Genomic DNA, 137810 nt, shown 5'->3' on the forward strand with positions numbered 1-137810 from the left:
AGAAGAATGATCTGTAATACTTTGACGCATCTCCAATGCATTGCTTTCTTTTCTTATTCTTTGTGTTGCTATGTAGGCAACTACATCAACCCTGGTCCTGGAGGGCCGCAGACACTTCATACATTCTGATTTAACTGACCTGGAAGACCAGGTGTGTTGAATTCAGGCAGTCACTGAACTGATCAATTAGCTCAGTTGGTCAGGTGTGGTGCCTAGTTGGGATAAAATCCTGCAGTACCTGCGGCACTCCAGGAACAGAGTTGCCTACCCCTGAATTACATCATTCAGGTAGCCTAGTGGTTATAGCATTGGATTACTAACCGCAAGGTTGCAAGATCGAATCCCCAAGCTGACAAGGTAAAAATCTGTCATTCTGCCCCTGAACAAGGCAGTTAACCCACTGTTCCTAGGCCGTCATTGAAAATAAGAATTTGTTCTTAACTGACTTGCCTTGTTAAATAAAGGTTAAATAAATACATAATAATAGTCAGACAAACCATATCTCCCTGGTCTCTAATGGCCAGACAAACTATATCTCACTGGTCTTTAATGGCCAGACAAACCATGTCTCTAATGGCCAGACAAACTATATCGCACTGGTCTTTAATGGCCAGACAAGCCATATCTCCCTGGTCTCTAATGGCCAGACAAACGACATCTCCCTGGTCTCTAATGGCGAGACAAACCATATCTCCCTGGTCTCTAATGGCCAGGCAAACCATATCTCACTGGCCTTTAATGGCCAGACAAACTATATCTCACTGGTCTCTAATGGCCAGACAAACCATATCTCCCTCGTCTCTAATGGTGAGACAAACCATATCTCCCTGGTCTCTAATGGTGAGACAAACCATATCTCCCTGGTCTCTAATGGCCAGACAAACCATATCTCACTGGTCTCTGATAGTCAGATGAACTATATCTCACTGGACAATGATAGTCGGATGAACTATATCTCCCTGGTCTCTAATAGTCAGATGAACTAGTCTTGTCTTATCTTGATTATTGTCGTGTGGTAGAGTGCTGCGGGGAACAGAGCGGCACGTCTTGCTCTTCGTTGTAATCAGAGGGCTGATATAAATCCTATGCTGCCAGTCACTCTTGGCTAAGAGGTGAGGAGAGACTGACTGCATCACTTCTTCTTTTTATAAGAAACATTAATGTGTTGTAAATTGCAAATGGTTTGCATTGTTAACTTACACACAGCTCTGACCAACAAACTTACCCCACCAGACATGCCCCCACAGGTCTTTTCACAGTCCCCAAATCCAGAACAAAGTCAAGAAAGAGTACAGTATTATATAGAGCCATTATTGCATGGAACTCCCTTCCATTTCATATCGCTCAAATGAACAGTAAACCTGAGAAGCTGGTGAGAAAGCACCCTAGAAGTATGGAATAGCGGCGGGAAGAAGGGGTGCTGAAGGTGATGCAGCACCCCCTGAAAAATCAAAATTACTGCACCCCGTAGCGCCAGAAGACGTGGGTAAATAGAGCCTCCGCAGTCTGTAGGGCCGTAGGGAGACCAGGCAATGGGAGGAGACGGCAGGACTTAGAGAACCGATCCACAATGACCAGAATGGTAGTGTTCCCCTGAGACGGGGAAAGATCAGTAATAAAGTCCACCAACAGATGAGACCAGGGCCGTTGTGGAACTGGGAGGGGCTGTAGTTTCCCTCTAGGCAGGTGCCTAGGAGCCTTACTCTGGGCACACACTGAACAGGAGGAGACATAGAGCCTCACGTCCTTGGCTATGGTGGGCCACCAGTATTTCCCCCTAAGACCCCGCACTGTCCTCGCAAGCCCCGGATGACCTGAAGAGGGTAGTGTGTGAGCCCACCGAATCAATTGATCACGGACACCAAGCGGGACGTACCTGAGACCGGTAGGATACTGTGAAGGCGCAGGTTCCAACCGCAACGCCCGCTCGATGTCCGCGTCCACCTCCCATACCACCGGTGCCACCAGAAGCTGGAAGGATGGGAGTAGGATCGATGGACCGGTCCTCAGTGTCATAGAGACGGGGCAGTGCTTCGCCTTAGTGTTGAGGGAACCTGGTCTATAAGAGATCGTGAATCTGAATCTGGTAAAGAACATGGCTCACCTAGCTTGACGAGGATTCAGTCTCCCCACCCCAATACTCCAGATTGGGGTGGTCACTCCAGATGAGGAAAGGGTGCTTAGCCCCCTCAAGCCAGTGTCTCCGCACCTTCAGGGCTTTTACCATAGCTAACAACTCACGGTCCCCCACATCATAGTTCCGCTTGGCAGCATGGCATGGCATGGCTCCAACCCCAGCCTCGGACGCATCCACCTCCACTATGAACGCTAACGAGGGGTCCGGATGCGCCAACACGGGCGCGTCAGTAAACAGCGCCTTCAACCGGTTGAAAGCTCCGCTCGCCTCGGCCGAACACCGTAAACGCACCGGCTCCCCCTTCAGCAATTAGGTAATAGGAGCTGCCACTTGGCCAAAACCCAGGATAAACCTCCGGTAGTAATTGGCAAACCCTAAAAACCGCTGCACCTCCTTTACCGTGGTCGGAGTCGGCCAATTACGCACCGCGTTAACGCGGTCACACTCCATCACCACCCCCGAGGTGGAAATGCGATAACCCAGGAAGGAAACGGCTCGTTTGGAGAACACACATTTCTCAGCCTTGACGTATAGGTCATGCTCCAGCAGTCGTCCAAGTACCTTGCGCACCAGGGAGACATGCGCAGCGCGTGTGGCGGAATAGATCAGGATGTCATCAATGTACACCACCACACCCTGCCCGTGCAGGTCCCTGAGAATCTAATCTACAAAGGATTGAAAGACGGCTGGAGCATTCTTTAACCATACAGCATGACGAGGTACTCATAGTGGCCCGATATGGTACTAAACGTGGTTTTCCACTCGTCTCCATTCCGAATACGCACCAGATTATACGCGCTCCTGAGGTCCAGTTTTGTGAAAAAAACGCGTTCCGTGGAACGATTCCACCGCTGTAGGGATGAGAGGTAGCGGATAACTAAACCCCACTGTGATCGAATTGAGACCTCGATAATCAATGCATGGAAGCAGTCCTCCCTCCTTTTTTTCACAAAAAATAAACTCGAGGAGACGGGTGACATGGAGGGCCGAATGTACTCCTGCCTCAGAGATTCCGTGACATATGTCTCCATAGCCAACGTCTCCTCCTGTGACAATGGGTACACGTGACTCCTGGGAAGTGCAGCGTTCTCCTGGAGGTTTATCACGCAATCCCACCGTCGATGGGGTGGTAATTTGGTCGCCTTTTTTTTACATAAAGCGATAGCCAAATTGGCATATTCTGAGGGAATGCGCACAGTGGAAACATGGTCTGGACTCTCCACCGACGTGGCACCGATGGAAACTCCTATACACCTACCTAAACACTCATCTGACCACCCCTGAAGAGCCCCGTGTCTCCAGGAAATGAGGGGATTGTGAATAGCCAGCCAGGGAATCCCCAAGAAAACTGGAAACGCAGGTGAATCGATAAGGAAGAAACTGATCCGCTCCCTATGATCCCCCTGCGTTACCATGTCCAGCGGAACCATGGCCTACCTGACCAGCCCTGACCCTAACGTTTTTTTTCAGGAAATGTAAAAAATTGTTTGACACACCCTGTTTCTCAACCAATTATATTTTCCAGTGATGAAGACATGGCTGTTTCATGTTATGCAAAATATAACTTTTAGCACTGTTAGCGCTTGAATGTTTTGGCACTCAGGTCCAAAGTCACTTTCTGAGCACTTCTACAATGGACAAATATGTATGGAAGGGTTCGTTCGATTCATAAAGGGTGCTGTCAAAGTGATTGAATTCAAATGGATTTACCTTATTACACATTTCAGAGCAATTCAAATCAGGATGGCAAAACATATCACTGGATGTATTGTTTTGTTATTTTTCCTACTAACAGGACTCAGACTTTGACTCAACGGGAGGTTTGCTGGGGGCCACCATAGGGAGAGTGAAGCAGCTTTCCAGGGGAAGCCAGACCAAGCTCCTGTGCTACATGCTGTTCTTCTGCTTCTTGATCTTCACCATCCTTTACTGGTTTATCAAACTGAGGTGATGTGTTACAGGAGGCCCCGGCTTTTCCCTCCCTGCCTCGTGTTTCCTTTCCCAGTCTGTGCCATGCGTGCCCCTCTGCATCAGAAGACCAGGATGATGACAATGAGACTGTAAGAATGTGCTTAATGTTTGAGAAGCCTCCCCCCAAATCATCAATGACAATGTGCAATAGGGAATAATAAAAAATGTCTGTTAATTTTAGACAACCCTGATGGAATGAGTAGACACTGCCATACGTTTGTAATGTAACACTTTCATACAGAGTCCCTTAACGATGATGCATATAAGATGATGTACAGGATGAGTGATCTATTGCATCAACAAATCTGGCAAGGCTAAGCAGTAACATGTGTTACACAGGCAGCCCAATTCTGATCTTTTTCCCCCCAATCACATTTTTCAGAGCTGAATAGTGAAAAACCATTGTAATTGGGTTCGCTGTCAGAGGTTGCTTGATCCAATGTGAGACTGATTTAACATTTGATCAATAGTGTCCTACAATTGAGTTCCACTATAAACAAACATCTTGTTTTTGTTTTGAGGAATAAATGAGGGTGTGCGCTCACTTCAAACATTTCCTGTCCCATCTACAGAGACTGTTCATCTCCACTGCACACTGTTCTCCCATTAACTGATGTCAAATGTTTTATATGTAAATAAACATACGGAGCTGTGAGGGGAACGGCACCTCGGTACCTCCAGGCTCTGATCAGGCCCTACACCCAAACAAGGGCACTGCGTTCATCCACCTCTGGCCTGCTCGCCTCCCTACCACTGAGGAAGTACAGTTCCCGCGCAGTCCAGTCAAAACTGTTCGCTGCTCTGGCCCCCCAATGGTGGAACAAACTCCCTCACGACGCCAGGACAGCGGAGTCAATCACCACCTTCCGGAGACACCTGAAACCCCACCTCTTTCAGGAATACCTAGGATAGGATAAAGTAATCCTTCTCACCCCCCCCCCCTCCCCTTAAAAGATTTAGATGCACTATTGTAAAGTGGCTGTTCCACTGGATGTCTTAAGGTGAACGCACCAATTTGTAAGTCGCTCTGGATAAGAGCGTCTGCTAAATGACTTAAATGTAAAATGTAAATGTAAACATGGATGTTTTGGATTTGACGCTCCAGAGAGTTTGATTCTTTTCTCAACAATTGTTTTTCAAGAAGTCACAAAAGATTGAGGTATATAGCGCTTCATTTATTTTACACCACGGTACATACTATTCATTGTATTTCTAAGACTATCTACAAAAACTTGATCTTAGACATTGATTACAAATCCTCTCCACAATACACAAACAAATTCACAACTACTCTAGGACCGCAGTTTTCAATTGTCATAAAGAAATTAATGGAACGAAATCTTAGGCATGTTTCCCCAGAATGGAAACATGGAGGCACTATTTGAAAAACATTCCTGACTGGCCCTGTAGTACAGTACATGCATTTTCACAAGGTAAGTGCAACACAGCGGTTAAATTGATTAACAAATTCAAATCTTAAACTGCAATTCTGATGTGTTCATTAAATTCCAGAAAATGGTTCTGTTCCTTCTGGAACTCCCCTTCATGGACTGGATAGGTGTAAGCAATATGGCATAAACTAAGAGGTATCACTTCCACCTATCCAGTCATTATAGAGAAGCATAGGAATGGGAACAATGTTCTGGATTGAGGTGCAGCACAAGGGAAAGCTACTGGCACTGTGACATCACTTCTTGGGTAGGGTGTCCATGTACTTGCAGATGATCGACAGCATGACCTCATCAGCGCCTCCTCCAAAGGACAGTAACCTGGCGTCTCGTAAGTATTTAAACAAGACAAAAAAGAAAAGCGCAAAATCGACAAATGAACACTGAGCTCATTCAATGACAGCTATTACCTCGGCCGCATTCTTAAAAACCATGAAAGCCACATGAATTTTGTGCGACAATAGGGACTCGTTTCTGATTAGATGCTTGAATTAGGTTTAATTTCTTGAGCAAAATTATCAATCTGAATATCCAGAATGTTTGTGGAATTAACTAGTATTGAAAGTCAACTCTTTGCAGTGAAAAAACAGCACTGTTGCATAACTGTATTGACTCAAATGGAAGCTCAACTGGCTATGAACTTACCGTACATGAATATCCTCCACTATCCATCTGCATATACATAGTATTTGTATATAGCAAGGTTCTGTGGATGTGATGAAACAGAGACCTTTTAACTGACCCATAGTGGCATTAAGACCTGCCCTTTGACCCCCAGATGCCAGATCATAATATGTCTCAAATAGCACCCTATTCCCTATATAGTTCACTACTTTTAAACCAGGGCCCATCAGGCTCTGGCCAAAGTAGTGGACTAATAGGGAGCCATTTGGGATGCAGTCCATCTAATGTCTTCATTTGCCAGGCCACTGGGTGTCACTGTAATTAGACTACAGTAGTATCAACCGTGGTTGATTTGTGTACTACTACTGTAAGAATGGCATCATCTGATCAGTGAAAGGACAACATATATACCAGTGGGTTAAATAAACTCCTTTTGAGTTTGCTAATACTTTATTTGCACATCTCCTTATAATACACTAAACAAAACTATAAACGCAACATGTAAAGTGTTGGTCCGGTGTTTCATGAGCTGAAATAAAAGATCCCAGAAATGTTCCAAACGCACAAAAAGGGTATTTATCTCAAATGTTGTGCACAAGTTTGTTTACATCCCTCTTAGTGAGTATTTCTCCTTTGCCAAGATAATCCATCCACCTGCCCGGTGTGGCATATCAAGAAGCTGATTAAACAGCATGATCATTACACAGGTGTACCTTGTGCTGGGTACAATAAAAGGCCACTAAAATGTGCAGTTTTGTCACAACACGATGCCACAGATGTCTCACGTTTTGAGGGAACACGCAATTGGCAGGACTGCAGGAATGTCCACCAGAGTTGTTGCCAGAGAATTGAATGTTAATTTCTCTACCATAAGCTGCCACCAACATCGTTTTAGAGAATTTGGCAGTACGCCTAACCGGCCTCACAAGCGCAGACCACGTGTAGCCATGCAAGCCCAGGACCTCCCAATCAGGCTTCACAACCACAGACCACGTGTAGCCATGCAAGCCCAGGACCTCCCCATCAGGCTTCACAACCACAGACCACGTGTAGCCATGCAAGCCCAGGACCTCCACATCGGATTCTTCACCTGCAGGATCATCTGAGACCAGCCACTCGGACAGCTGATGAAACTGAGAAGTATTTCTGTCTGTCTGTAATAAAGCCCTTTTGTGGGGAAAAACGCATTCTGATTGGCTGGGCCTGGCTCTCCAGTGGGTGGGCCTATGCCCTCCCAGACACACCCATGGCTGTGCACTTGCTCAGTCATGTGAAATCCATAGATTAGGGCCTAATGAATGTATTTCAATTGACTGATTTCCTCATATGAACTGTAACTCAGTCAAATGGTTGAAATTGTTGTATGTTGCATTTATATGTTTGTTCAATGTAGATTCAACCGCGGGAAGATTTCTTCTTGAGCGGATGGTCAGCGTGCCAGAATATAATTACAAATATTTTGTAGATTGCAAATTGACAGCAAGAAGCCCAAACATATTTAATATTTGACTAAAACATTTCAAACCCTGCTTACATTTGTATATGATCACATATACACTATATATGCACAAAAGTATCAAATTAGTGGATTCGGCTACTTCAGCCACACCTGTTGCTGACAGGTGTATAAAGTCAAGCACACCGCCATGCAATCTCCATAGACAAACACTGGCAGGAGAATGGCCTTACTGAAGAGCTCAGTGATTTGTAACGTGGCATCGTCATAGGATGCCACCTTTCCAACAAGTCAGTTTGTCAAATTTCTGCCCTGCTAGAGCTTCCCCTGACCACTTTAACTGCTGTTGCAATACTTACTACTGAGTTCCAAACTGCCTCTGGAGGCAATGTCAGCATGAGAACTGTTCGTCAGGAGCATCATTAAATGGGTTTCCATGGTCGAGCAGCCGCACACAAGCCTAAGATCACCATGCGCAATGCCAAGCGTCGGCTGGAGCGGTGTAAAGCTCGCCGCCATTGGACTCTGGAGCAGTGGAAACGTGTTCTCTGGAGGGATGAATCACGCTTCCCCTATTTGGCAGTCCGACAGACAAATCTGGGTTTGACAGATTGCCAGGCTACCTGCCCCAATGCATAGTGCCAACTGTAAAGTTTGGTGGAGGAGGAATAATGATCTGAGGGTGTTTTTCATGGTTCAGGCTAGGCCCCTTAATTCCAGTGAAGGGAAATGTTAACTCTATACCATACAATGACATTCTAGATGTGCTTCCAACTTTGTGGCAACAGTTTGGGGAAGGCTCTTTCCTGTTTCAGCATGACAATGCCCCCAGGCACAAAGCGAGGTCCATACAGAAATGGTTTGTTGAGATCGTAGTTGAAGAACTTGACGGGCCTGAACAGAGCCCTGACCTCAACACCCATGGGATGAATTGGAACGCCGACCGCGAGTCAGGCCTAATCGCCCAACATCAGTGCCCGACCTCACTAATGCTCTTGCAGCTGAATGGAAGCAAGTCCCCGCAGCAATGTTCCAACATCTAGTGGAAAGCCTTCCCAGAAGAGTGGAGGCTGTTACAGCAGCAAAGGGGGGACCAACTCCATATTAATGCCCATGATTTTGGAATGAGATGTTTGACGAGCAGGTGTCCACATACACTACGATACTAAAAGTCTCTCTCTATTTTGCGTGGGAATACTTTGGAACAGATTTCCAAAATTAATTGCACTTGGAACCAAATTGCTGGTCTTTCTTCTTTGTCCAACAATAAAAAAACATTTTTTTTTTTTCATGCTCAATAAACTTGGGGGGACAAATGAAATCACACGCGTGCCCGCCAGTTGGGGAACCCTAGTATAGATTAACAATTGATTGGTGCCCGATTAGAGCCTGTGGTGATATTACTCTAAACAGAACAGAAATCATTCTTTATTCTCCAAATCAGTGTAGGTGCACAGATAAGCATGCATTTTCTTCCTGCTTTGAACAAGATGAAACAAGAGAGAAAATATATGTATATATATTTGTTATTTTCATGCTATCATTTGCCATTAAGAGTGTTTTAATCATGCTGGTGCTCTGATGTCCCCCACATTAGAAATATATTGAGCCTCCTTTTCCGTCCCAGATTGGTTGAGTGTTTACTGAGAATCTGCTTTAGGGATGAGAAGAAGTTAGGCTATAATAAAATACTGGTGGAATACTAAATGAAGGCAACGTACTAGCAACATCTGAGCCGGCTCCGACTTCACTCACTCCCAGACAGGCCACTTTGTCTCCCATTATGGAGGGCAGCAGAAACTCCTTCTTCAGCTCTGTAGAGCCAAACCTACAGTATATGCCATTTAGCACAGTGTCACAACACACAGAGACAATGTGGTTAAAGAGCTGATCAAGTAACTGCTCTGTTAGACTTCCAGTCATTGAGCTAACGCTAGTTAGCTTCTTTCAAACTGCACATAGAAACATAACAATGGAATTCATCTGACCCTGGGCAAGTAGAAAAAGGGCTTAGTTGCCAAAACCTTGCACTTATTTTGCTATGTATAATGAATAGCATACATACAGCTGCTTGACTCATCATCAACACAATATATTCTGAAGTATTTAAACATCTGTCAAGGATTACTTGTAGAAGCCACTAAGTCCTAGTTTTGGTTTGTTGGTGTGCATATTGAAGCGGAGATGTCAGAAGAGTGGGTTGTCTCAAAGTCTTCAAAAAAGCTTGACTTTACAAAGGTTTCTTGTGTGTGTGTGTGTGTGTGTGTGTGTGTCAGTGGGAATCAGAGACTAATTTATGCAGTTTAGAAATAAAATTACATTGGGAAGGGTGGGGTGGGAGACAAAGGGGGGGGGTGTCCAAAGGGAAAAAGCTATGTGATTGTGCAATTGATTGTATGTCTTTACATTCCTCTATTAAAATATTATACAAAATAAAAATGAAATGACTTGCTTGATTGGCTCATAATGAAAATAACATGTCTATGGGCCAGATGGGTGCATATACATTACCTGGCCAGGGCAGGTGTGGCCATATCAGTCTGGACTCCAATGGCCATGGGGATGCCTCCACAGCGGATGTTACCCAGCTCCTCTGACACGGCTATACTGTAGCTGAAGTCCAGACCCAGGCCTCCATACTCTGCACAGAACACATAAACACAATGACTACCAACCTGAAGAACTCACTTCTGTAATCATGAAGTGCTTTGAGAGGCTGGTTATGGCATACATTAACTCCACCATCCCATCCCCTCTAGACCCACTCCAATGTGTATAACACCCCAACAGATCCATAGATGATGCAATCTCAATTGCTCTCAACCTGCTCCACTGCAGCCCCGTCGATGAGAATGGGGGCGTGCTCGGTCCTCTTTCCTGTAGTCCACAATCATCTCCTCTGTCTTGATCATGTTGAGTGAGAGGTTGTTGTCCTGGCACCACATGGTCAGGTCTCTGACCTCCTCCCTACAGGCTGTCTTGTCTGTGATCAGGCCTACCACTGTTGTGTCATCGCCAAACTTAATGATGGTGTTGTAGTCGTGCCTGGCCGTGCAATCATGAGTGAACAGGGAGTACAGGAGAGGACTGAGCACGTACCCCTGAGGGGCCCCTGTGTTGAGGATCAGCGTGGCGGATGTGTTGTTACCAACCCTTACCCCCTGGGGGGGTGGCGTTAGGAAGTTCAGGATCCAGTTGCAGAGGGAGGTGTTTAGTCCCAGGGTCCTTAGCTTATTGATGAGCTTTGAGGGCACTATGGTGTTGAATGCTGAGCTGTAGTCAATGAATAGCATTCTCATTCTCTATTTTGTACAGGTGGGAAAGGGCAGTGTGGAGTGCAATAGAGATAGAGATCGCATCATCTGTGTATCTGGCGGTATGCAAATTGGAATGGGTCTAGGGTTTCTGGAATAATAGTGTTGTGAGCCATGACCAGCCTTTCGAAAGCAGTTCATGGCTACAGACGTGAGTGCTACAGGTCGGTAGTCATTTAGGCAGGTTACCTTAGTGTTCTTGGGCACAGGCACTATGGTGATCTGCTTAAAACATGTTGGTATTACAGACTCGGACAGGGAGAGGTTGAAAATGTCAGTGAAGACACTTGCCAGTTGGTCAGCGCATGCTCACAGTACACGTCCTGCTAATCCGTCTGGCCCTGCGACCTTGTGACTGTTGACCTGTTTAAAGTTCTTACTCACATCGGCTGCGGAGAGCGTGATCACACAGTCTTCCAGAACAGCTGGTGCTCTCATGCATGTTTCAGTGTTATTTGCCTCGAAGCGAGCATAGAAGTAGTTTAGCTCGTCTGGTAGGCTCGTGTCACTGGGCAGCTCTCGGCTGTGCTTCCCTTTGCAGTCTGTAATAGTTTGCAAGCCCTGCCACATCTGACGACCATCGGAGCCGGTGTAGTACGATTTGATCTTAGTCCTGTATTGAAGCTTTGCCTGTTTGATGGTTCATCGGAGGGCATAGAGGGATTTCTTATAAGCTTCCAGGTTAGAGTCCCGCTCCTTGAAAGCGGCAGCTCTAGCCTTTAGCTCAGTGTGGATGTTGCCTGTAATCCATGGCTTCTGGTTGGACAACGTCATCGATGCACATACTGATTAAACCAATGACTAATGTGGTGTACTCCTCAATGCCATCTGAGGAATCCCGGAACATATTCAGTCTGTGCTAGCAAAACAGTTCTGTAGCTTAGCATCTGCTTCATTTTTATTGATCTAGTCACTGGTGCTTCCTGCTTTAATTTTTGCTTGTGATCAGGAATTAGGAGGATAGAATTATTGTCAGTTTTGCCAAATGGAGGGCGAGGGAGAGCTTTGTACACGTCTCTGTGTGTGGAGTAAAGGTGGTCCAGAGTTTTTATTCCTCTGGTAGCACATTTAACATGCTGCTAGAAATTTGGTAAAACTGATTTAAGTTTCCCTACTAGGAGCGCTGCCTCTGGGTGAGCGTTTTCTTGTTTGCTTATGTCGGAATACATCTCATTCAATGCTGTCTCAGTGCTTGCTTCTGACTGAGGTGGTATGTAAACAGATAAGAAAAATACACATGAAAACTCTCTAGGTAGGTAGTGTGGTCTACAGTTTATCATGAGATGCTCTACCTCATGAGAGCAATAACGCGAGACTTCCTTAGATATCATGTACCAGCTGTTATTTACAAAAATACATTTTTATTTATTTATTTCACCTTTATTTAACCAGGTAGGCAAGTTGAGAACAAGTTCTCATTTACAATTGCGACCTGGCCAAGATAAAGCAAAGCAGTTCGACAGATACAACGACACAGAGTTACACATGGAGTAAAACAAACATACAGTCAATAATACAGTATAAACAAGTCTATATACAATGTGAGCAAATGAGGTGAGAAGGGAGGTAAAGGCAAAATGGCCATGGTGGCAAAGTAAATACAATATAGCAAGTAAAACACTGGAATTGTAGCTTTGCAATGGAAGAATGTGCAAAGTAGAAATAAAAATAATGGGGTGCAAAGGAGCAAAATTAATTAATTAATTAAATACAGTTGGGAAAGAGGTAGTTGTTTGGGCTAAATTATAGGTGGGCTATGTACAGGTGCAGTAATCTGTAAGATGCTCTGACAGTTGGTGCTTAAAGCTAGTGAGGAAGATAAGTGTTTCCAGTTTCAGAGATTTTTGTAGTTCGTTCCAGTCATTGGCAGCAGAGAACTGGAAGGAGAGGCGGCCAAAGAAAGAATTGGTTTTGGGGGTGACTAGAGAGATATACCTGCTGGAGCGTGTGCTACAGGTGGGAGATGCTATGGTGACCAGCGAGCTGAGATAAGGGGGGACTTTACCTAGCAGGGTCTTGTAGATGACATGGAGCCAGTGGGTTTGGCGACGAGTATGAAGCGAGGGCCAGCCAACGAGAGCGTACAGGTCGCAATGGTGGGTAGTATATGGGGCTTTGGTGACAAAACGGATTGCACTGTGATAGACTGCATCCAATTTGTTGAGTAGGGTATTGGAGGCTATTTTGTAAATGACATCGCCAAAGTCGAGGATTGGTAGGATGGTCAGTTTTACAAGGGTATGTTTGGCAGCATGAGTGAAGGATGCTTTGTTGCGAAATAGGAAGCCAATTCTAGATTTACCTTTGGATTGGAGATGTTTGTTAAGGGTCTGGAAGGAGAGTTTACAGTCTAACCAGACACCTAAGTATTTGTAGTTGTCCACGTATTCTAAGTCAGAGCCGTCCAGAGTAGTGATGTTGGACAGGCGGGTAGGTGCAGGTAGCGATCGGTTGAAGAGCATGCATTTAGTTTTACTTGTATTTAAGAGCAATTGGAGGCCACGGAAGGAGAGTTGTATGGCATTGAAGCTTGCCTGGAGGGTTGTTAACACAGTGTCCAAAGAAGGGCCAGAAGTATACAGAATGGTGTCGTCTGCGTAGAGGTGGATCAGAGACTCACCAGCAGCAAGAGCGACCTCATTGATGTATACAGAGAAGAGAGTCGGTCCAAGAATTGAACCCTGTGGCACCCCCATAGAGACTGCCAGAGGTCCGGACAGCAGACCCTCCGATTTGACACACTGAACTCTATCAGAGAAGTAGTTGGTGAACCAGGCGAGGCAATCATTTGAGAAACCAAGGCTGTTGAGTCTGCTGATGAGGATGTGGTGATTGACAGAGTCGAAAGCCTTGGCCAGATCAATGAATACGGCTGCACAGTAATGTTTCTTATCGATGGCGGTTAAGATATCGTTTAGGACCTTGAGCGTGGCTGAGGTGCACCCATGACCAGCTCTGAAACCAGATTGCATAGCAGAGAAGGTATGGTGAGATTCGAAATGGTCTGTAATCTGTGTGTTGACTTGGCTTTCGAAGACCTTAGAAAGGCATGGTAGGATAGATATAGGTCTGTAGCAGTTTGGGTCAAGAGTGTACCCCCCTTTGAAGAGGGGGATGACCGCAGCTGCTTTCCAATCTTTGGGAATCTCAGACGACACGAAAGAGAGGTTGAACAGGCTAGTAATAGGGGTGGCAACAATTTCGGCAGATAATTTGAGAAATAAAGGGTCCAGATTGTCTAGCCCGGCTGATTTGTAGGGGTCCAGATTTTTCAGCTCTTTCAGAACATCAGCTGAATGGATTTGGGAGAAGGAGAAATGGGGAAGGCTTGGGCGAGTTGCTGTTTGGGGGTGCAGTGCTGTTGACCGGGGTAGGAGTAGCCAGGTGGAAAGCATGGCCAGCCTTAGAAAAATGCTTATTGAAATTCTCAATTATGGTGGATTTATCAGTGATGACAGTGTTTCCTATCTTCAGTGCAGTGGGCAGCTGGGAGGAGGTGTTCTTATTCTCCATGGACTTTACAGTATCCCAGAACTTTTTTGAGTTAGTGTTGCAGGAAGCAAATTTCTGCTTGAAAAAGCTAGTCTTGGCTTTTCTAACTGCCTGTGTATAACGGTTTCTAGCTTCCCTGAACAGCTGCATATCACGGGGGCTGTTCGATGCTAATGCAGAACGCCATAGGATGTTTTTGTGTTGGTTAAGGGCAGTCAGGTCTGGGGAGAACCAAGGGCTATATCTGTTCCTGGTTCTAAATTTCTTGAATGGGGCATGTTTATTTAAGATTGTTAGGAAGGCATTTAAAAAAAATATCCAGGCATCCTCTACTGACGGGATGAGATCAATATTGTCAGGATTTGGCCAGGGTTGTTCCAGTTTTTGGTCACTAGATGCCCCCATTGTGCCTTTTGACCTTTTGTTTTCCCTTGATCCCCATTATTATTTGCACCTGTGCCTCGTTTCCCCTGATTGTATTTAAACCCTTTGTTTTCCTCAGTCCTTTGCTCTGTGTTTGTATGTTAGCACCCAGCCCTAGTACTCTGTGAACTCTTGTTGATCCCGGTGGACTCTCTTGTGGAATTCTGTTTTTTGTTTTTGTTTGTTTGTTTTTGAGTATTTTTTGAGGCTTTTTGTGCTATACCTTCCACCTTGTGCATTTACCTTTTTGTCTTGGAGGATTACCTTTGTTCTTGTGGAATTCCTTTTGAAGTTGTGGAGTTACATGTTTTCCTGAAGAACTTCATTTTTTACTTCATTAAATACATCGTCTCAAGTACTGCTGTGTCTGCCTCATCTTCTGGTTTCTGCCAACTATTCGTGGCTCAGTTGGTTAAGTGACTGTTTCTCACTCCGGAGACCCGGGTTCGTAACCGGGTCCTGACAAATATCCTTCCAGGATACCCCGGCCAGGTCGATTAGAAAGGCCTGCTCGCTGAAGTGTTTCAGGGAGCGTTTTACAGTGATGAGTGGAGGTCGTTTGACCGCTGACCCATTACGGATGCAGGCAATGAGGCTGAGATCTTGGTTGAAGACAGCAGAGGTGTATTTAGAGGGGAAGTTGGTTAGGATGATATCTATGAGGGTGCCCGTGTTTAAGGCTTTGGGGGGGTACCTGGTAGGTTCATTGATAATTTGTGTGAGATTGAGGGCATCAAGTTTAGATTGTAGGATGGCTGGGGTGTTAAGCATGTTCCAGTTTAGGTCGCCTAGCAGCACGAGCTCTGAAGATAGATGGGGGGCAATCAGTTCACATATGGTGTCCAGAGCACAGCTGGGGGCAGAGGGTGGTCTATAGCAGGCGGCAACGGTGAGAGACTTGTTTTTAGAGAGGTGGATTTTTAAAAGTAGAAGTTCAAATTGTTTGGGTACAGACCTGGATAGTAGGACAGAACTCTGCAGGCTATCTTTGCAGTAGATTGCAACACCGACCCCTTTGGCAGTTCTATCTTGTCTGAAAATGTTGTAGTTTGGAATTAAAATTTCTGAATTTTTGGTGGTCTTCCTAAGCCAGGATTCAGACACAGCTAGAACATCCGGGTTGGCAGAGTGTGCTAAAGCAGTGAATAGAACAAACTTAGGGAGGAGGCTTCTAATGTTAACATGCATGATACCAAGGCTATTACGGTTACAGAAGTCATCAAAAGAGAGCGCCTGGGGAATAGGAGTGGAGCTAGGCACTGCAGGGCCTGGATTCACCTCTACATCGCCAGAGGAACATAGGAGGAGAAGAATAAGGGTGCGGCTAAAAGCAATAAGAATTGGTCGTCTAGAACGTCTGGAACAGAGAGTAAAATAAGGTTTCTGGGGGCGATAAAATAGCATCAAGGTATAATGTACAGACAACGGTATGGTAGGATATGAATACAGTGGAGGTAAACCTAGGTATTGAGTGATGAAGAGAGAGATATTGTCTCTAGAAACATCATTGAAACCAGGAGATGTCATTGCATGTGTGGGTGGTGGAACTAATAAATTGGGTAAGGTATAGTGAGCAGGACTAGAGGCTCTACAGTGAAATAAGCCAATAAACATTAACCAGAACAGCAATGGACAAGACATATTGACATTAAGGAGAGGCATCCTTAGTCGAGTGATCAAAAGGGTCCAGTGAGTGGGGAGGTTGGTTGGGGGTCACGGCGATTTAGACAGCTAGCCAAGCCATCGGTAGCAAACTAGCATAGGATGGAGGTCGGTTGTTAGCCACCTCTTGCGTTCCGTCAGTAGATTAGTGGGGTTCCGTGTGGTAGAGGGGATTAATCCAAATCACACAAAAAAACAAAAAAACAATAGATATAATTATAGAGGCCCATAAACATAATAATAATAAAAATAAATAAATAGTCAGATTGTCTATTCTGAGAGCAGCCGGTAAGACAGCTAACGGTTAGCAGGCCGCAGATGGGCGTTCAGGTAACGTCGCGACGGAGGAGCCAGCCGGATCTCCTTCGGGTAGATAACGTCGGCAGTCCAGTTGTGAAGGCCCGGTGGGGCTCCGCGTAGGCAGTAAAACGGGTCCGGATAGGTGATTGCAGCCCAGGAGTGATTGGCGGAGCTCAGGAGTGATTGACGGAGCTGGCTAGCTCCGGAGTAATTGATGTTTGCTCCGGAATCGACGAAAGCAGATAGTCACACGGATAGCAGCTAGCTAGCTGTGAGATCCGGGTATGAATGTCCAGAGAGCAGTTGAAATCCAGGGACATGGAGAGAAAAATTGGTCCGGTATGTTCCGTTCCGAGCCGCGCTGCGCCGTACGAAACTGGCGATAGATTTTCGAGCTAAAGGATAGCTGATGACCACAAACCGTGGTTAGCTGAATACTAACGATTTGCCAGTAAAGAAACTAACTAGCTTCTGAACTAGCTTCTGATTAGCTTCTGGATTAGCTTCTGGGCTAGCTTCTGGCTAGTTTCTGGCCAACTTCTTGGAGTTTTCTGGCAAGCTTCTGGCTAGCTTCTTGGAGGATTGCAGATTTGAGGTAAATATTACTTATTTATAAATATAAATTGGTGAGGCGAGTTGCAGGAGAGTGTTTTGAAGATGAGTTGGTGGAAAATAAAAATAAAATGTATGTGAATAAAAGTTGTAAATATATATATATACAGGACACGACAAGACGAGGACAAAAGACGTCTGAACTGCTATGCCATCTCGGATATGACTTGGACTTGACATGGTCCGAAGCCCCTTGTCTTACCAGATGCCGATGTTCTATCCTGCCAGTACAACGTATAACCAGCCAGCTGTATGTTGATGGTGTCGTCGTTCAGCCACGTCTCCGTGAAGCATAAGATATTACCGTTTTGAATGTTCTGTTGGTAGTTTAATCTTCCGCGTAGGTCGTCTATTTTATTGTCCAAAGATTGCACGTTTGCTAGCAGAATGGAAGGAAGTGGGGGTTTATTCGATCGCCTACGAATTCTCAGATGGCAGCCCGCCCTCCGGCCCTTTTTTCTCCTCCTCCTCTTCACGCAAATCACGGGGATCTGGGCCTATTCCCGAGAAAGCAGTATATTGTTCACGTCGGCCTCGTCCGACTCATTAAAGGAATGAAAGGATTCTGTCAGTCCTTGGTGAGTAATCACAGTCCTGATGAAGTTATTTCCGGTCATAAGAGATGGTAGCGGCAATATTATCTGCAAAATAAGTAAAACAACAAGTTACAAACAATGTAAATAAACAAATAAAAATCACAAACGGTTGGGGGCACGTAAAACATCTGCCTTCTCCGGCGCCACTCTTGAGCGCTACTCTCATATTGTTAGGGCTCATTTAGCTATAGATGGGCTTATAATGGAGTTATATAGAGCTTATGAAGTGCTTACAACTATTCCATTGAGATATACACAGTTGAAGTCAGAAGTTTACATACACCTTAGCCAAATACATTTAATCTCAGTTTTTCACAATTCTTGACATTTAATCCTAGTAAAAATTCCCTGTTTTAGGTCTGTTAGGATCACCACTTTATTTTAAGAATGTGAAATGTCAGAATAATAGTAGAGAGAAATGTTTATTTCAGCTTTTATTTATTTAGTCAAATTCCCAGTGGGTCAGAAGAATACATACACTCAATTAGTATTTGGTAGCATTGCCTTTAAATTTTTTAACTCGGGTCAAATGGTTCAGGTAGCCTTCCACAAGCTTCCCACAACAAGTTGGGTGAATTTTGGCCCATTCCTCCTGACAGAGCTGGTGTAACTGAGTCAGGTTTGTAGGCCTCCTTGCTTGCACACGCTTTTTCAGTTCTGCCCACACATTTTCTATAGGATTTAGGTCAGGGCTTTGTGATGGCCACTCCAATACCTTGACTTTGTTGTCCTTAAGCCATTTTGCCACAACTTTGGAAGTATGCTTGGGGTCATTGTCCATTTGGAAGACCCATTTGCGACCAAGCTTTAACTTCCTGACTGATGTCTTGAGATGTTGCTTCAATATATCCACATGTGCTTCACGGTTGGGATGGTGTTCTTCGGTAAGCAAGCACCCCCCTTTTTTCTCCAAACATAACGATGGTCATTATGGCCAAACAGTTCTATTTTTGTTTCATCAGACCAGAGGACATTTCTCCAAAAAGTACGATCTTTGTCCCCATGTACAGTTGCAAACCGTAGTCTTGCTTTTTTATGGTGGTTTTGGAGCAGTGGCCTTTCAGGTTATGTCGATATAGGACTTGTTTTACTGTGGATATATATACTTTTGTACCTGTTTCCTCCAGCATCTTCACAAGGTCCTTTGCTGTTGTTCTGGGATTGTTTGCACTTTTTGCAGCAAAGTACGTTCATCTCTAGGACACAGAACGCGTCTCGTTCCTGAGCGGTATGACGGCTGCCTGGTCTCATGGTGTTTATACTTGCGTACTATTGTTTGTACAGATGTGTGGTACCTTCAGGTGTTAGGTAATTGCTACCAAGTATGAACCAGTCTTGAGGACGTCTATCATTTTTGGGCTGATTTATTTGGATTTTCCCATGATGTCAAGCAAAGAGGCACTGAGTTTGAAGGTAGGCTTAGAAATACATCCACAGGTACACCTCCAATTGACTCAAATGATGTCAATTAGCCTATCAGAAGCTTCTAAAGCCGTGACATAATTTCCTGCATTTTTCCAAGCTGTTTAAAGGCACAGTCAACTTAGTGTATGTAAACGTCTGACCCACTGGAATTGTCACACAGTGAATCATAAGTGAAATAATCTGTCTGTAAATGTAAGGGTTTTCCTGTGGTGAAGTAGAGGAGGACCAAAACGCAGCGTGGTTATATTGATTCATGTTTAATAAAAACAGATAAACATGAACACTACAAAACAATAAACGTGGAAAACCAAAAACAGCCCTATCTGGTGCAAAACACAGAGACAGGAACAAAGACACTAAGGACAATCACCCACCAACACACAGTGAAACCCAGGCTACCTAAGTATGATTCTCAATCAGAGACAACTAATGACACCTACCTCTGATTGAGAACCATACTAGGCCGAAACATAGAAATACCCCAAAACATAGAAAAACAAACATAGACTGCCCACCCAACTCACGCCCTGACCATACTAAATAATGACAAAACAACGGAAATAAAGGTCAGAATGTGACAGTAAACAATCTTTGGAAAATTGTTTGTCATGCACAAAGTAGATATCTTAACCAACTTGCAAAAACTATTGTTGGTTAACAAGAAATTTGTGGAGTGGTTGAAAAACGAGTTTTAATGACTCCAACCTAAGTGGATGTAAACTTCCGACTTCAACTGTATATATGTGTATTATTTATATATACACTGCTCAAAAAAATAAAGGGAACACTAAAATAACACATCCTAGATCTGAATGAATTAAATATTCTTATTAAATACTTTTTTCTTTACATAGTTGAAAGTGCTGACAACAAAATCACACAAAAATGATCAATGGAAATCAAATTGATCAACCCATGGAGGTCTGGATTTGGAGTCACACTCAAAATTAAAGTGGAAACACCACACTACAGGCTGATCCAACTTTGATGTAATGTCCTTAAAACAAGTCAAAATGAGGCTCAGTAGTGTGTGTGGCCTCCACGTGCCTATATGACCTCCCTACAACGCCTGGGCATGCTCCTGATGAGGTGGTGGATGGTCTCCTGAGGGATCTCCTCCCAGACCTGGACTAAAGCATCCACCAACTCCTGGACAGTCTGTGGTGCAACGTGGCGTTGGTGGATGGAGCGAGACATGATGTCCCAGATGTGCTCAATTGGATTCAGGTCTGGGGAACGGGCGGGCCAGTCCATAGCATCAATGCCTTCCTCTTGCAGGAACTGCTGACACACACCAGCCACATGAGGTCTAGCATTGTCTTACATTAGGAGGAACCCAGGGCCAACCGCACCAGCATATGGTCTCACAAGGGGTCTGAGGATCTCATCTCGGTACCTAATGGCAGTCAGGCTACCTCTGGCGAGCACATGGAGGGCTGTGCGGCCCCCCAAAAAATGCCACCCCACACCATGACTGACCCACCGCAAAACCGGTCATGCTGGAGGATGTTGCAGGCAGCAGAACGTTCTCCACGGCGTCTCCAGACTCTGTCACGTCTGTCACATGTGCTCAGTGTGAACCTGCTTTCATCTGTGAAGAGCACAGGGCGCCAGTGGCAAATTTGCCAATCTTGGTGTTCTCTGGCAAATGCCAAACGTCCTGCACGGTGTTTGGCTGTAAGCACAACCCCCACCTGTGGACGTCAGGCCCTCATACCACCCTCTCACCCTCATGGAGTCTGTTTCTGACCGTTTGAGCAGACACATGCACATTTGTGGCCTGCTGGAGGTCATTTTGCAGGGCTCTGGCAGTGCTCCTCCCGCTCCTCCTTGCACAAAGGCGGAGGTAGCGGCCCTCCTTCTGGGTTGTTGCCCTCCTACGGCCTCCTCCACGTCTCCTGATGTACTGGCCTGTCTCCTGGTAGCGCCTCCATGCTCTGGACGCTACGCTGACAGACACAGCAAACCTTCTTGCCACAGCTCGCATTGATGTGCCATTCTGGATGAGCTGCACTACCCGAGCCACTTGTGTAGGTTGTAGACTCCGTCTCATGCTACCACTAGAGTGAAAGCACCGCCAGCATTCAAAAGTGACCAAAACATCAGCCAGGAAGCATAGGAACTGAGAAGTGGTCTGTGGTCACCACCTGCAGAACCACTCCTTTATTGGGGGTGTCTTGCTAATTGCCTATAATTTCCACCTGTTGTCTATTCCATTTGCACAACAGCATATTACATTTATTGTCAATCAGTGTTGCTTCCTAAGTGGACAGTTTGATTTCACAGAAGTGTGATTGACTTTGAGTTACATTGTGTTGTTTAAGTGTTCCCTTTATTTTTTTGAGCAGTATATATATAATGTTAAGCCATGCCTCCTTGCCTGTGCAACATTTCCTCATCTCCCACTCCTTCTTATGCAAATATACCCAATGCTTCTCCCTCTTTTTCTCCTGCCCTGCTACAGAGTCCAAGGTGCTAAAGGAGCTCCTTAAACTTGCCCCCAAAAAAACATCTGGGTCAGATGGTTTATACCCTTTCTTCTTTAAGGTTGCTGCCCCTATCATCGCCAAGCCTATCTCCAACCTTTTTACCCTGTCTCTCCTTTCTGGGAGGTTTCCATTGCTTGGAAGGCAGCCACTGTTCGTCCTTTATTTAAAGGGGAGATCAAGCTGATCCTAACTGTTATAGGCCTATTTCTATTTTGCCCTGTTACTCAAAAGTGTTGGTAACAATCAACTGACTGGCTTTCTTGATGTGTATAGTATTCTTTCGGGTATGCAATCTGGTTTCCGCTCAGTTTATTGATGTGTCAGTGCAACCTTAAAGGTCCTCGATGATGTCACCATTGCCCTTGATTCTAAGCAATGTTGTGCTGCTATTTTTATTGACTTTGCCAAAGCTTTCGATACGGTAGACTGTTCCATTCTTGTGGGCTGGTTAAGGAGTATTGGTGTCTCTGATGGGTCTTTGGCCTGATTTGCTAATTACCTCTCTCAAAGAGTGCAGTGTATGAAGTCAAGATATGCTGTCTCAGCCACTGCCTGTCACCAAGGGAGTACCCGAAGGCTCGATCCTAAGCCCCATGCTCTTCTCAATTTACATCAACAACATAGCTCAGGCAGCTCTCTCATCCATTTATATGCAGATGATAGTCTTATACTCAGCTTGCCCCTCTTCGGGTTTTGTGTTAAATGCTCTACAAAAAAGCTTTCTTAGTGTCCAGCAAGCTTTCTCTGTCCTTAACCTTGTTCTGAACACCTCCAAAACAAATGTCATGTGGTGTGGTAAGAAGAATGCCCTTCTCCCCACAGGTGTGATTACTACCGCTGAGGGTTTAGAGCTTGAGGTAAGTCACCTCATACAAGTCCTTGGGAGTATGGCTAGACAGTACACTGTCCTTCTCTCAGCACATATCAAAGCTGCAGACTAAAGTTAAATCTAGACTTGGTTTCCACTATCGTAATCGGTCCCTTTTCACCCCAGCTGCCAAACTAACCGTGATTCAGATGACCATCCTACCCAAGTGTAACAGGGTTATATTGGTGATTCCCCTTGCCACTTTATTGTTAAGCCAATGGGTTTTTGGTTTGAGTTTGTCTTGCCTTCACCTACTCAACATGGCATCTTATTGGCTGGTTTGCATGGCTTGCTTACGAGAGGGGATGTTCCAGTTAGAATCGTCCCAGTGAACAAGCACCAAACCAGCGGTAAGTTGTTAGTTGCAAAGCACTGTACATCAAAAGTGATTTTTATACTCTCAAGTGATGATTTAAATGTACAATTTATATCAAATTGTTTGTAAATGTTATTCAAACATCACACATAAGTTGCAGCGGTTTTTTGCAAATATTTGTTGTGCATTTTGTTGTAAAGAATTCCCGCCAGTACTAGCTAGCAATTTACTGTGTCTGGTGGGGGGGGTTCATATATTTTGTACAGTGCGTGAGTGCAGAGTTGGATGGTGAGATGTGCATTACATGACGTGCAATTTTGTGCCGTTCCTATCAGGTACATTGTTAAAGATATTATATTGTATATTGTGATTGTATTATTTTGGTAACTAGCCCAGTGAACAAGCACCAAACCAGCGTGCGTGAGTGCAGAATTGGATGGTGAGATGTGCATTGCATGACGTGCAATTTTGTGCCGTTCCTATCAGAATAAATCTACATGACTGGTGCTACATGTTGGAGTTCCTTGTCGATGACTGATTGTACACAACGCAAGAAGAGTACTGTTACACATGCTGATTACGGAGACGTAATTTATAGATCGGCAGGTAAGGGTGCTCTTGAGCGGCTAGGTGTTCTTTACCAATCGGCCATCAGATTTGCCAACAATGCTCCTTTATAGGACACATCACTGCACTCTATACTCTGTAAACTGGTGATCTTTGTATACCCGTCGCAAGACCCACTGGTTGATGCTTATTTGTAAAAAACCCTCTCAGGCCTCACTCCCCCATATCTGAGATATCTACTGCAGCCCTCATCCTCCACATACAACACCCGTCATTGTAAATAACAATTTGTTCTTAACTGACCTGCCTAGTTAAATAAATGCCAGTCACATTCTGTTCAAGGTCCCCAAAGCACAAACATTCCTGGGTCACTCCTCTTTTCAGTTCGCTGCAGCTAGCGACTGGCACGAGCTGCAACAAACACTCAAACTGGACAGTTTTATCTCAGTCTCTTCATTCAAAGCCTCAATCATGGACACTCTTACTGACAGTTGTGGCTGCTTTGTGTGATGTATTGTTGTCTCTACCTTCTTGCCCTTTGTGCTGTTGTCTGTGCCCAATAATGTTTGTAGCATGTTTTGTGCTGCTACCATGTTGCCATGTTGTGTTCCTACAATGCTCTGTTGTCATGTGTCGCTGCCTTGCTAATTTGTTGTCTTAGGGGTCTCTTTATGTAGTGTTGTTGTCTCTCTTATCGTGATGTGTGTGTTGTCCTATATTTATTGTGGCAGACCAGGAGGTTGGGTGAAAACGTTTACACAGATCAGACACGGACAAAGTATGATTTGCTCAGTTTCAAAGGTGTTTATTAACCTAATAGTTCAAATAAAAGAATAGGTCTCCCCCAAGAGACCCTCTCCGGGATACCCTCTTCTGGGCTTTGCGTCTTGCTGTATCCTGTGGAGAGCAAAAACTGAACTCCTGTTGCGGCTGGAACCGTCCCCAGGAGTCCTTTCTTCCCCCAGTCTCTCTCCTGTGTGCTACCCTTCTGTCAGCTTTATGGGACTCGTACAGCTAGTGAGCAATCAGCCCTTGATTACTCACCAGCCCCAATTAGTCCTGGCTGGAGAGCTGACCTGCTGAACACCACATTATATTATATTTATTTTAAATATTTAATCCCGTCCCCACAGAAGGCCTATTGGTAGGCCGTCATTGTAAATAACAATTTGTTCTTAACTGACCTGCCTAGTTAAATAAAGGTTAAATAAATAAATAATATAACTAAGGACCCCGCTATCGTCCAGAAGGCGAGGTCAGTACAGGTGCATCAAAGCTGGGACCGAGAGACTGAAAAACAGCTTCTATCTCAAGGCCATCAGACTGTTAAACAGCCACCACTAACATTGAGTGGCTGCTGCCAACACACTGACACTGACTCAACTCCAGCCACTTTAATAATGGGAATTGATGTAAAATATATCACTAGCCACTTTAAACAATGCTACTTAATATAATGTTTACATACCCTACATTATTTATCTCATATGAATACGTATATACTGTACTCTATATCATCTACTGCATCTTTATGTAATACATGTATCACTAGCCACTTTAAACTATGCCACTTTGTTTACATACTCATCTCATATGTATATACTGTACTCGATACCATCTACTGCATCTTGCCTATGCCGCTCTGTACCATCACTCATTCATGTATCTTTATGTACATATTCTTTATCCCTTTACACTTATGTGTATAAGGTAGTAGTTTTGGAATTGTTAGCGAGATTACTCGTTGGTTATTACTGCATTGTCGGAACTAGAAGCACAAGCATTTCGCTACACTCGCATTAAAATCTGCTAACCATGTGTATGTTACAAATAAAATTTGATTTGATTTGACTTTACACCTCCCTCTGCAACTGGATCCTGGACTTCCTGACGGGGCGCCCCCAGGTGGTAAGGGTAGGCAACAACACATCTGCCTCATTGATCCTCAACACGGGGGAACCTCAGGGGTGCTTGCTTTGTCCCCTCCTGTACTCCCTGTTCACCCACGACTGCGTGGCCAGGCACGACTCCAACACCATCATTAAGTTTGCTGACGACTCAACTGGTAGGCCTGATCACAGACAACGATGAGACAGCCTATGGGGAGGAGGTCAGAGACCTGTCAGTGTGGTGCCAGGACAACAACCTCTCCCTCAATGTGAGCAAGACAAAGGAGCTGATTGTGGACTATAGGAAAAGGAGGGCTGAACCGGCCCCCATTAACATCGACGGGGCTGTAGTGGAGCGGGTCGAGAGTTTCAAGTTCCTTGGTGTCCACATCAACAATGAACTATCATGGTCCAAACACACCGAGACAGTTGTTGTGAAGAGGGCACGGGAAAAACATATTCCCCCTCAGGAGACTGAAAAGATTTGGCATGGGTCCTCAGATCCTCAAAAGGTTCTACAGCTGCACCATCGAGAGCATCCTGACTGGTTGCATCACTGCCTGGTATGGCAACTGCTCGGCCTCTGACATCAAGGCACTAATGAGGCTAGTGCGAACACTGGGCCAAGTTTCTTGCCATTCAGGACCTCTATACCAGGAGGTGTCAGAGGAAGGCCCTAAAAATTTTCAAAGACTCCAGCCACCCTACTCATGGACTGTTCTCTCTGCTACCGCACGGCAAGCGGTACCGGAGCGCCAAGTCTAGGTCCAAGAGGGTTCTAAACAGCTTCTACCCCCAAGCCATAAGACTCCTGAACACCTAATCAAATGGCTACCCAGACTATTTGCATCCCCCCCCCCCTCTTTGACACCACTGCTACTCTCTGTTGTTATCATCTATGCACAGTAACTTTTATAACTCTACCTACATATTACCTCAACTAACCAGTGCCCCCGCACATGGACTCTGTACTGGTACCCCCCTGTATATAGTCTCGCAATTGTTATTTTACTGCTGCTCTTTAATTACTTGTTACTTTTATTTCTTATTCTTATCCATATATTTTTTAAACTGCATTGTTGATTAGGGGCTCGTAAGTAACATTTCACTGAAAGGTCTACATCTGTTGTATTTGGCACTTGACAAAAAAATGTTTTATTTGATATCGATGGGTTTCTAAGACAGACAGTCAACCTCATAGATTGCTGTATTGAACATGCATGTAGATTAGACACACTGTAAATCAGTGGAATAGTTGTCTGAGAACGAACCATTTAATTGGCCGTGTCTCCAGAGGGATGCGAACCTAGGAAGTCTCTAGGCCAATGAATCACTCATGGGTGTATCAATGACAACTGCCACTACGATAGACACGTTTGGCTCACTGAACTACAATGTATTTCAATGACACGTCATCATGAGAATCCCACAGTAAGTAAAATGGAATGAAAAAAAAGTAACTGACTCACAATCCCTTATCTTAGTTTAAGAATAATGAGTCACTGGTACAGTATGTGTAATATAATTATATTATTACTACAAGAGTCTCTCTGGATAAGAGCGTCTGCTAAATCATTCTAATGTAACGTCAATGGAATGACTGAGGACGAAGAGTGGAGGACACTAAGGGAGAAAGTCAATGGCAACATACCATTGGACCATCATAACAGAACTATCAGAAAAATGTTGACCAGTGGAAAACCCGGCTGGGTTGCCAAGTCTCGTAAATCGGGCCGGAGACGGGCCAATGTCAGAGGCTGAACTCTGAATCCCACTGTCCTGTCTGGGCGTAGAATAACATTACTCACTCACACACGCACACACACACACATGGAGGTAGAGATCACCTGTGTTCTGCTCCCTGTTGCCTGGGCAACACTTTCCTGTTCTGGTTCTCTTGCTTACGGAAGAAAAGGGGAGTGTCTGTGTGTGTGAGCAGCAGTTTTTTCCTGTTTCGTGGTGGGTAGTGGAGTGACATAATCAGCTGAAGAGCAATCTGGCACTGAAGCTTTATTAATGTGAAGGCTGGCTCCAGTACAGTGCCTCCAAACTTTAGATATAATTTGTAGAAACTGGAGTAGGTTGGTCGTGACCTATGGATAAATAAATAGTCTAAATATGAATGTTTCATACGTTGATTGTAAAGCTTGTCGTCTGGAGAAAGAGAGGAGGACCAAGGTGCAGCGTGGTAAGTGTTCATTATTTTAATAAAACAACTGAACACTGAACAAAACAACAAAAACAACAAACGAATAGTCCTGTAAGGTGATGAAAAACACTAAACAGAAAATAATCACCCACAACCAAAATGGGGAAAACAGGCTACCTAAGTATGATTCTCAATCAGAGACAACGATCGACAGCTGCCTCTGATTGAGAACCATACCAGGCCAAACACAGAAATACAACAAAGAAAAAAGAACATAGACTTCCCGCCCCAACTCACACCCTGACCAAACTAACACAAAGACATAATAAAGGAACTAAGGTCAGAACGTGACATTGATATCTGCCAAGTTTTGTACTGTACCACAGCGCCAAGAGAGAGATGTTCCAAGAAATGAAAAACTAAGTTTAAGCCTGCATGCTTGGCACTAAAGGACCTGAGTTTTTTGCCTTTAAGCCCTAGACCTCTCATTCCAAAACTCCCCTGCGCTCTACAAGTCCGTCATCGTTCACAGCTAAGTCCTTTTCGTCATCTGAAGATAAGGATGCATCATGATCCACACATACTAACACAGTCTTGAAGAAGGCACAACTTCTTCCCCCTCAGGAGGCTGAAAAGGTTATACAGCTGCACCATTGAGAGCATCTTGACTGGCTGCATCACCGCTTGGTTTGGTAACTGCACAGCTTCTACCCCCAAGCCATAAGTCTGCTTAACAGTTAGTTTAATAGTTAGCCAAATAGCTACCTGGACTATCTGCCTTGACCTTTGCATTAACCTTCTTCACTCATCACATATGCAGCTGTTACTGTTTATTATCTGTCACTTTATTCCTAGTTATATGTACATACAGTATATATCTCAATTACCTCATACCCCTGCACATCGACTGAGTACTGGTACCCTGTGTATATAGCCATGTTGTCGTTACTCATTATGTATTTATTATTTTACTTTTCTATTAATTCTCTATTTTCTTTCTCTCTGCATTGTTGGGAAGGGCCCGTACGCATTTCACTATTAGTCTACACCTGTTTTTTACGAAGCACGAGACGAATAACATTTTATTTCATTTGATTATTTGACATTTAAATCCCTCAATGGCTATTTCTTTTGTGAAAACCATTCCCAGTCCATCTGGTATTTCTCCATCCCAACAGTACAGGCCTAAGCCTCCTGGTCGGTGTAATCCTCTCCCATTCCAATCAATCTAACTAGACTCATACAGCATACTTTGAGAGCTTCACATGTTAGCCAAAGTTTCAGCATAGACAAGCGTTATATTGGGGATAGACCACAAAACGTCTCAGAGTAGAAAAAGTGATAAGAGACATTATACTCCTACTCTTATTGGTAAAAAATAAAAGCTATGCATCCAAGCCTCTTTAGTCATAAGAGTCCCATCTAGTCGACATATTTAGGAGACCTCGTGAGCTGTCCTAACCAGTTAAGAGTTACCAGCAGGTGCCTTGATCATAGAAAAAGGCAGTCAGTCAGCGGTTCCTGTGCCACATACAATTGCTTTAGAGTTAGAGTTGAAGGAATGTTTTGATATTTCTACATGATTAATCCATAAATAATCTAGACCTACATGGAACAGTATCTTTGCTTTTTACAATTATTTCACAAGGCCTATTTCACATGATATGCCTCAATACTTATAACCACTCCGTCCTTCCTTGTTCGTCCATCATAGGTTGATGATGACCCTAACACGATTCATTAGGATTAGTCTGGGGTACGGTGAGTGCGCAGATGGCTGATGAGACCAATCTGAGCCCAGAAACATGCTTTGGCACATTGGACATGATATCTAGGTAAAAGTCTCCTGAGGGACGGCTCCACTAATACTGGTCTTTCGCTGTTCTCTTCACCATTGCATTTTTGGTCCTGCTTGTTTCAGAGGTTGTAGCGCCATCCCGGATTCGATTACGCCAGATGGGACGATCCTGAGCAAGTCTGTCTCATGACTTTAGATCAATGTTAAAGCTCAAGGGATACCTTCAGGGTGTCTATAAATCATTTCCTTGGGCCACCTTGTGCTCACTTCCCATTCTTCAGCTCCATGAAGAAGATCTGCTTATGGAGATGTGTAGCAGGCATCCTGGTCACATGGCCCCACCCATCTGAGCTGAGCTTTCAGAAGCAGTGTGGCAATGCTCATCATGTCGGCCCGGCTGAGGACTTCAGTGTCTGAGATTCTGTCCTTCCGCTTGATCCTCAGGAGCATCCTGAAACCGTTCAGGTGAAAGTTATTTAGTTTCCTGGCATGGCATCGGTCCAGGTTTTGCTGGTAATATGACTGCCTGGTAAACCTTCAGTTTTGTAGCCAGTTTGATGCCTTTTCTATCCCATGTTGTCCATGAGGATCTACAGGTCAGCAAGCAAGCCAGCAGCTAATGCGCAGTCATCTGCAAACGAGGTTGCGGACAGTCACCTCCTCCACCTTTGTTATGTAATGTATCCTCCTCAGGCTGAAAAGCCCCCCATCAAAGCTGTAGATGAAACAGATCCCAGTGTGGTCATTTGGGAAGGCATCTTGCAGCATGGTGGAGAACATCATGCCAAACAAAGTTGGTGCTAGAACACTGCCTTGCTTCAATCTGTTTATGACTGGAAACTGCACAGAGTACTCTTGGTGATCTTGCACACTAGCCATCATGGAACTGATGCACCATTGTGATACATTTTTCTGGGCATTCAAACTTTACCATGACCTTCCAGAGGCCGTCGTGCCTTGTGGTGTCAAAAGCCTTTGTCAGGTTGAAAAAAGTGAGATACAGGTCAAAGTTTGGCATTTTTCTTGGAGTTGGTGAGCTGTAAACATCATGTTAGTTGTTCCACAGTTCTGTCTGAAGCCACACTGGCTCTCGGGCAGCATGTCTTGGTCTAGGTGTTCTTTTAGATGGTGCAGGAGGATTCTAGCTAAGGTTTTTCCAGCAATTGACAGCAAGGACATACCTCTGTGATTGTAACAGGCTTGGTGATTGCCTTTCCTCTTGTAGAGGTGGTTAGTCCTTATCTCCTGAGGGACAGCTTCTTGTCTCCACAATGACTGGAAGAGGTGAGTTAGCTTCTCAACCAAATGAGGCCCTCCCACCTTGTAGGTTTCAGCTGGTATGGTGTCAGCTCCTGTAGTTTTTCCTGATGAGAGGAGACTGATACTTATTTGGTTTCCTCCGGGGTGGGTAGGTCTGCAAGAGACAAGTTCATTTCAACTTGCAGCAGCCTGTTGATTGCTTCTTCATTTATTGAGGGCTGAGTTTAATTGTTCGGCCCATCTGGAAATTATTTTGTCTTTCTCTCTGAGCAATGTAGCTCCATCCGCAATCAGAAAAGTTGAGGTTCTTGAAAAAAAAAAGAACCTCAACTTGAGGACTCCAAACGGTGGTCTAGGGCTTCAACAAATTACTGCCGGATGTTCTCCTCTTTCACTGAGAGATGTTGATTCGCTTTGAGGATTTTTTGCCTTGTTGACGTCTGATCCGGATGTTGAGCTCCGAGATAAGTCGGTGTTCTATCCAGCATTCTGCATTGCACCTTTTTCACCCTTGACATCATGTCTGTCTCTCCTCCTGACAATGTCAATCAAGTGCCAGTGTTTGGACCTTGCATCCATGTTGTTTTTTTGCGGTTGGAAGATTGTTTATCCCCCAGGGCTCTGTTCTAGGCCCTCTCCTATTCTCGCTATACACCAAGTCACTTGGCTCTGTCATAACCTCACATGGTCTCTCCTATCATTGCTATGCAGACGACACACAATTAATCTTCTCCTTTCCCCCTTCTGATGACCAGGTGGCGAATCACATCTCTGCATGTCTGGCAGACATATCAGTGTGGATGACGGATCACCACCTCAAGCTGAACCTCGGCAAGACGGAGCTGCTCTTCCTCCCGGGGAAGGACTGCCCGTTCCATGATCTCGCCATCACGGTTGACAACTCCATTGTGTCCTCCTCCCAGAGCGCTAAGAACCTTGGCATGATCCTGGACAACACCCTGTCGTTCTCAACTAACATCAAGGCGGTGGCCCGTTCTTGTAGGTTCATGCTCTACAACATCCGCAGAGTACGACCCTGCCTCACACAGGAAGCGGCGCAGGTCCTAATCCAGGCACTTGTCATCTCCCGTCTGGATTACTGCAACTCGCTGTTGGCTGGGCTCCCTGCCTGTGCCATTAAACCCCTACAACTCATCCAGAACGCCGCAGCCCGTCTGGTGTTCAACCTTCCCAAGTTCTCTCACGTCACCCCGCTCCTCCGCTCTCTCCACTGGCTTCCAGTTGAAGCTCGCATCCGCTACAAGACCATGGTGCTTGCCTACGGAGCTGTGAGGGGAACGGCACCTCAGTACCTCCAGGCTCTGATCAGGCCCTACACCCAAACAAGGGCACTGCGTTCATCCACCTCTGGCCTGCTCGCCTCCCTACCACTGAGGAAGTACAGTTCCCGCGCAGCCCAGTCAAAACTGTTTGCTGCTCTGGCCCCCCAATGGTGGAACAAACTCCCTCACGACGCCAGGACAGCGGAGTCAATCACCACCTTCCGGAGACACCTGAAACCCCACCTCTTTCAGGAATACCTAGGATAGGATAAAGTAATCCTTCTCACCCACCCCCTTGAAAGATTTAGATGCACTATTGTAAAGTGGCTGTTCCACTGGATGTCTTAAGGTGAACGCACCAATTTGTAAGTCGCTCTGGATAAGAGCGTCTGCTAAATAACTTAAATGTAAATGTTTATGATGGTGACCTGTTTTTAGCCTGTAAATGGTGCTTCAGAAGGTGTAACTGGCTCCAACTTCTGCAACCTGTCCCCGGGTCAGCTAGCCGGGTCTCACTTACGGTGGAAATGTCCATTTTGTATTTGGTACGTTCTCTGCCAACAAGAGCGTACGTCTCTCAGGTCTGTTTGGTCCAGCAGTGTCCATTAGTGAGCGGACATTCCAAGCACCGATATTAAGTAGTGTCACTTTTATTTTCTATGTTCGACTGCTGAGGTGCTGCTAATGCTGGGGAGGTGAGCAGTGTGAACCTGAATAGTACTGCTCAGACTGCTGCCGAGTTCCACTGCTGCCAATATCCTCAGCCGCCTGTGTGCGAGTCCATGGCTGCAGCTTCGTCAATCGCAGAAAGCCACAGGACTTTGGGTGATGGCTTCATGACTTGCGCTTTGAAGTGAAGGAGAGTTATGCAGCTTCAACCTCACGCTCTCTGGTCTGAGGAAACCTTCTGATGGCATTTCCTCCACCAAGGGTTCCACAGACCCAAACTCAGATATTGAGGGGTTCGGTGGGGGGGGGTTCGGAGTTGGGAGCTGCTGGCAGTACTGACTCACCAGGGGGAAAATGGAAAGCAACTGGTTTGCGCCTACGGTAGCAACTACTGTTCCCAGAAAAGACTGGTTGAACACCCAGCTGACCAGACAATAAAGAGCATACGTAACCACTAGGCTAATAAATAAATTGTATAATTTGATTACAGACATCATGTTATTTCGTTTGGAGCACAATATCATATTGTTAAAATGCCATAAATTGGGCATCTAGGGCTTAACTATTTTTTTAAACATTTATTTAACCTTTATTTTTAAGAGCAATTTCTTATTTACAATGATGGCCTACCCTGGCCAAACCCGGACGACGCTGGGCCAATTGTGCGCCACGCTACGGGACTCCCAATCACGGCCAGATGTGATGCAGCCTGGATTCGAATCAGGTACTGCAGTGATGAGAGTCAAATGAACTGTGTCTAGAGTGAAAGTTGTTAGAGGTAGTTTCGCGAGACAATGCTAATGCCAGTGTTAGCATAATGACTGGAAGTGTATAGGTATAGCATGCTTGCAGATACCCATAGACTTTTGCATTAATGCTAGTTTGCATTGGCTCGTGAAACTACCTCTAACTTCCTTTATACTGGACACAGTGACACGAAAATTGCATCCACGAGTTCATCTGAATCTGGGGAAGTAGATAATGGGCATCATTGCCAAAATCCCGAAGTATCCCTTCAAGAAAGGCAAAGTGATCGTGTTAGGCGAGATTTATATCAAAAGTTTTACCATTGCACCATTTGATGTACAGTCACATTGACTGTGGTTGTCTGAAGATTGAGGCATCACAGCTGGTGATGCCCCACTGCGATTGGTTATTCCCCATCATTTGAAACAATGTCAATGAATGTCCCCATCTATCCTTTGAGGTACCTCAGACATACACTTTTATGAGTTAATTTTACTCCAACCTCAGAGTTTGTCTGTGGAGTGTCTTAACATCAATCTAAAACCTACTCCGAGCTGGGATTTTTTTCTTCTTCCTAAAACAGGTTTTAACAGGATTCATAGGACCTTTTCTGAGATGCTTTGTGGATACGGTCCCTGATCTCTATTGTATAGTAATTCAGGAAAACACATAAGATACTACTAACAAAATTGGAAATGATTCAATTATATTGATTAGGCAATGCATATCCAACAAATGTTTGGAGGCACATTTCAGCAGACCATTTCACAATTTGGTATTTAGGGTAGAGGTCGACCGATTAATCGGAATGGCCGATTAATTAGGGCAGATTTCAAGTTTTCATAACAATCGGAAATCGGTATTTTTGGGCGCCGATTTGCTGATTTTTGTATTTTTATACCTTTATTTAACTAGGCAAGTCAGTTAAGAACATACTTATTTTCAATGACGTCCTAGTAATGGTGTGTTAACTGCCTCGTTCAGGGGCAGAACGACAGATTTTCACCTTGTCAGCTCGGGGGATGCAAACTTGCAACCTTACAGTTAACTAGTCCAACGCAATAACGACCTACCTCTGTCTCATTGCACTCCACAAGGAGACTGACTGCCTGTTACGCGAATGCAGTAAGCCAAGGTAAGTGGCTAGCTAGCATTAAACTTATCTTATAAAAAACAATCGATCATAATTACTAGTTAACTACACATGTTTGATGATATTACTAGATATTATCTAGCGTATCCTGACTGAGCATACAAGTATCTAAGTATCTGACTGAGCCGTGGTAGGCAGAAGCAGGCGCGTAAACATTCATTCAAACAGCACTTTCGTGCGTTTTGCCAGCAGCTCTTCGTTGTGCTTGTCAAGCATTGTGCTGTTTATGACTTCAAGCCTATCAACTCCCGAGATGAGGCTGGTGTAACCAAAGTGAAATGGCTAGCTAGTTGGCGCGCGCTAATAGTGTTTCAAACTTCACTCGCTCTGAGCCTTGGGGTGGTTGTTTCCCTTGCTCTGCATGGGTAAGGCTGCTTCGAGGGTGGCTGTTGTCGTTGTGTTGCTGGTTCGAGCCCAGGGAGGAGCGAGGAGAGGGACGGAAGCTATACTGTTACACTGGCAATACTAAAGTGCCAATAAGAACAGCCAATAGTCAAAGATTAATGAAATACAAATGGTATAGAGGGAAATAGTCCTATAATTCCTATAATAACTACAACCTTAAACTTCTTACCTGGGAATATTGAAGACTCATGTTAAAAGGAGCCACCAGCTTTCATATGTTCTCATGTTCTGAGCAAGGAACTGAAACGTTAGCTTTCTTACATAGCACATATTGCACTTTTACTTTCTTCTCCAACACTTTGTTTTTTCATTATTTAAACCAAATTGAACATGTTTCATTATTTACATGAGGCTAAATTGATTTTATTGATGTATTATATTAAGTTAAAATAAGTGTTCATTCAGTGTTGTTGTACAAATAAAAAACATTTTTTAAATCGTCCGATTAATCGGTATCGGCTTTTTTGGCCCTCTAATAATCGGTATCGGTGTTGAAAAATCATAATCGTTCGACCTCGAATTTAGAGGACAAAAACATTGATACAACTGACAAACCACTCAGCTACAGTGTTTTGAAATCCTTTATAAACATTGACAGTGTGAATCCACAATGACATGCCAAACCACAGAAATATATCTTGCCCTCTGTATTGCAAGAAGGGAAATCGATGTTCTGGGACATGCCCACAAGGCTTGTGATTGACAGGTCCTCTTGGATGTGGGTGTAACACATGGGTATATCCTCAGCCTGAAGTGTCGCCAGTTGCGCCACCGAATTACTAGCTTTTGCATGCAGGCGATTGGCAAGACAGGAGGGGGATCATTGCTTCAGGAGGGGGATCATTGTGCAAGCAAGGCAGAGGTGAGATTAAATTAAATTCATTAATTAAATTCATTCAATAGTTTTCCCCCCCTCATCAATCTACACACAATACTCCATAACAACAAAGCAAAAACTGGTTTGTAGAATTTTCTGCACAATCATTTTTTTGGGGGGAAAACTGAAATATTACATTTCCATAAGTATTCAGACCCTTTACTTAGCACTTTGTTGACGCAACAATTACAGCCTTGAGTCTTCTTGGGTATGACAAGTTTCCCCCATTCTTCTCTGAAGATCCTCTCATGCTCTGTTAGGTTGGATGGGGAGCGTTGCTGCACAGATATTTTCAGATCTCCAGAGATCTTAGATCGGATTTAAGCGTTGGCTCTGGCTGGGCCACTCAAGGACATTGTCCCGAAGCCACTCTTGCGTTGTCTTGGCTGTGTGCTTAGGGTTGTTGTCCTGTTGGAAGGTGAACCTTTGCCCCAGTCTAAGGTCCTGAATGCTCTGGAGCAGGTTTTCATCAAAGATCTTCTCTGTACTTTCCTCCGTTCATCTTTCCCTCGATCTTGACTAGTCTCCCAGTTCCTGCCGCTGAAAATCATCCCCACAACATGAGGCTGCCAACAGCATGCTTCACCATAGGGATGGTGCCAGGTTTCCTTCAGATGTCACACTTGGCATTCAGGCCAATGAGTTCAATCTTGGTTTCATCAGACCAAAGAATCTTGTTTCTCATGAAACAAGTTTCTCAAAAGGTGTCTTTTGGCAGCTGTCGTGTGCCTTTTACTGGGGAGTGGCTTCCACCTGATTGGTGGAATTCTGCAGAGATGGTTGTCCTTCTGGAAGGTTCTCCCATATCCACAGAGGAACTCCGGAGCTCTGTCAGTGTGACCATCAGGTTTTGATCACCTCCTGACCAAGGCCCTTCTCCCCGATTGTGCAGTTTGGCCCGGCGGCCAGCTCTAGGAAGAGTCTTGGTGGTTCCAAATGTCTTCCATTTAAGAATGATGGAGGCCACTGTGTTCTTGGGGACCTTCAGTGCTGCAGACATTTTTTGGTACCCTTCCCCACATCTGTGCCTCGACACAATCCTGTCTTGGAGCTCTACGGAGAATTCCTTCGACCTCATGGCTTGGTTTTTGCTTTGACATGCACTGTCAACTGTGGGACCTTATATAGACAGGTGTGTGCCTTTCCAAATCATGTTCAACCAATTGAATTTACCATAGGTGGACTCAAATCAAGTTGTAGAACACATCTCAAGGATGATCAATGGAAACAGGACGCACCTGAGTTCAGTTTTGAGTCTCATAGCAAAGGGTCTGAATAGTTATGTAAATAAGGTATTTCTGTAAAAAAAAAATATATAGATTTGCAAACATTTCTTCACTTTTTTTTCGCTTTGTCATTATGGGGTATTGTGTGTAGATTAATTAGGATTTTTTAAATTTAATCAATTTTAGAATAAGGCTGTAACGTAACAAAATGTGGAAAAAGGGGTCTGAATACTTCCCGAATGCACTGTAGGCTATCAGAAATATAGGCTATTAGCAATATAGGCTATTAGCAATATGTGTCTCGTCTCAGCATTAGTCTCTGACAGTGTAGGATAAACCATAACCTCTTTATCTAATATACCATCTGGTAATCTGATGTGTCTGGGACTTCCTTGTCCACCTTCTCTCTAATCCAGACTGTTAATGCTGAAGGGCTCTGTAGTTAGCACTTTGTAAAGCTGCTCGCCCCACTCTTCTCTGACCTAACTAGATTTATGAGCCAATTTCCCCATAAGGCCCACCACGACCAACAACACCCACTGCATTGTTCTCTGTAGTAGTTCACTTCAAAATAAAAGTTTGTTAGATGTTTTGACATCTAAGAGGACTAATGTCGAGATGAGTTGTATTTTCTAGTCATTGGGTTGATATGCTGTATTTGGATCTAGATTGGTGTGTAGTGTGACATGGACCCATCTCGACCTCTTTTGAGGTCTGAAAACATCTTGACAAAATTAGTCTTAGGAATGAATCACCACTTTAAATTCTGAAACGTGTTATATATGATTAAAATACGACAATCAAAGTTGTTCTAAAAAGTCAATTTTTTCCCTCAGTGATGCTTCAGGTGGTAGAGGACAGCATTTGAAATGGAAATAGGACTGACAGCTTTTGTGGAACGTGACTCCACACATTCAGAGTGGGCAAATATCTACACTCACCACAATATGGCCGCTACTCACATCCACATATTCAGTGGAGTGGGCCAAAGCCAGAATGACACTCTAAGCACTCCTTAGGCCTATATCATCTTGAGTCTGGTATGCAACAACATTTCTCTACTTAATTTTCTCACGCTAGCCCTTGAGAGGCTCTTCTGTTGAGTTTTGATGAAGATCAGTGCCTAGTTGGACACATTGGGCACTTAGGGGTCTATGAGGAACTCATTACCACTTGCTGCTGCTTTATCTTTCGAGACCCTTTTACGAGGCTACACCATTTTCTTATTTTCAAGCTGCTCCTCATCTAACTCTGATTCAGGTGATTGTTCATGAAAACACTAGATTAATTAAACCATCTTTATCATCTGAAATTAGCTGCCCTCTTCAAAGCGAAGTGCTTTCAACTGACACGGTTTTATAGTGGGGAGACAGTGAATTATGTTAAGCATAATTTCCCACAAGTGAATCAGAATCAGGCAAAGAAATATCTCAGAAAAAGTCATTAACCGGGTGATTATTTTTGAGACAATTCAATTTCACAGAGGAAGAGACACAGAAGAAGTTCATACCAACTGGCTTGTTGACACCCAGAAAGCCAGCATTTCCCAAGAGCTTGAAGACTTTGTGGGCAGGAAATATCCCCTCTGCCTCCCATTGGTCCACATAGGGGTTGATATCCTGGTCGATGATCTACAACACATGCAAAGACAGAGGAAAAGATGACAAACACATAGACGTAGGTGTGGTACGAGCTACGTGGCCTGGGCGTAGGTTGTCTGTGTGAGAATGGATATGTATGCCAATGGTGTGGTTGTGTGAGACTAACTTTTACATTACATTTCATTCCAATCTATTGAATGTTAATATTAATAGCTTACTTTCCCCCTGACAATTTACTTGGAAATTGACTCACCATCTTGACAGAACCACATTAAGAACGGTCCATAGTTGTAAATAAACGGGAAGTTGTCAACTGTATTTTCAGCAGTCCTGTTCTGCCTCTACTTCAGTCTATGTAACCTATCACTGGCAGACTGCTAGCCTAAGGTCTACATATCGATGAATACAAAAAGAACACAAAACATACTGAAAGAACATCTCATATGGATGAATACATGCTATGATAAGAGGGGGATACTATTGTGTGTGTGCCACCTATCTATTACACTCACTGTCAACAAGCCTTTATTGCAGTTTCACAAGACAACCGATAGAGATCGGATTAGTGTATTACCATGTAGCCTAGCTCCCCAAACCCAATCCAAATTCTTGTCATTAAGAGGGAAACAATTATAATATAGTTTGAGACTAACAAGCCTGTTTGCATCTAACAATGTTAGCCAAAAATCTAATCTAATTTCCCTATGGAGTCACCATAATACTAACTGTACCAGTTACAGTATACCAGCTCCAGTACATGGACATAGAGATGTGCAGGAATCTAGAAGCATGAAGATGAAGCGATTCGGATGAAGTAAAACATTAGATCCTCCATGTAAAGCTACAGTAATATATTATGGATGATGAAAATCTCTCTTAAATCCACCTGAGGGCATTCCCTTCATAGCGGGGCCACAGCCAAACTCCCCTTGAAAACTGTTAGGGAGTGAAGGGATGAGGAGCGGAACACTCCCGTTCTAGAGATATGGGAGTGTCAAGAGACCATTGGTACGTCCCAAATTCCATATGTAGTGCACTACTTTTGAGCAGTGCCCAATACATTGTTTACACAAAACATTAAGAAAACCTGCTCTTTCCATGACCGACTGACCAGGTGAATCTAGGTGAAAGCTATCATCCCTTATTGATGTCACTTGTTAAATCCACTTCAATCAGTATAGATGAAGGGGAGGAGACCAGTAAAATAAGTATTTGTTTATCCTTGAGACATTTGAGACATGGATTGTGTGTGTGTGTCATTCAGAAGGTGAACGGGCAAGACAAAATATTTAAATGCCTTTGAATGGGGTATGGTATTAGGTGCCAGTTGCACCAGTTTGAGTGTGTCAAGAACTGCAATGCTGCTGGGTTATTCCATGCTCAACAGTTTCCCGTTTGTAATAAGAATGGTCCACCACCCAAAGGACATCCAGCAAACATGACACAACTGTGGGAAGCATAGGAGTCAACATGGGTCAGCATGGATGGTGTTCTTTTTTGAAGGTGCATAGAGTACAGTAGAAGAGCTTAAATGTACAACTACTATCAGCTTTTAAGTGTTTAACATAGCCTATATGCATTTAATCTACGATGCATAATTGGTTTCAACAAGCCACCTGAAATTGTTTCGCTAAGTCTACATCCTCATAAAAATAGACCTGTTTTTGGGCGGAAATGTTCAAAACAGTTAATACTGCCTATGTAAAATAGTTTGATTTTAGGCAACGACATGTGCTTCCTCCCAATTCCATTTGGGTAGTTAATGTAGAGACCCTTGACAAACCTGTCTATAAATCTGCATTCAAGCGTTGCTGTGGAGCACAACAACTCTCCAATGGCAGGTAGAGAGAAAATTAAAAGCAATTAAAAGCACCATAATTATGCAGTTAAGTGAGGAAAATGACTAATTTAGTGTAATGCAGCTTCCTTCAGTGCATAAGCCACAGTCAGGGGCCACGAGTCACTGTTCATTATGGAGTTTGTTCTAAAATCTTAAAATTCAGTCTTATTAAATATGACTGAGTTCATAACCAGAGTAAAGCACAAGTTCTGGCTTTCCATGGGGGTTTGAAGGCATTTCAAGACAAACGAACAATTGCCAAGAGGAAAATGCCTCCCCAAAATGCCTGTTTTCATATTCCAAAAGATTGTGCAAGGAGGGATAGCAACATACACAGAACTGGCTCCTCTACCAGCCAAGAATAACAAACAGACCTATAACCTAAGAGTACAGGACAGGTAGGCCTATAACCTACGAGTACAGGACAGGTAGACCTACTGTATAACCTATGAGTACAGGACAGGTAGACCTACTGTATAACCTATGAGTACAGGACAGGTAGGCCTATAACCTACGAGTACAGGACAGGTAGACCTACGGTATAACCTATGAGTACAGGACAGCTAGACCTACTGTATAACCTATGAGTACAGGACAGCTAGACCTACTGTATAACCTACGAGTACAGGACAGCTAGGCCTACTGTATAACCTACGAGTACAGGACAGGTAGGCCTACCTGCTATAAGCCAACGAGTCCAGGACAGGAGGCCTATAAACGAGTACAGGGACAAAGGCCTAGAGGACAGGTAGGCCTACTGTATAACCTACAGAAAAGTACAGAAAAGCTAGGCCAGGACAGGTAGACCTACTGTATAACCTACGAGTACAGGACAGGTAGGCCTACCTGTATAACCTACAGAACAGCTAGGTATAACCTACGAGTACAGGACAGGTAGGCCTAACTGTATAACCCTGAGTACAGAACAGTACAGGTATAACCTATGAGTACAGGACAGGTAGAGGCCCTATAACCTAGTACAGACAGTATAACAGGTATAACAGGCTAGGCCATTACCAGACTGTATAACCTACAGGACAGGTAGACCTACAGTGTATACAGAGTACAGAACAGACTAGGCCTACTGTATAACCTATGAGTACAGGACAGGTAGGCCTACTGTATAACCTACGAGTACAGGACAGCTAGGACCTACTGTATAACCTACGAGTACAGGACATAACCTATAACCTAACGAGTACAGTACAGGACAGGTAGACCTACTGTATAACCTACGAGTACAGGACAGGTAGACCTACTGTATAACCTATGAGTACAGGACAGGTAGGCCTACTGTATAACCTACAGTACAGGAAAAGCTAGGCCTACTGTATAACCTACGAGTACAGGACAGGTAGACCTACTGTATAACCCTACAGGACTAGGTATAACCAGGACAGTATAACCTACGAGTACAGGACAGGTAGACCTATAACCTACGAGTACAGGACAGGTATAACCCTGTACATAACCTATGGAGTACAGAACAGTACAGGACAGGCCTACTGTATAACCTCACGAGTACAGACAGCTAGGGTATAACCCAGGACAGGTAGACCTATAACCTACGAGTACAGGACAGGTACTGTATAACCTATGAGTACAGGACAGGTAGACCTACTGTACTGAGTACAGGACAGGTAGAACCTACTGTATAACCTACGAGTACAGGGACAGCAGGACAGGCTACTGTATAACCTATGAGTACAGGACAGGTAGGCCCTACCTGTACAGGACATAACCTACTGAGTACAGGACAGTAGACAGGTATAACCAGGTAGCTAGGCCTACTGTATAACCTATAGGAGTATACAGGACACAGCTCGCCTACTGGTATAACCTATGAGTACAGGACAGCTCGGCGTACTGTATAACCTATGAGTACAGGACAGGTAGACCATACTGTATAACCTACGAGTGCAGGACAGGTAGGCCTATAGCATATGAGTTTCTTTCTGGGATTGTACAGAACAATAACACTATACACACACTACACTCACTCCAGGGGAAGGCCTGAGTAACAAACCTGTGAGAAATAAAGCACAGTATAATCAAAATGACCAACAGACAGATATGAGCAGAGTACGGGTCCCGCTCTTCCTCTGCAATAAATGCACAATTTGACAAAATTCAAATCCTGAGGAAGGGAACGGGGAGGATCTGCTATGTCTTAGAAAGGGAAATGTCCATGTCTACTGGGACTATAAATCATACATAAAGGTTATTTTTGACTGGTAAAGTTGCATACCAGAACAATTTCACAACACAGAGCTGTGAATTATAAGTTGGGGTCAAGAGCACTGTCAAGAACACTACTTTCCCCTGACTTGGCTGTGTTTCACACCTAGCTGGGCACAGTGCAATAACATTCCAGTAATATCACTTAAACATGTTTTCAGGGCAGTCATCATTTCATGACTGAGCCAAGGATTTGAAATGTAGTAATCTCAGAAGTTCTACTTTACTCTAAAATGGAACATAGGTTAGAACAGGTTAGACTATTCTGATTGGATTTGCAATGTGATTATGAACTTCTGACCTTGTAGTAATTCAAGGATTTTTTGTGTGCCACTACCAAGTTTACAATGCACGGAACCCTCAACTGTATTCTTTTAATAAACTACAGGTCCTATTTGTTCCACTGGTGAGTTGTATTCATATTGTTTCTCATTTCCTTTTAGATTTATATCCTTCCCATCTTCCGCATGTTTGTTTATTTTCAACCTCCCTGCATCCTTTGAGGTTTAAGTCACAATAGAAAACCATTTTATTTCCATTTACGTCCCTGTCTTGATTTCCTTCTGTTTATGGGCTCTCTGTATTTTTAGTTCTTTGTCCCCGGTGACTGTCTAGCAAAGCGGAAGGCAACCATAGTCTTATAGGGCTGCAGGTACTGTAGAGGTTAGCCTATGCCTAGTCCCAACCACAGCCATATATTTAGACAGTTAGGCCAACTTTTTGAATATTGTTCTAATTCTAGACATTCAGTTACATAGCAGTGTTTAAATATTCCCCATATATTTTAATGAGGAGCTAACTAGGCTGCCATAGAATGTTGTCGTGTTATGTAAATGCATCATAATGCTCATTCTAGACATTCCGTTTTATAGTATTTAAAAAATATATATATTCCATATAATGTTAATAGGGTGCTAACATGGCTGCCATTTAATGTTGTCGCTTCATGTAAATGCATCATAATGCAGAAACCACATTGGCCCAACTCTAAATAAATGGCTCTGGCTCTGGCCCCATTTAGGCAGTCACTCATGATAAACAGTGTTTTAGCAACATTAGATCTTATTCAAATATGTTCATATACACCCACAGGAAGAATAGGACACATTTTTTACATTGTCTAACAAGCGAGCACTAAGATATGGTTAATAAATTCTTAGAATGTTTGGGAATGACGTATCCACCTCATTTTCGAACGTTGCTATGGACACAGCCAAACAACGGAAGTGATGGATTCGACTTCCGCTTTATGTCCCTAGCGCAGCACACTGGTGGCAAACTTACAAGAGTAAATCATTTGAAAGAGTCTATTTATAGAGAATTCAATTCTAATTTGATATTTATTAAATTCAAGTTTGCTAACGTTAGCTATTTACTCGTAGGCTAGTTCTGTTGTAATAATAACGTTGGTTGTGTTTTGTCAGAGTTAAGGCCCGGGCCATCCACCAAGCCAATAACTACAACGATAACTAATGATAAACAATAGGCTACATAACTATAAAATGTGGGTGAGCATCCACACTAGAGGAAAGTTGATCGTTTATTGATCTACAGTCCCTCACCAGTTAATCAACACATCCTACGTGCTGCTATTAATTAGGTGGTAGGTAAGAAGACCATTCATGAGGTCTCTAACACACAGATACTGGTTCAGACCATTCAGTGCTTTCACGGTGTGTTCATTGTCATACTGACAATAGCAAATAATACATCAATGCACATGTAGGCCTAATTAAAAATAATATAGTAACTCATATTTAATTGTAGCAATTCGACAACAAACACTTTTTAGCCTACGCATATTCTTAGGTCTACAGTATGTCATTGTCTTGTTGATCAAGTGGTTTCCATAATTCTTTTGGTTCTTCTTTTTCACTGTGCTCATCTCTGTCTGTCCTGTGCAACTATTTGCAAAGCATCAGTGCAACAATGTTACCATAACCGGCCAAAAGTGATCACACCAATGCACTACCTCTCATTTTTATTTATTATTTCACCTTTATTTAACCAGGTAGGCAAGTTGAGAACAAGTTCTCATTTACAATTGCGACCTGGCCAAGTTAAAGCAAAGCAGTTCGACACATACAACAACACAGAGTTACACATGGAGTAAAAGAAACATACAGTCAATAATACAGTATAAACAAGTCTATATACGATGTGAGCAAATGAGGTGAGATAAGGGAGGTAAAGGCAAAAAAAGGCCATGGTGGCAAAGTAAATACAATATAGCAAGTAAAACACTGGAATGGTAGATTTGCAAAGTAGAAATAAAAATAATGGGGTACAAAGGAGCAAAATAAATTAATTCATTAAATACAGTAGGGAAAGAGGTAGTTGTTTGGGCTAAATTATAGGTGGGCTATGTACAGGTGCAGTAATCTGTGAGCTGCTCTGACAGTTGGTGCTTAAAGCTAGTGAGGGAGATAAGTGTTTCCAGTTTCAGAGATTTTTGTAGTTCGTTCCAGTCATTGGCAGCAGAGAACTGTAAGGAGAGGCGGCCAAAGAAAGAATTTGTTTTGGGGGTGACTAGAGAGATAAACCTGCTGGAGCGTGTGCTACAAGTGGGAGATGCTATGGTGACCGGCGAGTTGAGATAAGGGGGGACTTTACCGAGCAGGGTCTTGTAGATGACATGGAGCCAGTGGGTTTGGCGACGAGTATGAAGCCAGGGCCAGCCAACGAGAGCGTACAGGTCGCAATGGTGGGTAGTATATGGGGCTTTGGTGACAAAACGGATTGCACTGTGATAGACTGCATCCAATTTGTTGAGTAGGGTATTGGAGGCTATTTTGTAAATGACATCGCCAAAGTTGAGGATTGGTAGGATGGTCAGTTTTACAAGGGCATGTTTGGCAGCATGAGAGAAGGATGCTTTGTTGCGAAATAGGAAGCCAATTCTAGATTTAACTTTGGATTGGAGATGTTTGATGTGGGTCTGGAAGGAGAGTTTACAGTCTAACCAGACAACTAAGTATTTGTAGTTGTCCACGTATTCTAAGTCAGAGCCGTCCAGAGTAGTGATGTTGGACAGGCGGGCAGGTGCAGGTAGCGATCGGTTGAAGAGCATGCATTTAGTTTTACTTGTATTTAAGAGCAATTGGAGGCCACGGAATGAGAGTTGTATGGCATTGAAGCTTGCCTGGAGGGTTGTTAACACAGTGTCCAAAGAAGGTCCAGAAGTATACAGAATGGTGTCATCTGCGTAGAGGTGGATCAGAGACTCACCAGCAGCAAGAGCGACCTCATTGATGTATACAGAGAAGAGTCGGTCCAATAATTGAACCCTGTGGCACCCCCATAGAGAGTGCCAGAGGTCCGGACAGCAGACCCTCCGATTTGACACACTGAACTCTATCAGAGAAGTAGTTGGTGAACCAGGTGAGGCAATCATTTGAGAAACCAAGGCTGTCGAGTCTGCCGATGAGGATGTGGTGATTGACAGAGTCGAAAGCATTGGCCAGATCAATGAATACGGCTGCACAGTAATGTTTCTTATCGATGGCGGTTAAGATATCGTTTAGTACCTTGAGCGTGGCTGAGGTACACCCAGCCACGCTGGGCTTTCGAAGACCTTAGAAAGGCATGGTAGGATAGATATAGGTCTGTAGCAGTTTGGGTCAAGAGTGTCCCCCCCTTTGAAGAGGAGGATGACCGCAGCTGCTTTCCAATCTTTGGGAATCTCAGACGACACGAAAGAGAGGTTGAACAGGCTAGTAATAGGGGTGGCAACAATTTCAGCAGATAATTTTAGAAAGAAAGGGTCCAGATTGTCTAGCCAGGCTGATTTGTAGGGGCCAGATTTTGCAGCTCTTTCAGAACATCAGCTGAACGGATTTGGGAGAAGGAGAAATGGGGAAGGCTTGGGCGAGTTGCTGTGGGGGGTGCAGTGCTGTTGACCGGGGTAGGAGTAGCCAGGTGGAAAGCATGGCCAGCCGTATAAAAATGCTTATTGAAATTCTCAATTATGGTGGATTTATCAGTGGTGACAGTGTTTCCCATCTTCAGTGCAGTGGGCAGCTGGGAGGAGGTGTTCTTATTCTCCATGGACTTTACAGTGTCCCAGAACTTTTTTGAGTTAGTGTTGCAGGAAGCAAATTTCTGCTTGAAAAAGCTACACTTTTCCTACACTTTCCCAGCATGCATTTTCTATGCTGTTGGCCTGTTTTACATTCAGCAATTAAAAGAGCAAGCCTGATTCTTTTCCCAAATAAGCTATTAGGCCTAGTATAAAAAAAATATTTAAAATGTCCTGTCGCTTTTGTAATTTATAGCTTTTCCTGGGATTTCAAGAGAAGAGAAACGGTCTATTGCGGAGAGGCTTGCGTAGCCTATTGCCTGTTGCGCACGGGAACAGCTGGAAAAGAGGTGCTAGTGATGTGTAGCTGAAGTAAGAAGCTAAATAAAGGCTAGATATTAGGCGATTCATTAGCTAAATATTAGGGCTAATAGGCTACCTGTCAAAGTGCAAGAAAAACAAGTAACCAGATTATGAAATGGCAGATCTGTAGTGCATTCCTCCAGGCTGCGCTCTGTGTTCCCCGGCCATGCAAATCTCCACTATTGATTAAATCCAATGGCGACCATTCATTCAGGGAAGGTGGGGCAGAGCCTGTTATAACGCCCCACCTATTTTGAGTACCACCTGTTTTGAGCTCCACATTTTTTGCAAAAATAATAATAAATAAATACAATGACAAAATCGGGCTTGCCTGTTTTGCATGTTATTTTGGCATTAATGTGTCACATATCAGTTTGTAAACAATGTAAAAAAAAATATATATATATATATAATTGAGTTAATAAAGCCGTAAACAAACATGGTCTCTTTTTTTGTTTTCTTGAGCAAGGCAGCTCCAAAATGCAGGTGTTTCTGCCTGGCTCAGTGCTTTCTGTGGTGGTGGGGCAAGCAAGCAGAAAATACGGAGTGTTTTGCCGTGATTGGCTCAGTGTTCTGCCACTCATGGGGAAACTACGTCACCGCGAAGTGTAAGGGGAGACCTCTAAAATTCTCGCCCTTTGCCTGCTGACATAGCGTTACATTAGAAGTGGCCATCCAAGAAGAATCAAGGTCATTTGCCACAGATAAAATGACGTCAAATCACGTTATATTTATAGTAGCTTTGATTGGACTGATCATGTCAACATCATACTTTCAAAATCTTAGCTAGCAGTCATCATAATGAATCAGAAATTATAGATAAAACGTATCGGTGCTCATCGGCCATTGGACATAAACATTACACAACAAGTTGGAAATCACAAATTCAACAATGAGTGGTTTGGAAGGACGCGACCACAGCACAAGGTGAGTACAAAAATACATTGTACGCTGCTGCATAAATGATGTGAAATGCCAGGGCAATATGCATATGTAGCTAAGAAAGTAATAACGTTACTACAGTAAGTGTATGTTGTGTAGTAAGCTGTTAGTAGCCCATGTGCCTCACGCTAATAATTTGGTCCCTTTTCACCTCTTAATTAGCCTATAGCCTGTTTTAGAGAAATGTCATCATCGAATATTGTAAGAGCTTTCATTGTCTGTTTATATGCCCCCGTTATTTATCCTACGGTTCTGACTTGGTGTACAGCGCGAATACTGTAGGAATGGCCCATGTTCTGAATTCTGCCACTGGACATTTCGAAAGTGCTGAACAAATAGCTAATCGAAATTACGGATTGCCTCTTGTCCACTCGTTGTTCCCTTATGCCATAGTTTGGTACATCAATTGTCAGTAGAAACCATATTTGAATAACGTCCGATTTATTTTTATTTTATATATATATTTGTAATAATGACAACTACAACAATACTGAATGAACACTTTTATTTTAACTTAATATCATACATAAATAAAATCAATTTAGTCTCCGAAAAATAATGAAACATGTTCAATTTGGTTTAAATAATGCAAAAACACAGTGTTGGAGAAGAAAGTGAAAGTGCAATATGTGCCATGTAAAAAAGCTAACGTTTTAAGTTCCTTGCTCAGAACATGAGAACATATGAAAGCTGGTGGTTCCTTTTAACATGAGTCTTCAATATTCCCAGTTAAGAAGTTTTAGGTTGTAGTCATTATAGGAATTATAGGACTATTTCTCTCTTTACCATTTGTATTTCATTTACCTTTGACTATTGGATGTTCTTATAGGCACTATAGTATTGCCAACCTAATCTCGGGAGTTGATAGGCTTGAAGTCATAAACAGCGCCATGCTTCAAGCATTGCGAAGAGCTGCTGGCAAACGCAGGAAAGTGCTGTTTGAATGAATGCTTACTAGCCTGCTGCTGCCTACCACCGCTTAGTCAGACTGCTCTATCAAATATCAAATCATAGACTTAATTATAATATAATAAACACACAGAAATACAACTCTTGGGTCATTAATATGGTCAAAACCCGGAACCTATAATTTCGAAACAAAACGTTTACTCTTTGAGTGAAATACAGAACCAGTCCGTATTTTATCGAACGGGTGGCATCCCTAAGTCTAAATATTGCTATTACATTGCACAACCTTCAATGTTATGTCATAATTTGCTAGAATTTTACATAATTAATTATGGTCTTTGTTAGGAAGAAATTGTCTTCACACAGTTCGTAACGAGACAGGTGTCCCAAACTGCTGCATATACCCTGACTCTGCTTGCACAAAACGCAAGAGAAGTGACACAATTTCCCTAGTTAATACTGCCTGCTAACATGAATTTCTTTTAACTAAATATGCAGGTTTAAAAAAATATACTTGTGTATTGATTTTAATAAGAAAGGCATTGATGTTTATGGTTAGGTATGTTGGTGCAACGACAGTGCTTTTTTCGCGGATGTGCTTTGTTAAATCATCACCCGTTTGGCAAAGTAGGCTGTGATTCGATGATAAATTAACAGGCACCACAATGATTATATGCAACGAAGGACAAGCTAGTTAAACTAGTAATATCATAAACCATGTGTAGTTAACTAGTGATTATATTAAGATTCATTGTTTTTTATAAGATAAGTTTAATGCTAGCTAGCAACTTACCTTGGTTCCTTGCTGCACTCGTGTAACAAGAGTGGCTTCTGTCTGCCATGCAGTCTCCTTGTGGAGTTTTTATCTATTTTATTTCACCTTTATTTAAACAGGTAGGCTAGTTGAGAACAAGTTTTCATTTACAACTGCAACCTGGCCAAGATAAAGCATAGCAGTGTGAACAGACAGCAACACAGAGTTACACATGGAGTAAACAATAAACAAGTCAATAACACAGTATAAAAATTTTAATAATAATAATTTTTAAAAAGAGTCTATATACATTAGTGCAATGTAATCGGCCATAATCGGTATCCAAAAATGTCGATTACCGATTGTTATGAAACTTGAAATTGAGTTTGAGTTTATTTTTTATTTTTACAGGGACAGTGCACATTAATCAACGTTTCAGTAAAAGTGCCGGTTTTAGCCAGCCGGCTAATTTTCAACCGCAGTCCCTGGGCAGGTTATTAAAAACAATTACAATATAGACAATAGCAACATAGAACAAGCAAGACATAGCAACATAGGACAAGCATGACAGAGCATACAGACAGAGCAACATAGGAGAAGCAAGACGTAGCATACAGACAAAGCAACATAAAACAAAAAGCAGCAAGACAAAATTCATAAAAGCAACAAAGTGTTTCCACACCTCACAAGCTACAGACAACAGACAACATGGAAAGCGGCAACACACAGCTAGGGACCATGTTCACAAATCTGATTGACCTTTAGCCATGTCTTCAAGCATTTTGTGAAAGTGTGATATGTGGTGCAGTTATGTGTGTCTGATGGCAGTGTATTCCAGACATGGGAATCGACCCTAATTTATCGGCCATGCCAAATAATAAGGTCGACCTCTACTCTCTAGAGACATTCGATCGGGTTCAAGTCCGGGCTCTGGCTGGGCCACTCAAGGACATTCAAAGACTTGTCCCGAAGCCACTCCTGCGTTGTCGTTGTGGTGTTAAAAGGTGAACCTTCGCCCCAGTCTGAGGTCCTACGCGCTCTGGAGAAGGTTTTCATCAATGATCTCTGTATTTTGCTACGTTCATCTATCCCTCGATCCTGACTAGTCCCTGCCGCTGAAAAACATCATCACAGCATGATGACGCCACCACCATGCTTCACCATAGGGATGGTGCCATGTCCTCCAGATATGACGCTTGGAATTCAGGCAAGGTGATCAATCTTGGTTTCATCAGACCAGAGAATCTTGTTTCTCATGGTCTGAGAGTCCTTTAGGTGCCTTTTGGCAAACTCCAAGCAGGCTGTCATGTGCCTTTTGCTGTAGAGTGGCTTCTGTCTGGCCACTCTACCATAAAGGCCAGATTGGTGGAATGCTGCAGAGATGGTTGTCCTTCTGAAAGGTTCTCCCATTTCCACAGAGGCACACTGGAGCTCTGTCAATGTGACCACCGGGTTCTTGGTCACCTCCCTGACCAAGGCCATTCTCCCCCGGTTGCTCAGTTTGGCCTGGGCGGCCAGCTCTAGTAAGAGTCTTGGTGGTTCCAAACTTCTTCCATTTAAGAATGATGGAGGCCACTGTGATCTTGTGGACCTTCAATGGTGCCTTGACACAATCCTGTCTCGGAGCTCTACGGACAATTCCTTCGACCTTATGGTTTGGTCTTTGCTCTGACGTGCACTATCAACTGTGGGACCTTATATAGACAGGGGTGGGCCTTTCCAATTCATGTCCAATCAATTTAATTTACCACAGGTGGACTCCAATCAAGTTGTAGAAAAATCTCAAGGATAAGGCATCTGAGCTCAATTTCGAGTCTCATAGCAAAGGGTCTGAATACTTATGTAAATAAGCTCATTTTTCTTCATTTTTAATACATTTGCAAAATTGTTTAAAAATACTGTTTTTGCTTTGTCATTATGGGATATAGTTCTCTACTTATGTAATTGATATGTATTAGGAAATAGGCCTTTCTTCTTTGACCAAGACTCTTATTCAATATTCTATCAAATACAGGTACAGGTACAGATGTAGGATCTTAACTTAAGACAGTTTGCTACAGCAGGAAAAGAATACTGCAGCAACAATGTATTTGAATTATTATGTGGATTACAGTGGAGGCTGCTGAGGGGAGGCCAGCTCATAATAATGGCTGAAATGGAGTCAATGGAATGTTATCAACCACATGGAAACCACATCTTTGACGTGTTTGATACCATTCCATTTACTCCATTCCAGCCATTATTATGAGCCGTCCTCCCCTCAGCAGCCTCCACTGGTGGATTATAATTAATGGACATTTAGTAGGGGTCTATCAAAGGACAAAATCTCAATGAGGGGGAGAGTGTTGTTGTTTTTATGCATCCAGGGAACCAGTTGTCGGTTAGGACAGAAATAGGACACATTATAAAGCAGCTCATATGACATTTTCTCACTCCACTCTCCTTGTTGAAAGCTAAGTAGCCTTGCACAAGCCTTGGCATGTGCAAGCCGGAACGGCTCATAGCGTTGAGGCAGCTTGAGAGGAATTGGGCCATATTTGTACAGTCTTCCGATCTCAGGGTGGACACTAACTACAAGGCCACTGAGTTGGTCCTTTTTGAAACATGTATCTTCATACCTTTTAGAGTTCCCACCGGTTTACATTTCTATTGATGTAAAGAGAAAAGCTAATAAAGTTCACCAAGGCAGATCCTGCATGGATGCCCAGAGTACTCTTTCTGTACAGCACTTTGAGATATCAGCTGATGTACGAAGGGCTATATAAATACATTTGATTTGATTTGAGTTGTGATTGTTTTTTTTTATTGGGAAACATCCAGATGTGATGGGGACTATGACACAATAAAGAATGACATAAGCTCAATGTGTTAATGTTTTATACTGTATCACTTCCTTAGAGACAAGGCAATATTTTGTAGTGAGTATGTGGACTATTTACACACACACCGTACCCTTTTAATCAGGGCAAGGTGACCGGAACCATGACCGAATACAAACAGTGTAGCTATTCCCGCCGCAAGGCAATCAAACAAGCTAAGCGTCAGTATAGAGACAAAGTAGAATCTCAATTCAACAGCTCAGACACAAGAGGTATGTGGCAGGGTCTACAGTCAATCACGGATTACAAAAAGAAAACCAGCCCGTCACGGACCAGCATGTCTTGCTCCCAGGCAGACTAAATAACTTTTTTGCCTGCTTTGAGGACAATACAGTGCCACTGACACGGCCCGCAAACAAAACATGCGGACTCTCCTTCACTGCAGCTGACGTGAGGAAAACATTTAAATGTGTTAACCCTTGCAAGGCTGCAAGCCCAGACGGCATCCCCAGCCGCGCCCTCAGAGCATGCACAGACCAGCTGGCTGGTGTGTTTACGGACATATTCAATCAATCCCTATCCCAGTCTGTTGTTCCCAAATGCTTCAAGAGGGCCACCATTAGTTCCTGTTCCCAAGAAAGCTAAGGTAACTGAGCTAAACGACTACCGCCCCGTAGCACTCACATCCGTCATCATGAAGTGCTTTGAGAGACTAGTCAAGGACCATATCACCTCCACCCTACCTGACACCCTAGACCCACTCCAATTTGCTTACCGCCCAAATAGGTCCACAGACGATGCAATCTCAACCACACTGCACACTGCCCTAACCCATCTGGACTAGAGGAATACATATGTGAGAATGCTGTTCATCGATTACAGCTCGGCATTTAACACCATAGTACCCTCCAAGCTCGTCATCAAGCTCGAGACCCTGGGTCTCGACCCCGCCCTGTGCAACTGGGTTCTGGACTTCCTGACGGGCCGCCCCCAGGTGGTGAGGGTAGGCAACAACATCTCCACCCCGCTGATCCTCAACACTGGGGCCCCACAAGGGTGCGTTCTGAGCCCTCTCCTGTACTCCCTGTTCACCCACGACTGCGTGGCCATGCACGCCTCCAACTCAATCATCAAGTTTGCGGACGACACAACAGTGGTAGGTTTGATTACCAACAACGACGAGACGGCCTACAGGGAGGAGGTGAGGGAGTGTGGTGTCAGGAAAATAACCTCACACTCAACGTCAACAAAACTAAGGAGATGATTGTGGACTTCAGGAAACAGCAGAGGGAACACCCCCCTATCCACATCGATGGAACAGTAGTGGAGATGGTAGTAAGTTTTAAGTTCCTCGGCGTACACATCACAGACAAACTGAATTGGTCCACCCACACAGACAGCATCGTGAAGAAGGCGCAGCAGGGCCTCTTCAACCTCAGGAGGCTGAAGAAATTTGGCTTGTCACCAAAAGCACTCACAAACTTCTACAGATGCACAATCGAGAGCATCCTGGCGGGCTGCATCAACTGCTCCGCCCACAACCGTAAGGCTCTCCAGAGGGTAGTGAGGTCTGCACAACGCATCACCGGGGGCAAACTACCTGCCCTCCAGGACACCTACACCACCCGATGTCACAGGAAGGCCATAAAGATCATCAAGGACAACAACCACCCGAGCCACTGCCTGTTCACCCCGCTATCATCCAGAAGGCGAGGTCAGTACAGGTGCATCAAAGCTGGGACCGAGAGACTGAAAAACAGCTTCTATCTCAAGGCCATCAGACTGTTAAACAGCCACCACTAACATTGAGTGGCTGCTGCCAACACACTGACTCAACTCCAGCCACTTTAATAATGGGAATTGATGGGAAATTATGTAAAATATATCACTAGCCACATTAAACAATGCTACCTAATATAATGTTTACATACCCTACATTATTCATCTCATATGTATACATATATACTGTACTCTATATCATCTACTGCATCTTTATGTAATACATGTATCACTAGCCACTTTAACTATGCCACTTTGTTTACATACTCATCTCATATGTATATACTGTACTCGATACCATCTACTGTATCTTGCCTATGCCGCTCTGTACCATCACTCATTCATATATCTTTATGTACATATTCTTTATCCCCTTACACTTGTGTCTATAAGGTAGTAGTTTTGGAATTGTTAGCTAGATTATTTGTTGGTTATTACTGCATTGTCGGAACTAGAAGCACAAGCATTTCGCTACACTCGCATTAACATCTGCTAACCATGTGTATGTGACAAATAAAATTTGATTTGATTTGAATTTCATTCATCTGAATTAGATTTAGGGCTAAAACATGAACCGAATCGAACTTTAAAAGCCTGCCGCCCACATTAATAAATAAACTCTCAAATTCTAGATCTAATAATTTGTTATAATTAATTACTAGAAACCACTTTGCAAAGTGAGTGGTGCAGCGGTCTAAGGCACTGCATCTCAGTGCAAGAGGCATCACTATAGTCCCTGGTTCGAATCGAGGCTGAATCATATCTGGCTGTGATTGGGCTGTGCCATAGGACAGCGCACAATTGGCCCAGCCCAGCGGTTTGTCCGGGGTAGGCCGTCATTGTAAATGAGAATTAGTTCTTAACTGACTTCACAAGTTAAATAAACTAGAAGAAAAACAATAATTAACATTGTCATATGTTATGACACATATGGTCATAAATCTGTTAACAAATCCTTCTTCTCATGATACTCCCATAATAGTTTCATTCCCAGACTAGCCTACATTTATTGTAGTCTCTTTCCACATCAATGTTTGGACCCTATCTATTGCGCGCGATGAAGGACGTTTGACATATTGCGTTATTAGTTCAACAGTGTATGAACGTGACGTTGTCTATGATGCAGATCAAAACATTAATCAGGTCGTTCCTACTTCGGGTTTGTATGGAAATTAGCCATTATAGCCCGCCCCTCGTGCCGCTTTGGAAAGCGTTTACAAGAGTATAAATGGCTGTACTGATGGTGCGAAAAGTTAGAAGAGTTAGGAGATTTGAACTTTGGAAAAATCTACAACAATGGAGCTCAGTTCATTGATTTTTCTGATCCTTTCATGCTCTTTTTGTTACGTTGTTGCATTTTCACCGACACAAGGTAAAGAAAAATGATTTGATGTATTTGTAATACCATAACTGGTAATAGCCACATTAATATTTTATTCGTTTTTCTCGACAGCCAAAATACTTTGCAATCATAATCAATCGATGGGCGTTGGCTCATGACTTTTCAGTACTGATAAAGTTGTTGTAGACATGAATCTGTACTTCAGAGATACCTTGACCTAATTTTGCAGCCAGCAATAGTGTTGATGTTGTGTGTTTCTGCTAATTTCAGAGGTGTGTCAACTTCAAGTAGATGAGGGACCTTGCAAAGTATATCTCAAACGTTACTACTACAATACTTTCACTCAACAATGCGAAGAGTTTGTCTATGGAGGGTGCCTTGGGAATGCAAACAACTTCATGAGTTTTCTGGCGTGTGAGATAGCATGTTTTAGAATACCAAGTACGTTTTTATTTGTTTATACAAGTCTGTTTTTGTGTGGTATTCTCAGTAGTTTTTCTTTGCATTTAAATATTCATCAAGTTCAGTTTTATTTTTTTATTTAGACTATAGGCCATTTATTTTATGTCATCAAAACAATTCTAAGTCATGAATTGTATGAACATATAGCCGACAGCACTTTTGAAAAGTTTTGGGGTTTTGAAATGTAAATCCAAACCAATTCAGGATAAAAGACGATACAATGTGACCCATTTCATTTTTCAATAGTTCCTATAAGAATGTGTTTCTTTTCACCTTCTCCACCCCACCAGAGGTCCCCCATATCTGCACTTTACAGAAAGATGCGGGTCCCTGTGATGCCTATTGGCCGAGCTACTTCTTCAACATGACCACCATGCAGTGTGAGCAGTTCATCTACGGAGGCTGCCAGGGCAACGCGAACCGCTTTAAGGACCAGTTGTCTTGCATGGAGTACTGTAGACCACGATAGGGAAAACATTTCCACATCCAGTGTTGAGCATGGGCTTATAGGGCGGTGCACAATTGGCCCAGCATCGTCGGGGTTTGGCCATCATTGCAAATAAGAATTGTTTGTAACTGACTTGCCTAGTTAAATAAAGGTGTTCACTCTATTGTGTTATTAACGCTGTATTACTTACTTGGCATGATGTAGAAACAAGATTAGAGGAAGCTTTTTCATGAAATTTGGCAATTTGATTGCAACCAGCCACATCCTCATCAAAAGTCTGGCCATGATGACATGCAATATGAAATGAAAATGAAACTGGATATAAGGACCAGTACAAAAGGACCAACCGTGAAGCTCTAACGGTCACCTCTATCAATACCACAGGAGGTTGGTTGCACCTTAATTGGGGAGGACGGGCTCGTGGTAATGGCTGGAGCGGAATAGGTGGAATGGTACCAAATACATTGAACACGTTCAAAGTTGATACCGATTAATTGGCCGATTTAAAAAATATGTTACGATGAATGAGTGAAGAGGTGTGGAGTCAGGCGCAGAGAGCAAAAGGATGTGGGAAAAACACGCTTTAATGTCCAGGAAAAATAACATGAACAAAAGTAGGAAAACAAATGATCAGAAATAATAACGGACAGCGCGAAACCCGAAAATGCAAACAAAATACACTAACACAAAACAGAGGAACAAGCCCGCACGAAACAGAAGTGGGCTGAACAAACTTATATAACCCCACCCTAACAACCAAACAAGAAACAGGTGATACGAATCAGACAAAACCAAAGGAACACAGAACAACGAATCGGTGATAGCTAGTAGACCGGTGACGACGACCGCCGAGCGCCACCCGAACAAGAAGGGGAGTCACCTTCGGTAATATTCGTGACAGTACCCCCCCCCCCCCTGACGCGCAGCTCCCCGCGACGCCGGCCTCGGGGACGACCCGGGGGTCGAGGCGATGGGCGATCCGGACGGAGGCGATGGAACTCTCTCAACATAGATGGATCTAGAATATCCCCCACCGGAACCCAGCACCTCTCCTCCGGACCGTACCCCTCCCAGTCAACGAGGTACTGCAAGCCCCTCACCCGGCGTCTCGAGTCCAGAATAGCTCGTATCGTGTACGCCGGGGACCCCTCGATGTTCAGAGGGGGCGGAGGAACCTCCGGAACCTCACCTTCCTGCATGGGACCAGCTACCACCGGCCTGAGAAGAGACACATGAAACGAGGGGTTAATACGATAATACGAAGGAAGTAATAATCGATAACAAACCTTGTTTATTCTCCTCAGGACTTTAAATGGCCCTATACACTGCGGACCCAGCTTCCGGCAGGGCAAGCGGAGGGGCAGGTTTCGGGTCGAGAGCCAGACCCTGTCCCCAGGTGCAAACACGGGGGCCTCACTGCGGTGACGGTCAGCGCTCTTCTTCTGCCTTACACTCGCTTGGCGTAATGACTCTTGGACAGCCCTCCAGGTCTCCTTAGAGCGCTGCACCCACTCCTCCACCGCAGGAGCCTCAGTCTGGCTCTGATGCCACGGTGCCAGGACTGGCTGGTACCCCAACACGCACTCAAATGGTGACATGTTGGTAGAGGAGTGGCTTAGTAAGTTCTGGACCATTTCTGCCCAGGGAACATATCTCGCCCACTCCCCTGGCCGGTCCTGGCAATACGACCGCAGAAACCTACCCACCTCCTGGTTCACTCTCTCCACCTGCCCATTACTCTCCGGGTGATCCCCTGAGGTCAGGCTGACCGAAACCCCCAGACGTTCATTTACATTTACATTTACATTTAAGTCATTTAGCAGACGCTCTTATCCAGAGCGACTTACAAATTGGTGCTTTCACCTTATGACATCCAGTGGAGCAGCCACTTTACAATAGTGCATCTAAATCTTTTAAGGGGGGGGGGTGAGAAGGATTACTTTATCCTATCCTAGGTATTCCTTAAAGAGGTGGGGTTTCAGGTGTCTCCGGAAGGTGGTGATTGACTCCGCTGTCCTGGCGTCGTGAGGGAGTTTGTTCCACCATTGGGGGGCCAGAGCAGCGAACAGTTTTGACTGGGCTGAGCGGGAACTGTACTTCCTCAGTGGTAGGGAGGCGAGCAGGCCAGAGGTGGATGAACGCAGTGCCCTTGTTTGGGTGTAGGGCCTGATCAGAGCCTGGAGGTACTGAGGTGCCGTTCCCCTCACAGCTCCGTAGGCAAGCACCATGGTCTTGTAGCGGATGCGAGCTTCAACTGGAAGCCAGTGGAGAGAGCGGAGGAGCGGGGTGACGTGAGAGAACTTGGGAAGGTTGAACACCAGACGGGCTGCGGCGTTCTGGATGAGTTGTAGGGGTTTAATGGCACAGGCAGGGAGCCCAGCCAACAGCGAGTTGCAGTAATCCAGACGGGAGATGACAAGTGCCTGGATTAGGACCTGCGCTGCTTCCTGTGTGAGGCAGGGTCGTTCTCTCTGCGGATGTTGTAGAGCATGAACCTACAAGAACGGGCCACCGCCTTGATGTTAGTTGAGAACGACAGGGTGTTGTCCAGGATCACGCCAAGGTTCTTAGCGCTCTGGGAGGAGGACACAATGGAGTTGTCAACCGTGATGGCGAGATCATGGAACGGGCAGTCCTTCCCCGGGAGGAAGAGCAGCTCCGTCTTGCCGAGGTTCAGCTTGAGGTGGTGATCCGTCATCCACACTGATATGTCTGCCAGACATGCAGAGATGCGATTCGCCACCTGGTCATCAGAAGGGGGAAAGGAGAAGATTAATTGTGTGTCGTCTGCATAGCAATGATAGGAGAGACCATGTGAGGTTATGACAGAGCCAAGTGACTTGGTGTATAGCGAGAATAGGAGAGGGCCTAGAACAGAGCCCTGGGGGACGCCAGTGGTGAGAGCACGTGGTGAGGAGACAGATTCTCGCCACGCCACCTGGTAGGAGCGACCTGTCAGGTAGGACGCAATCCAAGCGTGGGCCGCGCCGGAGATGCCCAACTCGGAGAGGGTGGAGAGGAGGATCTGATGGTTCACAGTATCGAAGGCAGCCGATAGGTCTAGAAGGATGAGAGCAGAGGAGAGAGAGTTAGCTTTAGCAGTGCGGAGCGCCTCCGTGATACAGAGAAGAGCAGTCTCAGTTGAATGACTAGTCTTGAAACCTGACTGATTTGGATCAAGAAGGTCATTCTGAGAGAGATAGCGGGAGAGCTGGCCAAGGACGGCACGTTCAAGAGTTTTGGAGAGAAAAGAAAGAAGGGATACTGGTCTGTAGTTGTTGACATCGGAGGGATCGAGTGTAGGTTTTTCAGAAGGGGTGCAACTCTCGCTCTCTTGAAGACAGAAGGGACGTAGCCAGCGGTCAGGGATGAGTTGATGAGCGAGGTGAGGTAAGGGAGAAGGTCTCCGGAAATGGTCTGGAGAAGAGAGGAGGGAATAGGGTCAAGCGGGCAGGATGTTGGGCGGCCGGCCGTCACAAGACGCGAGATTTCATCTGGAGAGAGAGGGGAGAAAGAGGTCAGAGCACAGGGTAGGGCAGTGTGAGCAGAACCAGCGGTGTCGTTTGACTTAGCAAACGAGGATCGGATGTCGTCGACCTTCTTTTCAAAATGGTTGACGAAGTCATCTGCAGAGAGGGAGGAGGGGGGGATTCAGGAGGGAGGAGAAGGTGGCAAAGAGCTTCCTAGGGTTAGAGGCAGATGCTTGGAATTTAGAGTGGTAGAAAGTGGCTTTAGCAGCAGCGACAGAAGAGGAAAATGTAGAGAGGAGGGAGTGAAAGGATGCCAGGTCCGCAGGGAGGCGAGTTTTCCTCCATTTCCGCTCGGCTGCCCGGAGCCCTGTTCTGTGAGCTCGCAATGAGTCGTCGAGCCACGGAGCGGGAGGGGAGGACCGAGCCGGCCTGGAGGATAGGGGACATAGAGAGTCAAAGGATGCAGAAAGGGAGGAGAGGAGGGTTGAGGAGGCAGAATCAGGAGATAGGTTGGAGAAGGTTTGAGCAGAGGGAAGAGATGATAGGATGGAAGAGGAGAGAGTAGCGGGGAAGAGAGAGCGAAGGTTGGGACGGCGCGATACCATCCGAGTAGGGGCAGTGTGGGAAGTGTTGGATGAGAGCGAGAGGGAAAAGGATACAAGGTAGTGGTCGGAGACTTGGAGGGGAGTTGCAATGAGGTTAGTGGAAGAACAGCATCTAGTAAAGATGAGGTCGAGCGTATTGCCAGCCTTGTGAGTAGGGGGGGAAGGTGAGAGGGAGAGGTCAAAAGAGGAGAGGAGTGGAAAGAAGGAGGCAGAGAGGAAAGAGTCAAAGGTAGACGTGGGGAGGTTAAAGTCGCCCAGAACTGTGAGAGGTGAGCCGTCCTCAGGAAAGGAGCTTATCAAGGCATCAAGCTCATTGATGAACTCTCCGAGGGAACCTGGAGGGCGATAAATGATAAGGATGTTAAGCTTGAAAGGGCTGGTAATTGTGACAGCATGGAATTCAAAGGAGGCGATAGACAGATGGGTAAGGGGAGAAAGAGAGAATGACCACTTGGGAGAGATGAGGATCCCGGTGCCACCACCCCGCTGACCAGAAGCTCTCGGGGTGTGCGAGAACACGTGGGCGGACGAAGAGAGAGCAGTAGGAGTAGCAGTGTTATCTGTGGTGATCCATGTTTCCGTCAGTGCCAAGAAGTCGAGGGACTGGAGGGAGGCATAGGCTGAGATGAACTCTGCCTTGTTGGCCGCAGATCGGCAGTTCCAGAGGCTACCGGAGACCTGGAACTCCACGTGGGTCGTGCGCGCTGGGACCACCAGATTAGGGTGGCCGCGGCCACGCGGTGTGGAGCGTTTGTATGGTCTGTGCAGAGAGGAGAGAACAGGGATAGACAGACACATAGTTGACAGGCTACAGAAGAGGCTACGCTAATGCAAAGGAGATTGGAATGACAAGTGGACTACACGTCTCGAATGTTCAGTAAGTTGAGCTTACGTAGCAAGAATCTTATTGACTAAAATGATTAAAAATGATACAGTACTGCTGAAGTAGGCTGGCTGGCAGTGGCTGCGTTGTTGACTTTGTAGGCTAGCTGGCAGTGGCTGCGTTGTTGATTCGGGGGCTAGCTGGCTAGCTAGCAGTGTTGATTACGTTACGTTGCGTTAAAAGAACGACAATAGCTGGCTAGGTAACCTAGAAAATCGCTCTAGACTACACAATTATCTTTGAAACAGAGACGGCTATGTAGCTAGCTATGTAGCTAGCTACGATCAAACAAATCAAACCGTTGTACTGTAATGAAATGAAATGAAAATGTGATACTACCTGTGGAGCGAGGCGGAATGCGACCGGGTTGTTGAGTTCTAATCGGTAGACGTTGGCTAGCTGTTGGCTAGCTAGCAGTGTCTCCTACGTTAAGGACGACAAATAGCTGGCTGCGTTGTTGATTCAGGGGCTAGCTGGCTAGCTAGCTAGCAGTGTTGATTACGTTACGTTGCGTTAAAAGAACGGCAATAGCTGGCTAGGTAACCTAGAAAATCGCTCTAGACTACACAATTATCTACACAATTATCTTTGATACAGAGACGGCTATGTAGCTAGCTATGTAGACGGTGGGCGTTAGCTAGCTGGCTAGCTGCTGGGCAGATACGTTAGGACGACGAAATACGATAATTACGCAATTATCTTTGATACAAAGACGGCTATGTAGCTAGCTAAGAAGAAATTGCTAAGATTAGACAAATCAAACCGTTGTACTATAATGAAATGTAATGAAATGTAATGAAAAGTTATACTACCTGCAGACCGAAGTGCAGACCGTTCCATAAATGCCCTCCATTCACGGGAGGTAAACTGGGGGCCCCGATCAGAAACTATGTCCTCGGGCACCCCGTAGTGCCGGAAGACATGGGTGAAAAGAGCTTCCGCAGTCTGTAGGGCCGTAGGGAGACCGGGCAATGGGATAAGACGGCAGGACTTAGAGAACCGATCCACAACGACCAGGATCGTTGTGTTACCCTGAGAGGGGGGAAGGTCAGTAAGTAAATCCACCGATAGATGGGTCCACGGCCGTTGTGGAACGGGGAGAGGTTGTAATTTACCTCGTGGCAGGTGTCTAGGAGCCTTACTCTGGGCGCACACCGAACAGGAGGAGACATAGAATCGCACATCCCTCACCAAAGTGGGCCACCAGTACTTCCTCTGAAGTACTGTCCTAAAAATACCTGGGTGACCCGACGAGGGTAGACAATGAGCCCATCGAATCAATTGATCACGAACAGCGAGCGGCACGTACCTACGACCCTTAGCGCTCGCTCGATGTCCGCGTCCACCTCCTATACTACTGGTGCCACCAGCTTAGCTGCCGGAATGATGGGAGTAGGATCGATGGACCTGTCCTCAGTGTCATAGAGTCTTGACAGCGCGTCGGCCTTAGTGTTGAGGGAACCTGGTCTATACGAGATAGTAAAACTAAATCTGGTGAAATACATGGCCCACCTTGCCTGACGAGGATTCAGTCTCCTAGCTGATCGGATATACTCCAGGTTACGTTGGTCAGTCCAGATAAGGAAAGGGTGCTTAGCCCCCTCAAGCCAGTGTCTCCACACCTTCAGGGCCTTAACCATAGCCAACAACTCCCTATCCCCCACATCATAATTCCTGGTCCGAGTTTCTTCGAAAAAAAGGCACAGGGGCGGAGCTTCGGTGGCGCACCCGAACGCTGTGAGAGCACCGCTCCAACCCCAGCCTCGGATGCGTCCACCTCTACTATAAACGCCAAAGAAGGGTCCGGATGCGCCAACACCGGCGCCTCAGTGAACATCGCCTTCAACCTACGAAAAGCTCCGTCCGCCTCTGCTGACCACTGCAAACGCACCGGCCCCCCCTTCAGCAGTGAGGTAATAGGGGCAGCCACCTGACCAAAACCCCGGATAAAGGATAAACCTCCGGTAGTAATTGGCAAACCCTAAGAACATTACGCACGGCCTTTACGCGGTCACCCTCCATTACCAACCCAGAGCTGGAAATGCGATAACCCAGGAAGGAAACTGATCGTTTGGAAAACTCACATTTCTCCGCCTTCATATACAGGTCATGCTCCAGCAGTCTAAGAACCTTGCGCACCAGAGACACATGCGCAGTGCCTGTAGTGGAGTAGATCAAAATATCGTCAATATACACCACTACACCCTGTCCGTGCAGGTCTCTGAGAATCTCATCCATGAAGGATTGAAATATAGCTGGAGCATTTTCTAACCCGTATGGCATGACGAGGTACTCATAATGGCCAGAAGTAGTGCTAAATGCAGTTTTCCACTCATCTCCCTCCCGAATACGCACCAGATTATACGCACTCCTGAGATCCAGTTTCGTGAAGAACTGCTCCGTGAAATGATTCCACTGCCGTAGCAATGAGAGGTAGTGGGTAACTAAAACCCACCGTGATGGAATTTAGACCTCTATAATCAATACACGGACGCAAACCACCTTCCTTTTTCTTCACAAAAAATAAACTCGAGGAGACAGGTGACATGGAGGGCCGAATGTACCCCTGTCCCAGAGCCTCGGTGATATATGTTTCCATGGCCACCGTCTCCTCCTGGGACAAAGGATACACATGACTCCTGGGGAGTGCAGCGTTACTCTGGAGGTTCATCACGCAATCCCCCCATCGATGGGGTGGTAATTTGGTCGCCTTTTTTTTTTTACATAAAGCGATAGCCAAATCGGCATATTCTGAGGGAATGCGCACAGTGGAAACCTGGTCTGGACTCTCCACCGACGTGGCACCGATGGAAACTCCTATACACCTACCTAAACACTCCTCTGACCACCCCTGAAGAGCCCTGTGTCTCCAGGAAATGAGGGGATTGTGAATAGCCAGCCAGGGAATCCCTAACACCACTGGAAACGCAGGTGAATCGATAAGGAAGAAACTGATCCGCTCCCTATGATCCCCCTGCGTTACCATGTCCAGCGGAACCATGGCCTCCCTGACCAGCCCTGACCCTAACGTTTTTTTTTCAGGAAATGTAAAAAATTGTTTGACAACCCTGTTTCTCAACCAATTATATTTTCCAGTGATGAAGACCTGGCTGTTTCATGTTATGCAAAATATAACTTTTAGCACTGTTAGCGCTTGAATGTTTTGGCACTCAGGTCCAAAGTCACTTTCTGAGCACTTCTACAATGGACAAATATGTATGGAAGGGTTTGTTCGATTCATAAAGGGTGCTGTCAAAGTGATTGAATTCAAATGGATTTACCTTATTACACATTTCAGAGCAATTCAAATCAGGATGGCAAAACATATCACTGGATGTAATTGTTTTGTTATTTTTCCTACTAACAGGACTCAGACTTTGACTCAACGGGAGGTTTGCTGGGGGCCACCATAGGGAGAGTGAAGCAGCTTTCCAGGGGAAGCCAGACCAAGCTCCTGTGCTACATGCTGTTCCTCTGCATCTTGGTCTTCAACATCCTTTAATGGTTTAGCAAACTGAGGTGATGTGTTACAGGAGGACCCGGCTTTTCCCTCCCTGCCTCGTGTTTCCTTTCCCAGTCTGTGCCATGCGTGCCCCTCTGCATCAGAAGACCAGGATGATGACAATGAGACTGTAAGAATGTGCTTAATGTTTGAGAAGACTCCCCCCAAATCATCAATGACAATGTGCAATAGGGAATAATAAAAAATGTCTGTTAATTTTAGACAACCCTGATGGAATGAGTAGACACTGCCATACGTTTGTAATGTAACACTTTCATACAGAGTCCCTTAACGATGATGCATCAACAAATCTGGCAAGGCTAAGCAGTAACGTGTTACACAGGCAGCCCAATTCTGATATTTTTCCCCCCAATCACATTTTTCAGAGCTGATTAGTGAAAACAGATTGGAATTGGGTTCGCTGTCAGAGGTTGCTTGATCCAATGTGAGACTGATTTAACATTTGATCAATATGATCAATATCAATATTCCAACCTTGAATATGTGGACATCTATAAGTACCTAGGTGTCTGGCTAGACTGTAAACTCTCCTTCCAGACTCATATCAAACATCTCCAATCGAAAATCAAATCAAGAGTCGGCTTTCTATTCCGCAACTGATAGAGGAAAATATAGTTTAGATAATCAATTATGTATACATTAATGATTAGAACCCTTCTATGCTAATACTTATGTTATGATTTGAAAAGTATGGGTTCTTAATTGTACTGTTACTGAAAATGTAAGCAGAAATGAATTGTGTCTGTGTCTCCTGGGAAAGTTTTTCAAATAGATAAGAATGTTTTGGTTGGATTCCATTAGGGGAGAGAAATATATCCTTTAGACAGGTTGGAATGTAGATTTATGAGGGGAGTGAAACTATCTCCAGGACCGAATACTACGCCATTGTAAGGCTGGGAGAGGGGGTGTAACTGATGACGTCATTTTATGTCTTCTTTAGATTTAAAATGTAATGTTCTTTGTATTTTGGGTCAGTACTCATCAATAATAAATGCTGAACTTGTTTTTAAGACTGGTCTCGTGCTAATTCATGCAAATGATAAACTTACAACTTATCATGAATTAGAAATGAGTGTGAATTTAATTGATTTTGGCAATTAAACATAAAGGAATTTAGAATTCCTCTATCAATTTGGTCCTTCGAGCCGGATCTAAACATCTCTCTCTGTGCCTGGAGGTAGTAAGCTGGAAAATCGTGCACGGACGAGTTTGACTCGTTTTACTAAAGACCTGACCTCTGAATTGAGGTTAAAACTTAAACAGGCCTGCGTATTACCACAGAGGACAGAGAGAGTGACTAGATACAACGAACATTGCTTTCCCAGTCGGCGATAAGGTCAGTATTTTTTATTCTTGATTAAGGGGGAATGATTTAAATTATCATAGGGTGGATTTAAGTTGTTCTCAGTTTAAAAGTCAACTCTACAAATAGGCTATGCTTGGAGCGACATTGTAGTTCAAAGTCCTATAGGGAACAGCGATTTACTGTATATTCCTACAGTGATCACTGTATACGGGTGACAACCAGTGTCAGGTCGAGCGATGAATGGACGGGGGGTCTTTCCCGGTTTTTAGTAGTCGGTGTTCTTGATAGTGAAAAGTGATTGTGTGGTTGAGGTTCCGTGGGAAGAAACGGAACAGGTGATTTTATGCCATCAGCTTTCAAGAATAGACACTGCAGGATTGGTTTTGGGACTGGCCTCGGTCCATTTGTTTTCGGTCAACTTTACAAGTAGGCTATGTTTGGAGCGACATAGTTTAAGTTAAAAGTCCTATAGGAACAAGGATTACTGTATACGGGTGAGTTAAATGTCAGATTGAACAATGTATCCAGCGGAGAGACGGAACAAGTGACCCCATAGATATATAGATCTTGGTAATAGACACTGCAGGTTGGTGGTCCTTATTTAGATTATGGGGAACAATTGAGTTGCTTTTCCGTTGGTCATTTTCAATCAACTCTACAGATTAAGCTATATTTGGGGCGATATTTTAAGTTCAAAGTCCTATAGGAACAGTAATCGCTGTATACGGGTGAAAACTAGTATCAGATTGAACGACGAGTGGACAGAGACTCTTGAGACTCGGTCTATTTGTCTTCGGTCAACCCTACAAGTAGGCTGATTTGGGGCGACAATCTTAGCAAAAGTCCTAAAGGAACAGTAATGTATTGTATACGGGTGAAACTTAATGTCAGACTTTAGTAGATGGGGATCCCAATAAAAGAGATATTAACCATAAGGTGTTAAATATTGGAATTACTAGGCGTAAGTAAATAAGGATTCCAATAAAGAGAAATTAACATAAAGGGCTGAAGATTGGAATTATTAGGAGGGCATGAATTTATTATAATGGGTAGTAACCCTTCTAAACTGCTTTCTGAAGAGACGGAAGATTACCGTTATATGAAACAAAAAGATAGAAGGAATGTAGATTTCTGTCCTAAGTGGGAAAAAAGGAATGGTTTTGACGGACGCCTAGAGGTCGAAAAGTTAGAATCCCTTCTAAAACAGATACGAAGGGAGCGAGATGAATGAGAATCCTAAACTGAGAGAAAACGTTGGGCGTTCAAATTTGGGCTATTTTCTGTTGTCTAGATGTCGGAGTAACAAATACAATTAACTGTGAAAATGGATATATTTGCGGAGAGTCTCAGTTAAACTCCATTGTGCTGGTAGGGGAGTGGTGAGCGCGGCAGTCTCACCAACGGTAATCCACGGTTCGGTTCCCGTTTAACTAAAATTGATTTTAGATCGTAATTTACCTATTTGCATGTTTTGCCTGAAAAATACGGTCGCCAGTGTTTGCAAAAGATATAACTGAACGGATATTATGTGTTCTAGATAGAATTGACAAAAGAAGTCATTAAAAATAATGGCGAGACAATTTCTATGTAAAACGCCATTTCGCCCAAAATGATCTGGTGGAATAATGTATTGAGATGGGAGTCGTAATTAAATAGATGTAACATAGAAGAGAGAGAGTTGCCTGGAGTTGAATGGAGGGGATAACGGGGAGATACGATGCAGTTCCAGCCTGCCTGGACGTTACGGCTAATTATGAATCAATTGTCATGAGAAGTTTAACACAAAAACATGGTACGTTTAACGTTAGGGTATAGTAAATTGAGAAGTTCGGTTGGGTTTACTCTGATGATTAGAATTTAAAACTGAACTCAATCTGAATAGGGAATATATATTTTACAAAGGCGGGCAGATTTGTGTCTATAGCCAAGCAACGGAATTGCTAGACACTCAATGGGGCTATATAGTGCAACGCTTTGGACTATAAATTAGGTAAGAATAGTTTAATCGTAAGAAGTTGTGATTGTTTTTCTGATTATTGATTTTTGGTTAAGGTAACACCAGTGAATTTGAACAAAAAGTAACGTATTCTAAAAATGATCTGATTTCCGTTCCCGTTGTGGGGAACAAATGAAAAGTCTTATCTTAAAGGGACAGTGCACGGTAATCACAGTGGTTTGAGTGTATGACAGTGGGAAAAAATATTGTGGGACGACAATTTGAAGATAGAAAAAATAAGTTACATGATACATCAAGAGATTTAAAACAAACGATGTGAAGGGATTATCAGAATTATTGGGTGTCGTTGTAGTAGTAAAAGTTTGGGTTAAGGGGATTTCCCTGTTCCCAGTGACAAGGTATTTTAAAGGTGTACACTCACATAGGGGGTGGTAAATTATAATTCAGGATTTGAACAGATGTGATAAATTAGGTTTGGTTAATCGAACAATAATTATTTACAATTCATTTAAAGTCGCTACGAATGGGGCTGAGGTTGAGCGCTTGATGATGACGTCACTAGCGAGGCACTTTTGTCGTCAGGGACTGGGGATAACGGAGCAAATTATATGTCTGTTAGTGTGTGTATTGATGTTTCGAGTAACTTTTCAGAAGTTGATATAAATTACAAAATACATTTTTAACAGTAATTTGAGAGTTGCCAGGATAGTCGGGAAAGATGCTAAAAACGATCAGCTGATACCTAGGAAGGCATCAAGGTTTGTGGCGTTGGTTTGGGTTGAACCATTTTAGTGAGGGAGAGACTGGATGTATGATTCGTAAAACATCGTGGTAATGGATTCCATGGTTGGGATTCCAGGGTTGATTGTGTACGTAACACCAGTGAATTTGAGCACTGTTTCCATTGTGTGGAACCATGTTGGGGTATTTAAAGTTTGAAAAGCAACCTCTATAGTAAAACATAATTACATATGTTTCGGGAAACTAGCTAGGTTGAATTTGGTTATTTGAGCTTTTCCCCTGATACATAAACATCTGTAACAGGGGCAAGTTGTTTTTCTTGAAGAACACGCAGATGGTGTTTTGTTTTATTGAGATTTAAACGTGAGTTTCTGAGTAATTTTGTCATCTGAAGCATTATAGTGAGTTTTTGTATAGTTTGGTTTTTGCTGATAAAAGTGGTTTGTTTATTGGTTACTGATGGTTGGTTATTCTAGGAGTTGATTTAACTTAATTAAGCATTTGTTCTGGTGTGTTTAAGTAGTATTCTTCATACCGGGACGGATGGAATTTATCTAAAGGATGTGAGTTGAAGGAACCAAGTGAAAACGCATTTACATTTTTAGTAAATATCTGGTATTAGGATTTCTTACACTGAGAAATGTACGACATTTGCGGCAGAGGGGAAAAAGTAATACAATAATGTTATCGGGTTAATTGTATCTAAGGGTAGCATGTTCATTTAAGTAAACATAATACATTGACGTTGTTTAAAACTTATGATTAATGATTTTAGTTAAAGGGGAATCATCATTAGGTTTAGTTTATAGTTCACTTTTGAGTTTCTGAATCGGAATTAGCATAGTGAATGCTAGTTAGGAGTGTTGTGTTTTTCTGGGAAAATTGATGTTTAAAGTGTCTCAATTTTAGATGTTTCCTGGGATTATAATCTGGGGGAGAATGAGGCCATAAACGACCAAATTAAAACAGGACTGCAAGTATATACACAGAAAACATTGTTAGGGCAATTTTTTTTAGTGCAAAGGTATTTTAAAGAGGCACGCTCACATATGGAACCTTATGAGATGTTTTTTTTATGGGTTTGAATCATACAAGTGACTTTCTATTGTAAGGATAAAGGGATCTTTATGTCTAATATGGTATGACCTTTTGACCTTATCATGACTGGCTTCTGGGGTCTGATCAGCCCCAGGGGAGAGTCATTTGTATAATGAATGGAGTCATATTGAGTTACTAGTGTTAAGGTAAATTCATTAGAAATGAAGCAGTTTTGGTTGAGGGTTTAGAATTACTGTTTGAACCGCAAATGAGAAAGTGGTTCAGGATTCTGTCTTATAACATTAGCTGTGAGGTTTTTTTGAATGGGCTATTAGGAAGTCTGTATTGTAACAGAGAGAAAGTCATGTTCATCATTGAGAATAAATAGGGGAAGATAACATATTTTGAGCCAACAGGGCAGGGAAGAAATTGAGGTATTTTTGTTTGATTTTAACACCCGTGTACAGGAGTGTCAAAAGATGGGGGACATTACCTGTGTAATGGGGGAGGGTGTCCGTATGGGGATTACATGATAACCAACTTGGGACAGTTCTGGGATAGAAGAAGAGGATATCCTTATGGCATAGGGAATCCCACAAAGGTGGATAGGTTTTCCATGATATGGGGGAAACCTGGGAGTACTGTTGAACTTTGTAAAGGTGATGAAATCCTACTAACCATCAAAACTATTAAGCTCTCTGATGCAGGCACTTACATCCCCGGACTACAAAGGACCGGGACAGACACGGTGGGTGTGTTTTCTATTAAGGTACTGCCAAAACCAGGGGTCTCACACGAAGCAGGGCCTACACACTCCTCTACCAGATGGTAGTATATCTAAGGGCCTTAAATGGGCTTGATGCACTATCTGCTGAGATGAGGACCATGGCGGGGGTAGAGGAGTCTGACTGTCCACCCTGGTTGGGAGACTGGTTTGATAAGTATACTGGTATGGTGGTTACTGGATTTCTGACCCTAATTCTGTATTATTTGTTATTGATGTCATGTGCTGCTTGCATCATACCATGTTATTAGAAGTCTGTTACAGATGTGTTGAAGGCTTCAGGCATGATGCCTTTGCTTGATGCTCCAGTTGGAGAGGCTGAGGTGAAGCATGCCTTGAGGGAAGGATAAGACTGACTGAGGATGACCCATGTATGTTTGTTCTCCCTGTCGTGAAGGGTGGCATGGTGCCCACCTGGTGCTGGATAAGAATAGCTGAGAGGACCAGATGGGTTATAAGAATGCTTTGTTCTGCTTTACTCTGTTTTACAGGACCAAAGTTTTATTCCACACTTTGCAACACATTAAATCCATGTTATTGTCAGATAGAATACTGAGGGTCCCCAAGGAGAGGGCTTGTTAGTGTAGGAAGGATTTTTAATATGGTTAGCATTTATTAGATTATAAGTTTTTAAATAGTATTATATATAACAGGAATATAGGACATCTATGAGGAGTTAGGATTATTGTTAGGATTAAGGAATTTGGAGAAAAGCAGCTCATAGACATGTTTTTTTTTTCTCTAAAAGAGGGTCCATGGGTTTGGATGGAGCCAAACAGTGAGACATGAGTAACATCGGTAAATAGCCAACCCATCTTTACCTACCTCATCCCCATACTGTTTTTATTTATTTACTTTTCTGCTCTTTTGCACACCGATATCTCTACCTGTACATGACCATCTGATCATTTATCATTCCAGTGTTAATCTGCAAAATTGTAATTATTCGCCTACCTCCTCATGCCTTTTGCACACAATGTATATAGACTCCCCTTTTTTTCTTCCTACTGTGTTATTGACTTGTTAATTGTTTACTCCATGTGTAACTCTGTGTTGTCTGTTCACACTGCTATGCTTTATCTTGGCCAGGTCGCAGTTGCAAATGAGAACTTGTTCTCAACTAGCCTACCTGGTTAAATAACTTTGAAATAAAAAATAAATAAAAAAATAGTGTCCAACAATTGAGTTCCACTATAAACAAACATCTTGTTTTTGTTTTGAGGAATAAATTAGGGTGTGCGCTCACTTCAAACATTTCCTGTCCCATCTACAGAGACTGTTCATCTCCACTGCACACTGTTCTCCCGTTAACTCTTGTAAAATGTTTTATATGTAAATAAACATGGATGTTTTGGATTTGACGTTCCAGAGAGTTTGATTCTTTTCTCAACGATTGTTTTTCAAGAAGTCACAAAAGATTGAGGTATATAGCGCTTCATTTATTTTACACCACGGTACATACTGTTCATTGTATTCCTAAGACTATCTACAAAAACTTGATCTTAGACATTGATTACAAATCCTCTCCACAATACACAAACAAATTCACAACTACTGTAGGACCGCAGTTTTCAATTGTCATAAAGAAATTAATGGAACGAAATCTTAGGCATGTTTCCCCAGAATGGAAACATGGAGGCACTATTTGAAAAACATTCCTGACTGGCCCTGTAGTACAGTACATGCATTTTCATAAGGTAAGTGCAACACAGCGGTTAAATTGATTAACAAATTAAAATCTTAAACTGCAATTCTGATGTGTTCGTTAAATTCCAGAAAATGGTTCTGTTCCTTCTGGAACTCCCCTTCATGGACTGGATAGGTGTAAGCAATATGGCATAAACTAAGAGGTATCACTTCCACCTATCCAGTCATTATAGAGAAGCATAGGAATGGGAACAATGTTCTGGATTGAGGTGCAGCACAAGGGAAAGCCATACTGGCACTGTGATATCACTTCTTGGGTAGGGTGTCCATGTACTTGCAGATGATCGACAGCATGACCTCATCAGCGCCTCCTCCAATGGACAGTAACCTGGCGTCTCGTAAGTATTTAAACAAGACAAAAAAGAAAAGCGCAAAATCGACAAATGAACACTGAGCTCATTCAATGACAGCTATGACCTCGGCCGCATTCTTTAAAACCATGAAAGCCACATGAATTTTGTGCGACAATAGGGACTCGTTTCTGATTAGATGCTTGAATTAGGTTTAATTTCTTGAGCAAAATTATCAATCTGAATATCCAGAATGTTTGTGGAATTAACTAGTATTGAAAGTCAACTCTTTGCAGTGAAAAAACAGCACTGTTGCATAACTGTATTGACTCAAATGGAAGCTCAACTGGCTATGAACTTACCGTACATGAATATCCTCCTTAAACTATCCATCTGCATATACATAGTATTTGTATATAGCAAGGTTCTGTGGATGTGATGAAACAGAGACCTTTTAACTGACCCATAGTGGCATTAAGACCTGCCCTTTGACCCCCAGATGCCAGATCATAATATGTCTCAAATAGCACCCTATTCCCTATATAGTTCACTACTTTTAACCAGGGCCCATCAGGCTCTGGCCAAAGTAGTGGACTAATAGGGAGCCATTTGGGATGCAGTCCATCTAATGTCTTCATTTGCCACGCCACTGGGTGTCACTGTAATTAGACTACAGCAGTATCAACCGTGGTTGATTAGTGTACTACTACTGTAAGAATGGCATCATCTGATCAGTGAAAGGACAACATATATACCAGTGGGTTAAATAAACTCCTTTTGAGTTTGCTAATACTTTATTTGCACATCTCCTTATAATACACTAAACAAAACTATAAACGCAACATGTAAAGTGTTGGTCCGGTGTTTCATGAGCTGAAATAAAAGATCCCAGAAATGTTCCAAACGCACAAAAAGGGTATTTATCTCAAATGTTGTGCGCAAGTTTGTTTACATCCCTCTTAGTGAGCATTTTTCCTTTGCCAAGATAATCCATCCACCTGCCCGGTGTGGCATATCAAGAAGCTGATTAAACAGCATGATCATTACACAGGTGTACCTTGTGCTGGGTACAATAAAAGGCCACTAAAATGTGCAGTTTTGTCACAACACGATGCCACAGATGTCTCACGTTTTGAGGGAACACGCAATTGGCAGGACTGCAGGAATGTCCACCAGAGTTGTTGCCAGAGAATTGAATGTTAATTTCTCTACCATAAGCTGCCCCCAACATCGTTTTAGAGAATTTGGCAGTACGCCTAACCGGCCTCACAACCGCAGACCACATGTAGCCATGCAAGCCCAGGACCTCCACATCGGATTCTTCACCTGCAGGATCATCTGAGACCAGCCACTCGGACAGCTGATGAAACTGAGAAGTATTTCTGTCTGTCTGTAATAAAGCCCTTTTGTGGGGAAAAACCGCATTCTGATTGGCTGGGCCTGGCTCTCCAGTGGGTGGGCCTATGCCCTCCCAGACACACCCATGGCTGTGCACTTGCTCAGTCATGTGAAATCCATAGATTAGGGCCTAATGAATGTATTTCAATTGACTGATTTCCTCATATGAACTGTAACTCAGTAAAATGGTTGAAATTGTTGTATGTTGCATTTATATGTTTGTTCAATATAGATTCAACCGCGGGAAGATTTCTTCTTGAGCGGATGGTCAGCGTGCCAGAATATAATTACAAATATTTTGTAGACTGCAAATTGACAGCAAGAAGCCCAAACATATTTAATATTTGACTAAAACATTTCAAACCCTGCTTACATTTGTATATGATCACATATACACTATATATGCACAAAAGTATGTGGACACCCCTTCAAATTAGTGGATTCGGCTACTTCAGCCACACCTGTTGCTGACAGGTGTATAAAGTCAAGCACACCGCCATGCAATCTCCATAGACAAACATTGGCAGGAGAATGGCCTTACTGAAAAGCTCAGTGATTTGTAACGTGGCATCGTCATAGGATGCCACCTTTCCAACAAGTCAGTTTGTCAAATTTCTGCCCTGCCAGAGCTTCCCCTGACCACTTTAACTGCTGTTGCAATACTTACTACTGAGTTCCAAACTGCCTCTGGAGGCAATGTCAGCATAAGAACTGTTCGTCAGGAGCATCATTAAATGGGTTTCCATGGTCGAGCAGCCGCACACAAGCCTAAGATCACCATGCGCAATGCCAAGCGTCGGCTGGAGCGGTGTAAAGCTCGCCGCCATTGGACTCTGGAGCAGTGGAAACGTGTTCTCTTGAGGGATGAATCACTCTTCCCCTATTTGGCAGTCCGACAGACAAATCTGGGTTTGACAGATTGCCAGGCTACCTGCCCTAATGCATATTGCCAACTGTAAAGTTTGGTGGAGGAGGAATAATGATCTGAGGCTGTTTTTCATGGTTCAGGCTAGGCCCCTTAATTCCAGTGAAGGGAAATGTTAACTCTATACCATACAATGACATTCTAGATGTGCTTCCAACTTTGTGGCAACAGTTTGGGGAAGGCGCTTTCCTGTTTCAGCATGACAATGCCCCCAGGCACAAAGCGAGGTCCATACAGAAATGGTTTGTTGAGATCGTAGTTGAAGAACTTGACGGGCCTGAACAGAGCCTTGACCTCAACACCCATGGGATGAATTGGAACGCCGACCGCGAGTCAGGCCTAATCGCCCAACATCAGTGCCCAACATCAGTGCCCGACCTCACTAATGCTCTTGCAGCTGAATGGAAGCAAGTCCCCGCAGCAATGTTCCAACATCTAGTGGAAAGCCTTCCCAGAAGAGTGGAGGCTGTTATAGCAGCAATGTTCCAACATCTAGTGGAAAGCCTTCCCAGAAGAGTGGAGGCTGTTACAGCAGCAATGTTCCAACATCTAGTGGAAAGCCTTCCCAGAAGAGTGGAGGCTGTTACAGCAGCAAAGGGGGGACCAACTCCATATTAATGCCCATGATTTTGGAATGAGATGTTTGACGAGCAGGTGTCCACATACACTACAATACTAAAAGTCTCTCTCTATTTTGCGTGGGAATACTTTGGAACAGATTTCCAAAATGAATTGCACTTGGAACCAAATTGCTGGTCTTTCTTCTTTGTCCAACAATAAATTAAAAAAAATATATATTTTTCATGCTCAAAAAACTTGGGGGGACAAATGAAATCACACGCGTGCCCGCCAGTTGGGGAACCCTAGTATAGTATGGTGATATTACTCTAAACAGAACAGAAATCATTCTTTATTCTCCAAATCAGTGTAGGTGCATGCTTTTTCTTCCTGCTTTGAACAAGATGAAACAAGGGAGAAAATATATGTATATATATTTGTTATTTTCATGCTATCATTTGCCATTAAGAGTGTTTTAATCATGCTGGTGCTCTGATGTCCCCCACATTAGAAATATATTGAGCCTCCTTTTCCGTCCCAGATTGGTTGAGTGTTTACTGAGAATCTGCTTTAGGGATGAGAAGAAGTTAGGCTATAATAAAATACTGGTGGGATACTAAATGAAGGCAACGTACTAGCAACATCTGAGCCGGCTCCGACTTCACTCACTCCCAGACAGGCCACTTTGTCTCCCATTATGGAGGGCAGCAGAAACTCCTTCTTCAGCTCTGTAGAGCCAAACCTACAGTATATGCCATTTAGCAGTGTCACAACACACAGAGACAATGTGGTTAAAGAGCTGATCAAGTAACTGCTCTGTTAGACTTCCAGTCATTGAGCTAACACTAGTTAGCTTCTTTCAAACTGCACATAGAAACATAACAATGGAATTCATCTGACCCTGGGCAAGTAGAAAAGGGGCTTAGTTGCCAAAACCTTGCGCTTATTTTGCTATGTATAATGAATAGCATACATACAGCGTCTTGACTCATCATCAACACGATATATTCTGAAGTATTTAAACATCTGTCAAGTATTACTTGTAGAAGCCACTAAGTCCTAGTTTTGGTTTGTTGGTGTGCATATTGAAGCGGAGATGTCAGAAGAGTGGGTTGTCTCCAAGTCTTCAAAAAAGCTTGACTTTACAAATGTTTCTTGTGTGTGTGTGTGTCAGTGGGAATCAGAGACTAATTTATGCAGTTTAGAAATAAAATTACATTGGGAAGGGTGGGGTGGGAGACAAAAAGGGGGGGGGGGTCCAAAGGGAAAAAGCTATGTGATGTATATGTTTTTACTTTCCTCTATTAAAATATTATACAAAATAAAAATGAAATGACTTGCTTGATTGGCTCATAATGAAAATAACATGTCTATGGGCCAGATGGGTGCATATACATTACCTGGCCAGGGCAGGTGTGGCCATATCAGTCTGGACTCCGATGGCCATGGGGATGCCTCCACAGCGGATGTTTCCCAGCTCCTCTGACACGGCTATACTGTAGCTGAAGTCCAGACCCAGGCCTCCATACTCTGCACAGAACACATAAACACAATGACTACCAACCTGAAGCACTCACTTCTGTAATCATGAAGTGCTTTGAGAGGCTGGTTATGGCATACATTAACTCCACCATCCCATCCCCCCTAGACCCACTCCAATGTGTATACCACCCCAACAGATCCATAGATGATGCAATCTCAATTGCTCTCAACCTGCTCCACTGCAGCCCCGTCGATGAGAATGGGGGCGTGCTCGGTCCTCTTTCCTGTAGTCCACAATCATCTCCTCTGTCTTGATCATGTTGAGTGAGAGGTTGTTGTCCTGGCACCGCACGGCCAGGTCTCTGACCTCCTCCCTATAGGCTGTCTTGTCTGTGATCAGGCCTACCACTGTTGTGTCATCGGCAAACTTAATGATGGTGTTGTAGTCGTGCCTGGCCGTGCAATCATGAGTGAACAGGGAGTACAGGAGAGGAATGAGCACGCACCCCTGAGGGGCCCCTGTGTTGAGGATCAGCGTGGCGGATGTGTTGTTACCAACCCTTACCCCCTGGGGGGATGGCATTAGGAAGTTCAGGATCCAGTTGCAGAGGGAGGTGTTTAGTCCCAGGGTCCTTAGCTTATTGATGAGCTTTGAGGGCACTATGGTGTTGAATGCTGAGCTGTAGTCAATGAATAGCATTCTCATTCTCTATTTTGTACAGGTGGGAAAGGGCAGTGTGGAGTGCAATAGAGATAGAGATTGCATCATCTGTGTATCTGGCGGTATGCAAATTGGAATGGGTCTAGGGTTTCTGGAATAATAGTGTTGTGAGCCATGACCAGCCTTTCGAAAGCAGTTCATGGCTACAGACGTGAGTGCTACAGGTCGGTAGTCATTTAGGCAGGTTACCTTAGTGTTCTTGGGCACAGGCACTATGGTGATCTGCTTAAAACATGTTGGTATTACAGACTCGGACAGGGAGAGGTTGAAAATGTCAGTGAAGACACTTGCCAGTTGGTCAGCGCATGCTCACAGTACACGTCCTGCTAATCGGTCTGGCCCTGCGACCTTACTCACATCGGCTGCAGAGAGCGTGATCACACAGTCTTCCAGAACAGCTGGTGCTCTGGATGTGGATGTTGCCTGTAATCCATGGCTTCTGGTTGGGGTATGTGGGGACAACGTCATCGATGCACATACTGATTAAACCAATGACTAATGTGGTGTACTCCTCAATGCCATCTGAGGAATCCCGGAACATATTCAGTCTGTGCTAGCAAAACAGTTCTGTAGCTTAGCATCTGCTTCATTTTTATTGATCTAGTCACTGGTGCTTCCTGCTTTAATTTTTGCTTTTGAGCAGGAATTAGGAGGATAGAATTATTGTCAGTTTTGCCAAATGGAGGGCGAGGGAGAGCTTTGTATACGTCTCTGTGTGTGGAGTAAAGGTGGTCCAGAGTTTTTATTCCTCTGGTAGGACATTTAACATGCTGATAGAAATTTGGTAAAACTGATTTAAGTTTCCCTGCATTAAAGTCCCCGGCTACTAGGAGCGCTGCCTCTGGGTGAGCGTTTTCTTGTTTGCTTATGTCGGAATACATCTCATTCAATGCTGTCTCAGTGCCTGCTTCTGACTGAGGTGGTATGTAAACAGATAAGAAAAATACATGTGAAAACTCTCTAGGTAGGTAGTGTGGTCTACAGTTTATCATGAGATACTCTACCTCATGCGAGCAATAGCGCAAGACTTCCTTAGATATCATGTACCAGCTGTTATTTACAAAAATACATGGTCCGACGCCCCTTGTCTTACCAGATGCCGATGTTCTATCCTGCCAGTACAACGTATAACCAGCCAGCTGTATGTTGATGGTGTCGTCGTTCAGCCACGTCTACGTGAAGCATAAGATATTACCGTTTTCAATGTTCTGTTGGTAGTTTAATCTTCCGCGTAGGTCGTCTATTTTATTGTCCAAAGATTGCACGTTTGCTAGCAGAATGGAAGGAAGTGGGGGTTTATTCGATCGCCTACGAATTCTCAGATGGCAGCCCGCCCTCCGGCCCTTTTTTCTCCTCCTCCTCTTCACGCAAATCACGGGGATCTGGGCCTATTCCCGAGAAAGCAGTATATTGTTCACGTCGGCCTCGTCCGACTCATGAAAGGAATGAAAGGATTCTGTCAGTCCTTGGTGAGTAATCACAGTCCTGATGAAGTTATTTCCGGTCATAAGAGATGGTAGCGGCAATATTATCTGCAAAATAAGTAAAACAACAAGTTACAAACAATGTAAATAAACAAACAAAAATCACGGTTGGGGGCACGTAAAACATCTGCCTTCTCCGGCGCCACTCTTGAGCGCTACTCTCATATTGTTAGGGCTCATTTTTGCTATAGATGGGTTTATAATGGAGTTATATAGAGCTTATGAAGTGCTTACAACTATTCCATTGAGATATACACAGTTGAAGTCAGATGTTTACATACACCTTAGCCAAATACATTTAATCTCAGTTTTTCACAATTCTTGAAATTTAATCCTAGTAAAAATTCCCTGTTTTAGGTCTGTTAGGATCACCACTTTATTTTAAGAATGTCAGAATAATAGTAGAGAGAAATGTTTATTTCAGCTTTTATTTCTTTCGTCAAATTCCCAGTGGGTCAGAAGAATACATACACTCAATTAGTATTTGGTAGCATTGCCTTTAAATTGTTTAACTCGGGTCAAATGGTTCAGGTAGCCTTCCACAAGCTTCCCACAACAAGTTGGGTGAATTTTGGCCCATTCCTCCTGACAGAGCTGGTGTAACTGAGTCAGGTTTGTAGGCCTCCTTGCTTGCACACGCTTTTTCAGTTCTGCCCACACATTTTCTATAGGATTGAGGTCAGGGCTTTGTGATGGCCACTCCAATACCTTGACTTTGTTGTCCTTAAGCCATTTTGCCACAACTTTGGAAGTATGCTTGGGGTCATTGTCCATTTGGAAGACCCATTTGCAACCAAGCTTTAACTTCCTGACTGATGTCTTGAGATGTTGCTTCAATATATCCACATGTGCTTCACGGTTGGGATGGTGTCTTCGGTAAGTAAGCAACCCCCTTTTTTCTCCAAACATAACAATGGTCATTATGGCCAAACAGTTCTATTTTTGTTTCATCAGACCAGAGGACATTTCTCCAAAAAGTACGATCTTTGTCCCCATGTACAGTTGCAAACCGTAGTCTTGCTTTTTTATGGTGGTTTTGAAGCAGTGGCTTCTTCTTGCTAAGCGGCCTTTCAGGTTATGTCGATATAGGACTTGTTTTACTGTGGATATATATATACTTTTGTACCTGTTTCCTCCAGCATCTTCACAAGGTCCTTTGCTGTTGTTCTGGGATTGTTTGCACTTTTTGCAGCAAAGTACGTTCATCTCTAGGACACAGAACGCGTCTCCTTCCTGAGCGGTATGATGGCTGCGTGGTCCCATGGTGTTTAAACTTGCTGTAAGGGTTTTCTTCTGGTGAAAGAGAGGCGGACCAAAATGCAGCGTGGTGGTTATTCATGTTTTTAATAAAGACGACTATACATGAACAGACTATACAAAACAAGAAAAGTGAAAACATAAACATGTCCTATCTGGTGCAAACACAGAGACAGGAACAATCACCCACAAAACCCAACACAAAACAGGCTACCTAAATATGGTTCCCAATCAGAGACAATGACTAACACCTGCCTCTGATTGAGAACCATATCAGGCCAAACATAGAAATAGACAAACCAGACACACAACATAGAATGCCCACCCAGCTCACGTCCTGACCAACACTAAAAGAAGTTAAACACATACGAACGATGGACAGAACGTGACAGAACCCCCCCCCCCCCCAAGGTGCGGACTCCGAACGCACAACCTAAACCTATAGGGGAGGGTCTGGGTGGGCATCTGTCCGCGGTGGCGGCTCTGGAGCTGGACGTGGACCCCACTCCATAATTGTCTTAGTCCACCTCCTTAGTGTCCCTTGAGTGGCGACCCTCGCCACTAACCTTGGCCTAGGAAACCTAACAACGGGCCCCACTGGACTGAGGTAGCTCAGGACTGAGGGGAAGCTCGGGACCGAGGGGAAGCTCGGGACCGAGGGGAAGCTCAGGAGTGAGAGGAAGCTCAGGCAGGTTGATGGATCTACCAGATCCTGGCTGGCTGGTGGTTCCGGCAGATCCTGGCTGACTGGCAGATCCTGGCTGACTGGCGGATCCTGGCTGACTAGCGGATCTGGCAGATCCTGGCTGACTGGCACTTCTGGCGGATCCTGGCTGACTGGTGGATCCTGGCAGACTGGCGGATCCTGGTTGAATGGCGGATCTAACTGATCCTGGCTGACTGGCAGATCCTGGCCGACTGGCAGATCCTGGCCGACTGGCAGTTCTGGCGGATCCTGGCCGACTGGCGGATCCTGGCCGACTGGCAGATCCTGGCGACTGGCAGTTCTGGCAGATCCTGGCCGACTGGCAGATCCTGGCCGACTGGCAGATCCTGGCTGACTGGCAGATCCTGGCCGACTGGCAGATCCTGGCCGACTGGCGGATCCTGGCAGACTGGCGGATCCTGGCTGACTGGCAGTTCTGGCGGATCCTGGCTGACTGGTAGTTCTGGCAGATCCTGGCTGACTGGCGGATCCTGGCAGATCCTGGCTGACTGGCGGATCCTGGCAGACTGGCGGATCCTGGCTGACTGGCGGATCCTGGCACACTGGCGGATCTAACTGATCCTGGCAGACTGGCGGATCCTGGCTGACTGGCAGATCGTGGCCGACTGGCAGATCCTGGCCGACTGGCAGTTCTGGCAGATCCTGGCTGATTGGCACTTCTGGCGGATCCTGGCTGAATGGCGGATCTAACTGATCCTGGCCGACTGGCAGTTCTGGCGGATCCTGGCTGACTGGCGGATCCTGGCCGACTGGCAGATCCTGGCTGACTGGCAGATCCTGGCCGACTGGCAGATCCTGGCCGACTGGCAGATCCTGGCGGATCCTGGCTGACTGGCAGATCCTGGCCGACTGGCAGATCCTGGCCGACTGGCAGATCCTGGCGGATCCTGGCTGACTGGTGGATCCTGGCAGACTGTAGGATCCTGGCTGACTGGCGGATCCTGGCACACTGGCGGATCCTGGCTGAATGGCGGATCTAACTGATCCTGGCAGACTGGCGGATCCTGGCTGACTGGCAGATCCTGGCCGACTGGCAGATCCTGGCCGACTGGCAGTTCTGGCAGATCCTGGCTGACTGGCACTTCTGGCGGATCCTGGCTGAATGGCGGATCTAACTGATCCTGGCTGACTGGCAGATCCTGGCCGACTGGCGGATCCTGGCTGACTGGCAGATCCTGGCTGACTGGCAGATCCTGGCCGACTGGCAGATCCGGGCAGATCCTGGCCGACTGGCAGATCCTGGCCGACTGGCAGTTCTGGCGGATCCTGGCCGACTGGCAGTTCTGGCGGATCCTGGCTGACTGGCAGATCCTGGCCGACTGGCAGTTCTGGCGGATCCTGGCAGACTGGCGGATCCTGGCCGACTGGTAGTTCTGGCAGATCCTGGCCGACTGGCAGTTCTGGCAGATCCTGGCTGACTGGCAGATCCTGGCAGACTGGTGGATCCTGGCAGACTGGCGGATCCTGGCAGACTGGCGGATCCTGGCTGACTGGCGGCACTGGCGGCGCTGGGGAGACTGGCGGCACTGGCGGCGCTGGGCAGACTGGTAGCTCAGACGGCGCTGGGCAGACAGGTAGCTCAGACGGCGCTGGGCAGACTGGAGAAAAAGGCTCCGGCAGCGCTGGACTGAGGAGCACTGGTGCCTCTGGAATGAGGGGCTCTGGCACCTCTGGCATGAGGGGCGGTAGCTCTGACAGCGCCGGACAGGCGGGAGACTCTGGCTGCCCTGGAGAGGAGGAAGGCTCCGGCAGCGCTGGACGTGGACCCCACTCCATAATTGTCTTAGTCCACCTCCTTAGTGTCCCTTGAGTGGCGACCCTCGCCACTAACCTTGGCCTAGGAAACCTAACAACGGGCCCCACTGGACTGAGGTAGCTCAGGACTGAGGGGAAGCTCGGGACCGAGGGGAAGCTCGGGACCGAGGGGAAGCTCAGGAGTGAGAGGAAGCTCAGGCAGGTTGATGGATCTACCAGATCCTGGCTGGCTGGTGGTTCCGGCAGATCCTGGCTGACTGGCAGATCCTGGCTGACTGGCGGATCCTGGCTGACTAGCGGATCTGGCAGATCCTGGCTGACTGGCACTTCTGGCGGATCCTGGCTGACTGGTGGATCCTGGCAGACTGGCGGATCCTGGTTGAATGGCGGATCTAACTGATCCTGGCTGACTGGCAGATCCTGGCTGACTGGCAGATCCTGGCCGACTGGCAGATCCTGGCCGACTGGCAGTTCTGGCGGATCCTGGCCGACTGGCGGATCCTGGCCGACTGGCAGATCCTGGCCGACTGGCAGTTCTGGCAGATCCTGGCCGACTGGCAGATCCTGGCCGACTGGCAGATCCTGGCTGACTGGCAGATCCTGGCCGACTGGCAGATCCTGGCCGACTGGCGGATCCTGGCAGACTGGCGGATCCTGGCTGACTGGCAGTTCTGGCGGATCCTGGCTGACTGGTAGTTCTGGCAGATCCTGGCTGACTGGCGGATCCTGGCAGATCCTGGCTGACTGGCGGATCCTGGCAGACTGGCGGATCCTGGCTGACTGGCGGATCCTGGCACACTGGCGGATCTAACTGATCCTGGCAGACTGGCGGATCCTGGCTGACTGGCAGATCGTGGCCGACTGGCAGATCCTGGCCGACTGGCAGTTCTGGCAGATCCTGGCTGACTGGCACTTCTGGCGGATCCTGGCTGAATGGCGGATCTAACTGATCCTGGCCGACTGGCAGTTCTGGCGGATCCTGGCTGACTGGCGGATCCTGGCCGACTGGCAGATCCTGGCTGACTGGCAGATCCTGGCCGACTGGCAGATCCTGGCCGACTGGCAGATCCTGGCGGATCCTGGCTGACTGGCAGATCCTGGCCGACTGGCAGATCCTGGCCGACTGGCAGATCCTGGCGGATCCTGGCTGACTGGTGGATCCTGGCAGACTGTAGGATCCTGGCTGACTGGCAGATCCTGGCACACTGGCGGATCCTGGCTGAATGGCGGATCTAACTGATCCTGGCAGACTGGCGGATCCTGGCTGACTGGCAGATCCTGGCCGACTGGCAGATCCTGGCCGACTGGCAGTTCTGGCAGATCCTGGCTGACTGGCACTTCTGGCGGATCCTGGCTGAATGGCGGATCTAACTGATCCTGGCTGACTGGCAGATCCTGGCCGACTGGCGGATCCTGGCTGACTGGCAGATCCTGGCTGACTGGCAGATCCTGGCCGACTGGCAGATCCGGGCAGATCCTGGCCGACTGGCAGATCCTGGCCGACTGGCAGTTCTGGCGGATCCTGGCCGACTGGCAGTTCTGGCGGATCCTGGCTGACTGGCAGATCCTGGCCGACTGGCAGTTCTGGCGGATCCTGGCAGACTGGCGGATCCTGGCCGACTGGTAGTTCTGGCAGATCCTGGCCGACTGGCAGTTCTGGCAGACTGGTGGATCCTGGCAGACTGGCGGATCCTGGCAGACTGGCGGATCCTGGCTGACTGGCGGCACTGGCGGCGCTGGGGAGACTGGCGGCACTGGCGGCGCTGGGCAGACTGGTAGCTCAGACGGCGCTGGGCAGACAGGTAGCTCAGACGGCGCTGGGCAGACTGGAGAAAAAGGCTCCGGCAGCGCTGGACTGAGGAGCACTGGTGCCTCTGGAATGAGGGGCTCTGGCGCCTCTGGCATGAGGGGCGGTAGCTCTGACAGCGCCGGACAGGCGGGAGACTCTGGCTGCCCTGGAGAGGAGGAAGGCTCCGGCAGCGCTGGACAGGCGGGACGCACTGTAGGCCTGATGCGTGGTGCTGGCACTGGTATGCCGTGCATACTATGCCAAACCAACAGCTTTCTTTCTACTCTGTCCAATACATCCTCCACACTCTCAGACTCAGCACTCTGCTTCGCCGACAGCTCCAATTCCATCCATGGATGACGTTTTCGTCTTTTGAGCTTCTAGTCATGAAATCTATGCAGCCTACTCAATCACTTTTTATAGCTACTGTTTACAGGCCTCCTGGGCCATATACAGCGTTTCTCACTGAGTTCCCTGAATTCCTATCGGACCTTGTAGTCATTGCAGATAATATTCTAATCTTTGGTGACTTTAATATTCACATGGAAAAGTCCACAGACCCACTCCAAAAGGCTTTCGGAGCCATCATCGACTCAGTGGGTTTTGTCCAACATGTCTCTGGACCCACTCACTGTCACAGTCATACGCTGGACCTAGTTTTGTCCCATGGAATAAATGTTGTGGATCTTAATGTTTTTCCTCATAATCCTGGACTATCGGACCACCATTTTATTACGTTTGCAATTGCAACAAATAATCTGCTCAGACCCCAACCAAGGAACATCAAAGTCGTGCTATAAATTCACAGACAACACAAAGATTCCTTGATGCCCTTCAGACTCCCTCTGCCTACCCAAGGACGCCAGAGGACAAAAATCCGTTAACCACCTAACTGAGGATCTCAATTTAACCTTGCGCAATACCCTAGATGCAGTTGCACCCCTAAAAACTAAAAAAATGTCTCATAAGAAACTAGCTCCCTGGTACACAGAAAATACCCGAGCTCTGAAGCAAGCTTCCAGAAAATTGGAACGGAAATGGCTCCACACCAAACTGGAAGTCTTCCGACTAGCTTGGAAGGATGGTACCGTGCAGTACCGAAGAGCCCTTACTGCTGCTCGATCATCCTATTTTTCTAACTTAATTGAGGAAAATAAGAACAATCCGAAATTCCTTTTTGATACTGTCGCAAAGCTAACTAAAAAGCAGCATTCCCCAAGAGAGGATGACTTTCACTTTAGCAGTGATAAATTCATGAACTTCTTTGAGGAAAAGATTATGATTATTAGAAAGCAAATTACGGACTCCTCTTTAAACCTGCGTATTCCTCCAAACCTCAGTTGTCCTGAGTCTGCACAACTCTGCCAGTACCTAGGATCAAGAGAGACGCTCAAGTCTTTTAGTACTATATCTCTTGACACAATGATGAAAATAATCATGGCCTCTAAACCTTCAAGCTGCATACTGGACCCTATTCCAACTAAACTACTGAAAGAGCTGCTTCCTGTGCTTGGCCCTCCTATGTTGAACATAATAAACGGCTCTCTATCCATTGGATGTGTACCAAACTCACTAAAAGTGGCAGTAATAAAGCCTCTCTTGAAAAAGCCAAACCTTGACCCAGAAAATATGAAAAACTATCGGCCTATATCGAATCTTCCATTCCTCTCAAAAATTTTAGAGAAGGCTGTTGCGCAGCAACTCACTGCCTTCCTGAAGACAAACAATGTATACGAAATGCTTCAGTCTGGTTTTAGACCCCATCATAGCACTGAGACGGCACTTGTGAAGGTGGTAAATGACATTTTAATGGCATCGGACCGAGGCTCTGCATCTGTCCTCGTGCTCCTAGACCTTAGTGCTGCTTTTGATACCATCGATCACCACATTCTTTTGGAGAGATTGGAAACCCAAATTGGTCTACACGGACATGTTCTGGCCTGGTTTAGATCTTATCTGTCGGAAAGATATCAGTTTGTCTCTGTGAATGGTTTGTCCTCTGACAAATCAACTGTAAATTTCGGTGTTCCTCAAGGTTCTGTTTTAGGACCGCTATTGTTTTCACTATATATTTGACCTCTTGGGGATGTTATTCGAAAACATAATGTAAACTTTCACTGCTATGCGGATGACACACAGCTGTACATTTCAATGAAACATGGTGAAGCCCCAAAATTGCCCTCGCTAGAAGCATGTGTTTCAGACATAAGGAAGTGGATGGCTGCAAACTTTCTACTATTAAACTCGGACAAAACAGAGATGCTTGTTCTAGGTCCCAAGAAACAAAGAGATCTTCTGTTGAATCTGACAATTAATCTTAATGGTTGTACAGTCGTCTCAAATAAAACTGTGAAGGACCTCGGCGTTACTCTGGATCCTGATCTCTCTTTTGAAGAACATATCAAGACCATTTCGAGGACAGCTTTTTTCCATCTACGTAACATTGCAAAAATCAGAAACTTTCTGTCCAAAAATGATGCAGAAAAATTAATCCATGCTTTTGTCACTTCTAGGTTAGACTACTACAATGCTCTATTTTCCGGCTACCCGGATAAAGCACTAAATAAACTTCAGTTAGTGCTAAATACGGCTGCTAGAATCCTGACTAGAACCAAAAAATTTGATCATATTACTCCAGTGCTAGCCTCTCTACACTGGCTTCCTGTCAAAGCAAGGGCTGATTTCAAGGTTTTACTGCTAACCTACAAAGCATTACATGGGCTTGCTCCTACCTATCTCTCTGATTTGGTCCTGCCGTACATACCTACACGTACGCTACGGTCACAAGACGCAGGCCTCCTAATTGTCCCTAGAATTTCTAAGCAAACAGCTGGAGGCAGGGCTTTCTCCTATAGAGCTCCATTTTTATGGAACGGTCTGCCTACCCATGTCAGAGACGCAAACTCGGTCTCAACCTTTAAGTCTTTACTGAAGACTCATCTCTTCAGTGGGTCATATGATTGAGTGTAGTCTGGCCCAGGAGTGGGAAGGTGAACGGAAAGGCTCTGGAGCAACGAACCGCCCTTGCTGTCTCTGCCTGGCCGGTTCCCCTCTTTCCACTGGGATTCTCTGCCTCTAACCCTGTTACGGGGGCTGAGTCACTGGCTTACTGGGGCTCTCTCATGCCGTCCCTGGGGGGTGCGTCACCTGAGTGGGTTGATTCACTGTTGTGGTCAGCCTGTCTGGGTTGGCGCCCCCCCCTTGGGTTGTGCCGTGGCGGAGATCTTTGTGGGCTATACTCGGCCGTGTCTCAGGATGGTAAGTTGGTGGTTGAAGATATCCCTCTAGTGGTGTGGGGGCTGTGCTTTGGCAAAGTGGGTGGGGTTATATCCTTCCTGTTTGGCCCTGTCCGGGGGTGTCCTCGGATGGGGCCACAGTGTCTCCTGACCCCTCCTGTCTCAGCCTCCAGTATTTATGCTGCAGTAGTTTATGTGTCGGGGGGCTAGGGTCAGTTTGTTATATCTGGAGTACTTCTCCTGTCCTATTCGGTGTCCTGTGTGAATCTAAGTGTGCGTTCTCTAATTATCTCCTTCTCTCTTTCTTTCTCTCTCTCGGAGGACCTGAGCCCTAGGACCATGCCCCAGGACTACCTGACATGATGACTCCTTGCTGTCCCCAGTCCACCTGGCCATGCTGCTGCTCCAGTTTCAACTGGCCTGGGCCCTAGGACCATGTCCCAGGACTACCTGACATGATGACTCCTTGCTGTCCCCAGTCCACCTGGCCATGCTGCTGCTCCAGTTTCAACTGTTCCGCCTTACTATTATTCGACCATGCTGGTCATTTATGAACATTTGAACATCTTGGCCACGTTCTGTTATAATCTCCACCCGGCACAGCCAGAAGAGGACTGGCCACCCCACATATGCTCTCTCTAATTCTCTCTTTCTTTCTCTCTCTCGGAGGACCTGAGCCCTAGGACCATGCCCCAGGACTACCTGACATGATGACTCCTTGCTGTCCCCAGTCCACCTGGCCATGCTGCTGCTCCAGTTTCAACTGGCCTGGGCCCTAGGACCATGTCCCAGGACTACCTGACATGATGACTCCTTGCTGTCCCCAGTCCACCTGACCATGCTGCTGCTCCAGTTTCAACTGTTCTGCCTTACTATTATTCGACCATGCTGGTCATTTATGAACATTTGAACATCTTGGCCACGTTCTGTTATAATCTCCACCCGGCACAGCCAGAAGAGGACTGGCCACCCCACATATGCTCTCTCTAATTCTCTCTTTCTTTCTCTCTCTCGGAGGACCTGAGCCCTAGGACCGTGCCCCAGGACTACCTGACATGATGACTCCTTGCTGTCCCCAGTCCACCTGACTGTGCTGCTGCTCCAGTTTCAACTGTTCTGCCTTATTATTATTCGACCATGCTGGTCATTTATGAACATTTGAACATCTTGGCCATGTTCTGTTATAATCTCTACCCGGCACAGCCAGAAGAGGACTGGCCACCCCACATAGCCTGGTTCCTCTCTAGGTTTCTTCCTAGGTTTTGGCCTTTCTAGGGAGTTTTTCCTAGCCACCGTGCTTTTACACCTGCATTGTTTGCTGTTTGGGGTTTTAGGCTGGGTTTCTGTACAGCACTTTGAGATATCAGCTGATGTACGAAGGGCTATATAAATAAATGTGATTTGATTTGATTTGATGGTTCCTCACGGTAAACAGGGGGAGTTGGCTCAGGTCTGACTCCTGACTCTGCCACACTCTCCCTGTGCCCCCCCCAATAAATTTTTGGGGGTGCCTCTCGGGCTTCCAGCCGCTCTGCTGTGCTAGCTCCTCATAATGCCGCCTCTCTGCTTTCGCTGCCTCCAGCTCGGCTTTGGGGCGGCAATATTCCCCTGGCTCTGCCCAGGGTCCTTTTCCGTCAAGGATCTCCTCCCAAGTCCATTTATCCAAATAGTGCAGCCTCTCCCACTGCTGCTGCTGCCTCTGTTGCTTCTCCTGCTGCTGCCTTTGCTGCTGCTGCTGTTGCTCCTGCTGCACCTGTCGCTTCTCCTGCTGCTGCTGTTGCTGCTGCCTCTGTTTACCACGCCGCTTGGTCCTTGGTTGGTGGGTGATTCTGTAAGGGTTTTCTTCTGGTGAAAGAGAGGCGGACCAAAATGCAGCGTGGTGGTTATTCATGTTTTTAATAAAGACGACTATACATGAACAGACTATACAAAACAAGAAAAGTGAAAACCTAAACAGTCCTATCTGGTGCAAACACAGAGACAGGAACAATCACCCACAAAACCCAACACAAAACAGGCTACCTAAATATGGTTCCCAATCAGAGACAATGACTAACACCTGCCTCTGATTGAGAACCATATCAGGCCAAACATAGAAATAGACAAACCAGACACACAACATAGAATGCCCACCCAGCTCACGTCCTGACCAACACTAAAACAAGTTAAACACATACGAACGATGGACAGAACGTGACACTTGCGTACTATTGTTTGTACAGATGTGTGGTACCTTCAGGTGTTAGGTAATTGCTACCAAATATGAACCAGTCTTGAGGACGTCTATCATTTTTGGGCTGATTTATTTGGATTTTCCCATAATGTCAAGCAAAGAGTCACTGAGTTTGAAGGTAGGCTTAGAAATACATCCAAAGGTACACCTCCAATTGACTCAAATTATGTCAATTAGCCTATCAGAAGCTTCTAAAGCTGTGACATAATTTCCTGCATTTTCCCAAGCTGTTTAAAGGCACAGTCAACTTAGTGTATGTAAACGTCTGACCCACTGGAATTGTCACACAGTGAATCATAAGTGAAATAATCTGTCTGTAAACAATCTTTGGAAAATTGTTTGTCATGCACAAAGTAGATATCTTAACCAACTTGCAAAAACTATTGTTAGTTAACAAGAAATTTGTGGAGTGGTTGAAAAACGAGTTTTAATGACTCCAACCTAAGTGGATGTAAACTTCCGACTTCAACTGTATATATGTGTATTATTTATATATACACTGCTCAAAAAAATAAAGGGAACACTAAAATAACACATCCTAGATCTGAATGAATTAAATATTCTTATTAAATACTTTTTTCTTTACATAGTTGAATGTGCTGACAACAAAATCACACAAAAATTATCAATGGAAATCAAATTTATCAACCCATGGAGGTCTGGATTTGGAGTCACACTCAAAATTAAAGTGGAAAACCACACTACAGGCTGATCCAACTTTGATGTAATGTCCTTAAAACAAGTCAAAATGAGGCTCAGTAGTGTGTGTGGCCTCCACGTGCCTATATGACCTCCCTACAACGCCTGGGCATGCTCCTGATGAGGTGGCGGATGGTCTCCTGAGGGATCTCCTCCCAGACCTGGACTAAAGCATCCACCAACATTTACATTTAAGTCATTTAGCAGACGCTCTTATCCAGAGCGACTTACAAATTGGTGCATTCACCTTATGACCTCCAGTGGAACAGTAGTGCATCTAAATCTTTTCAGGGGGAGGGGGGGTGAGAGGGATTACTTTATCCTATCCTAGGTATTCCTTAAAGAGGTGGGGTTTCAGGTGTCTCCGGAAGGTGGTGATTGACTCCGCTGTCCTGGCGTCGTGAGGGAGTTTGTTCCACCATTGGGGGGCCAGAGCAGCGAACAGTTTTGACTGGGCTGAGCGGGAACTGTACTTCCTCAGTGGTAGGGAGGCGAGCAGGCCAGAGGTGGATGAACGCAGTGCCCTTGTTTGGGTGTAGGGCCTGATCAGAGCCTGGAGGTACTGAGGTGCCGTTCCCCTCACAGCTCCGTAGGCAAGCACCATGGTCTTGTAGCGGATGCGAGCTTCAACTGGAAGCCAGTGGAGGGAGCGGAGGAGCGGGGTGACGTGAGACCAACTCCTGGACAGTCTGTGGTGCAACGTGGCGTTGGTGGATGGAGCGAGACATGATGTCCCAGATGTGCTCAATTGGATTCAGGTCTGGGGAACGGGCGGGCCAGTCCATAGCATCAATGCCTTCCTCTTGCAAGAACTGCTGACACACACCAGACACATGAGGTCTAGCATTGTCTTGCATTAGGAGGAACCCAGGGCCAACCGCACCAGCATATGGTCTCACAAGGGGTCTGAGGATCTCAACTCGGTACCTAATGGCAGTCAGGCTACCTCTGGCGAGCACATGGAGGGCTGTGCGTCCCCCCAAAGAAATGCCACGCCACACCATGACTGACCCACCGCCAAACCGGTCATGCTGGAGGATGTTGCAGGCAGCAGAACGTTCTCCACGGCGTCTCCAGACTCTGTCACGTCTGTCACATGTGCTCAGTGTGAACCTGCTTTCATCTGTGAAGAGCACAGGGTGCCAGTGGCAAATTTGCCAATCTTGGTGTTCTCTGGCAAATGCCAAACGTCCTGCACGGTGTTTGGCTGTAAGCACAACCCCCACCTGTGGACGTCGGGCCCTCATTTTTTTATTTTTTTTTTATTTCACCTTTATTTAACCAGGTAGGCTAGTTGAGAACAAGTTCTCATTTGCAACTGCGACCTGGCCAAGATAAAGCATAGCAGTGTGAACAGACAACACAGAGTTACACATGGAGTAAGCAATTAACAAGTCAATAACACAGTAGAAAAAAAATGGGCAGTCTATATACAATGTGTGCAAAAGGCATGAGGAGGTAGGCGAATAATACAATTTTGCAGATTAACACTGGGGTGATAAATGATCAGATGGTCATGTACAGGTAGAGATATTGGTGTGCAAAAGAGCAGAAAAGTAAATAATTTTTTTTTTAAAAACAGTATAAAAACAGTATGGGGATGAGGTAGGTGAAAATGGGTGGGCTATTTACCAATAGACTATGTACAGCTGCAGCGATCGGTTAGCTGCTCGGATAGCTGATGTTTGAAGTTGGTCAGGGAGATAAAAGTCTCCAACTTCAGCGATTTTTGCAGTTCATTCCAGTCACAGGCAGCAGAGTACTGGAACGAAAGGCGGCCAAATGAGGTGTTGGCTTTAGGGATGATCAGTGAGATACACCTGCTGGAGCGTGTGCTACGGATGGGTGTTGCCATCGTGACCAGTGAACTGAGATAAGGCGGAGCTTTACCTAGCATGGACTTGTAGATGACCTGGAGCCAGTGGGTCTGGCGACGAATATGTAGCGAGGGCCAGCCGACTAGAGCATACAAGTCGCAGTGGTGGGTGGTATAAGGTGCTTTGGTGACAAAACGGATGGCACTATGATAGACTGCATCCAGTTTGCTGAGTAGAGTGTTGGAAGCCATTTTGTAGATGACATTTGTAGATGACATTTACTAGGGTAAGCTTGGCGGCGTGAGTGAAGGAGGCTTTGTTGCGGAATAGAAAGCCGACTCTTGATTTGATTTTCGATTGGAGATGTTTGATGTGAGTCTGGAAGGAGAGTTTGCAGTCTAGCCAGACACCTAGGTACTTATAGATGTCCACATATTCAAGGTCGGAACCATCCAGGGTGGTGATGCTAGTCGGGCATGCGGGTGCAGGCAGCGATCGGTTGAAAAGCATGCATTTGGTTTTACTCGCGTTTAAGAGCAGTTGGAGGCCACGGAAGGAGTGCTGTATGGCATTGAAGCTCGTTTGGAGGTTAGATAGCACAGTGTCCAATGACGGGCCGAAAGTATATAGAATGGTGTCGTCTGCGTAGAGGTGGATCAGGGAATCGCCCGCAGCAAGAGCAACATCATTGATATATACAGAGAAAAGAGTCGGCCCGAGAATTGAACCCTGTGGCACCCCATAGAGACTGCCAGAGGACCGGACAGCATGCCCTCCGATTTGACACACTGAACTCTGTCTGCAAAGTAATTGGTGAACCAGGCAAGGCAGTCATCCGAGAAACCGAGGCTATTGAGTCTGCCGATAAGAATATGGTGATTGACAGAGTCGAAAGCCTTGGCGAGGTCGATGAAGACGGCTGCACAGTACTGTCTTTTATCGATGGCGGTTATGATATCGTTTAGTACCTTGAGCGTGGCTGAGGTGCACCCGTGACCGGCTCGGAAACCAGATTGCACAGCGGAGAAGGTACGGTGGGATTCGAGATGGTCAGTGACCTGTTTGTTGACTTGGCTTTCGAAGACCTTAGATAGGCAGGGCAGGATGGATATAGGTCTATAGCAGTTTGGGTCCAGGGTGTCTCCCCCTTTGAAGAGGGGGATGACTGCGGCAGCTTTCCAATCCTTGGGGATCTCAGACGATATGAAAGAGAGGTTGAACAGGCTGGTAATAGGGGTTGCGACAATGGCGGCAGATAGTTTCAGAAACCCTCATACCACCCTCATGGAGTCTGTTTCTGACCGTTTGAGCAGACACATGCACATTTGTGGCCTGCTGCAGGTCATTTTGCAGGGCTCTGGCAGTGCTCCTCCTGCTCCTCCTTGCACAAAGGCGGAGGTAGCGGTCCTGCCACTGGGTTGTTGCTCTCCTACGGCCTCCTCCACGCCTCCTGGTGTACTGGCCTGTCTCCTGGTAGCGCCTCCATGCTCTGGACGCTACGCTGACAGACACAGCAAACCTTCTTGCCACAGCTCGCATTGATGTGCCATCCTGGATGAGCTGCACTACCTGAGCCACTTGTGTGGGTTGTAGACTCCGTCTCATGCTACCACTAGAGTGAAAGCACCGCCAGCATTCAAAAGTGACCAAAACATCAGCCAGGAAGCATAGGAACTGAGAAGTGGTCTGTGGTCACCACCTGCAGAACCACTCCTTTATTGGGGGTGTCTTGCTAATTGCCTATAATTTCCACCTGTTGTCTATGCCATTTGCACAACAGCATGTGAAATTTATTGTCAATCAATGTTGCTTCCTAAGTGGACAGTTTGATTTCACAGAAGTGTGATTGATTTGGAGTTACATTGTGTTGTTTAAGTGTTCCCTTTATTTTTTTGAGCAGCATATATATATAATGTTAAGCCATGCCTCCTTGCCTGTGCAACATTTCCTCATCTCCCACTCCTTCTTATGCAAATATACCCAATGCTTCTCCCTCTTTTTCTCCTGCCCTGCTACAGAGTCCAAGGTGGTAAAGGAGCTCCTTAAACTTGACCCCAAAAAACCATCTGGGTCAGATGGTTTATACCCTTTCTTCTTTAAGGTTGCTGCCCCTATCATCGCCAAGCCTATCTCCAACCTTTTTACCCTGTCTCTCCTTTCTGGGAGGTTTCCATTGCTTGGAAGGCAGCCACTGTTCGTCCTTTATTTAAAGGGGAGATCAAGCTGATCCTAACTGTTATAGGCCTATTTCTATTTTGCCCTGTTACTCAAAAGTGTTGGTAACAATCAACTGACTGGTCTTCTTGATGTGTATAGTATTCTTTCGGGTATGCAATCTGGTTTCCGCTCAGTTTATTGATGTGTCAGTGCAACCTTAAAGTTCCTCGATGATGTCACCATTGCCCTTGATTCTAAGCAATGATGTGCTGCTATTTTTATTGCCAAAGCTTTCGATACGATAGACTGTTCCATTCTTGTGGGCTGGTTAAGGAGTATTGGTGTCTCTGATGGGTCTTTGGCCTGATTTGCTAACTACCTCTCTCAAAGAGTGCAGTGTATGAAGTCAAGATATGCTGTCTCAGCCACTGCCTGTCACCAAGGGAGTACCCGAAGGCTCGATCCTAAGCCCCATGCTCTTCTCAATTTACATCAACAACATAGCTCAGGCAGCTCTCTCATCCATTTATATGCAGATGATAGTCTTATACTCAGCTTGCCCCTCTTCGGATTTTGTGTTAACTTCTTGCGTGGAGCCATGCCGGATCCGGTAGTGTAATCATAGCCTCAAGCTCAATACCATAACGCAACGTTAACTATTCATGAAAATCGCAAATTAAATGAAATTAATATGCTAGCTCTCAAGCTTAGCCTTTTGTTAACAACACTGTCATCTCAGATTTAAAAAAATATGCTTCTCAAGCATAGCAAACTAGCATTTGTGTAACAGTACTGATAGCTAGCGTAGCATTTAGCGTTAGCATCAGCAGGAAACATTTTCACAAAAACCAGCAAAAACATTCAAATAAATCATTTACCTTTGAAGAACTTCGGATGTTTTCAATGAGGAGACTCTCAGTTAGATAGCAATGTTCAGTTTTTCCTGAAAGATTTTTTGTGCAGGAGAAATCGGTCCGTTTGGTGCGTCACGTTTGGCTACCAAAAAACCCCGAAAATTCAGTTATCCAAACGCCAAACTTTTTTCCAAATTAACTCCATAATATCGACTGAAACATGGCAAACGTTGTTTAGAACCAATCCTCAAGGTGTTTTCACATATCTCTTCAATGATGCACACTTCCAGGAACGATACTTCTCTCTCTGTGTCGCATGGTAAAATTATTGCCACTGAGAGTTACGCACCAACGTAGACAAAGGACACCGGACGGGCCCCTGGCAAATGTAGTCTCTTATGGCCAATCTTCCAATGATATGCCTACAAATACGTCACAATGCTGCAGACATCTTGGAGGAACGGCAGAGCGCATAAGCTCGTTCACAGCATATTCACAGCCATATAAGGAGACAATGGAAAACAGAGCCTCAAAAATCCTGCTCATTTCCTGTTTGAAGTTGCATCTTGTTCTCGCCTGTAAGATCAGTTCTGGGGCACTCACAGATAATATCTTTGCAGCTTTGAAAATGTTAGAGTGTTTTCTTTCCAAAGCTGGCAATTATATGCATAGTCGAGCATCTTTTTGTGACAAAATATTGCGCTTAAAACGGGCACGTTTTTTTATCCAATAATGAAATAGCGCCCCCCTAGCTTCAACTGGTTTTAACCTGTTCATGAGAGGCTGCAGATGTTCATGAGAGGCTGGATGAATACAGGAGGGAGCGGAGGTACTCTCACTTATCTAAGTTGACCCCAGCCATCGCAACAATGAAGCAGGAAGTTGGCGCTGTCATGCCGATCACCATGCCTGCTGTGAGAACCCACATGGAAGTACCCAATACGTTGCCTTACCCAGCCCAGACTATTCAGGGCTCAGCTGAGCTGATGGAACGTATCCTTGCAATGCTGGAGCGTGTGGAGCAGAGGCCACAACAGTCTGACCATAAGTTCCAAAAAGGGAATAGGAGCAAAGTGAAGTCTAATGGGCCATGTAACGTGTGCGGGGATGCTGGACATGATACTTACTTTCACTGCAGGGCCAATCACCTCTGCTTCCTTTGTCATGTAGCGGGCCACGCACGCTCTCAGTGACCCAAGGCCGCAGCTCTGAGCACAGCTGGTGGAGTCCCTACAGTAATCACTGCTCAGCTTCCGGGAAAACTAGTGGGCCTGCATGTAGAAGGGGAGAGTGTTGGGACTTTTGTAGAGTCCCCATCAGTGAGAGCTGTTGATTTGGAGTCTGTATAGAAAAGTGTTTGTGACGAAATGGAGACTGAGAAGAGTATCATAATGCAGAACACACAGAGACTTTCCCCGTATGATGATTTATTCTATGCCAAGGTGTTAATAGGAGGAGAAGTAGAAGTGAGAGCTATGCTTGACAGTGGATCCATGGCTTGTACCTTGAGCTCTAGGGTCTGAACTGTTGCATGCAGGAGTGTTGAAAAGTCCATCATTGAGTCCTACAGAGGTAGTCTTGGTTGGTTGTGGTGGGTTGAAGACGAGGCCTTTGGGAGTATGTGAGCTGGAGATGGAGGTGTACGGATGTAGAGTTGCTGTGCCTACACTGGTGGTTGAAGGCCAGAGTGATGACCTCATCTTGGGCAGAAATCTCCTAAAGCACTTGATTCGCCACCTGAAGACGGATGGAGATCTCTGGAAGAGGGTTTATACTCCTGTGTGTGACGGGGGTGAGGAGAGCAAGCTAATCGATATGATGGCTAATGTGGAGAGATGGAGAGACAGTGAAGTACCTGACAAAGTTGGAACTGTGAAACTAAAAGGGGCTGTGACTCTAGAGCCTATGCAGGAGCACTTAGTCTGGGGCAGACTACGAAACACTCAGAATCTATCAGCTGGCAGTGCTGTTGTCATTGAGCCCAGCAGTTCAAGGTCAACACCAAGGTCAATACTGGTAGGGAGGACAGTAGCTCTATTGCGGGGGGATGGGTGGCTCCCTGTTAGAGTGATAAACCCTTCTCAGAAGACAGTGACATTGAGACGAAACGCCACTCTAGCCGATGTCTTTCCTTGCATGGCTCTAGAGGATTTTGACTGTTCGTGTGTGAATGATGATTCATCAGCAGCTTTCCAGCAGCAAGTGCAGAGAACGGCTGATATACTCCCTAACTGCCAAGATGACTTGACACTGACTGACGGTTTCATCCAACGTCACGATACTGATGGACCTGACAGTTCAAGCGATCCTGAGGTCTTACGTGACTTAGGTTTGACTGATATTGATGTCTCCTCCTGTCAAGCGTCTCCTGCTGGTAAGAAGAAACTCATCCAGCTCATAGCTGAGTACCAGTCTATTTTTTCCAGGCACAAGTTGGATTGTGGAAAAGCTTCCGGATGTCTTCACCGCATTCAACTGAGTGATGAGAAACCCTTTCGGATGCCCTACCGACGCCTTTCACCAAATAATTATGAGAAGCTCAAACAAGCATTGAATGAGATGGAATAACGTGATATCATAAGGAAGTCTAGTAGTGAGTTCGCCTCTCCCCTTGTTCTTGTATGGAAGAAGTCTGGAGACCTGAGACTCTGTACTGATTTTCGTTTGCTCAATGCTCGCACCATCAAAGACGCCCACCCAGTCCCTCACCAGGCTGACGCGCTGGCTGCGTTAGGTGGAAATACCTTTTTCTCTACAATGGACCTTACCTCTGGCTACTACAATGTGGAAGTGCATGAGGATGACCGGAGATTCACAGCTTTTACGTCCCCATTTGGATTGTACGAATACAATCGAATGCCACAGGGGTTGTGTAATAGTCCTGCAACCTTCATGAGGATGATGCTAAACATCTTTGGGGATCAGAACTTTCTTAGCCTGCTGTGTTACCATGACGATGTCTTGGTCTATGCACCCACTGAAGATCTGGCTATACAGCGCCTGGAAATGGTTTTTGAGCGTCTCAAGGCTCACAACCTGAAGTTGGCGCCAGAAAAGTGTAACTTTCTGCAGAGGTCTGTGGAGTTTCTGGGGCATATCATTAGTGCGGATGGTGTAGCTACAGACCCTGAGAAGGTGAGGGCCATTACAGGAGTAACAGAAGCTGATCTGATGAAAGATGGCACTGACATTCCATCTCAGAAGAAATTGAGGTCATTCCTTGGGATGGTGGTGTATTATCAACAGTTCATTGAAGGTTGCTCGACCATTGCAAAGCCTCTCTTTGGATTGCCTACTGGACACAAGGCTCCACGCTGGAAAAAGAAGCGATGCTCACCTGTCAGGAAGTTGACGGCTGCCGACTGGACAACAGAATGCAGACAGGCCTTATTCCAGCTAAAGCAAGCCTTACTGGACCAGGTTTTGTTGGCCCACCCCAACTTCGAAAAACCCTTTCTACTCTCGGTGGATGCATCCAGCAATGGCTTAGGTGCTGTGCAATCTCAGGTGCAGGAACCGGGAGCTACAGCGAGACCTATAGCCTTCGCGAGCAAGTCCCTCAGTTATGCACAGTCGAGGTATCCTGCGCACAGGCTCGAGTTCTTTGCCATGAAATGGGCTATCTGTGACAAGTTCCACCACTGGCTACGGGGACAGCAGTTCACGGTATGGACGGATAATAATCCCTTGACATACATTCTGACCAAAGCAAAGCTTGATGCTTTTGACCAGAGATGGGTCGCCAAGCTGGCACCGTACGAGTTTGACATCAAGTACATCCCTGGAAAAATAAATGTTGTTGCAGATGCTTTGAGCAGAGAGCCCTTCGTACGACCCAGTGCACTCCATCGCCTGACAAGGGTCCCGTACAAGACCTTACTAGCTGAAGCCGACGCTGTGCGCACAGACAGAGTGCAAGATGTGTTTCGCTGGTCCAGCCACCCCTTTGACAAAGCCTCTGACTCCAACGAAGTGGTCATTAGCTGTCAGGCTACTGTTGACCCCCCATCTGGTGCTTTATCAAGACATGAAGTTGCAGCTGTTCTTCATTCACACAGGTGCTGGGTGGGTGAAGTGGGCTCACATGCACTGCTGTTGCCACAGCTCCCACAGGCTGTTATGCCTTCAGAGCAGACCGATGTTGATGTTCTGCCACACGACCTACTGATGAGTAAGCAGCGTGATGACAACGTGATCAGCAACGTCATCTTCTTTGTGGAGAGGGGGAGAAGACCATCCCGGAGAGAGCGTGCCCATGAGAGTGTTGAGGTTTTGTGTCTTCTCAGAATTCGGGACAAGTTGACCATGAAGATGGGTGTACTGTATCATGTTTCGAAGAATGTGGTTACAAAGAGGAAAATGTATCTGTATGTGGTTCCAGCCTCCATGAAAGCAATGGTGTTGAAGGGTGTCCATGATGAAGCTGGCCACCAGGGCCAACAGAGAACAGTCTACCTGACAAGACAGAGGTTCTTCTGGCATGGCCTGGAGAGGGAGGTAAAAGCTTATGTGAAGTGCTGCAGGAGATGCGTGGTGAGCAAGACTCCTGATCCGGAAGCAAGAGCTCCTCTTGAGAGCATAATAACAACTGAGCCTCTTGAACTAGTGTGCATAGACTTCTGGTCTGCAGAGGATTCTTCAAACAAATCCTTGGATGTGCTCGTTGTTACTGACCACTTTACCAAATTGGCTCATGCTTTCTTGTGTCCGAACCAGTCTGCTAAGTCAGTAGCTCATCAGTTGTGGAACAACTATTTCTGTGTCTACGGGATGCCTCGCCGTATACACTCAGACCAGGGAGCCAACTTTGAGAGCGCTTTAACCTCATAGTCCGCCCAAACCCGTATGCGGTAGCGTAACTACAGCCTCAAGCTCATTACCATAACGCAACGTTAGCGATTTCTAAAAATCGCAAATGAAATGAAATAAATATGCCTGTTCTCAAGCTTATCCTTTTCTTAACAATCCTGTCGTCTCAGATTTTCAAAATATGCTTTAGAACCAGAGAAAATCACTAATTTGTGTAAGAGTGGTGATAGCTAGCTTAGCATTAGCGTTAGCATTTAGCACGCAACATATTCACAAAAACCAGCCAAGGAATCAAATAAAATAATTTACCTTTGAAGAACTTCAGATGTTTCAATGAGGAGACTCTCAGTTACATAGCAGATTTTCCTGAAAGATTCTTGTGTAGGACACATCGTTCCCTTTTGTTACTATGCATTTGGCTACCGAAACTAACCGAAAATTCAGTCACCTACATGTCGAACTTTTTTCCGAATTAACTCCATAATATCGACTGAAACATGGAAAACGTTGTTTGAATCAATCCTGAAGGTGGTTTGTCATATTTCTCTCCATTGAAAGCACCGTCCTTGTAGCCTGGTTTGTTCTGAGATTTGAATGGAAAAATACCGGGACCTGACTTTTGCGCACCAATTGCCACGCAGACACCAAGCGGGACACTTGGCAATTGTAGTCTCTTATGGTCAATCTTCCAATGATATGCCTACAAATACGTCACAATGCTGCAGAGACCTTGGGGAAACAAGAGAAAGAGTCCGTTCATTCCTGTCGCATTCACAGCCATATAAGGCGATCATGGAAAACGTAGCCTCAGAAATCCTGTGCATTTCCTGGTCGGTCATACATCTTGGTTTTGCCCGAAGCATTTGTTCTAAGGGACTCACAGTGAAAATCTTTGCATTTCTGGAAACGTAAGACTGTCTTCTTTCCAAAACTATCAATTCCAAGCATATTCGAGCATCTTTTCGTGACAAAATATTGCGCTTAAAACGGGCACGTCTTTTTATCCAAAAATGAAATACTGCCCCTAGAGTCTTAAGAGGTTAACAACACTGTCATCTCAAATTTTCAAAATATGCTTTTCAACCATAGCAAAACAAGCATTTGTGTAACAGTATTGATAGCTAGCGTAGCATTTAGCGTTAGCATTCAGCGGGCAACATTTTCACAAAAACAAGAAAAGCATTCAAATAAAATAATTTACCTTTGAAGAACTTCGGATGTTTTCAATGAGGAGACTCTCAGTTAGATAGCAAATGTTCAGTTTTTCCTGAAAGATTCTTTGTGTAGGAGAAATCGCTCCGTTTTGTTCGTCACGTTTGGCTACCAAAAAAAAACGAAAATTCAGTCATCAAAACGCCAAACTTTTTTTCCAAATTAACTCCATAATATCAACTGAAACATGGTAAACGTTGTTTAGAATCAATCCTCAAGGTGTTTTTCACATATCTCTTCGATGATATATCGTTCGTGGAAGTCTCCTCTCTCCTCTGAATCACATGGATGAATGCGTGCAGCTGGAGATTACGCACCAATTTCGACAAAGGACACCGGGCGGACACCTGGTAAATGTAGTCTCTTATGGCCAATCTTCCAATGATATGCCTACAAACACGTCACAATGCTGCAGACACCTTGGGGAAACGGCAGAACGTGTAGGCTCGTTCAGGGCGCATTCACAGCCATATAAGGAGACAACGGAAAACAGCGGCTCAAAAATTTTGCTCATTTCCTGTTTGAAGTTTCATCTTGGTTTCGCCTGTAGCATCAGTTCTGTGGCACTCACAGATAATATCTTTGCAGTTTTGGAAACGTCAGAGTGTTTTCTTTCCAAAGCTGTCAATTATATGCATAGTCGAGCATCTTTTCGTAACAAAATATCTTGTTTAAAACGGGAACGTTTTTCATCCAAAAATGAAATACTGCCCCCAGAGGTTCAAGAGGTTAATAGCCGAACTGTTGAGTGTTGCAGGTGTTCAGAAGTCTCACACCACGCCGTACCATCCGATGGGGAACGGGTCCTGCGAAAGGATGAATAGGACTTTGGGAAACATGATCCGGGCCCTGCCAACGAGAGCAAAGCACAGATGGCCTCAGGCGCTGAAGTCCCTTACGTTTGCATACAATTGTACAGTCCACGAGACCACAGGCTTTGCCCCTTTCCTGCTAATGTTTGGGAGGACGCCAAGACTGCCTGTTGACATAGTCTTTGGCTCTGTCATAGAGAACCCAGAAGTTGTCGACTATGACCAGTTTGGTCAGTCTTTGAGGAGAGATCTGAAAGAAGCCATGAATGCAGCACAGGCATCTGCAGCGAAGCAGTTGAAGAGGCATGCTGACCTTTATGACAGAAGAGTCAGAGGAGCACCAGTGGAGATTGGGGATTGAGTATTGCTGGCTAACAAGGGGGAGCGGGGAAAGGGGAAGCTCGCTGACCGTTGGTAGGATACTGTCTACCTTGTCACTGGATTGAATGCTGACAGTCACACTTTTAAGATTCAGAACAGCTCCACTGGACGGGAGAAGACGGTACATCGCAACCTGATAATGCCAGTCAACTTTCTTCCTCATCCCCATGCTGCTGTTGAGGAGGGAACAGACATGTCTGGATTAACAGAGTCTGAGGACATGAATGACAGCCTTGTGGTCTCAGCTGCCATGGACACTGCAGTGGATGATGGTGCTGAGTACAGAACCAGAGTGTGGGTGTCAGAGTTGTCTTCTGAAGGAACAGGTGACACAAGCCTAGAGGGTGATGTGCGATCCTTGGATGCTCAGGATATTCCACCTTTGGATTCCGTGGATGATATACTGCAGCTGGAAGGTCTGCCTCGATCATAGAGTCTTCAAGAATCTCACCAAGACTGTAACAGTGTAGTGAGTGAGCTAATTGAATGGAATGACCAGTCTGCTTACGATATCCGTACTGACCTACCGCGGACCATTCCTTACCTGATCAGTTACGTACTGACTGTGTTGACGGACACACTATTGCAACAGTACACAACACTGTTACCCCTTATGCAGTTGAAGGTAGTCGGGGTCATATTAGGTCAAGGGCAGGAAGGCTATTTAAACCAGTGTCAAGACTGATTGAGATTATGAATCAGCAGAAAGTTAGCTCTTGAAGGTTAAATATGTGAATAGAGGGTCAATGGTATTGACATCTTTTATTTGTTTTGCTTTTACATCATTGTGACCATGATTAGAGGTTGCAGGATGGTAATGTGACATATGATAAAGTCTCGTATGGTGGTTTATTTTATTACTTGGATGTTTTAAAGTCACCGAGTGTACTTAACATGTGACAGGCATGTTTACCTATGAGGGCTAAGGGGATTGATCAACCGCTTTTCACTCTAATTCTCAAGGAGAATAGTCTAATGACTGGAATATTTAGTGACTGATTTAAAGCAGGGTCTGCATCCTTGATATACACAGCTTTACCTTTTAGTTTTCTCTATTAGGTAATATATATATTTTTTCCTCTGGATTATTCTGTACATATGTTGAGTGTCTCTGTATCTGGTATGTTTGCACAGTGCCGTTTTGTATTTTGTTATTTTTCTTGGCAAGTGGAATTCAGTAGGGGGGAGTGTAACAGGGTTATATTGGTGATTCCCCTTGCCACTTTATTGTTAAGCCAATGGGTTTTTGGTTTGAGTTTGTCTTGCCTTCACCTACTCAACATGGCATCTTATTGGCTGGTTTGCGTGGCTTGCTTACGAGGGGGATGTTCCAGTAAGAATCGTCCCAGTGAACAAGCACCAAACCAGCGGTAAGTTGTTGGTTGCAAAGCACTGTACATCAAAAGTGATTTTATACTCTCAAGTGATGATTTAAATGTACAATTTATATCAAATTGTTTGTAAATGTTATTCAAACATCACACATAAGATGCAGCGGTTTTTGGAGAATATTTGTTGTGCATTCTGTTGTAAAGAATTCCCGCCAGTACTAGCTAGCAACTTACTGTGTCTGGTGGGGGGGGGTTCATATATTTTGTACAGTGCGTGAGTGCAGAGTTGGATGGTGAGATTTTGTGCCTTTCCTATCAGAATAAATCTACATGACTGGTGCTACATGTTGGAGTTCTGTGTCGATGACTGATTGTACACAACGCAAGAAGAGTACTGTTACACATGCTAGATTACGGAGACGTAATTTATAGCTCGGCAGGTAAGGGTGCTCTTGAGCGGCGAGATTTTCTTTACCAATCGGCCATCAGATTTGCCAGCAATGCTCCTTTATAGGACACATCACTGCACTCTATACTCTGTAAACTGGTCATCTTTGTATACCCGTCGCAAGACCCACTGGTTGATGCTTATTTGTAAAAAACCCTCTCAGGCCTCACTCCCCCATATCTGAGATATCTACTGCAGCCCTCATCCTCCACATACAACACCCGTCATTGTAAATAACTATTTGTTCTTAACTGACCTGCCTAGTTAAATAAATGCCGGTCACATTCTGTTCAAGGTCCCCAAAGCACAAACATCCCTGGGTCACTCCTCTTTTCAGTTCGCTGCAGCTAGCGACTGGAACGAGCTGCAACAAACACTCAAACTGGACAGTTTTATCTCAGTCTCTTCATTCAAAGCCTCAATCATGGACACTCTTACCGACAGTTGTGGCTGCTTTGTGTGATGTATTGTTGTCTCTACCTTCTTGCCCTTTGTGCTGTTGTCTGTGCCCAATAATGTTTGTAGCATGTTTTGTGCTGCTACCATGTTGCCATGTTGTGTTCCTACAATACTGTGTTGTCATGTGTCGCTGCCTTGCTAATTTGTTGTCTTAGGGGTCTCTTTATGTAGTGTTGTTGTCTCTCTTGTCGTGATGTGTGTATTGTCCTATTTTTATTGTGGCAGACCAGGAGGTTGGGTGAAAACGTTTACACAGATCAGACACGGACAAAGTATGATTTGCTCAGTTTCAAAGGTGTTTATTAACCTAATAGTTCAAAATAAAAGAATAGGTCTCCCCCAAGAGACCCTCTCCGGGATACCCTCTTCTGGGCTTTGCGTCTTGCTGTATCCTGTGGAGAGCAAAAACTGAACTCCTGTTGCGGCTGGAACCGTCCCCAGGAGTCCTTTCTTCCCCCAGTCTCTCTCCTGTGTGCTACCCTTCTGTCAGCTTTATGGGACTCGTACAGCTAGTGAGCAATCAGCCCTTGATTACTCACCAGCCCCAATTAGTCCTGGCTGGAGAGCTGACCTGCTGAACACCACATTATATTAAATTTATTTTAAATATTTAATCCCGTCCCCACAGAAGGCCTATTGGTAGGCCGTCATTGTAAATAACAATTTGTTCTTAACTGACCTGCCTAGTTAAATAAAGGTTAAATAAATAAATAATATAACTAAGGACCCCGCTATCGTCCAGAAGGCGAGGTCAGTACAGGTGCATCAAAGCTGGGACCGAGAGACTGAAAAACAGCTTCTATCTCAAGGCCATCAGACTGTTAAACAGCCACCACTAACATTGAGTGGCTGCTGCCAACACACTGACTCAACTCCAGCCACTTTAATAATGGGAATTGATGTAAAATATATCACTAGCCACTTTAAACAATGCTACTTAATATAATGTTTACATACCCTACATTATTTATCTCATAGGAATACGTATATACTGTACTCTATATCATCTACTGCATCTTTATGTAATACATGTATCACTAGCCACTTTAAACTATGCCACTTTGTTTACATACTCATCTCATATGTATATACTGTACTCGATACCATCTACTGCATCTTGCCTATGCCGCTCTGTACCATCACTCATTCATATATCTTTATGTACATATTCTTTATCCCTTTACACTTATGTGTATAAGGTAGTAGTTTTGGAATTGTTAGCGAGATTACTCGTTGGTTATTACTGCATTGTCGGAACTAGAAGCACAAGCATTTCGCTACACTCGCATTAACATCTGCTAACCATGTGTATGTGACAAATAAAATTTGATTTGATTTGACTTAACACCTCCCTCTGCAACTGGATCCTGGACTTCCTGACGGGGCGCCCCCAGGTGGTAAGGGTAGGCAACAACACATCTGCCTCATTGATCCTCAACATGGGGGAACCTCAGGGGTGCTTGCTTTGTCCCCTCCTGTACTCCCTGTTCACCCACGACTGCGTGGCCAGGCACGACTCCAACACCATCATTAAGTTTGCTGACGACACAACTGGTAGGCCTGATCACAGACAACGATGAGACAGCCTATGGGGAGGAGGTCAGAGACCTGTCAGTGGTGCTAGGACAACAACCTCTCCCTCAATGTGAGCAAGACAAAGGAGCTGATCGTGGACTATAGGAAAAGGAGGGCTGAACCGGCCCCCATTAACATCGACGGGGCTGTAGTGGAGCGGGTCGAGAGTTTCAAGTTCCTTGGTGTCCACATCAACAATGAACTATCATGGTCCAAACACACCAAGACAGTAAGACAGTTGTTGTGAAGAGGGCACGGGAAAAACATATTCCCCCTCAGGAGACTGAAAAGATTTGGCATGGGTCCTCAGATCCTCAAAAGGTTCTACAGCTGCACCATCGAGAGCATCCTGACTGGTTGCATCACTGCCTGGTATGGCAACTGCTCGGCCTCTGACATCAAGGCACTAAAGAGGCTAGTGCGAACGGCCCAGTGCATCACTGGGGCCAAGTTTCTTGCCATTCAGGACCTCTATACCAGGAGGTGTCAGAGGAAGGCCCTAAAAATTGTCAAAGACTCCAGCCACCCTACTCATGGACTGTTCTCTCTGCCACCGCACGGCAAGCGGTACCGGAGCACCAAGTCTAGGTCCAAGAGGGTTCTAAAACAGCTTCTACCCCCAAGCCATAAGACTCCTGAACACCTAATCAAATGGCTACCCATATTTGCATCGCCCCCCCCTTTGACACCACTGCTATTCTGTGTTGTTATCATCTATGCACAGTAACTTTAATAACTCTACCTACATATTACCTCAACTAACCAGTGCCCCCGCACATGGACTCTGTACTGGTACCCCCCTGTATATAGTCTCGCAATTGTTATTTTACTGCTGCTCTTTAATTACTTGTTACTTTTATTTCTTATTCTTATCCATATATTTTTTTAAACTGCATTGTTGATTAGGGGCTCGTAAGTAAGCATTTCACTGAAAGGTCTACATCTGTTGTATTTGGCACGTGACAAAAAAATGTTTTATTTGATATCGATGGGTTTCTAAGACAGACAGTCATCCTCATAGATTGCTGTATTGAACATGCATGTAGATTAGACACACTGTAAATCAGTGGAATAGTTGTCTGAGAACAAACCATTTAATTGGCCGTGTCTCCAGAGGGATGCGAACCTAGGAAGTCTCTAGGCCAATGAATCACTCATGGGTGTATCAATGACGACTGCCACTTCGATAGACACGTTTGGCTCACTGAACTACAATGTATTTCAATTAGACGTCATCATGAGAATCCTACAGTAAGTAAAATGGAATGCAAAAAAAGTAACTGACTCATAATCCCTTATCTTAGTTTTAAGAATAATGAGTCACTGGTACAGTATGTGTAATATAATTATATTATTACTACAAGAGTCTCTCTGGATAAGAGCGTCTGCTAAATCATTCTAATGTAACGTCAATGGAATGACTGAGGACGAAGAGTGGAGGACACTAAGGGAGAAAGTCAATGGCAACATACCATTGGACCATCATAACAGAACTATCAGAAAAAGGTTGACCAGTGGAAAACCCGGCTGGGTTGCCAAGTCTCGTAACTCGGGCCGGAGACGGGCCAATGTCAGAGGCTGAACTCTGAATCCCACTGTCCTGTCTGGGCGTGGAATAACATTACTCACTCACACTCGCACACACACACACAGGGAGGTAGAGATCACCCGTGTTCTGCTCCCTGTTGCCTGGGCAACACTGTCCTGTTCTGGTTCTCTTGCTTACGGAAGAAAAGGGGAGTGTCTGTGTGTGTGAGCAGCAGTTTTTTCCTGTTTCGTGGTGGGTAGTGGAGTGACATAATCAGCTGAAGAGCAATCTGGCACTGAAGCTTTATTAATGTGAAGCCTGGCTCCAGTACAGTGCCTCCAAACTTTAGATATAATTTGTAGAAACTGGAGTAGGTTGGTCGTGACCTATGGATAAATAAATAGTCTAAATATGAATGTTTCATACGTTGATTGTAAAGCTTGTCGTCTGGAGACAGAGAGGAGGACCAAGGTGCAGCGTGGTAAGTGTTCATTATTTTAATAAAACAACTGAACACTGAACAAAACAACAAAAACGACAAACAAACAAACAGTCCTGTAAGGTGATGAAAAACACTAAACAGAAAATAATCACCCACAACCAAAATGGGGAAAACAGGCTACCTAAGTATGATTCTCAATCAGAGACAACGATCAACAGCTGCCTCTGATTGAGATCCATACCAGGCCAAACACAGAAATACAACAAAGAAAAAGAACATACCCACCCCAACTCACACCCTGACCAAACTAACACAAAGACATAATAAAGGAACTAAGGTCAGAACATGACATTGATATCTGCCAAGTTTTGTACTGTACCACAGCGCCAAGAGAGAGATGTTACAAGAAATGAAAGCTTTGAATTACAAGTTGCAGCTGCTTTTAAGTTTAAGCCTGCATGCTTGGCACTAAAGGGCCTGAGTTTTTTGCCTTTAAGCCCTAGACCTCTCATTCCAAAACTCCCCTGCGCTCTACAAGTCCGTCATCCTTCACAGCTAAGTCCTTTTCGTCATCTGAAGATAAGGATGCATCATGGTCCACACATACTAACACAGTCTTGAAGAAGGCACAACTTCTTCCCCCTCAGGAGGCTGAAAAGGTTATACAGCTGCACCATTGAGAGCATCTTGACTGGCTGCATCACCGCTTGGTTTGGTAACTGCACAGCTTCTACCCCCAAGCCATAAGTCTGCTTAACAGTTAGTTTAATAGTTAGCCAAATAGCTACCTGGACTATCTGCCTTGACCTTTGCATTAACCTTCTTCACTCATCACATATGCAGCTGTTACTGTTTATTATCTATCACTTTATTCCTAGTTATATGTACATACAGTATATATCTCAATTACCTCATACCCCTGCACATCGACTGAGTACTGGTACCCTGTGTATATAGCCAAGTTGTCATTACTCATTATGTATTTATTATTACATGTTTTACTTTTCTATTAATTCTCTATTTTCTTTCTCTCTGCATTGTTGGGAAGGGCCCGTACGCATTTCACTATTAGTCTACACCTGTTTTTTACGAAGCATGTGACGAATAACATTTTATTTCATTTGATTATTTGACATTTAAATCCCTCAATGGCTATTTCTTCTGTGAAAACCATTCCCAGTCCATCTGGTATTTCTCCATCCCAACAGTACAGGCCTAAGCCTCCTGGTCGGTGTAATCCTCTCCCATTCCAATCAATCTAACTAGACTCATACAGCATACTTTGAGAGCTTCACATGTTAGCCAATGTTTCAGCATAGACAAGCGTTATATTGGGGGTAGACCACAAAACGTCTCAGAGTAGAAAAAAGTGATAAGAGACATTATACTCCTACTCTTATTGGTAAAAAATAAAAGCTATGCATCCAAGCCTCTTTAGTCATAAGAGTCCCATCTAGTCGACATATTTAGGAGACCTCGTGAGCTGTCCTAACCAGTTAAGAGTTACCAGCAGGTGCCTTGATCATAGAAAAAGGCAGTCAGTCAGCGGTTCCTGTGCCACATACAATTGCTTTAGAGTTAGAGTTGAAAGAATGTTTTGATATTTCTACATGATTAATCCATAAATAATCTAGACCTACATGGAACAGTATCTTTGCTTTTTACAATTATTTCACAAGGCCTATTTCACATGATATGCCTCAATACATTTACATTTACATTTAAGTCATTTAGCAGACGCTCTTATCCAGAGCGACCTACAAATTGGTGCGTTCACCTTAAGACATCCAGTGGAACAGCCACTTTACAATAGTGCATCTAAATCTTTTAAGGGGGGTGAGAAGGATTACTTTATCCTATCCTAGGTATTCCTGAAAGAGGTGGGGTTTCAGGTGTCTCCGGAAGGTGGTGATTGACTCCGCTGTCCTGGCGTGGTGAGGGAGTTTGTTCCACCATTGGGGGCCAGAGCAGCGAACAGTTTTGACTGGGCTGCGCGGGAACTGTACTTCCTCAGTGGTAGGGAGGCGAGCAGGCCAGAGGTGGATGAACGCAGTGCCCTTGTTTGGGTGTAGGGCCTGATCAGAGCCTGGAGGTACTGAGGTGCCGTTCCCCTCACAGCTCCGTAGGCAAGCACCATGGTCTTGTAGCGGATGCGAGCTTCAACTGGAAGCCAGTGGAGAGAGCGGAGGAGCGGGGTGACGTGAGAGAACTTGGGAAGGTTGAACACCAGACGGGCTGCGGCGTTCTGGATGAGTTGTAGGGGTTTAATGGCACAGGCAGGGAGCCCAGCCAACAGCGAGTTGCAGTAATCCAGACGGGAGATGACAAGTGCCTGGATTAGGACCTGCGCTGCTTCCTGTGTGAGGCAGGGTCGTACTCTGCGGATGTTGTAGAGCATGAACCTACAAGAACGGGCCACCGCCTTGATGTTAGTTGAGAACGACAGGGTGTTGTCCAGGATCACGCCAAGGTTCTTAGCGCTCTGGGAGGAGGACACAATGGAGTTGTCAACCGTGATGGCGAGATCATGGAACGGGCAGTCCTTCCCGGGAGGAAGAGCAGCTCCGTCTTGCCGAGGTTCAGCTTGAGGTGGTGATCCGTCATCCACACTGATATGTCTGCCAGACATGCAGAGATGCGATTCGCCACCTGGTCATCAGAAGGGGGAAAGGAGAAGATTAATTGTGTGTCGTCTGCATAGCAATGATAGGAGAGACCATGTGAGGTTATGACAGAGCCAAGTGACTTGGTGTATAGCGAGAATAGGAGAGGGCCTAGAACAGAGCCCTGGGGGACGCCAGTGGTGAGAGCGCGTGGTGAGGAGACAGATTCTCGCCACGCCACCTGGTAGGAGCGACCTGTCAGGTAGGACGCAATCCAAGCGTGGGCCGCGCCGGAGATGCCCAACTCGGAGAGGGTGGAGAGGAGGATCTGATGGTTCACAGTATCGAAGGCAGCCGATAGGTCTAGAAGGATGAGAGCAGAGGAGAGAGAGTTAGCTTTAGCAGTGCGGAGCGCCTCCGTGATACAGAGAAGAGCAGTCTCAGTTGAATGACTAGTCTTGAAACCTGACTGATTTGGATCAAGAAGGTCATTCTGAGAGAGATAGCGGGAGAGCTGGCCAAGGACGGCACGTTCAAGAGTTTTGGAGAGAAAAGAAAGAAGGGATACTGGTCTGTAGTTGTTGACATCGGAGGGATCGAGTGTAGGTTTTTTCAGAAGGGGTGCAACTCTCGCTCTCTTGAAGACAGAAGGGACGTAGCCAGCGGTCAGGGATGAGTTGATGAGCGAGGTGAGGTAAGGGAGAAGGTCTCCGGAAATGGTCTGGAGAAGAGAGGAGGGAATAGGGTCAAGCGGGCAGGTTGTTGGGCGGCCGGCCGTCACAAGACGCGAGATTTCATCTGGAGAGAGAGGGGAGAAAGAGGTCAGAGCACAGGGTAGGGCAGTGTGAGCAGAACCAGCGGTGTCGTTTGACTTAGCAAACGAGGATCGGATGTCGTCGACCTTCTTTTCAAAATGGTTGACGAAGTCATCTGCAGAGAGGGAGGAGGGGGGAGGGGAGGAGGATTCAGGAGGGAGGAGAAGGTGGCAAAGAGCTTCCTAGGGTTAGAGGCAGATGCTTGGACTTTAGAGTGGTAGAAAGTGGCTTTAGCAGCAGAGACAGAAGAGGAAAATGTAGAGAGGAGGGAGTGAAAGGATGCCAGGTCCGCAGGGAGGCGAGTTTTCCTCCATTTCCGCTCGGCTGCCCGGAGCCCTGTTCTGTGAGCTCGCAATGAGTCGTCGAGCCACGGAGCAGGAGGGGAGGACCGAGCCGGCCTGGAGGATAGGGGACATAGAGAATCAAGGGATGCAGAAAGGGAGGAGAGGAGGGTTGAGGAGGCAGAATCAGGAGATAGGTTGGAGAAGGTTTGAGCAGAGGGAAGAGATGATAGGATGGAAGAGGAGAGAGTAGCGGGGAGAGAGAGCGAAGATTGGGACGGCGCGATACCATCCGAGTAGGGGCAGTGTGGGAAGTGTTGGATGAGAGCAAGAGGGAAAAGGATACAAGGTAGTGGTCGGAGACTTGGAGGGGAGTTGCAGTGAGGTTAGTGGAAGAACAGCATCTAGTAAAGATGAGGTTGAGCGTATTGCCTGCCTTGTGAGTAGAGGGGGAAGGTGAGAGGGTGAGGTCAAAAGAGGAGAGGAGTGGAAAGAAGGAGGCAGAGAGGAATGAGTCAAAGGTAGACGTGGGGAGGTTAAAGTCGCCCAGAACTGTGAGAGGTGAGCCGTCCTCAGGAAAGGAGCTTATCAAGGCATCAAGCTCATTGATGAACTCTCCGAGGGAACCTGGAGGGCGATAAATGATAAGGATGTTAAGCTTGAAAGGGCTGGTAACTGTGACAGCATGGAATTCAAAGGAGGCGATAGACAGATGGGTAAGGGGAGAAAGAGAGAATGACCACTTGGGAGAGATGAGGATCCCGGTGCCACCACCCCGCTGACCAGAAGCTCTCGGGGTGTGCGAGAACACGTGGGCGGACGAAGAGAGAGCAGTAGGAGTAGCAGTGTTATCTGTGGTGATCCATGTTTCCGTCAGTGCCAAGAAGTCGAGGGACTGGAGGGAGGCCTAGGCTGAGATGAACTCTGCCTTGTTGGCCGCAGATCGGCAGTTCCAGAGGCTACCGGAGACCTGGTATACTTATAACCACTCCGTCCTTCCTTGTTCGTCCATCATAGGTTGATGATGACCCTAACACGATTCATTAGGATTAGTCTGGGGTACGGTGAGTGCGCAGATGGCTGATGAGACCAATCTGAGCCCAGAAACATGCTTTGGCACATTGGACATGATATCTAGGTAAAAGTCTCCTGAGGGACGGCTCCACTAATACTGGTCTTTCGCTGTTCTCTTCACCATTGCATTTTTGGTCCTGCTTGTTTCAGAGGTTGTAGCGCCATCCCGGATTCGATTCCGCCAGATGGGACGATCCTGAGCAAGTCTTTCTCATGACTTTAGATCAATGTTAAAGCTCAAGGGATACCTTCAGGGTGTCTATAAATCATTTCCTTGGGCCACCTTGTGCTCACTTCCCATTCTTCAGCTCCATGAAGAAGATCTGCTTATGGAGATGTGTAGCAGGCATCCTGGTCACATGGCCCCACCCATCTGAGCTGAGCTTTCAGAAGCAGTGTGGCAATGCTCATCATGTCGGCCCGGCTGAGGACTTCAGTGTCTGAGATTCTGTCCTGCCGCTTGATCCTCAGGAGCATCCTGAAACCGTTCAGGTGAAAGTTATTTAGTTTCCTGGCATGGCATCGGTCCAGGTTTTGCTGGTAATATGACTGCCTGGTAAACCTTCAGTTTTGTAGCCAGTTTGATGCCTTTTCTATCCCATGTTGTCCATGAGGATCTACAGGTCAGCAAGCAAGCCAGCAGCTAATGCGCAGTCATCTGCAAACGAGGTTGTGGACAGTCACCTCCTCCACCTTTGTTATGTAATGTATCCTCCTCAGGCTGAAAAGCCCCCCATCAAAGCTGTAGATGAAACAGATCCCAGTGTGGTCATTTGGGAAGGCATCTTGCAGCATGGTGGAGAACATCATGCTAAACAAAGTTGGTGCTAGAACACTGCCTTGCTTCAATCTGTTTATGACTGGAAACTGCAGAGTAGATCACCAGAGTACTCTTGGTGATCTTGCACACTAGCCATCATGGAACTGATGCACCATTGTGATACATTTTTCTGGGCATTCAAACTTTGCCATGGCCTTCCAGAGGCCGTTGTGCCTTGTGATGTCAAAAGCCTTTGTCAGGTTGAAAAAAGTGAGATACAGGTCAAAGTTTGGCATTTTTCTTGGAGTTGGTGAGCTGTAAACATCATGTTAGTTGTTCCACAGTTCTGTCTGAAGCCACACTGGCTCTCAGGCAGCATGTCTTGGTCTAGGTGTTCTTTTAGATGGTGCAGGAAGATTCTAGCTAAGATTTTTCCAGCAATTGACAGCAAGGACATACCTCTGTGATTGTAACAGGCTTGGTGATTGCCTTTCCTCTTGTAGAGGTGGTTAGTCCTTATCTCCTGAGGGACAGCTTCTTGTCTCCACAATGACTGGAAGAGGTCGGTTAGCTTCTCAACCAAATGAGGCCCTCCCACCTTGTAGGTTTCAGCTGGTATGGTGTCAGCTCCTGTAGTTTTTCCTGATGAGAGGAGACTGATACTTTTTTTGTTTCCTCCTGGGTGGGTAGGTCTGCAAGAGACAAGTTCATTTCAACTTGCGGCAGCCTGTTGATTGCTTCTTCATTTATTGAGGGCTGAGTTGAATTGTTCGGCCCATCTGGAAAGGATTTTGTCTTTCTCTCTGAGCAATGTAGTTCCATCCGCAATCAGAAAAGTTGAGGTTCTTGAAAAAAAAAAGAACCTCAACTTGAGGACTCCAAACGGTGGTCTAGGGCTTCAACAAATTACTGCCGGATGTTCTCCTCTTTCACTGAGAGATGTTGATTCGCTTTGAGGATTTTTTGCCTTGTTGACGTCTGATCCGGATGTTGAGCTCAGAGATAAGTCAGTGTTCTATCCAGCATTCTGCATTGCACATGGCCTTTTTCACCCTTGACATCATGTCTGTCTCTCCTCCTGACAATGTCAATCAAGTGCCAGTGTTTGGACCTTGCATCCATGTTGTTTTTTGCGGTTGGAAGATTGTTTATGATGGTGACCTGCTTTTAGCCTGTAAATGGTGATTCAGAAGGTGTAACTGGCTCCAACTTCTGCAACCTGTCCCGGGTCAGCTAGCCGGGTCTCACTTTCGGTGGAAATGTCCATTTTGTATTTGGCACGTTCTCTGCCAACAAGAGCGTCTCAGGTCTGTTTGGTCCAGCAGTGTCCATTAGTGAGCGGGCATTCCAAGCACCAATATTAAGTGGTTTCACTTGTATTTTCTTTGTCCGACTGCTGAGGTGCTCCTAATGCTGGGGAGGTGAGCAGTGTGAACCTGAATAGTACTGCTCAGACTGCTGCCAAGTTCCACTGCTGCTTCAGGCCAGTGAAAAGCGATATCCTGAGCTGCCTGTGTGCGAGTCCATGGCTACAGCTTCGTCAATCGCAGAAAGCCACAGGACTTTGGGTGATGGCTTCATGACTTGCTCATTGAAGTGAAGGAGAGTTATGCAGCTTCAACCTCACGCTCTCGTCCAGGGTCACCTGTATCCAGTGGCAAGACACTGTCAAGATGGCTGGAGATAATTCTGGATGCAGTGGATGGTCTGAGGAAACCTTCTGATGGCATTTCCTCGACCAAGGGTTCCACAGACCCAAACTCAGATATTGAGTTTCCCAGGTTAGTTAACCACCGCCAGGGGTTCGGTGTTGGGAGCTGCTGGCAGTACTGACTCACCAGGGGGAAAATGGAAAGCACCTGGTGTGCGCCTACGGTAGCAACTACTGTTCCCAGCAAAGACTGGTTGAACACCCAGCTGACCAGACAATAAAGAGCACACGTAACCACTAGGCTAATAAATAAATTGTATAATTTGATTACAGACATCATGTTATTTCAAGTTTGGAGCACAATATCACATTGTTAAAATGCCATAAATTGGGCATCTAGCCCAATTTATCCAGGTTTTAACAGGATTCCTAGGACCTTTTCTGAGATGCTTTGTGGATACGGGCCCTGATCTCTATTGTATAGTAATTCAGGAGAACACATAAGATACTACTAACAAAATTGGAAATGATTCAATTATATTGATTAGGCAATGCATATCCAACAAATGTTTGGAGGCACATTTCAGCAGACCATTTCACAATTTGGTATTTAGAGTAGAGGTCGACCGATTAATCGGAATGGCCAACTAATTAGGGCCGATTTCATGTTTTCATAACAATCGGATATGGGTGTTTTTGGGCGCCGATTTGCCGATTTTTGTATTTTTATACCTTTATTTAACTAGGCAAGTCAGTTAAGAACATACTTATTTTCAATGACGTCCTAGTAACGGTGGGTTAACTGCCTCGTTCAGGGGCAGAACGACAGATTTTCACCTTGTCAGCTCGGGGGATGCAAACTTGCAACCTTACAGTTAACTAGTCCAACGCAATAACGACCTACCTCTCTCTCATTGCACTCCACAAGGAGACTGACTGCCTGTTACGCGAATGCAGTAAGCCAAGATAAGCATTAAACTTATCTTATAAAAAACAATCGATCATAATTACTAGTTAACTACACATGGTTGATGATATTACTAGATATTATCTAGCGTATCCTGCGCTGCATATAATCTGACTGAGCACACAAGTATCTAAGTATCTGACTGAGCCGTGGTAGCCAGAAGCAGGCGCGTAAACATTAATTCAAACAGCACTTTCATGCATTTTGCCAGCAGCTCTTCGTTGTGCTTGTCAAGCATTGTGCTGTTTATGACTTCAAGCCTATCAACTCCCGAGATGAGGCTGGTGTAACCAAAGTGAAATGGCTAGCTAGTTGGCGCACGCTAATAGTGTTTCAAACTTCACTTGCTCTGAGCCTTGGGGTGGTTGTTTCCCTTGCTCTGCATGGGTAAGGCTGCTTCGAGGGTGGCTGTTGTCGTTGTGTTGCTGGTTCGAGCCCAGGGAGGAGCGAGGAGAGGGACGGAAGCTATACTGTTACACTGGCAATACTAAAGTGCCAATAAGAACAGCCAATAGTCAAAGATTAATGAAATACAAACGGTATAGAGGGAAATAGTCCTATAATTCCTATAATAACTACAACCTTAAACTTCTTACCTGGGAATATTGAAGACTCATGTTAAAAGGAGCCACCAGCTTTCATATGTTCTCATGTTCTGAGCAAGGAACTGAAACGTTAGCTTTCTTACATAGCACATATTGCACTTTTACTTTCTTCTCCAACACTTTGTTTTTTCATTATTTAAACCAAATTGAACATGTTTCATTATTTACATGAGGCTAAATTGATTTTATTGATGTATTATATTAAGTTATAATAAGTGTTCATTCAGTGTTGTACAAATATATATATATATATATATATATTTTTTTAATAGTCTGATTAATCGGTATCGGCTTTTCTGGTCCTCTAATAATCGGTATCGGCGTTGAAAAATCATAATCGGTCGACCTCGAATTTAGAGGACAAAAACATTGATACAACTAACAAACCACTCAGCTACAGTGTTTTGAAATCCTTTATAAACAATGACAGTGTGAATCCACAATGACATGCCAAACCACAAGAATATATCTTGCCCTCTGTATTGCAAGAAGGGAAATCGATGTTCTGGGACATGCCCACAAGGCTTGTGATTGACAGGTCCTCTTGGATGTGGGTGTAACACATGGGTATATCCTCAGCCTGAAGTGTCGCCAGTTGCGCCACCGAATTACTAGCTTTTGCATGATGGCGATTGGCAAGACGCTTCAAAGGGGGGGGGGTCATTGTGCAAGCAAGGCAGATGCCAGATTAAATTTAATTAATTAATTAAATTCATTCAATAGTTTTCCCCCCCTCATCAATCTACACCCAATACTCCATAACAACAAAGCAAAAACAGGTTTGTAGAATTTTCTGCACAATCATTTTTTTTTTTTTGAAAACTGAAATATTACATTTCCATAAGTATTCAGACCCTTTACTTAGCACTTTGTTGACGCACCTTTGGCAACAATTACAGCCCCGAGTCTTCTTCGGTATGACAAGTTTCCCCCATTCTTCTCTGAACATCCTCTCATGCTCTGTTAGGTTGGATGGTGAGCGTTGCTGCACAGATATTTTCAGATCTCCAGAGATCTTAGATCGGATTTAAGCGTTGGCTCTGGCTGGGCCACTCAAGGACATTGTCCCGAAGCCACTCTTGCGTTGTCTTGGCTGTGTGCTTAGGGTTGTTGTCCTGTTGGAAGGTGAACCTTTGCCCCAGTCTAAGGTCCTGAATGCTCTGGAGCAGGTTTTCATCAAAGATCTTCTCTGTACTTTCCTCCGTTCATCTTTCCCTCGATCCTGACTAGTCTCCCAGTTCCTGCCGCTGAAAATCATCCCCACAACATGAGGCTGCCAACAGCATGCTTCACCATAGGGATGGTGCCAGGTTTCCTTCAGATGTCACACTTGGCATTCAGGCCAATGAGTTCAATCTTGGTTTCATCAGACCAAAGAATCTTGTTTCTCATGAAACAAGTTTCTCAAAAGGTGCCTTTTGGCAGCTGTCGTGTGCCTTTTACTGGGGAGTGGCTTCCACCTGATTGGTGGAATTCTGCAGAGATGGTTGTCCTTCTGGAAGGTTCTCCCATATCCACAGAGGAACTCCGGAGCTCTGTCAGTGTGACCATCAGGTTTTTGATCACCTCCCTGACCAAGGCCCTTCTCCCCCGATTGTGCAGTTTGGCCCGGTGGCCAGCTCTAGGAAGAGTCTTGGTGGTTCCAAATGTCTTCCATTTAAGAATGATGGAGGCCACTGTGTTCTTGGGGACCTTCAGTGCTGCAGACATTTTTTGGTACCCTTCCCCACATCTGTGCCTCGACACAATCCTGTCTTGGAGCTCTACGGAGAATTCCTTCGACCTCATGGCTTGGTTTTTGCTTTGACATGCACTGTCAACTGTGGGACCTTATATAGACAGGTGTGTGCCTTTCCAAATCATGTTCAACCAATTGAATTTACCATAGGTGGACTCAAATCAAGTTGTAGAACACATCTCAAGGATGATCAATGGAAACAGGATGCACCTGAGTTCAGTTTTGAGTCTCATAGCAAAGGGTCTGAATAGTTATGTAAATAAGGTATTTCTGTAAAAAAAAAATATATAGATTTGCAAACATTTCTTCACTTTTTTTTTCGCTTTGTCATTATGGGGTATTGTGTGTAGATTAATTAGGATTTTTTAAATTTAATCAATTTTAGAATAAGGCTGTAACGTAACAAAATGTGGAAAAAGGGGTCTGAATACTTCCCGAATGCACTGTAGGCTATCAGAAATATAGGCTATTAGCAATATAGGCTATTAGCAATATGTGTCTCGTCTCAGCATTAGTCTCTGACAGTGTAGGATAAACCATAACCTCTTTATCTAATATACCATCTGGTAATCTGATGTGTCTGGGACTTCCTTGTCCACCTTCTCTCTAATCCAGACTGTTAATGCTGAAGGGCTCTGTAGTTATCACTTTGTAAAGCTGCTCGCCCCACTCTTCTCTGACCTAGCTAGATTTATGAGCCAATTTCCCCATAGGGCCCACCACGACCAACAACACCCACTGCATTGTTCTCTGTAGTAGTTCACTTCAAAATAAAAGTTTGTTAGATGTTTTGACATCTAGGGGGACTAATGTCGAGATGAGTTGTATTTTCTAGTCATTGGGTTGATATGCTGTATTTGGATCTAGATTGGTGTGTAGTGTGACTTGGACCCATCTCGGCCTCTTTTGAGGTCTGAAAACATCTTGACAAAATTAGACTTAGGAATGAATCACCACTTTAAATTCTTAAACGTGTTATATATGATTTAAAATACGACAATCAAAGTTATTCTAAAAAGTCTAATTTTTCCCTCAGTGATGCTGCAGGTGGTAGAGGACAGCATTTGAAATGGAAATAGGACTGACAGCTTTTGTGGAACGTGACTCCACACATTCAGAGTGGGCAAATATCTACACTCACCACAATATGGCCGCTACTCACATCCACATATTCAGTGGAGTGGGCCAAAGCCAGAATGACACTCTAAGCACTCCTTAGGCCTATATCATCTTGAGTCTGGTATGCAACAACATTTCTCTACTTAATTTTCTCACGCTAGCCCTTGAGAGGCTCTTCTGTTGAGTTTTGATGAAGATCAGTGCCTAGTTGGACACATTGGGCACTTAGGGGTCTATGAGGAACTCATTACCACTTGCTGCTGCTTTATCTTTCGAGACCCTTTTACGAGGCTACACCATTTTCTTATTTTCAAGCTGCTCCTCATCTAACTCTGATTCAGGTGATTGTTCATGAAAACACTAGATTAATTAAACCATCTTTATCATCTGAAATTAGCTGCCCTCTTCAAAGCGAAGTGCTTTCAACTGACACGGTTTTATAGTGGGGAGACAGTGAAATATGTTAAGCATAATTTCCCACAAGTGAATCAGAATCAGGCAAAGAAATATCTCAGAAAAAGTCATTAACCGGGTGATTATTTTTGAGACAATTCAATTTCACAGAGGAAGAGACACAGAAGAAGTTCATACCAACTGGCTTGTTGACACCCAGAAAGCCAGCATTTCCCAAGAGCTTGAAGACTTTGTGGGCAGGAAATATCCCCTCTGCCTCCCATTGGTCCACATAGGGGTTGATATCCTGGTCGATGATCTACAACACATGCAAAGACAGAGGGAAAGATGACAAACACATAGACGTAGGTGTGGTACGAGCTACGTGGCCTGGGCGTAGGTTGTCTGTGTGAGAATGGATATGTATGCCAATGGTGTGGTTGTGTGAGACTAACTTTTACATTACATTTCATTCCAATCTATTGAATGTTAATATTAATAGCTTACTTTCCCCCTGACAATTTACTTGGAAATTGACTCACCATCTTGACAGAACCACATTAAGAACGGTCCATAGTTGTAAATAAACGGGAAGTTGTCAACTGTATTTTCAGCAGTCCTGTTCTGCCTCTACTTCAGTCTATGTAACCTATCACTGGCAGACTGCTAGCCTAAGGTCTACATATGGATGAATACAAAAAGAACACAAAACATACTGAAATAACATCTCATATGGATGAATACATGCTATGTTAAGAGGGGGATGCTATTGTGTGTGTGCCACCTATCTATTACACTCACTGTCAACAAGCCTTTATTGCACTTTCACAAGACAGCCGATAGAGATCGGATTAGTGTATTACCATGTAGCCTAGCTCCCCAAACCCAATCCAAATTCTTGTCATTAAGAGGGAAACAATTATAATATAGTTTGAGACTAACAAGGCTATGTTTGCATCTAACAATGTTAGCCAAAAATCAAATCTAATTTCCCTATGGAGTCACCATAATACTAACTGTACCAGTTACAGTATACCAGCTCCAGTACATGGACATAGAGATGTGCAGGAATCTAGAAGCATGAAGATGAAGTGATTCGGATGAAGTAAAACATTAGATCCTCCATGTAAAGCTACAGTAATATATTATGGATTATGAAAATCTCTCTTAAATCCACCTGAGGGCATTCCCTTCATAGCGGGGCCACAGCCAAACTCCCCTGCGTCATGCTTGAAAACTGTTAGGGAGTGAAGGGATGAGGAGCGGAACACTCCCGTTCTAGAGATATGGGAGTGTCAAGAGACCATTGGTACGTCCCAAATTCCATATGTAGTGCACTACTTTTGAGCAGTGCCCAATACATTGTTTACACAAAACATTAAGAAAACCTGCTCTTTCCATGACCGACTGACCAGGTGAATCTAGGTGAAAGCTATCATCCCTTATTGATGTCACTTGTTAAATCCACTTCAATCAGTATAGATGAAGGGGAGGAGACCAGTAAAATAAGTATTTGTTTATCCTTGAGACATTTGAGACATGGATTGTGTGTGTGTGTCATTCAGAAGGTGAACGGGCAAGACAAAATATTTAAATGCCTTTGAATGGGGTATGGTATTAGGTGCCAGTTGCACCAGTTTGAGTGTGTCAAGAACTGCAATGCTGCTGGGTTATTCCATGCTCAACAGTTTCCCGTTTGTAATAAGAATGGTCCACCACCCAAAGGACATCCAGCAAACATGACACAACTGTGGGAAGCATAGGAGTCAACATGGGTCAGCATGGATGGTGTTCTTTTTTGAAAGTGCATAGAGTACAGTAGAAGAGCTTAAATGTACAACTACTATCAGCTTTTAAGTGTTTAACATAGCCTATATGCATTTAATCTACGATGCATAATTGGTTTCAACAAGCCACCTGAAATTGTTTCGCTAAGTCTACATCCTCATAAAAATAGACCTGTTTTTGGGCGGAAATGTTCAAAACAGTTAATACTGCCTATGTAAAATAGTTTGATTTTAGGCAACGACATGTGCTTCCTCCCAATTCCATTTCGGTAGGTAATGTAGAGACCCTTGACAAACCTGTCTATAAATCTGCATTCAAGCGTTGCTGTGGAGCACAACAACTCTCCAATGGCAGGTAGAGAGAAAATTAAAAGCAATTAAAAGCACCATAATTATGCAGTTAAGTGAGGAAAATGACTAATTTAGTGTAATGCAGCTTCCTTCAGTGCATAAGCCACAGTCAGGGGCCACGAGTCACTGTTCATTATGGAGTTTGTTCTAAAATCTTAAAATTCAGTCTTATTAAATATGACTGAGTTCATAACCAGAGTAAAGCACAAGTTCTGGCTTTCCATGGGGGTTTGAAGGCATTTCAAGACAAACGAACAATTGCCAAGAGGAAAATGCCTCCCCAAAATGCCTGTTTTCATATTCCAAAAGATTGTGCAAGGAGGGATAGCAACATACACAGAACTGGCTCCTCTACCAGCCAAGAATAACAAACAGACCTATAACCTAAGAGTACAGGACAGGTAGGTCTATAACCTACGAGTACAGGACAGCTAGACCTACTGTATAACCTATGAGTACAGGACAGCTAGGCCTACTGTATAACCTACGAGTACAGGACAGCTCGGCCTACTGTATAACCTACGAGTACAGGACAGGTAGACCTACTGTATAACCTACGAGTACAGGACAGCTAGGCCTACTATATAACCTACGAGTCCAGGACAGGTAGGCCTATAACCTGCTAGTACAGGATAAGTAGGCCTATAACCTACGAGTACAGGACAGGTATAACCTACGAGTACAGGACAGCTAGGCCTACTGTATAACCTGAGTACAGAACAGCTAGGCCTACGGTATAACCTATGAGTACAGGACAGGTAGGCCTACTGTATAACCTACGAGTACAGAACAGCTAGGCCTACTGTATAACCTACGAGTACAGGACAGGTAGACCTACTGTATTAACTACGAGTACAGGACAGGTAGGCCTACTGTATAACCTACGAGTACAGGACAGCTAGGTCTACTGTATAACCTACGAGTACAGGACAGGTAGACCTATAACCTACGAGTACAGGACAGGTATAACCTACGAGTACAGGACAGGTATAACCTACGAGTACAGGACAGCTAGGCCTACTGTATGACCTACGAGTACAGAACAGCTAGGTCTACTGTATAACCTATGAGTACAGGACAGGTAGGCCTACTGTATAACCTACGAGTACAGAACAGCTAGGCCTACTGTATAACCTACGAGTACAGGACAGGTAGACCTATAACCTACGAGTACAGGACAGGTATAACCTACGAGTACAGGACAGGTAGGTCTTTAGCATACGAGTTTCTTTCTGGGATTGTACAGAACAATAACACTATACACACACTACACTCACTCCAGGGGAAGGCCTGAGTAACAAACCTGTGAGAAATAAAGCACAGTATAATCAAAATTACCAACAGACAGATATGAGCAGAGTACGGGTCCCGCTCTTCCTCTGCAATAAATGCACAATTTGACAAAGTTCAAATCCTGAGGAAGGGAACGGGAGGATCTGCTAGGTCTTAGAAAGGGAAATGTCCACGTCTACTGGGACTATAAATCATACATAAAGGTTATTTTTGACTGGTAAAGTTGCATACCAGAACAATTTCACAACACAGAGCTGTTGTAAGTTGTAAGTAATTATAAGTTGGGGTCAAGAGCACTGTCAAGAACACTACTTTCCCCTGACTTGGCTGTGTTTCACACCTAGCTGGGCACAGTGCAATAACATTCCAGTAATATCACTTAAACATGTTTTCAGGGCAGTCATCATTTCATGACTGAGCCAAGGATTTGAAATGTAGTAATCTCAGAAGTTCTACTTTACTCTAAAATGGAACATAGGTTAGAACAGGTTAGACTATTCTGATTGGATTTGCAATGTGATTATGAACTTCTGACCTTGTAGTAATTCAAGGATTTTTTGTGTGCCACTACCAAGTTTACAATGCACGGAACCCTCAACTGTATTCTTTTAATAAACTACAGGTCCTATTTGTTCCACTGGTGAGTTGTATTCATATTGTTTCTCATTTCCTTTTAGATTTATATCCTTCCCATCTTCCGCATGTTTGTTTATTTTCAACCTCCCTGCATCCTTTGAGGTTTAAGTCACAATAGAAAACCATTTTATTTCCATTTACGTCCCTGTCTTGATTTCCTTCTGTTTATGGGCTCTCTGTATTTTTAGTTCTTTGTCCCCGGTGACTGTCTAGCAAAGCGGAAGGCAACCATAGTCTTATAGGGCTGCAGGTACTGTAGAGGTTAGCCTATGCCTAGTCCCAACCACAGCCATATATTTAGACAGTTAGGCCAACTTTTTGAATATTGTTCTAATTCTAGACATTCAGTTACATAGCATTGTTGAAATATTCCCCATATATTGTTAATGAGGAGCTAACTAGGCTGCCATAGAATGTTGTCGTGTTATGTAAATGCATCATAATGCTCATTCTAGACATTCCGTTTTATAGTATTTAAAAAATATATATATTCCATATAATGTTAATAGGGTGCTAACATGGCTGCCATTTAATGTTGTCGCGTCATGTAAATGCATCATAATGCAGAAACCACATTGGCCCAACTCTAAATAAATGGCTCTGGCTCTGGCCCCATTTAGGCAGTCACTCATGATAAACAGTGTTTTAGCAACATTAGATCTTATTCAAATATGTTCATATACACCCACAGGAAGAATAGGACACATTTTTTACATTGTCTAACAAGCGAGCACTAAGATATGGTTAATAAATTCTTAGAATGTTTGGGAATGACGTATCCACCTCATTTTCGAACGTTGCTATGGACACAGCCAAACAACGGAAGTGATGGATTCGACTTCCGCTTTATGTCCCTAGCGCAGCACACTGGTGGCAAACTTACAAGAGTAAATCATTTGAAAGAGTCTATTTATAGAGAATAAAATTCTAATTTGATACTTATTAAATTCAAGTTTGCTAACGTTAGCTATTTACTAGTAGGCTAGTTCTGTTGTAATAATAACGTTGGTTGTGTTTTGTCAGAGTTAAGGCCCGGGCCATCCACCAAGCCAATAACTACAACGATAACTAATGATAAACAATAGGCTACATAACTATAAAATGTGGGTGAGCATCCACACTAGAGGAAAGTTGATCGTTTATTGATCTACAGTCCCTCACCAGTTAATCAACACATCCTACGTGCTGCTATTAATTAGGTGGTAACAAGACCATTCATGAGGTCTCTAACACACAGATACTGGTTCAGACCATTCAGTGCTTTCACAGTGTGTTCATTGTCATACTGACAATAGCAAATAATACATCAATGCACATGTAGGCCTAATTAAAAATAATATAGTAACTCATATTATTTGTAGCAATTCGACAACAAACACTTTTTAGCCTACGCATATTCTTAGGTCTACAGTATGTCATTGTCTTGTTGATCAAGTGGTTTCCATAATTCTTTTGGTTCTTCTTTTTCACTGTGCTCATCTCTGTCTGTCCTGTGCAACTATTTGCAAAGCATCAGTGCAACAATGTTACCATAACCGGCCAAAAGTGATCACACCAATGCACTACCTCTCCTTTTTATTTATTAGTTCACCTTTATTTAACCAGGTAGGCAAGTTGAGAACAAGTTCTCATTTACAATTGCGACCTGGCCAAGTTAAAGCAAAGCAGTTCGACACATACAACAACACAGAGTTACACATGGAGTAAAAGAAACATACAGTCAATAATACAGTATAAACAAGTCTATATATGATGTGAGCAAATGAGGTGAGATAAGGGAGGTAAAGGCAAAAAAAGGCCATGGTGGCAAAGTAAATACAATATGGCAAGTAAAACACTGGAATGGTAGATTTGCAATGGAAGAATGTGCAAAGTAGAAATAAAATTAATGGGGTGCAAAGGAGTAAAATTAATTAATTAAATACAGTAGGGAAAGAGGTAGTTGTTTGGGCTAAATTATAGGTAGGCTATGTACAGGTGCAGTAATCTGTGAGCTGCTCTGACAGTTGGTGCTTAAAGCTAGTGAGGGAGATAAGTGTTTCCAGTTTCAGAGATTTTTGTAGTTCGTTCCAGTCATTGGCAGCAGAGAACTGGAAGGAGAGGCGGCCAAAGAAATAATTGGTTTTGGGGGTGACTAGAGAGATATACCAGCTGGAGCGTGTGCTACAGGTGGGAGTTGCTATGGTGACCGGCGAGCTGAGATCAAATCAAATCAAATTGTATTTGTCACATACACATGGTTAGCAGATGTTAGTGCGAGTGTAGCGAAATGCTTGTGCTTCTAGTTCCGACAATGCAGTAATAACCAACAAGTAATCTAGCTAACAATTCCAAAACTACTACAAGTGTAAGGGGATAAAGAATATGTACATAAAGAAATATGAATGAGTGATGGTACAGAGCAGCATAGGCAAGATACAGTAGATGGTATCGAGTGCAGTATATACATATGAGATGAGTATGTAAACAAAGTGGCATAGTTAAAGTGGCTAGTGATACATGTATTACATAAAGATGCAGTAGATGATATAGAGTACCGTATATACGTATACATATGAGATGAATAATGTAGGGTATGTAAACATTATATTAGGTAGCATTGTTTAAAGTGGCTAGTGATATATTTTACATCATTTCCCATCAATTCCCATTATTAAAGTGGCTGGAGTTGAGTCAGTGTGTTGGCAGCAGCCACTCAATGTTAGTGGTGGCTGTTTAACAGTCTGATGGCCTTGAGATAGAAGCTGTTTTTCAGTCTCTCGGTCCCAGCTTTGATGCAGCTGTACTGACCTCACCTTCTGGATGATAGCGGGGTGAACAGGCAGTGGCTCGGGTGGTTGTTGTCCTTGATGATCTTTATGGCCTTCCTGTGACATCGGTTTGTGCAGACCTCACTACCCTCTGGAGAGCCTTACGGTTGTGGGCGGAGCAGTTGCCGTACCAGGCGGTGATACAGCCCGACAGGATGCTCTCGATTGTGCATCTGTAGAAGTTTGCGAGTGCTTTTGGTGACAAGGGGGGACTTTACATAGCAGGGTCTTGTAGATGACATGGAGCCAGTGGGTTTGGCGACGACTATGAAGCGAGGGCCAGCCAACGAGAGCGTACAGGTCGCAATGGTGGGTAGTATATGGGGCTTTGGTGACAAAACGGATTGCACTGTGATAGACTGCATCCAATTTGTTGAGTAGGGTATTGGAGGCTATTTTGTAAATGACATCGCCAAAGTCGAGGATTGGTAGGATGGTCAGTTTTACAAGGGCATGTTGGCAGCATGAGTGAAGGATGCTTTGTTGTGAAATAGGAAGCCAATTCTAGATTTAACTTTGGATTGGAGATGTTTGATGTGGGTCTGGAAGGAGAGTTTACAGTCTAACCAGACACCTAAGTATTTGTAGTTGTCCACGTATTCTAAGTCAGAGCCGTCCAGAGTAGTGATGTTGGGCAGGTGCAGGTAGCGATCGGTTGAAGAGCATGCATTTAGTTTTACTTGTATTTAAGAGCAATTGGAGGCCACGGAAGGAGAGTTGTATGGCATTGAAGCTTGCCTGGAGGGTTGTTAACACAGTGTCCAAAGAAGGGCCAGAAGTATACAGAATGGTGTCGACTGCGTAGAGGTGGATCAGAGACTCACCAGCAGCAAGAGCGACCTAATTGATGTATACAGAGAAGAGTCGGTCCAAGAATTGAACCCTGTGGCACCCCCATAGAGAGTGCCAGAGGTCCGGACAGCAGACCCTCCGATTTGACACACTGAACTCTATCAGAGAAGTAGTTGGTGAACCAGGCGAGGCAATCATTTGAGAAACCAAGGCTGTCGAGTCTGCCGATGAGGATGTGGTGATTGACAGAGTCGAAAGCCTTGGCCAGATCAATGAATACGGCTGCACAGTAATGTTTCTTATCGATGGCGGTTAAGATATCGTTTAGTACCTTGAGCGTGGCTGTGGTACACCCATGACCAGCTCTGAAACCAGATTGCATAGCAGAGAAGGTATGGTGAGATTCGAAATGGTCGGTAATCTGTTTGTTGACTTGGCTTTCGAAGACCTTAGAAAGGCATGGTAGGATAGATATAGGTCTGTAGCAGTTTGGGTCAAGAGTGTCCCCCCCCTTTGAAGAGGGGGATGACCGCAGCTGCTTTCCAATCTTTGGGAATCTCAGACGACACGAAAGAGAGGTTGAACAGGCTAGTAATAGGGGTGGCAACAATTTCAGCAGATCATTTTAGAAAGAAAGGGTCCAGATTGTCTAGCCCGGCTGATTTGTAGGGGCCAGATTTTGCAGCTCTTTCAGAACATCAGCTGAACGGATTTGGGAGAAGGAGAAATGGGGAAGGCTTGGGCGAGTTGCTGTGGGGGGTGCAGTGCTGTTGACCGGGGTAGGAGTAGCCAGGTGGAAAGCATGGCCAGCCGTAGAAAAATGCTTATTGAAATTCTCAATTATTGTGGATTTATCAGTGGTGACAGTGTTTCCCATCTTCAGTGCAGTGGGCAGCTGGGAGGAGGTGTTCTTATTCTCCATGGACTTTACAGTGTCCCAGAACGTTTTTGAGTTAGTGTTGCAGGAAGCAAATTTCTGCTTGAAAAAGCTAAACTTTTCCTACACTTTCCCAGCATGCATTTTCTCTGCTGTTGGCCTGTTTTACATTCAGCAATTAAAGGAGCAAGCCTGCTTCTTTTCCCAAATAAGCTATTAGGCCTAGTATAAAAAAATATTTAAAATGTCCTGTCGCTTTTGTAACTTATAGCTTTTCCTGTGATTTCAAGAGAAGAGAAACGGCCTATTGCGGAGAGGCTTGCGTAGCCTATTGCTTGTTGCGCACGGGAACAGCTGGAAAAGAGGTGCTAGTGATGTGTAGCCGAAGTAAGAAGCTAAATAAAGGCTAGATATTCGGCGATTCATTAGCTAAATATTAGGGCTATAGGCTACCTGTCAAAGTGCAAGAAAAACAAGTAACCAGATTATGAAATGGCAGATCTGTAGTGCATTCCTCCAGGCTGCGCTCTGTGTTCCCCGGCCATGCAAAGCTCCACTATTGATTAAATCCAGTGGCGACCCATCATTCAGGAAAGGTGGGGCAGAGCCTGTTAACGCCCCACCTATTTTGAGCACCACCTGTTTTGAGCTCCACATTTTTTGCAAAAAAATAATAATAAATAAATACAATGACAAAATTGGGCTTGCCTGTTTTGCATGTTATTTTGGCATTAATGTGTCACATATCAGTTTGTAAACAATGTTAAAAAAAAAATATATATATATATATATATATAATTGAGTTAATAAAGCCGCAAACAAACACGGTCTCTTTTTTTGTTTTCTTGAGCAAGGCAGCTCCCAAATGCAGGTGTTTCTGCCTGGCTCAGTGCTTTCTGTGGTGGGGCAAGCAAGCAGAAAATACGGAGTGTTGTGCCGTGATTGGCTCAGTGTTCTGCCACTCATGGGGAAACTACGTCACCGCGAAGTGTAAGGGGAGACCTCTAAAATTCTCGCCCTCTGCCTGCTGACATAGCGTTACATTAGAAGTGGCCATCCAAGAAGAATCAAGGTCGTTTGCCACAGATAAAATTACATCAAATCACGTTATATTTATAGTAGCTTTGATTGGACTGATCATGTCAACATCATACTTTCAAAATCTTAGCTAGCAGTCATCATAATGAATCAGAAATGATAGATAAAACGTATCGGTGCTCATCGGCCATTGGACATAAACATTACACAACAAGTTGGAAATCACAAATTCAACAATGAGTGGTTTGGAAGGACGCGACCACAGCACAAGGTGAGTACAAAAAATGTATTGTACGCTGCTGCATAAATGATGTGAAATGCCAGGGCAATATGCATACTGTAGATAAGAAAGTAATAATGTTACTACAGTAAGTGTATGTTGTGTAGTAAGCTGTTAGTAGCCCATGTGCCTCACGCTAATAATTTGGTCCCTTTTCACCTCTTAATTAGCCTATAGCCTGTTTTAGAGAAATGTCATCATCGAATATTGTAAGAGCTTTCATTTTCTGTTTATATGCCCCCGTTATTTATCCTACGGTTCTGACTTGGTGTACAGCGCGAATACTGTAGGAATGGCCCATGTTCTGAATTCTGCCACTGGACATTTCGAAAGTGCTGAACAAATAGTTAATCGAAATTACGGATTGCCTCTTGTCCACTCGTTGTTCCCTTATGCCATAGTTTGGTACATCAATTGTCAGTAGAAACCATATTTGTTTAAACAAGTCAGCGATATCAGCTATGTTTTCTAAAAAGGCAGTAAATGAGGCTGAATTAACTGTTTAACTGGCAGACAAGGCTCCGCTGACAGCCAGAAGGCAAGCATCCCGGAGTCACCTCTTCACTGTTGACATTGAGACTGGTGTTTTGCAGGTACTATTTAATGAAGCTGCCAATTGAGGACTTGTGAGGCGTCTGTTTCTCAAACTAGACACTCTAATGTACTTGTCCTCTTGCTCAGTTGTGCACCGGGGCCTCCCACTCCTCTTTCTATTTTGGTTAGAGACAGTTTGCGCTGTTCTGTGAAGGGAGTAGTACACTGCGTTGTACCAGATCTACAGTTTCTTGGCAATTTCTCGCATGGAATAGCCTTCATTTTTCAGAACAAGAATAGACTGACGAGTTTCAGAAGAAAGTTCTTTGTTTCTGGCAATTTTGAGCATGTAATCGAACCCACAAATTGCTGATGTTCCAGATACTCAACTAGTCTAAAGAAGGCCAGTTTTATTGCTTCTTTAATGAGAACAACAGTTTTCAGCTGTGCTCACATAATTGCAAAAAGGATTTCTAATGATCAATTAGCCTTTTAAAATTGTAAACATGGATTAGCTAACACAACGTGCCATTGGAACACAGGAGTGATGGTTGCTGATAATGGGCCTCTGCACAACTATGTAGATATTCCATAAAAAATCTGCCATTTGCAGCTACAATAGTCCTTTACAACATTAACAATGTCTACATTGTATTTCTGATTAATTTGATGTTATTTTAATTTAATGGACAAAAAAAGGTGCCCTTAAAAAAAAGAAAGGGAACTTTCTAAGTGACTCCAAACTTTTGAACAGTAAAACCTAGGTACGGCCAAGGTTTTAGACTAGAACATTCTTCTACCTACCTACCTAGGCTACAACACCATGTAATGAGGAATATATTATTGTTATCAAGTCAATACACAATTCTTATCTAGGGCTGTAAACTGCAGTGATGTAGGCTCATTTGAATAACTGCTCATACCTCCTGTTTTGTTTCATGTCGAAATAACTGCATAGGCCTACGGCCTAGGCCTGATCATGCAACCATTTGGATCAGTTTGGGTCTATTCTCAACCGTTTAGAAGGTCCAGAAAGGTACATTAGCAGGCTACTCAGATGGTGTACTTTGCCAGAATGTAGCCCAGTGCTAAGATAGGCCTAATATATGAAAATATGGGCTTCTCCTTTCCAACTCCCCGCCTGCTAATACTGTAGCCTATTTTACATTCAGCAAGCAAGCACAAGCGCTCATCTCTCCTCCAATAGGCTATTAGTAGGCTAAAGAAAAGAAGTGTCCAACAAGCTTTTGCATTCTGGATTTTCCTGGGACTCAACAAGATTGAAAATGAATGGCCGTGGCAGCGGAGAGGCCAGGTGCTTAATACCATAACAGAACAATTAAGACAGACTGATTCCAGATGTAGCCTATCCTATAGCCTAAGTTAGAAGAATATGCATATCAGACCATAACTGATAAGCTCAATGTTAAGCTTAATACTGCAGTGAAAATATCTAGTCAATTTAAACAGAAAAATAAAAACAGGTTCAGGCTATCCGATAACGAAATCATAGGTAGCCTACACTATGTGCACTTCTGAGGTTAAGCTGAGTGCACTCCCTCCCAGTCCAAGTCCCGCAGGTATGCTGCTCGAAACGCTTCCCTGTTGTTTCAGTTTTTTAGGGACAATAAATGTATTCTACCTAGGCTACAACAACATAATGTAATGAAGAATGTTAATGTTAATGTTTTCAAGTTACTACAAAACTCTAGTCTAGGCTGTAAACTGTAGTGAATAGGCTATGTCGTTTGAATAACCGCTCAAAAGCCTGGAGTTATAAATGCATATTCATTTAGAAATAATTGCATCTAACCTGCCATTTTGGGCAACCAATTGCATCAGATATGGGGGTTTTCTAGGCAGTTTAGTCTACAAGGTCCAGGCACATTAGCAGGACAGTAATATGGTGTATTTTGTCATGATGTATTAGGTAACAGAAACATTCTAATGCTGGGACTTCTAGTGGCGCGCATATGAATTATGATAATGCGCAAGCAGGGAAGAATTTGTATCCATAGTTTCCGCGTTTGGCGGAAATGGGTGGAGGCAGCAAACAATGTACCATGTCAGCTGTGATTTACAACCTGATAGGAATATTTTTGGGACAACCAACACATGTATTGGTGAATTATATTACTCATGTATTGAACTGCATCCATCTATTCTTCCAACAATGCCTTACTGTACGTTATGGAATTTTTGGTCAAATAAAACTTTTTTTTTTTTATGGTTTTGTGGTATAAACAGGGAATTTTATATTTTTGACTGATTTTATGATTGTTTGTTTCATATCTGCAAAGTAGTTAAAACACTGTCAGTTCTACTTTAATGATAGTCAGTCAGTCACAATTTACCCAAGATACATTATGGTTTTGATGCTCTTGAACACAGCCTATAACTCAAAACACCTGACATACCTGTAGCACTCCAGGACCAGGGTTGCCTTCAATAAGCCTGATGAATATTCAAGTACAGGTTTATGAAGCAGATTCTACTCAGGGATTTAAAAAATCAGAGGTAGATTAATTTGACAAAATTCCAGTTATAAATGCATTGGGACAATTGTGTATGAATACGACATGTGCTTGATGCTTGGCAGGTTGAATGAATGACATTGAAATATTGATTGACAAAAAAATTCACTGTTGCTGATTGTGACAGAAACACGGAGATGTTTGTTTCAACCACGCAGCAAAATGTTTCAACCATAACGAGGGCTACAATTGTAGTGCAATATTTCATAAATAACACTAATATTTGGTTGTCCATAAGTGGTATATATCAATCAGATTCGTTTAATAACTACAATAACAAAGTACTGTATATATGTCAAATTCAGACAAATGTCACGTGAGTCAGTGGATGTTTTTTTTTTCCTCCCACAAGGCTGTATCCAACTAATACAGCTTTTTCTGTTTTGTTCAGGTTGTGGTGCTTGTAATATTGCGAAATATTGTCGTAGGATAGAACTGAAACTTTATTAAAATATTAATAGAAAAAATAGTTAGCCTTTCTGCTCGTGACCTCTCACCTACTTTCATGGTCCTTAAAGTGCGATTATCATTTGCATGTTATACCACCAATATTCACATCCACGAAAGCTATATTATTATTAACTTTGTGTGAAATTGAATCATGATTGTATTATTATGTGGTTCATTGTTGTAATGGTACGCTAACTAACTGGCTACCAGTCTTGCATACCTTTTTAAGAGTTTCCTTCAATGCAAAATGCTCTGGTGTGTAGAGTAAATGATCAGCCGTTATCTCTGAACCACTGGCCGTTTTGGGTTTAGATGACACATTTTCAGCCAGCTTCCTTGTACTGCTTAGCAAGGTTAATTTAGAGGTTAATTTAGAGAAATGACGGCTTACTACCAAATTCAGTCGCTGAGCCATTTCTGTGTAAGTAACAGTTTATGTTGTGTGTGCGTCAATGAGCTGCACATGCGCAGCACATGTAGTTGTAAACAAGCTCATTTAATTACTGTGGTTTTGTCCAATAATGAAACAGATGGTGCACACTCAGACTATAGACAGTCTCATGGGAGACAAGCTCTTTACTGACAATATTAACCATCCAACAAACCTCTGACAATCATTCCAAAAACAACCCTTATTTCCTGCATCACTCCAAGGAGGGATCACAATCTAGAAGGATTCATTTACATGGTTTCATGAGATTTAGATTTATTTACATCTGTTTGTTTTTTTACCATCTCCTCTCGGTTAGCTATTGGTGATCCAGCTATGTTTCCTAGGAGGGGGCATGTCCTTGGGCACTAGAGAGGGTCTAATCAGTGAAAGAAAATCTCCACTGTCTGTTCTGACTCCTGTCCTCTTCAGCAGACGACACATCCACCTTTCAACTCCTTGAATGGGTTCTTGTCTTCTGCGATGCCTTTGACCAGAGTGTCCTCTTCTACACCGGCCTGAACTGCCTCCATAAACTCAGTACAGCACTTAGACGTCTGTCATACAAAAGAAGGGTTAACATGTAACACACACAACTGTAATATCAAGCATGCATTTACATTTTAGTCATTTGGAAGACGCTCTTATCCAGAGCGACTTGCTGGAGCAATTATGGTTATATGCTTTGCTCAAGGGCACATGGACAGATTGGTTTGAATCCCCGAGCCAACTACATGAACAGCGACTTTTCAGTTACTGTCTCCTGACCGCTAGGTTACCTGTCAATACAGTCTCTTTTGATGACCAATCCATTCCACTTTGGAACATTTCATGGCTTTTATCCATGTTTAAAATACAGTACAAATGTATTACTATCCCACTTATTATTATTTCATAGATATTACTTTTACAATTGGAAAAAAATTCAATCAAAGTAAGGTGTCAAATTTACCATCCATCTCTCAAGCTTGACTTCAATCTTCTTTTGGTCTCTTTCCATTTTAGCCTTATCCACGTCTGTCAACTCGTCCATATTTATCACCCCCGGCATTGTCTGTCAAAGAATAGAAATACATTGTTGCCAAAGGGAAGGTAAACATATTCTTAAAGAAGAGCCACACTCACAAAAACTATTTTAGAATGTGTCTCGTAGAACCATGACAATCATCATTGTATGCATTAGGTTGCGTATCTTTTGTTATTTTGTTGATTAGGGTTGTGGATATTATTTTATTTTATAAAAATGGCCCCCAATACTACACTCAGATGATCCATTCCCTATGCTTGCTAGATTAATGAATGTAATAACATTAATTATCAAATATTTATTAATTGGAAAAAATACAAGAAAAAAAGACTTACTGCGTTTTACGGGTAACTGTCTTCCACCTCTGAATACTGCCAGAGAAATCTCTCTCCTCTCCCTCAATCCGGGTTATAAAGTAATCTGCATAAACATCCTAATCTCTTAATCTGATTAAAACTATGCCCTTTAATCCAACACTGCAGCATCATAGTAGAGGCCATAGGGCCACTCTCCAGGTGTCTGTTATGAGTCTCTTTTTTAAACCACATGGCTGTTGTGTTGTTATGATGTCTAAGAATTGCGATGAGAGTGGAAGAATATGAACAGTATGTGGATACCAACAATATTTTGCCTGTGATTCTCTTCACTGTTCCAATGCAGATATGGGTCAAGGGGAATGACACGGCAGTTCAGGTTAGCATGACAAGAAGGATAATCTGTATTTACCCTCAACCTGTCATGTTGAAGGATACATCATCTTTACGAATATGACAATGACAGCAGTTCTCCAGGAAGTAAAGTACATGGGATGGATGAGCTTCAACTGAAATCATAGAGAGATATGGCAGCAGCTGCCTCCATGAGATGCGAAGGCTAGTAATCTAACTAACTATTAGTCTACATGTTCTATGCCTTTGGGATGAAGCAAGGTTACATGAGTTTTCAGTGCAGATAAAAAAGCATAGACTTAGGAATCCATTTTAGACATTTTATCAGATACTATTATCCAGAGCAATTTTCAGTAGTGAGTTCATACATGTTGATACTGAGTCCCCATGGGAATCGAACCCACAACCCTGGCATTGTAAGTGCTACCAACTGAGCCACATGGAACCATCATGTGTAGAGATGTGTAGCCTATGGATCTATTAGCCTACATTTTCTATGGCTTTTAGATGTAGCAAGGTTACATGTCAGTGCAGAGGGAAAATGCAGACAGAAAAAATGTGTGGGAGTATGGAGCTTGTCAGCTTGTAGTCCTACATTTTTTTTTTAAATTCATGGTGGGGGAAATGGGTTTTGGAGGTTAACACAGGCTTATGAGATCATATATGTTTTGTTCTATGTGTTAATATCAGTCAGTTAACATGACCTTTATGAATTATGAAGATTTTATGTGCATTATCTTTTTTTATGTTATTACATCAACTCAAATTGAATTAGTCGCATTCACATATAGCAGATGTTATTGCGGATGTAGCGAAGTGCTTGTGTTCCTAGCTCCAACAGTGCAGTAGCATCTAACAATTCACAACAATACAAACAAATCTAAAAGTGAAAGAATTGAATTAAGAAATATATAAATATTAGGATGAGAAATTTTGGCGACTACAGCCTCGAGTCTTCTTGGGTTTGACACTACAAGCTTGCACACCGGTACTTGGGGAGTTTCTCCCATTCTTCTCTGCAGATCCTTTCCATCTCTGTAAGGTTAGATGGGGAGAGTTGCTGCACAGCTATTTTCAGGTCTCTCCAGTAGAGGTCAACCGATTATGATTTTTCAACACCAATACCGATTAATCGGTCGATTTTTAATTTTTTTTTATATATTTTTTTTATATATATATATTTGTAATAATGACAATTACAACAATACTGAATGAACACTTTTATTTTAACTT

At 44.5% G+C, this 137810-nt stretch overlaps 1 protein-coding gene and 4 long non-coding RNA genes across 5 annotated transcripts; 2 read left to right on the plus strand and 3 right to left on the minus strand.

Moving 5' to 3' along the window:
- Positions 1–9155: 9155 nt before the first annotated feature.
- Positions 9156–38812, minus strand: LOC135571476 (uncharacterized). Its single transcript, XR_010463851.1, has 3 exons — positions 38667–38812; positions 10148–10277; positions 9156–9464 (listed from the first exon to the last, which is right to left on the minus strand). It is a non-coding gene; the product is annotated as an uncharacterized LOC135571476 (long non-coding RNA).
- A 16756-nt stretch (positions 38813–55568) lies between these two features.
- LOC135571477 (uncharacterized) lies at positions 55569–56834 on the plus strand. Its single transcript, XR_010463852.1, has 3 exons — positions 55569–55791; positions 56032–56202; positions 56514–56834. It is a non-coding gene; the product is annotated as an uncharacterized LOC135571477 (long non-coding RNA).
- A 4155-nt stretch (positions 56835–60989) lies between these two features.
- LOC135571478 (uncharacterized) lies at positions 60990–72339 on the plus strand. Its single transcript, XR_010463853.1, has 2 exons — positions 60990–61623; positions 64997–72339. It is a non-coding gene; the product is annotated as an uncharacterized LOC135571478 (long non-coding RNA).
- A 4134-nt stretch (positions 72340–76473) lies between these two features.
- Positions 76474–121695, minus strand: LOC135571479 (uncharacterized). The gene is made up of 3 exons (XR_010463854.1): positions 121269–121695; positions 77257–77386; positions 76474–76598 (listed from the first exon to the last, which is right to left on the minus strand). It is a non-coding gene; the product is annotated as an uncharacterized LOC135571479 (long non-coding RNA).
- A 13437-nt stretch (positions 121696–135132) lies between these two features.
- On the minus strand, positions 135133–136330 carry LOC115128709 (guanine nucleotide-binding protein G(T) subunit gamma-T1-like). The gene is made up of 3 exons (XM_029658807.2): positions 136245–136330; positions 135835–135936; positions 135133–135439 (listed from the first exon to the last, which is right to left on the minus strand). The coding sequence occupies exons 2-3, from the start codon at positions 135931–135933 to the stop codon at positions 135311–135313; spliced, it is 228 nt and encodes a 75-aa protein (XP_029514667.1). The 5' UTR covers positions 135934–135936; positions 136245–136330; the 3' UTR covers positions 135133–135310.
- Between the last annotated feature and the right edge of the window lie 1480 nt (positions 136331–137810).

This window comes from Oncorhynchus nerka, linkage group LG4, assembly GCF_034236695.1.
Source record: "Oncorhynchus nerka isolate Pitt River linkage group LG4, Oner_Uvic_2.0, whole genome shotgun sequence".
Taxonomy (NCBI): domain Eukaryota; kingdom Metazoa; phylum Chordata; class Actinopteri; order Salmoniformes; family Salmonidae; genus Oncorhynchus; species Oncorhynchus nerka.

What these genes read in the sequence shown, in the direction of transcription:
- LOC115128709 (XM_029658807.2), bottom strand. Translation starts at nt 135,933, where the DNA reads ATGCCGGGGGTGATAAATATGGACGAGTTGACAGACGTGGATAAGGCT. An exon ending in TCAAGCTTGAGAGATGGATG is followed by an intron (nt 135,440 to 135,834) that starts GTAAATTTGACA and finishes TTTGTATGACAG; the next exon opens with ACGTCTAAGTGCTGTACTGA.